We start from the raw sequence: 144179 nt of genomic DNA, 5'->3' as shown, positions 1-144179 counted from the left end.
AGCTCCCCGAACACAAGCTCGGCAGTACGGGTACTCCACAGGGTTCAGTCATATTACCGTTGCTCTTTAACCTCGTCATGATCGCGCTAGCGAGGGCAGTAGCGGGGACCGGCGTCCGGCATACTATCTACGCCGACGACATTACCCTGTGGGCGGTCGGTGGCACCGACGCCAGCATCGAGCAACAGCTGCAAGCGGCGGTTACCGCCATCGAGCAGCACCTTGATGGCACAGGCCTAATGTGCTCGCCCGCCAAATCCGAGCTGTTCGTCCTCACACCGTTTCGACCGGGACGGAAGCGCGCTCCTCTTCGGGAGTGTGATCACATCAAAATTGTGACTGCATTGGGGCAACGCATCCCCGAGGTGCCCAAGATCAGAGTACTGGGCCTGCTGCTCAACAAGAGCGGCCGCAACGACGAGACCATCAACAAGCTTACCACCAAGGCAATGGACGCCATCCGGCTCATACATCGAGTCTCTACACGACGGGCGGGCATGCGTGAAGACAGTCTCGTGCGCCTTGTCCAGTCGTTCGTGATCAGTCACATCGCCTACGTTGCGGCCTACCTTAATTGGCACGTCACTGACAGGACCAAGATCAACACGCTGATCAGACGGGCTTACAAGACGGCGCTGGGTTTAATGGAGACCACGAGTAGGCTCGGCTCTTGCAGCTCGGCGTCCATAACACCCTAAAGGAAATAGCCGAGGCGCAGCTCACCGCGCAATTCGAGCGCCTCTCTACCACCAAGAAGGGGCGCAGTTTACTGACGTCCCTGGGTTACAACCCCCAAGCTCTCAGCCGGCAACCGTGCGAGATCACAGATGAGGCGCGGGCCCACATTTACGTGGTCCCCATCCCGAAGAACATGCACCCAGAATACAACCAAAAACGGCGGCAGGCGCGGGCCAAGGCCCTCACCGAACAACACGCCCAAGACCCGCACGCCCGGTATGTGGACGCCGCGGAATACAAGCGGGAAGGCTTCGCAGCAGTGGTCATAGCGGCGGCTAAGGGCACCACGACAACGGCAGCGAGCGTGCGGTGCACGAACGCCACAGACGCTGAGGAGGTTGCCATCGCTCTGGCGATCACCGAGCCGAGTGTCGCACCGTGCTCAGCGACTCGAGGAATGCCGTGCGCAATTTTGCCAAGGGGTGAATATGCGCGCCGGCGGCCGCCATCATCGGCAAGCTCGAATTTCAAGACCGCGGCAGCACCCTCCGTATCAAGTGGTTCCCGGCGCACGCCGGCGAGTGTGCATCCTCACCGAACCACAACGAGACGGCCCATTCGGCGGCGCGAGCGCTTACCTTCCGCGCCCCCGAGAGTGACCGTTCCGTGTGGTGGTTCGAAACCAAGGACAGATTGACCAGTTATGCCGAAGTAACCAAGTGTTACCGCTTAGCCCGACGGACAATGCCGCCTCCCCACCCGGCACTCATTCGGGAGGAGGCCGTAATCCTAAGACAAATACAGACCGCGTCACTCCTCGCCCCCGCAATGCTGCACGTGCTTCACCCAGAGCTCTATCCGAGTGGGCTGTGTGGTGTTTGTGCAGCGGGTCCGGCGGACCAATGGCACATCATGTGTGACTGTGCCAGGTTCCCGACGGCAGCTACCTCCAGGACTTACCCGCCAGAACTTCAAAGTGAACTGCAGTCTACAGACAAGGACTCACAACTATGAGCCGTCCAGCAGGCCCGGGGTGCGCTCGAAAAGCACAAGCCTCGTGACCCACTAGAAACGGGCCCAACGGGGCTAGTGCAGAGTAGAGTATAACCCCGGGTCGACGCTTGGCCAGCGTCACGACTCGTTAAATCGCCGTTTGCCGGCACTTTATTAAAGTTATTCCTATCCTATCCTATCCTATATATATATATTGTGGCGAAGAAGATCGGCAGGCTGAAAAGCCCCGTTGCCGTCGCGTGGCACGTACCCAGTTCGTTCGCTGGCTGCGCCATACCTGCTGGTGCTGATTTTGTCGCTGCTGCTCTACGAGCCGATAAACCCCCTTTACAATTGGCGGAGGTGCGGACTACAACCAGAATTCTGGAGCTTCGTAATCGGACACTGCAGCCCGTCTGCATAATGCCGGAAGAATGACCACAACCACAACCCGCTGCCCCGGTGGCTACCGTGGTCTGCCCCGGCCCGTTGCGGCAACGCGACCCACCCATATTCAGTGGTACCGAAGACCATGACGTAGAAGACTGGCTCGCTGACTACAACCGGGTGAGCATCCACAACCACAGGGACGACACCAAAAAACTTAATTACGTGTCGTTTTATTTGAGCGGTGTCGCCAGCGTGTGGCACCGCAACCACGAACGTGATCTGAGGACGTGGACGGCCTTCACGACTAACGTGACGGAGGTATATGGGCGCCCAGCGGCTCGCAAGCTTCGCGCCGAGCAACGTTTGCGTGGCCGTGCGCAACAGTGCGGGGAGACACTTACCAGTTATAAAGAAGATGTTGTCGACCTCTGCAACCGCGTTGACGTCGCAATTGCTGATGCCCAGAAGATCCGCCATATCTTAAAAGGCATTGAAGACGATGCCTTCCAGATGCTGTTGGCGAAAAATCCCTCGACAGTCTCTGAACTCGTCAGTCTGTGTCAAAGTTTCGACGAACTGCGCAAACAATGCGTAGCCACCCGCCAATATACACCTCAGGCCACTTCGATGTCGAGCTTGGCTGCTGCCCCGGCTAACACTTCGCCGCTGCTACAGATCAAGGAGTTCGTCCGTGAAGAGGTGGCTCGTGAGCTTTCCTTGATTCCACTTGCACACGGCAAGCCGAGTACTCCGTTGGCACCCGCTCTCCAATCTGTCATCAAGGAGCAGGTAGCCGACCACATTTGGCCTTCTCTTCAGCAGGCTCCGACGGCCGCTCCCCTGACGTACGCCGAAGTCGCGATGAGGCCTGCGCCACAGACCTACGGCCCCCTTCGCCCACCTTTGCGCCCACCTGTATCCCCTCCAGTCCATCCACTGGTGCAATATGCACGACCTCAAGACCATTGGCGCACGGAAGACAACCGTCCGATTTGATTTTATTGTGGCCGTGCTGGACACGTGGAACGTCACTGTCGCCTGCTTACACCGAACGTCCCGAACAATGTCCGTCCATATGCGCCACGTTTTCAACAACGCCGCAACTATTCGGACGCCTTTGAATCTCCTTCTGCCGTCGACACCGCATTCTCCGCCGCTCGCCGTTCACCTTCTCCTCGCCGCCGCTCGCTTTCCCCCATGCACCGGCGGCGGAGCCCTTTGCGCAAGGAAAACTAAATATCGGAGTTCAGGAGGCGAGAAATGCGGTGCCAGCGAAACGTATAAGGCCTCACACTTGCCCGAAGAACGTTATTGAAGTCGCAATAGAAGGAACATTGACGATGGCACTTGTCGACACTGGCGCTGCACTTTCAGCGATAGATGCCCGTATTTGCCGCAAGATAGAAAAAGTGACGACGCCGCTTTCTTGACTGTCTCTTCGAACTGCCAACGCGCATTACGTCGAGCCATCCGGCGCGTGCACTGCCCGTGTCGTAATTCAGGAAGCCCTCTGTATCATAGAACTCATCGTGTTGCCGTCATGTTCACACGACCTCATATTAGGTTGGGACTTTCTATCCACACATCACGCGATCATTTACTGCGCCCGCACCGAAATCGAGCTTTTCCAGTTTTTGACCCATATTATCACGGACCATAAGGACCATTTTCACAACATCGCTGTTTCAGAAGACACATTTATACCTGCCTGGTCTTCCACTCTTGTCAGTATCTCTTGCGAATCTGTAGATGACGGCACAGTACTCTTCGCACCGTCCGAACTCTTAGTTCGCCACCGTTCACTACGACTGCCGTTCGCCGTCCTCGAGTTCAAAGCTGGCGCCTCTCTCATGTGCGTCTCAAACCCATCGGCTGAACCAATTACTTTACGCCGCCGTGAAAGCCTTGGCACGTCTCCGCCAATCTTGCGCCATTTTGATCCAAGCGCACCAAAGGAACTTCACACTGACACCAGTGGTGTCGGCCTTGGTGCCGTGCTCGCACAACGCCAGAACACTAATGCCGAATACGTAGTCGCCTATGCCAGTCGTGCCCTCACGAAACCTGAGGGAAATTACTGAGTAACAGAAAAAGAGTGCCTGGCTATCGTATGGGCTCTTCGAAAATGTCGTCCATATCTCTACGGTCGACGCTTTGACGTGGTGACCGATCATCACGCTCTTTGCTGGTTGACCAATCTAAAAGACCCGTCGGGCCGCCTCGCTCGGTGGGCCCTCCAAATTCAGGAATATGATATCCGTGTCGACTATCGCTCTGGACACAAACACGCTGACGCCGATGCCCTCTCGCGCTCCCCAGTTAATTCAGACAGCAGCACTTCTACCAACAGACATGACGTCTCACCACTTGACATCCTCGACATGGCATCGGAGCAACGAAAAGACCCATGGATCGCCATGATATTCAACTTTTTGTCAAATCCTCCGGCAACTTCGGCACCTCGAGCGTTACGCCGACAGGCGCAGCATTTCACAATCCGGGACGGACTTTTATACCTCCGCAACAACCACAATGACGGCCGCAAATGGCTCTTAGTAGTACCTCGCCACCTACGACAAGAGTTCTGCTCCGCTTTTAATTCTGACCCGCAGTGTGGTCACGGCGGAGTGTCAAAAATTACACACGGCTTTGCCTACAATATTACTGGCGAGGAATGTACACCTTCGTCCGCAAATACGTACGCTCCTGCATTGCCTGCCAGCGACGCAAATGTGTCCCGCATCTCCCCACCGCACCTCTGCAACCACTTCCCTGCTCAGCTCAGCCTTTTGGCCGTGTCGGCATTGATATATACGGGCCTCTTCCATCTACTGGCGCTGACAACCGATGGATTGATATCGCCGTAGATCATTTGACACGGTATGCTGAAACCGCCGCCTTGCCTGCCGCATCAGCAACAGACATCGCCTCGTTCATTCCAAACAACTTCGTTCTCCGCCATGGCGCACCTCGTGAACTGTTGAGCGATCGGGGCCGCGTATTCCTCTCGCATGTCCTGCAGTCACTCCTATCTGAATGCCAAATTATTGACCGCACTACCACTGCTTATCATCCACAGACCAATGGCTTAACAGCACGATTCAACAGAACTCTTGGTGACATGATATCAATGTATGTTGCATCTGACCACTCCAACTGGGACCTTGTACTTCCGTTCGTCACTTACGCATACAACACTGCCTCTCAAGCCACTACCGGATTCTCACCATTCTTACTACTTTACGGCCGCCATCCCTTCAGCACCATTGATACGGTTCTCCCGTACCGTCCGGACCCTGCGGAATGCTCACCTGTTTCTGCGGTTGCTCAGTACGCCGAGAAATGCCGACAACTGGCGCGTTCTTTCACATCTGCTCAACCGTGCCGCAAAAGAAAGCGTCATGACCCCAATCCTGCCCCTCACCCCTTCCCCGTCGGCTCACTCGTGTGGCTTTGGGTTCCGCCTGTTGCTGCTCCTGGCCTTTCGTCCAAGCTCCTCCCGAAGTACCACGGGCCCTACCGCGTGGTTGCACAAACATCACCAGTGAACTACGTGGTCAAACCCGTATGGCCATCTTTCGATCTGCGTCGTCGGGGATTAGAGACTGTGCACATTGACCGGCTGAAGCAGTATTACGATCCGTCCACCTCTTCCTAGGTCGCCAGGATGGCTACTCTTCAATTCCGGGGGTGATTGTGACGAAGAAGATTGGCAGGCTGAAAAGCGCCGTTGCCATCGCGTGGCACGTACCCAGTTCGTTCGCTGGCTGCGCCCTACTTGCTAGTGCTGAGTTTGTCGCCGCTGCTCTACGAGTATATATATATATATATATATATATATATATATATATATATATATATATATATATATATATATATATATATATATATATATATATATATAGAAGGAGCACCCATACGGAAAATGCATGCTTACTAAACTGGTGGCCTGAACCGAATGTTAGCGTGCTTGATTAGCTCAAGCAGACTAGGTGACTGTCATTTTCCCCTACAAAGGGTCTGTCAATGAATCATCATGATCATACAGCGCCTCTGAAGGCACCGATGAGGACTGCCTGTTCTTTATCTCAATATGCCCATTCCCTCTGTTTTCAAGTGTTGCGAAAGATTAGCACAGCCAAGCCGAAGGAGTAGAGGACAGATTTTGCAAAACACTGAACGTAATTTGTTTGCACTTAATTTGCCTAATTTTGGCCTCAGTTATGAAATTCGGGCTCATGATGACCACAACTGTGAAAAATATGCATAGAGCTGATAGTGGCAAGCTAACCGAACAGCACCGCTTGCAGAGCACCTGCCTCTAGGGGCGTTCGGAGGTTTAATTTCTGGCATAGAATACTTCCTTCGGTTATTACAACCACACCGCCAGAGGATGCCGTGACAACATAGTGATCTTTAGGATAAATGGCACATTGACGAACTCACTTTGTTCGTTTGCATGTGCTTGATGTGTGTTTCCTGAACGCGCAACTCCCTGGGACTAAATAGTTGTTTAACATCACCGAGATTGTGAAGAAGACCCCTGACGTTCCGTTGAGATGTTTGGGTACCCATATTGAAAAAGGGGTTTGTGGTGTGTGTTTAGGGAACAAATATTAGATTACAAAGCCATTTTTGACTCCGTAATGCGCGATTTCTCTTTATCGGAGCAGTCTAGGGACTCCCGCCGCTTCTTAGGCGCTGGATGCGCAGCTTGGCTGGAAGTTGTGTTTATGGCCTCTCCCTGGGCGCTGGGCACCCGCTCTTGCGAGCGGTGTGTTCGTCTCGAGGGCCTTTCTTCAAGAGACAATACCCAGGAGGCCACCAGCCCGCAGTTCGATGGACGCGTCTAGGGCGGTAGCTCAGCGGTTGCTACAGCTGCCAAAAGGGCGGACGTCGAGGGCTCCGGCTCACTGCGTGGGGTGGGGGACTGCCGCTGGTAACCGTTGTGGCGCGGTCGCCCCCCCCCCCCCCTCCACGCAGCCTCTCGGGAAACCAGTTGTTTGGCAGGTACGACGCCCACTTCCGTGCTTTCGTGAACGATAGGTTCTCTTTTGCCCCAATTGCCACGATTTCGTACTCTCTTCTAGGATGGGTGGGACCGCATGTACTCGGCATGATCTCCATCACCGTGTACACAGTGTAAACAGTTTTTGCAGGATTCAGCTGGATGTTCATGTGTACTGTGTTTAGCACAGGTCAGTCGGCCTCGGCACTACTATGAACTGTGGCCGAATCTTTGGCATTTGAAGCAACGGATCTTAACGTAACCAGCCTCGATGCTTTCTGGTAGCACACTGCAACCAAATGTGAAAATTAGGTGCTTAGGGTCGATTTCTGTCTGATCGCGCTTGAAAATGCTACTCCAAGCCATAGACTGACTAGAAGGGTGCAATTACGTCGTTCAAGGCCGGGCGAAATACGGAGCTGTAAGTTGGGATCCAGGGTAAGAAGGCGTGCACTTGTGAATTCGGATGAATTCCATTGAGCTAATGCTAAGTCACGCGCAAGTGCGGAAAGTTTTAACGCTGCGTCAGCTCTCGAAATAGCAATGGCAACGCAGTTGACTCCGTCATGGGAAGATCAGAATGCCAACAGCCCACTTCTTGATTCTGCGGGTCTATCGCGCACACATAATCGCGCACCTTCTTTGGGAGTTCCCTCGTTTTAACCAGCAAAGAGCAGCCCTCCCAGCCACCCTAGGCCAACGGGAGAAGCGCCCGGTAACATACAACAACATCCTTGGAAACTGGCCTACGCGAACATCAGCGCGATCCGCTATGAAGGCGCTGCTGCGTTACCTAAGAGACACGGGACTTTGTGACAAATTGTGACTGTAAACTGTATGACGTAGGACTGGACGGTGACACTGCGTAACCCTAGGAATGCCTTCGCAGACTGCGTCACAGTGCCCACAGAAACAGTTATTATGTGTACGTGTGTGTGTGTGTGGGTGGGTGGGTAGGTGTGTCGTTTTTTTCTTTGTTTTATTCTTTTTCTTGCTCTCACCTATCAGATCACTTTGCCCCTCCCCCGGTACAGGATAGCCAACCGGAGATGATCTCTTGTTAGCTGGCTGTCTTTCATTTGCCTTTCTCTCTCTCTCTCTCTCTTTCTCTCTGCCTGATCGCGCTTCATCTTGACTTGTTCAACGTTGAATAACATTTTGTTCATTCAGTTATCCCAGGAGTTCAGTCTCGGTCAGCTACATGAAATCATCACCGGAAAGAAACCGCGCATGCTGTTCGGTTGGTGTTTCAATACCTTATAGACTGGGCCAATAGATGCAGTCAGAAATTGTGAAACGGGGAAAGGCACGGTCATTAGCGTTGTCTTACCTGATTTCTCATAGTGTATTACTTGATACCAGGGAAGCTTTCAGTGTTTCGACAACAAAATTGGTGTTCGGTGCGCCCTCGTTTCTCAGGGCGGTGAGTGAATTTAGGAAAAGAACTATCCATAAGTTTTCTACAGTTTTCGACAGTAGCGCCAGTTGTCCACGTTGGAGCCCAAGATCCAATAAGAAGATCCTTGCATGGAAGGATAGCACCGAGCAATCACTGTTCAATTGCGAATGCCTCTGGAAGTTGGCTTTTCTTTCTTTATACTCAACGGACCGCATGAGTGAGCACAATGTGAAGCTGCAAAAAAGGCACATCTCATTAATGGTTTGTACATGGACATAAAGTCCTTCGAGAAAAAAGCAGCAGTTTCTTTAGAAGCAGATGGAACATCAAAAGTGAGAGCATTTTCGCAGCTGTTTAAGCATTACTGCGGAGGCTAATAGGGCATCTCCTTGATCTAATGGCGACAAGAATCCTCAGCGATCTACAAACGCGAATTTGCGAGCGATTCTCTGTTCTTGATCCCAGGAAGGACGAACTCCGAATGTTATAAATGCATTTCGCTACGTTGTGGATGCATTGCCAGGTTCCTTTGAAGAAAAAGTAATTGAACTGCATTCAAACGGCGTCTAAAAGTACAAGTACGAAAAAGAAAATCTAATGAACTTCTATAAATTTTTAGGCTCTATACAATTCCCAAACCAAAGGAATTTGCCTACGAGCACATGCCAATTTTTCATGCTACCTACCTTCGTAAGCCAACTTTTTCCAGAAGGAACAATGAAAGTAGAGATGCAGGGCTAAAGGAGAAGTCTGAGCGTGCGGACGAATTCACGTCGGCTTTTGTTTCTACCTATGTTTTCGCGGCAATTTTTCAAGATTTCACGGAAATTTTTATGCAAAACGGCTTCGTGAAGTTTCAAGGACTCTCTGGACACTTTCGTGTGCACTGTGGTTGTTTATCTCTACTTTCTACAGCGGTTTTACAATCGTTGCTCGGCCGCCGCCTCGCTAGCCTCAAAAAGGGAGCCTCTGATCCGACTTGGCGACCGCACGCTAGCGCGGTGCCCCTTCTGGCACGTTGCTCTCTCTTCCACGTCGTCGCCGCCGCTGCTTCGGCTGCAATTTTTGTGCTCAGGTATGGAATACCAAATGACCGGCGAGGACATTGCCCTGGAGGAAATCACCCCGGGTCAAGTGTGGCAGACTGCCACTACTCGCCGCGCCCTATCCAAACGTGAGAGCACCAACCCTACTCCGCCATATGGTGTGTTGAAACGCGGAGGAACTGAGACTCGCAGTCACGAAAACGTTAAAAACACCATCATCCGTACAAGCAGAATGCAGCCATTTCCAAAAGACGATATCCGCATTGATATAAGGCCTCGTAGGGGATTAACACAGCAAGGGTTAGCCCTGCGTTACTTGCCGACGCCATCACCGCCTCGGCCGGCCTCAGCCCGGCACAACAGCACTCGGACACGCTGTACCCCAACAACAAGCAGAATACCTTAGTGGCAAGCACTCCGCTCAGAGAAAATGTTAACTGCTATAAAGCAAATTTGCATCGAAGGCAATACGCATAAAATCAGCGCCCACGAAGCGGCACCGCACTCTATTTGCAAGGGTATCACCCGCAGGGTCCCCGTGCAAGACGGGCCGACGGACATCGACTTGAAAATCTTCAATGGCAGAAATCTACTGGCATTCGCCGCTTAGCGTATAGGCACCAACACCGCAGTAATCGTGGCATTCGACGGCCATCGAATGCCCAATTTCGTGCGCTACGGATTGATTCTCCTGCACTGCACGCTATACCACAGGCAGGTGGATATATTTTACGCCTGTAGTCCGCTCGGCCCCAGTCCGGACGTGCGCCCCAACCGCGGGGAAGTTATCTGCCGAAGCTGTGGTGCCACGAACCCCACTCTGGGGCACCACTGTGCACCAAAATGTAAGCTATATGCCGGCCTCCATCTGACCGCCGAGAAACCCTGCAAGGAACGCTACCACATTCCATACGTGGTGCGATAATGGCGATTGGAGAGAGCACGCTCGACAAGAAACGGTGACGAATGCACTACAGTGCCCAATTCCGCCATCGCTACCACCGACGACAACTACCCGCACCTCCCTGAAGGTGCCCGGCCCGCTCGCAACAACGGATCCGGGTCCAGATCAAGGGGCCGATCCAGGAGCCGACCCCGGGTCCGCTCTTGTGGCGCGCCGCGCGGCATGTCTCTGGATTGCTCCGGTTCTCACTCCAAGTCCAGGCCCGGGTCCCGTTCCAGTTCCCATTCAGGATCTCCCTCCCGGACCTCCTGCCAACGATCGTGAAGCTCGCCGACACCAACAACGAGCGACAAGAAGAAGCAAGGCACCCTTACCTGGACAGACGTCGTGAGGGGAAGAGGAAACGACACCACATCACAGGTAGGGTCGGGCTCACTCCCAGAACAGGATACACACACTAACACAACTGAGATAGCGTTATTCAAACGCGAAAACACCGCTATGAAATAAACAATCGTTCAACTTATAGGCGCCATTGCCGAACTACAACACGACAAGAGCGCGCGCGCCGCCATTATGCCTGCCGCCGACAACGCCGCCAAGACAGTAGCCCCGTCACCACCACCGCAACCAGTTAGCGCCGGTAGCACCGATGGTGAGAGCGGGCCCAAGAAACGCGCCGTGGCTCGTGCCCTACCAGAACTGAAGCACAAGTTAGACGAGATTAAAAGTACGCTCTCGGCAATTAAAGAGAGACGCCGCTTTCTTGGAGAGAGTATGGCCCGCACACAGTCCACCCTCACGGCCCACGGTAACCGGTTGGGGACAGTCGAACATTATCTCGAAGACGACGTAGCCCAGCCATTGCTGCTGGTAAGCCGGTCTCGCCACAACACCCCACACACACTCCACCCCCACATGAGGCCTCCTTCCTACCCTCGGGTGCCACGGCCGACCCCCATAAGCATCAGGGTGGCCAGCCAGATGAAGTGCACCTGCCGATACCCATAGGCCCGCCGACTCTAAATGCCGATTACATAGGTACCGACAACGCCCTCCTCGACGCGGATTTTTCCGTCGAAGAGGTGCGCGGGGCTCTCCACGAACACAGCTGCTGTTGCGCCCCGGGCCCCGATGGCATAACCAACAAGCTTCTGCGAAACTTAGACGACCCCTCGGTCATGTACCTCACAGACGCCATCAAGCACGTGTGGAGGCGGGGCGAGTTACCTCACACCTGGAAACTCGCCCAGACAATCCTCATTCAAAAACCGGGCAAGACGCCTGGCGTCGATAACATTCGCCCCATATGGCTCAGGTCATGCATGGGTAAGGTGGCCGAGTATGTCGTACTCAAAAGAGTCGGCTCCTATCTCGATGACCAAGGCTGTTTCACACACCGCACGATCGGTTTCCGATTCGTTCCCTTGAGGCAGGATATGATGCTTCTCCTGAAACACCAGATCACAGACGGCGGGGCCACTTGGGACACACGCACCATACTCGTCCTCGACCGGGGGAAGGCGTTCGATAACATCGAGCACTCGGCAATATTTAAGGCGATCGCGAACCTAAGGCTCGGGCACCGGTTCTACGAGTTCGTCCGGTCCTTGCTAACCCGTCGCAAGGCCGTCCTCCGTGCCGGAGACCTCACGTCGGAAGAAGTCAAGCTCGGACAGCGTGGTTCCCTGCAGGGCTTCGTCCTCTCGCCGACAATGTTCAACCTGGGGATGATCGGGCTCTCCGAACGCCTCTCGAAGATACAAGGCCTCAAGCATACGGTATACGCGGACGACATTGCTATCTAGTGCTCCGCAGGGTCGGACGGCTTTATAGAATCCACTCTGCAGAAGGCATTCGAAACCACCAAGTCCTACCTCGACCACACGGGCCTCAATTGCTCCTCCGCCAAATCGGAGCTGTTGGTGCACTGTCCAAAACGGCAAGGCAAAAGTCCCAAGGGGTGGAAACCCCCGACCAAGCGCAACATCAGCGTCCGCACCAGAGACGGTCGCCCCATCCCCACGATCGACTCAATCGGAGTACTGGGAATGGTAATCGAGGTGGGCGGATCAAACATTCAAACGGTCCACAAGCTGACGACAAAGATGGCCAACGCGATACGACTCGTACGCAAAGTGGCCAACCGTCGCCACGGCCTCAAAGAAGAGACTCTGCTACGTATCGTACACGCGTTCGTCCTATGTCCCTTTGCCTACGTTGTAGCAATGCCCAAGTGGAAATAATCGGAGCGTGACAAGCTCAACACACTCACCCGAAAGGTAGTGAAGCGGATCCTAGGGCGCCTGATCACCACGCCGACGTATCGACTCCTCGAGCTCAGGGTGCACAATACGCTCGAAGAGATCGCTGAGGCTCAGGAGAGAGCGCAGATCATACGACTGACGGCGACCAAGACGCCACATCTTGCGCGAGCTCGGCTACTTCCCACCGAACACCCAGGATCCACCGGAGCTTACGCCGGCTCCCCGCGAGCTCCGCGACCTGATCGCGATCGCACCCATTCCGCGAAACGTACATCCGGAACACAATCGGCACCCATTCGGCGAAACGTATATCCGGAACACAATCGAGGCAGGCGCCTAGCCCGGGCTACCGTATTCCTCAAACGCATTGACAAGAAAGCGGACGACGTCGCTTTCGAGGACGCCGCCGCCTACCGATGCAACCAAGCCTTCGCCGCGGTAGCGGTCTCGTCTTCGCAGTGGACCCTGAACGCCACCACGATACTCACACGTGACCCCGAGGTGGCGGAGCAAGTGACCATAGCCCTGGCAACGCTCGAAGACAAACTAGAGGTAATGTTCAGCGACTCGAGACCGGCCATCAAAGCGTTCGGGAGAGTCGTCTCCGATTAGGTGTTACGCGTCCTCCACGGCGCTGATACGAGCACCCTGAAGCACCACACCGTCATCTGATTGCACGCCCACCTGGGTCGGATCTCAGGCGCCTCACTCAACCTCAACGAGACAGCCCACGACGCTGCGCGCGCGCTTACCGACCACGCCGTGTAGGATTTCGTGTCGGGCATGAAATAGGTGCTAGCTGGCCCATGCCATCATCCAACTAACCCACGCTTGGGACGTGGTTGTAGGGAGGAACTTGGTCTCATCGAGAACTTGGAGAAGGGGATTTATTTACAATATTTACATTAAGACAGGAGACACATTACAGCAGTCTAGCATGGCTACAATATGGAGCTAAAAAGACGAAGCACGAAGCACACTGAGCAGCTGAAAAACGGCTGCTTAAGAACCCTCTGTCCTCCCTTGATCACTACGTGAGGGAAAACTGCCGTCTAATCGGAGCGTCCACAGTCGTCGGAGGCGTAGTCGACCCGCCTTTGAGGGGGTGAGTTCACACACTCCCATGCGCACTTTGGATTCACAGAACACAACGAGCGGAGAGGGTCCTCGTAGTCATGGGTTGTCAGGCTTGACCCTAGCTGGTGCCTCTTGATTCCAGAGCTGACGCCTCAGGTAGCAGCTGCGACCGTCAGTTGACTGTAACGAATTCTGGGGGCCCCGAAAACGCACCGCAAAACACCCTTTAGCAGGAGTTATCTTGCTCCAAGTAGACCGTGAAGGCGACAGCGAACCAACTAGCAATACTCGGTCTGCCAAACGTGGCTAACATTGCTGGGGTCGCCAGTTCTCCGAAGCATGCGCATTGCTGGCCTTCCAAAGTGACTCGTCGCAGCTGCCGGGAAGGGTTCGAAGGTCGCTACCCCCGCAGGTCAATCGAAACAGCTGCAGCGGGCTGGGAAAGGTTCGCAGGTCAGTACCCCTACACGCCGATCGTAACAGTCGTCACCCCCGGGCCACCGCGTCTCCACACGTTCGAGGCGAATTGACGCCCCAGTTACGTATAACGCAATCACTAAAGACTTCTACTTGGGACGACGTTCCTTTCCGCCCCCGCACCCCAAACTAAACATGCCGCACGCGCTAACGCTACGCTTCTTACAGACATATACCTATCCCGACCCCGCCACGTTACACATAATTTACCCGGACGTCTACCCCGACGATGCGTGCCCCTCGTGCGGGGACACGGCGACACTTGCGCAGATGCTCTGGGAGTGTATAAACGCTCCGCCCGACTCGATCTCGGACTAGTGTGAGAAAACCCTACGAAACCCGCTACTACAAGACCAGCAATGGGCCGTCCAGCAGGCTCGCACAGCGGCCGCGCGGTACTCCCTATCGGTCCCTGCGTGGGAGACGCCCACTGCGCGCGGACGTGCGTCCTGCAGGTCCTTTAATAAAGTTTGTCCAATCCAATACAGGGCTAACTTATCTGACTTACATTTGAGTTCTCTGCTCATCATTGGCTCATCAAGTTGGCTGCCAGGTTTAATGCGATAATAGTAAGTCTACCGCTCACGTTAGCCCCCTTCCTATTTCTTCGCAAGGGGATGTGATTCCCGTGCAGTCAAATATGGCACCACGGCCGCTTTTCCATAGAGCGGCCGTGATAGTACACTCTGCTTAGTGTCTTGTGCAGCCGTTTACTGTCGTCAAATATGCTTCCAGTATTGCACATATGTTATTATAGAGCAAACATACGAATATGATAATGTAAACATGCGAATATTTTCTTCCCTCAAAATCTTTTTGTGTTTGTGTGGGAATTCAACTTCATAATAATCTATTGGCGCGATTACCATCTTGCAGGGACTCGGATATCACCCCGATAGAGTAGCGGATGAGTTCTCTGACGTTCCTCCGTCGATTCGTGGGAACATTACGGTCGCGCCCATACCTAGGAATATGCACCCCGATCATAATCGCGGTAGAAGGAGGGCATGGGCGGTCAACCTCCTTAGGCAAATGCACAGTGATCAGCGGCAGGTCAGCTTTGTGGATGCCGCTTCCTGTAAGGGACGTCGGGTGTTCCCCATCGTAACTGTCGATGCTCTGCAAAGAATCACCAATGCTGCCTCGGTTCGGACGAGGGACTCCGAAATAGCTGAACAAATGGCATCGTGAGCCTCTCGGCCCACGAGGCGGCCGAGAGGCTCGGCCTCCCGGTTCCCGCGTGGGAGCGGCTCGCTTGGTGAAGACTCACGATCTGCAGGACTTCAGTAAAGTTTTGCCATACCATACCACACCATACCATTACCATTGATATGGTTGTTATTCAGCTGATTCTGCGGTAATATGTTGCAATTTGTATCAGTTGCGTATTATCGTTCTTAGTCGCAAATTAAAGCCTTCATAATTATGTTAAATACTTTTCTTTTTCGACCTTATGTATGATGTGCTCCCTACCTTGTTTCAGTGCAATTGCAAGCACTTGATCATTTTCGTAATGGCTACATCGATTCATCTTCTGTTCTCACGATGCGGCATTATTCGATTCGGCGAAGCACCGATCAACGAGCGCCAAAAGGGTTGTAGAAATAGGAACCGAGGAGCAACACGGGTACCGCCGGCCACTCGGGCAAGCTGCCGAAAGAAGTCAAAGGCAGGTTTAGAGATTATGTGCTTTTTGTCGTCGCTGCGACCTTGACGCCCCCACAACTTCTTGTGGAGTCTCTGTGTCGTCGGCGTGACCGTGACTCCCCCATGGTCTTTTTTAGCTACCCCTGTGTATTTTCTGCCCCGCGCGTGCATTGAGAAGCTTACTAAGAAGGCGGGGGTGCGAATACTCCGAAGTATGTGGTGTCTGTGCAATCCTGTGTCTACGGAGTGCTGACAGTGTATGTGGTGCCTCTGTGCAATCTCGTGTCTACGAATTGTTGTCAGTGTATGTGTACCGACAGCGCCGTATGGCCGGCTGCCGTCCTTTCTCCTATTTTTATGAACGGACAATGGAGGCTCGGCGTGGACTCAAAGGTGTGCGTGTGTGGTGCAATACGAGTGCGCGAACTCTATCAGTAAGGGGGAAGCACCTGTTCCCTCGCCCCTAATTAAAAGGGGCGTGGTCATGACCTTGGGAGGAGCCAGTATACAATTGGGTGAACGTGATTCGATCGTCAGCAATATCTGCCGTCCTCCAAGCCAGGGCACTAGGGAAAGGAGAAGTTATTTAAGCGCAGGTTTTAGACCGAGCTAGGCAGTCTGGAGCCTAGGCAGCTGGTTGTAGGCTGAGCCTACAATCTGCTCAGAAGCGTCAAGGAGCTAATGCCGTCCAGTATCGCCTGGGTCGCCTAGCCGTGTCTGAACTGCGAGTTACTAGTTGTTCTAAGAGACGGCAAACCAACGCCTGCAACAAAGCTCACGGTAGTTTTTCTAAAATTAGCTGAACCTTCCCGAGGGAAGACGTCAAACCTAGACTCCCGGCAAACCCAGCCCAGCAATCGCATCCACCGCAACGAGATCGGCTTGCCAGCGTTCTTTGGGAAAGCTCTGCCGTCGACTTCACGCTTTATGGACTTGCTGCAGCTGCCCGGCCATGCGTATGCCGTCATTTGTTTTCTTTTGAATTCTGCTTAGTTGACCACCGTTAAGCGTGTTTTATTTAGCGTTAATTTCTATATTTACTGTTAGCTGTTCGTTGTATTTCTTTTGTACTCATCATTGATCTAGATTAAGTGCATGTGTGTTAGTGTTCTTGCGTTTTTGTGTGTTTATTTTAATCTTTGTGTCATTGTCAGTCGATAAATATTTTTTTATCTGTCTTTCTCCCGACTCTGACTTCTTCGCTGTGTTCCCTAGAATACAGAACAACCAACTGGCTTGTATACCCCGTCGACGACTTCGCGCCGACGGCGAACGGGTGACAAGCCGTGACATCTGTAAATGTTGAAAAGTTTCTACGCACTCTAGAGGGCCCTTCCATCATGTTCGCTGTATTCTGTGTCACAGCTACAGAAGGTAGAAATACTGTAACAAGGGAGTGATTGCATAAATCACTTTGCTCAGATAAGCTGTTTTAAATACATTTTGCTTTTTGGAATTGGTGATTTTGTCCACAAACTATCGAGGAATTTATTATCGGCGCAATGGTGCACTGTAAAATAATTTACACCCTAAAAAGTGAAAAAAGCTGTACATGTGTCTATAACTAACACCCTTAGGGTGTTATATATAAAATGAACACCCTGACGGTGTGAGTTATAGACACATTTACACCCTTTTTCACTTTTTAGGGTGTAAGTTACTTTACAGTGTGGTTAATTTTTCAACCAAGTTAGTCGGTTCAACCAAGCAAGAAAACTGGCTTAGTGTGCCATCTATAAATGCTTGTGCACACTTGAACGTACATCTTGAAGTAACTCGTCTTCTTAAGGCGTACACTATCAACTACCGAAGTTATTATTGGGCATAAATACCGTACTGCAAATTATAGCAGTTACGGCTTTACAGCTGCAATCACAGAGGACCGAAATAACAAAAAATAGGCGATATTTCAAACGCGTAGTGTCGTACTACACAAAAGACTCATTTTAGAGCGCCGTTCTAAGGCGCCCGTTCCTGCGACGAGCGAACGAGCACCCCGAAAGATGGAAGAGCGAACGCGGAGCGTGAGATGAAAGGCGCGAGCCGCGTACAGCGCAGACCAATGAGAGCGGCCTTTTCAGTGGGGTGCGCGCGGGAAACTGGTGTCATGTGGACCTGCCCTACCGCTCCATGCGTACTCGTATCTGGTCGCAGCCGGACAGTTCGTTTCGTACTATCGTCTGCTCGCGTCAGCTCTCGCTCGCGCTTGTTTGGTTTGTTCTCGTTGGCGCGTGTTTTGATTTCATGGTTTACAATTGTTTTGTAATCTGCTTGTATACGCGACGAGAAATGTGTACTATTTTCTGGAAGCCACGCGACACCAGCGATTACACTGGAACCTTCGACGAGTCATGTAGGAAAGCCGACGCGCTTGAATCGCTGATCACATTTTCGATTATTGCCAACTCTGCTACATGTCTCTCTGAAATTCTTTACCTGCAGTGTGTCGCGAAATGAAAACACGCGTAGAGCTGCACTCAAATTTCGCATTCGGAAGTGTTGAAATTATTCAATGAAGCATTTTGATTTCTCGTAGAAGTAATGGACGCCTCTTGTGTAATTTAGCTCAATTGTTACTAATTGTGCTATCACCCACAGCTAAGTTTTAAAAATTTTGTGCACCTAAAGAAACGCCTGGTACTTCAAATTGTTGTATCCATGGAGAGTTGGCAGTGAAAGCGCAACTTTGATCCTAAACTAATTATTTCGCTCTTTTTCATTACGTTATGGCGGAAGGCCAACGCATGTAATAAAGAGAGAGAGAGAGAAAGAAACGTTTATTATACGAAACAGTATCCCGAGCGAGGCCCGGTATCACTCTAAGGTGGAAAGGGTCGTTAGTCCAGGAGCCCTCTGGCTTCGACTCCCCTGTTGACCCTGGCAACAAGTTGTCGTTGGTCTTCCAGGTCCCCCAGGGTTACCTTGGTATCCCACGTTTGAAATAGGTGGTTTGCTTGTAACTAAAATAATAATCATTTACAAAATTCGATCTCTAATTGTAATGCAATGTGTAGCCTACACTCAGTACCATTACTACTCGTAAGAATTTATTTTCAGCAATATCTGTTTTATTCTTTGTTTTGAGGTAACCAACACCGTCGCTGGTCGCTAATCTGGCAATATCGCCATAAATTTTGGAGACCCCTACTGTAAACGAAAAGCGTGCAATCATTACATTCCACCGGTACCGGAAAAAAAATAACTGAAACCCACTGGGGCGCCACCAGAGATCGTTGTTCGAAACGCGCATTCGGCTTGCGGTCAGTTTCGCCTCAGGCCGCACCGAGTCCTCAGCCGCGACGACTCGGCGCGGCCTAGGCCAATCGCGTGAGGCGAAACCGAGCGCCAGCTGAACTCGCGTTTCGAACGACGATCCGTACACAGAGCGCGGTTGTCTTATAAAGCACAAGGAGTGCTACACCTCCCGCGAGGCCGCTGCACTGTACTATAGGTGGCATTCAGCTGCGGTAAGTCGCACGTTGGCCAAAGTGGGCGACGTATCAACAATTGTCTGAGGTAGCATGGTTTGTCCCTGTCCAACTGCGTGTGCTCCCACTTAGCCGACGACTGGCGTACTTGTGGCTGCAAGAGTATATGGGCACTCGCGTTTTGTCGAGAGACATGCGGCAAATTAACCTAAAAATTATACTGGCGTACTATATGACAAAGATGGGAGAGGCTTGTGTCTGCCTGCCATATATTTTATTAGCAGAAATAGAATTAGCGTATCTTGAGAGCAGGTTTCGCGTGATCCACTGATAGTAAATACAACTGGGTGCTTGTCCGCAATGCTTTGATTACAGCTTGTTTGCCATGACATTAAGGGGACTCGAAAAAATATTATTTGTACTAGAGATTAGAAAGCACTGCCATTCATAGAGATTTTTTGTGTAGATTTTAAATATCTCAATAGTTTTCGTGTAGCCGTTATATATTTTAGATATGTCCTAGACAACTGCTAAATATGCTGACCTTTGGAGGCACTTTCTTCTGTATTAAATTTTCACGAGAAGCATCACGGGGTAGCTTATTTAGTTTGTTGTAAACCGCAAAGTGCCGATATCTGTCCAAACTGCATGTATATTTAGAGGAACTATGCAACAAAATATTAGTAAACTTCAACACATTTTTTTCGCAATCCCATGAAATATAACCATGTACTCCTGCAGCTACTGCCGAGAGATATTGCAATTTAAAGTAGATATCTGCATTCTAGATATCTTGAAGAGTATGTATGCCAAATTTTGTTATTATAGGGAAATTATAAGTGCACAAAGTTATTCTCATATGGTTGCGAAAAAAAAATAGTTCAAGTTTACAAATCTTTTCTTGCATAGTTCCACTAAATATGCCACGATGGTATTTGTGAAACTTTTCCGCACAAGAAAGTGCCTCCAAAGATTACTATCTTTTGCAGTAGTGTAGCACATGACTAAAACAATGTAGCGGCTACACAAAAACTAATGACATATTTGAAATCTACGTAAAAAGTCTGTGAATGGCAGTATTTTCAGATCTCTATTACAAACACAAATTTTTTATTCGTGTAGCATCTCCCTTTAACTTCACTACCAGGTGGCACTTGTTTTGTATAAGTTTTGTATAGATATAGTTCCTCGACTAAAAATACCAGTAGAGTCCTGGCGTTGGTTTCGTCTAGCCGTTTGCGTTGTCTGTGTATTTCGTATACGCAACCCAATAAAGCCAATGCCGTCGCCTTTATTACTCCTCCTGCTAACCTCTCGCGAGAAGACGGCGCTATTCTCCGAAGACTTCAAACAAACTCAATAGTGACTCCTCTTTTCCGTCACTATTTTCAAGGCCTACCTGGGCCACCGAAATGCCCGAACTGCATGGAATATCCGTCCCTAGAGCACTGTCTATGGCATTGCCCTCACACTCAACCCAAACTGCAGTCAGCCCTCTCTAACATTCCCACTAACATCAAACCACGGTCATGGACGGACTGGCTCACTCCACCACCCCATGCAACTAACATTCTCCTGCCGGTGCTTATCCGGCACGTCAGAGACGTGTTGGGTGTGGACTGGTAGCTGACCGACCAGGGTTGAGCGCCGGACGCTGGCGTAGAAATAAAAGTTTTCTCTCTCTCTCTCCTTTTGTTACGGAGGCAGAGACCTCGTCAGGCAATCATGCGTTTAGTCTCTGCCACCCGCAGGCTGATGTGATTTTCCTGCAAATAAAAACCGACCGACCGACCGACCGACCGACCGACCGACCGACCGACCGACCGACCGACCGACCGACCGACCGACTGATAAACTGAAGCTAAAGCACTGAATTTAATGTATTAAACAGATGCACGCATGATAATTCTCATATTTCGTACCTGTTGGTTCCAAATGTTCTTGCTGTTCAGTTTGGGTTACCTCAGGACATTTATTTTTGCAATAAGAAGCGGTGTATCACGTTCATGCACAAAAAGAATGCATAATTTGTAATAGCTTCATGTATTTCATCTATTTGCTTGTGAAACCACCAGTGTGATCTCTTCTAGTGTATAAACGAGAGCACATATGCTCTCATTCGTGAACTTAATAATACTTAAGCTGTTAACACACATTGCAGTTACGCAGACGTCAATTTTACGGAGAGTAACAATATTGATTTACCATGTTGCTTAAGCACCCTAGAACAAACAGTGTACATTTGCATGTGTTCTGTACTCAAACCACTACAATGTATATGTCGCACTTTTTCGCATTTTATATTGCAAAATTGTGCTTATTCAATTTCTGATGCAATCAAAATTTCTGTTCCAGACATGCAGTAATGAGGACTGTACCAGTATAAAGCAACACACTCTATGCACTAAACCGAAGCTGCTGTCTGCTACAACAAGGTCATTGTGTGGACTTTAGCTGCTACTACAATGTAAACAACACTTGGTTCAGAAATAAATATGCTTGATATATGCTGTATTGGCTTGCTAGTCTTGAGATACATGCCATTTGTTTGTAGCAGATGATATAAAAATTTGTTCATTGTTACAGTTCAGCATAATTGGTTCGAACGTAAAAGAAAACACTCCATGAGTTTGGATAATCTCTGGTGTATCTCATGTGTCACTGTTCTGCCCCAACAGAATCTGTGCTAAGTACATCTTGGTCATCACGGAAGCCCCCATCTACACCAACAGGAATGGGCTGGAGCCGGATTCGCAAGACCACGAACAAAGAAGCCATTCCAAAATTATTTGGATATCAAGTCTACGGACGACTGTTGCAAGAGTGAAAAGAGCCTCCGCCATTATTCCACCAGCACGGATATTGGCCGAGTCACACAGGTACCTCAACAACAAAAATTCTGTGTGTTCGATGTACCTCCAACCTCTGAACAAGCACAGACGACGCTGGCCGAGAGCGTTCCGTCAGCTTGCCCTTCCTTAGTGAGCTTCCTGGCCTTGCCAATTCGTGCCAAGTATAATTTTGTTTTCATGAATGCAAGCTTCTTCATTCCACATTTTTGTTAGAGATCATTCCTATCCCTCATCCAAACATTAAAGGTCAGCCAATTATTTGCTCATACTTAATACCAAGCACTGTCTAGAAGCATAACATATCTGTAGCAGTATTTTCTAGTGTATGTTGCCATGTGCAATTCCTCTCCTGAAATAGCTGATGCAAAGTTGGCGTGTGTCTTGCATTAACCTTTACACTGTGTGCTATGTAGCATTTAATTTTTGTTAATGTTTTTCGCTTTCAGTGCTTGCAAGGTAGGCTTCTTTCTTGAATGCAAGCTTTCTCATTCCCATATTGAATTCCTAGTTTCATTCAGGATTCCTATTCTTGCTCGACAGCCCGTGTTTTGTGCAAGCTACATTGAAGTGATTGATTGCAGAATCTGGTTTCGCTGCTGTCCGACTTGGTACTTGTCACCGTGTTAGGCTTCTCATATGTGGGAGCCGGGTCAGTTGCATAGGGAGACAGTTTCTCGAGGCAGTCACCTGCTTCTACAATATGCACAGTGACATAGACTGCGAATTTACATGCACCGTGGTTGGTGCTCCCCGTGCCGTCCTTTCCTGCTGCTGCCGTGTGCAAATTTTGCTTGTGGCCTTCCTCGGCCAGGTTTTGGCGTCAACGGAGACTCATACATGATTACATGGGTCTAAGTGTATGAAGTTGATATTCACGTGTGGAAAGGCCTGCAAAAGTGGCTGCAAAATGGTGATGTCCACAAAACCGGCCATGCCCATATTTATAGCATGTAGGACACCAAGTGTGAGTTACACATTAGAGGCATACGAAAGAATAAAAAGAAACATGCAAGTTGGAAAGGCGGTAACGCTAAAATGCCAGGCACTCCATGTCATTGTGTTGGCTGCGGCAGCAAATGCTTGCGTCACCCGATTGCTTCGCAATGCAAGTTGCTCATCTTCAACGGCAACTGTCGGTGCAAATACGTGGGACACACTGTCCAATCTGCTTGCGCTGCTGGTCGTTGTTTGTTACCAGACAACTATGTGCGACGAAGGCAAGCCCTATACTTAAAGTCGGACGGTTCAATGTGCCCCAAGCAACCCGTGTGCGTGTATGCTCACTGTTGTCATGTGGATCGTAGCCAATGTATAGTGCCAATGTGAAGATTGAGTGTTATGCTAGAGTTTGCTGAAGTGATTTGATTGGAGAGTCTTGTTTCAATGTTGTCCCACTTAGTCATGGTTGCTGTGTTACATTTCTCGGATGTGGCGGCCTGGTCAGTTGGATTGGCCAACGGCCTCTCGAGGTAAACGCCTTCTTACGTTTCGCCTACGACGCGCGGTATAGCCGGCGCGGATGCAGCGGACGCGGGGGCTTCGTTCAAAGCGGCGGACATTTTGGCCCGTTCGGCGCCACCGCTACGCCTCCCCGCCAAGCGCGTCCAGGCATGTTCCAATGCCACGTGTCTTCGAGTGCGCGTGTGTGTGTGTGCGCATGTTGGTGCACACGCTTGTGAAAGCGCGGCAGCCGGGGAGAGGAGCTCCCCCAACTGTGAAGCGAGGAGGTCTGACCGGCGCCGGCCCGGCGGATGCGTCACCTACTCGTCTCAACGTGCCCGAGCGGCGCCGTCACGTGCGCCTCTATCGAGGCGTTCCTTCTTGCCCTCAACTCCGAGAGTATAAAAGCAGCTGCCCCAGGACGCCAAGGGAGGCTCCGATTTCTTCCGTTGAGTAGCGTGGTCTCCCGTCTCTCCACTTCGGTCGACCTGACCGGCCGCTCTTTTGCGATGCTAGAATAAAGTTGTTCTGTTAGCAGTCGACTCATGCTTTGCCAGGACCTTCGGATGCTTCCAGTTGTGCCCCAGGTCGCCAGGCCAACGCTACCCTTGGGGCTTGCGACCCAGTTGCAACAACTCGTGCCAGCGGTCCGATTGCAACAACGGGCGTCAGCGCTGAGATTCCAACAACTGTCTGCCAGCGGTGACATCGCGACAACGGAGGCCAGCAGCGAAGATATGCGGTTCACTGTATGCTGAGCAGCACAACGACCATCCGGGAGCAGTGCAACGAGCCCTGTGTGATGACTGGTTGCCTGCAGCGGAACGACTGCGCTGAATTCTTGGCTGCGAGGTTTGGTGAGTGCGGGACTTTCTTCTTCTGAGTTTTGCCAGGCTTTTGTTAGTGTCAGAAACAGAGCTGGTAATTGTGGTTGTCGTTGCTGCCGGGTTAGTTTGCGGCAAGACAATAGTAGGCAGTAGAGAAAGCAGCATTCAGAGCAGCCATGGATTAGAAGTCGTTGCGCAAACCGAAATTGCTGGAGCTTGCAAGAGAGTTGGGTCTGGATGTCTCAGACAAACTCAGCAAACCAGAACTGCTAAGGGCTATTCTTGAGTTCACGAGCTGTCGGAATGCCTTGAGACCATTGAGGAGAGGGAGACGGCAAAAAGGCAGGAGCGCGAACGTAAAGAACAGAAAGAGAAAGATGAGCGCGAACGAGAAGAACAGAAAGAGAAAGAAAGAGAAGAGCGCGACCGTCAACACGCTTTGGAAATGAAGCGTCTCGAGGTAGAGATGGAACGCGCTCGTAATGGAAGTGAGGCACACGGTGCAGGAGAACGAGTATCGTTCAAAATGACTGACCTGATGCGGCCGTTTAAGCTTGGAGAGGACATTGGTTTGTTCCTGGTTAACTTTGAGCGAACGTGCGAGAAGCAGGGGTTCTCTCGGGAAACGTGGCCACAGCGCTTGCTCACTTTGTTACCCGGCGAGGCGGCCGACGTAGTCGCTCGCTTGAAGAGAGAGGAGGCAGAGGATTTCGACAAAGTGAAATCGAGTCTGCTAAAAAAGTACAGGCTGTCAGCGGAGGCGTTCCGTCGGAAGTTTCGGGAAAATGAGAAAGGCAGAAGTGAGTCATATACAGAGTTTGCCTACAGGCTAATGTCAAACATGCAGGAGTGGCTCAAAGAAGAGAAAGCGTTTGGTGACCACGAGAAAGTTCTGCAGTGTTTCGGGCTGGAACAGTTTTATAGTCGGTTACCTGAGAACGTGCGGTACTGGGTCTTGGATAGGCCAGATGTTAGTACGGTGGCTAAAGCCGCTGAGCTAGCCGAGGAGTTTGTGACGCGTCGGGCTCGCGGAGCTAAGGACGGTCAAAAGGGTGAATATGGCTCCAAGTTTGAGAGGCCGAAGTTCACAGCCATGAGAGCAAGGGGCGACACACGTAGTGCGGATGTGAGTGAAAGCAGTCCGACCGAACGTAAGGAGACGGCGGCAGCCGAAGCCGAACGCAGAAAGCGGCTCGAGACGAGGCAAGCGCGCGTGTGTTATACGTGCCAGAAGCCGGGTCACTCTTCGGCGCATTGTCCGGAAACAAAAACAAAAGTCGTGTTTTTGTCGTTATGCAGTACTGACGAGAACATGAAGCTTCTCGAGCCTTACATGCAAGACCTCCTCGTGAACGGGAAAGAGTGCCGAGTGCTTCGTGATTCCGCAGCTACAATGGATGTAGTTCACCCCTCCTACGTAGAACCCGATATGTTCACGGGCGAGTGCGCATGGATCAAGCAAGCCGTGGAAGCTCATAGCGTGTGTCTGCCCGTAGCAAAAGTGCTTATTGAAGGACCTTTCGGAGCACTTGAGACGGAGGCCGCAGTGTCATCTATGCTGCCCCCACAGTACCCGTACCTATTTTCGAACAGGTCCGATCATCTCCTGCGCGAAAAGGGGCTTTTGTTTGGTGAGGCTAGCGTTCAGGCCTTAACCAGATCGAAGGTTCGGGAGCTCGCTGCAAAGGAGGTAGTTGCGGGGCCGACGTTGTCGAACAATGAGAAAGGGTCAGAGGCGCAGCAAGCTGATATTCAGAGCACGCCCGAACTGAATAAAATTGAGCCTGTAGCGTTGAAGGCACCAGATACTGGAGAGGAAATGCCCGACACGAAAAGTTAGAAGAGCTATCTGCAGATTTGCTCATCGCGCCTACGTCAGACGGACTTAATAGGTTGCTAAAAGGCAGCCGGTCGGCTTTGATAGCCGAGCAAAAAAAGGATGGCAGCCTAGAAAACATACGCTGCATTGTCAAGGAAGGTATCGCCAAGAAAAATGCTCGCTTTGTGGAAAGAGGTGGAGTCCTGTACCGGAAGTATCTAGACCGCAGGGGAGTGGAGTTCGATCAGCTGATCGTGCCTCAGTGCTACCGTCAGGATCTGTTGCGCTTGTCGCACGGGGGTTCGTGGTCCGGACACCTAGGAGTTAAGAAAACTAAGGACCGTCTCTTGCAAGAGTACTATTGGCCAGGGTATTTTCGGGACGCAGACCACTTTGTGAGGACATGTGACACCTGTCAGCGGGTGGGCAAACCAGTGGACAAATCGAGGGCGCCGTTGAAATTGGTACCTATCATTACGGAGCCTTTTAGACGGCTCGTTATTGAAACAGTGGGACCTCTGCCGGTAACAGCCACGGGGTACAGACACATTTTGACTGTGATCTGCCCAGCGACAAAGTTCCCTGAAGCAGTGCCGCTTAAAGAACTCAGCTCAGTTGAGATAGTCAACGCACTACTGTCCATATTTGCGCGAGTTGGTTTTCCTGCGGAAATCCAATCAGATGAGAGCACAGTGTTTACTAGCGCTTTGACAACTTTTCTCGAAAGGTGCGGGGTAAAGCTGTTGCACAGCTCAGTGTACCACCCACAGTCGAATCCCGTTGAGAAGCTCCACTCCGTCATGAAGCGTGTGTTGAGAGCATTGTGTTTTGATCAACAAACGACTAGGAGCTGTGTCTGCCTGGGGTGATGTTTGCATTAAGGTCCGCGCCGCATGCGGCTACGGGGTTTTCGCCAGCTGAGCTGGTGTACGGTCGCTCGCTGCGGTCTCCGCTTCGCATGCTTCGAGAATCGTGGGAAGGCAGGGGCGTCGACCCAGTCGTGGTGGAGTACGTGCTTAGGCTCCTCGAACGCTTAAGAAGGGCACAGGAGTTGTCAGGTGAAGCAATGGCAAAGGCCCAGCAGAGGGCCAAGGTTTATTACGATCGGACAGCCAGGGCCCGTCGTTTCGAGGTGGGCGATGAGGTCATGATATTGCGCACATTGCTAAAAAACAAACTCGACGTGCTGTGGGAGGGCCCAGCACGGATTGTTCAAAAACTGTCGGACGTTAACTACGTGGTGAGTCTGCCAGGAAAGCGGAAAGCACAGCAAGTTTACCACTGTAATCTGCTCAAACCCTATAGACAAAGGGAAGCAGTGGTGTGCATGATGGTAAACGTTCCTGAAGAGCTTCCGGTCGAGCTTCCGGGACTAGGCTCAGTGACGAACAGGGAAGACACCGATCAAGTCATTAGTGACTTAATCAGTAAAGCACCGCTGTCGCCTAAGCAGAAAACCGAACTACACCAGCTCTTACAAGAGTTTCAAGGTCAGTTCTCTGAGAGGCCTGATAGGACTTCTGTCCTTACTCATGATATAGAACTTACCTCCCCAGAGCCAGTACGATCCAAGGCGTATCGGGTGTCACCCCGCCAGCACGATATTATGGAGGCTGAGGTAAAGAAAATGCTACAGCTCGGTGTTATTGAGGCGGGTGAGAGTGATTATACCTCCCCTTTGATTTTAGTTGAGGTACCGGGCAAGGAACCTCGTCCTTGCGTCGACTACCACAGGCTTAATTCCATTACTAAGGATCAAATTTATCCGATCCCTAACATCGAGGAGCGCCTTGAGAAAGTGAGTAGCGCTCAGTTTATTTCCACCCTAGATCTTGTCAGGGATTATTGGCAGGTTCCACTTACAGAAGAGGCTAGTAGGTATGCGGCGTTCATTTCACCAATGGGGACATTCCGTCCTAAAGTTTTGAGTTTTGGTTTGAAGAACGCGCCATACCGCTTTTCAAGCCTCATGGATAAAGTGTTGCGGGGACAGCAAGAATTCGCTATACCGTATCTAGACGACGTAGCGATATTCTCCGCATCCTGGTCTGAGCATATGGCACACTTGCGGGCAGTACTAACCCGCCTGCGCGAAGCGGGCTTGACAGTCAAGGCTCCCAAGTGCCAGTTAGCACAGGCCGAGGTTGTCAACCTCGGTCACGTGATTGGACGGGGTCGTCGCCGCCCCTCTGAAATAAAGGTGGCCGCTGTGCGAGACTTCCCTCAACCGCGCACGAAGACCAATATTCGGTCGTTCTTAGGTGTCGCCGGCTACTATCAGCGGTACATCCCCCGGTACTCTGATATCGCGGCTCCCCTGACTGATGCTCTAAGAAAAACAGAGCCCCAAACACTCGTCTGGGACGAGACAAAGGAAAGAGCTTTTAGCGCCCTAAAGAGCGCCCTAACAAGCCGGCCTGTGCTACGATCGCCAGACTACACAAAAGGGTTCGTAGTTCAGTGCGATGCTAGTGAGCGAGGCATGGGCGTTGTACTGTGCCAACGGGAAAATGGAGAAGTGGAACACCCCGTCCTGTATCCTAGTCGTAAGCTGACCAGTCGTGAGCAGGCGTACAGCGCCACCGAGAAAGGGTGTGCGCGTCTCGTATGGGCCGTTCAGAAATTGTTATGCTACCTAGCCGGCTCGAGGTTTATCATTGAGACGGATCACTGCCCTCTCCAATGGCTGCAGACCATCTCTCCCAAAAATGGCCGCCTCCTGCGCTGGAGCCTCGCTTTGCAACAATATTCCTTTGAGGTGCGTTACAAAAAGGGGAGTCTCAACGGTAACGCCGATGGCTTAAGTCGAAGCCCCTAACGTAGGAATCAGCCTCAGAGTTGTTTGTTACTGATGTTTTCCTTCCTGAGGCAGGATATTTAACATATTGCTAAGTGATGACGTGCTTTCTAGTGCAATTTTCCAATTTGTGGACGCGTTCTGAGTGCTGCTAGACTACTGAAAGGAACTAGGCAGTAGTATAAAAGGGGAAAGAGCCTGGCAGGACTTGGTGAGGGTTGTTTCGTGCTTGCTGACTGAGCGGTTGAGTTTCGGCGTAGTTCTAACGCTTGCCGGGAACGAGAACAAAAATGTCAACTCTCCCGAAGTCACTTTGCAGTGTCCTGTGTGAACCTGAACGAGAGAACGAGGCCTTCTCGGTGCGCTGCGCTCAAGAAACGCCGAGGGACGACCGACTTCGGTTGTGAGCATCATCGAGCGACATCCCTCCGGACAGCGGATACAGTCCCCTGACCATCGGGATCTCCTTCCCCCGGCGGGGCGGTCTGTTACGTTTCGCCTACGACGCGCGGTATAGCCGGCGCGGATGCAGCGGACGCCGGGGCTTCGTTCAAAGCGGCGGACATTTTGGCCCGTTCGGCGCCGCCGCTACGCCTCCCCGCCAAGCGCGTCCAGGCATGTTCCAATGCCACGTGTCTTCGTGTGCGCGTGTGTGTGTGTGTGCATGTTGGTGCCCACGCTTGTCAAAGCGCGGCAGCCGGGGAGAGGAGCTCCCCCAACTGTGAAGCGAGGAGGTCTGAGCGGCGCCGGCCCGGCGGATGCGTCACCTACTCGTCTCAACGTGCCCGAGTGGCGCCGTCACGTGCGCCTCTATCGAGGCGTTCCTTCTTGCCCTCAACTCCGAGAGTATAAAAGCAGCTGCCCCCGGACGCCAAGGGAGGCTCCGATTTCTTCCGTTGAGTAGCGTGGTCTCCCGTCTCTCCACTTCGGTCGACTTGACCGGCCGCTCTTTTGCGATGCTAGAATAAACAAGTTGTTCTGTTAGCAGTCCACTCATGCTTTGCCAGGACCTTCGGATGCTTCCAGTTGTGCCCCAGGCCGCCAGGCCAACGCTACCCTTGGGGCTTGCGACCCAGTTGCAACAACTCGTGCCAGCGGTCCGATTGCAACAACGGGCGTCAGCGCTGAGATTGCAACAGCCTGCTCCTGCAATCCGCTCAGCGACACAAACTCCCTGTTTACATGTGCTGCGATTGGTGCTCTCTGTTTGTCCTTTCCTGCTGCAGCCGTGGGTAAAGTGTGCTTGTGGCCTTCTTTGGCTGTGATTTGGCGTGAACGGAGACTATCATACATGATTGCATGGTTTGAACTGTATGATATCCACATGGGTGGAAAGGCCTGCAACATGGTGATTCCCACAAAACAGACCATGTCCATACTGAGAGCAGATGGGGCACCAAGTGTGAGCAACACATTAGCGGCCACTGAAAGAACAAAAAGAAACATGCAGGTAAGAAAGGAGGTAACGCTAGAATGCTGGGTAGTTCATGCCGCTGTGTTGGCTATGGCAGCAGATGCCTGCGTCACCCGATTGATTCGCAGTACAAGTTATGGCGACTGTCAACGCAAACAGGTGGGGCACTGTCCACTCTGCTTGCGCTGCTGGTTGTCACTCGTTCACTAGACCGCCATGTGCGACGTAGGCAAGCACTGTGCCTGAAGTCGGATAGCTGAATGTGCTGTATGCAACTTGATTCATTTTGCAAAATAGAAGTGAGGCGTGCAGACAGGACACAAGAGTAGAGAAGTGGACAACACGAACGCCGGAATGGTAACACGTGGTGTTACCATTCCTGAGCATGCGCAGATGAGTTTTGTGCCTTCTTTCTTTTTTTGCCTCAGTGCCCTCTTCAGTTGATAGTCGGCGTTCGTGTTGTCCACTTCTCTACTCTTGTGTCCTGTCTGCACGCCTCACTTCTATTTTGCACAATGAATCATTACCAACTAGCTCAGCTTTCTGTCGTTCTATGCAACTTGAAGTGCGTGAATGCCCACTGTTGTCATGCGGATCTTAGCCAATGTACAGTGTATTGTCTGAACCTTATGCGGTGACTGAATGCAGAGTCTAATTTGATAATGGTCGCCGTGTTATGTTTCTTTGATGTGGCGACCTGGTCAGCTGCATGGGCAACAGTCTCCCGAGGTAACCATCTGCTCCTGCAGTCCACACAGCGAAAATTACTCCCAATTCAAATGCACCGTAATTTCTCTCCCTATTCGACCGTTTCTGCTGCAGCCGCGGGCAAATTATGCTTGTGGGACTTCATCGGGCGTGATGTGGCGTGAACGGAGACCAGCACACGTGATTACATGGTCCGAAGTGTACGAAGTTGATAGCCACATGGGAGGGAAGGCCTGCAAAAGTGGCTGCAAAATGCTGACGCCCATATTGAGAACGTGGGGCACCAAGTATGCGTTACACATTAGCGGCCCCCGAAAGAACAAAAAGAAAGGTGCAGGTTAGAAAGGAGGTAACGCGAAAATTCCGACTAGTCCATGTCGCTGTGTTGGTTGCGGCAGCAGATGCCTTGCGTCACCCGATTGCTTCGCAATGCAAGTTACGGCGACTGTCGATGCAAACAGGTGGTGCACTGCCCAATTTGCTTGCGCTACTGATTGTCGCTCGTTACCAGATCGCCATGTGCGACGACGAAAGTGAGCAGTTTACGAGCTCGCGTTAATGGTTTCAGCGCATCTCAACAAGCAAATTTTATTTCTGCTCTTGTACGAGAAGGTGCACTGCTTTTCTTCTGCCAATAAAGTCGCACGTCTTGTTCACTCACTTGCGGCTTGTTTGTATGGGCGTCAGTAGAGGCTGTTTAGTCTCCTGGCGACTAGAATGCGGCACCTGAGGCATGCCGCAAAGCCAGCGAGGCGAGCACGGCGCGGATCCAGCGTACGCAACCGGTATAAAGCGGCCATATTGGTTATTACACTAAAAAAAAAGGCAGTTCCGCTTCCTGTTTTAGTAGCGCTATCTGTCGGGTCCCCTGCTAAGTTCTACACGCTGCCGCTTCTCATTTTCGAACCACTGTGGAAGGTACAGTTTCCCATCTCTTTCTTTATTCTTCTTCTTTCTTCTTTTTCTTCTTTCTTCTTTATTCTATGGGGGAGATGAGAGGGCGACAGTTCGGCGAGGCTCAAATAAATCGCGTCGAGATTCGGGAGGCGAGAGGCGAGAGTCGGGAGCAGCCACAGATACAGCGATTAGCTGTGATACTGTTGCGGCTGTTGCTGAATCCGAAGCTCCTTGAAGTCGATGGTTATAGAGGCTGCGCGCTGCGATCTCAAAGCGCGTTCATTCTTTGATCTTTAGTACCACGGATATTGGATAAAAATACTATATTTGCTTTACGGACAAAGGGTACGTCGCAGGAAATTCGAAGACCTCACACGTGTATGTTTGTAGCGTGTGCGGGCTTGCATCCTACGGTTCCCACAGCGCGTCCGATGCTCGGAGGTAGCAGCGTCGCGTGTCGGCGCTTGTCTTTTATTGCCGGCCGCGCGGCCACCGTGTCTACTTTTGAGGAACTCCACATGCGCGTAGTCACCATGTTTGCAAGTGAATTTCGCATTCTTCTGCTCCCCGAAACGTGCTCATTTCGGATCGTACCAATGGCTGTGTCATCTAGTTTATGTTAAAACGACGATGGCATTTGTACACCGGCGAAGAAATAAATTGTTATGAACTTGGGCAGTCATGAATCTAGTCTAACGTCTCAGTTTTTACGTAGCGAAAACGGCTACGAAAGTGGGGCGGTCCCGAAGATAGGCGCTTTCAAGCGCCAGCTGTAGCGACAGCACGAGGAAGTGGCACGCGGCGCACGCGCCAAGCATTTCAGAGCTTACTGGCTTTCGAATGAGAAGAGTATGCGCTCGCTCGTGGCCTATTGGTTAGAGTACCGGGCTCGACGGCCGGCGTTCGATTCCACCCCATCGATCACACATTATTTTCTTTTAATCAAAGCGAGGCGAAAGAAGAACCTACCTGCCACAAAGTGACAGGAATGAGGTTGGGACGCTTCGCAATAAATTTTTGGAATGTCTTCATATGCGAGTCCTAATTATTCTATACTAGACTCAACTGCTACACAACAAAAAAAAACAACTAGAAAAATCAACACAAATTACCCAATAAATGGTTTATTGAGAACGTTCAACGCTAATATTGTTGTGCAAGGGTTGAGTGAACTCAATCGCTCTTGAAAATTTGTTGAAGTCCGTTGTTTCAACAATTGCCCAACAATATATCAATGGTTAATCCAGAGTCATTTTTGTACGGGTTTGAAACCATGCTCCCTTCTGTGCCACGTGTTGCAACTGAGTAGGCTCGTTAAGTCATCGATGACGCTCACATGGCACGTCAAGTCGCCCGATCTCGTTTATTAGCCTCGCAGCATATACAAAAAGACCGTTATGGCCGGTGCCATCGCGATCTTAAGTTCGTGCCAGGTGCTTGGGCGCTCTTTTCGTCACTATGTTTTCGGGTTGGCCTCTCCCTGAAGCTTCTCTCTCGCTACACAGGGCCTTATTAAGTCCTACGTGATGTTAACGATGTAAATTACGAGATTGCGCCACTACAGTTTGATGCATCCTCAAGTCCGACGTCTGTTGACCTTGTCCACGTTTCGCAGCTGAAGCCATGCGTCGCTCGCAGTTCTTCGCCTACCATGCGCCGAGACGGCGCTTCACCACCCGGGAGTCCTGTTACGGAAGGAGGAAGGAAGAGAGGAAAAATAGGATCGCGGGACGTTGGCTGCTGCATGTTGTTGGCGGTCAGCCATCTTCACTTCTCTGACTCTTCTTTTATATATATATTGTACATACAATCTTCTATACTCCCAACATCGCCGTAACAATATGATTTACTTTTATCATGTGGCCGACGATATATAGGACAAACAGGGAGGTGTTTGAACGACAGGACAAGAGAACATGCTGCATCCTTGGAAGGGATCTCCGCTGGGCATCTCGCTTTTCATCACCTGCCTTGACATTGCAGTGCATAATTTCACGACATCAAAGTTTTAGGGAAAAAAAGTAAAGACAAGCTGACGCGCAAAATTTTAGAAGTCATGGCCATTGACAGAAGCAGGCAATGATGCACCACTATCATGCAACGATACTACTATCAGAAAAATAACGCTACTTGCGCAAAAAAAGGAATAATAATCTTTCACCCTAAGAGACGGATAATCGGCATGGAAAAAAACAAGCATTGGCTGTTTCGTCATACAAAAAAATGTGTGAGGAGTGTTAGGAACTAATAACAAACATGCAAGTGGTAGTTCAGCGTGTGTCGTTGCCCCTTTTTGTCCGTGTCAGTACGTTCTGCTATCCGCCGTGGTTGCTTAGAGGCTATGGTGTTGGGCTGCTGAGCACGAGGTCGCGGGATCCAATCCCGGCCACGGCGGCGGCATTTAGATAGGGGCCAATTGTGAAAACATCGTGTACTTAGATTTAGGTGCAGGTTAAAGAACCCTAGTTGGTTCAAATTTCCGGGGTCCCCCATCTACGGCATGCCTCATCATGAGATCGTGGTTTTGGCACGTAAAACCCCATAATTTAAAACAAAAAGCACGTTCTGCTGCAAACCATTTGTGCTATGTGCAAACAACGAGCACTCGCAAACATTATTCTGAATTTAACCAGTGAGCCTGCTGAGCTAAAACGCACAGCGGTCGCAATGTATATTTTGATTTGTTCACGTTATGCTAAGTGTTCTCAGTGCCTACGAAAGATCGACATCTTCCGTAAGCAGAAATAGGGTGTCGCTGTACGACCGTGAATACCACGGGTGCCCTGGCGTTGTAAAGCAGTTATCTTGTTTTCCTTTCTTGAGGAAGGATGTGTCAACCTTATGGATGCACTGCGCTTTGGATTGTCGGGAAACTAAATATTTCTTTTAAAATGAATTGGCTTAACGAACACGTTGATCGCGTTCTGATGCATATGCGCTCGACCGCGAATGTCCACCTACTTTTCGGATAGTATTCGACCGCAGCAAGTAAAACCGTACAAAACAGCACAGGCTTGAGATCTCCATGCCCGGCAGCGTTCATAGGCTGCGGATATATTTTCGTATTCTCTATTCTGGCGGTGCAGAATCTCTTGAGATCGAATATGCATTTTCGCAATACCTCTGAACGAACACGGCAACCTCTTTCACCGCCGTGCCACAAGCCTGTTGATTCGAATAAGGAGACGTGCTGACGATGGCTAGGTTACAGACGTCAGACAACACCAGCCAAGTTTGTGAGGTGTACTTGCTCATATTAGAAAAATGAAGAAAGGAAAACAAGACCCTCGACGATCAGTAGCATTATTGCTACATTATCTAAACAAAACAAATAAATTGCAAGCCGGGCAGATTACTGCAGGTTGTTTTGTTTTTTTTTTCCTTAGCGACGAAGGCCACCAAACGGATTCGTACGCAAATAGATAGTTCCGAATCGTGCGTAAGGAATAAGTCAATAATGCCGTGGCGACTAAGGAAAATCAATGAAGGAACCAAAAGATATTTAGCGAACGTGCAGCCCTGCCAATGCTTGTGCCAACAATTATACTACCATGCGCCTCGATGGCCGAAGTCATGGATCAAAAGGAAGCCGTTGTTGGACAGGCTTTTTAATCCACAATATTTGTTTTTAAACATGCCGACAAATGTTATTAAATCTAATGGTTTTCGAAGTGTCGCATCAGAATATTCTTTTCCATTGTGGATTTGTCCTTTAATTTATGTTTCCCAGATTTCACTCATTTTGGAGCACAGCGCCCCTTCCTGCGGCGGGCCGCGGCGTCCCTCGTGGCCGAGCAAACGAGCACAGTGAAGGATGAAAGGGGGAAGGCGGAACACAGCGGGGGATGAAAGACGGCGATAGCAAGGAGAGCGCGAGGAGGAAAGCTGGGGAGCAGGGTATGGCGAGAGAGGGAGAAGAAAAAAATGGCTGTGGCTTAGCTAAGGTTAAGCCCAGGATGCGAAGCATACTAGCCTTTATTTTAGTTGTTGGACCACTGTTTAGTCTGGTGAACTGCTGTTGCTTGGCTATATTTGCTTCGGCTAGACGAAGAAACAACTCACGCGTTACTCTGCTTCGCCTTCAAGAGTGGAACGTGACAGCGTTCCCGTCGACCCGCCAAGGGGTGTAAGACAATGGGCTACGCCGCAGCGACTACGCGCCCCGCATTGGTCGCGGTGAGCGTCGAGCAGCGCAGCGTTCGGCGCGGCAAAGAAATGTGCGCCTGAGCAAGCGACCCACGCCTGAGCCTTAGAAACAGCTCGTTTCTAAGGCAACACCGCATTCACTAGATTCGCTTTTGTACCGCTTTGAAGCATCGTACTGTTGACTCAGTGGTAGCGTCTCCGTCTCACACTCCGGAGACCCTGGTTCGATTCCCACCCAGCCCATGTTGCAAGAGTTGAGCCAAAGCCACACAGAAACAAACGCAGTTATATACCGCCGCGACGCCGCGAGCGACGGCGCGAGTTGGAGCCCCGTTTCTCCTTTGTCGTGACGTCACGGTGTCACGTGGTATTGAAGGCGACACCGCCGCGCCTGAGGAGCTGGGTTGAGCTGTAGTAATATGCTTCGCATAAAACGCAGTGCCGCGCAAGGAGGGCTCTGCGGAGACGATGGCAGCCATGTGGCGCCAGACCTCCGCTCATGCAGCGACAGAAACAAATCGCTGCATGAGCGGAGGTCTGTCTGCCGCGGCTGCTGTAAATCGTGTCCACACGTCCCCCACGCGCTGTTTCTCGGGATCTCCCGATAAGCGAGGCAGTCGCGCTACACTTTGCTTCGTTTGCAACGTGCCACACGAGACAGATTGTCCGTGCCAGCCAATATATCGCGAAATGAAAGCCCGCATTGAGATTCTCTCAAGTTTCGCATTAGGGGGAGTACTGTAATCGTCAGTGAATTTTTTGTAGCGTGATTTTCGGTAGCCTTCCATAAATTCAACCCATCAGTAGACGCGGCAGTGTTTGGACGTCACTGATTCTCCGCGTTTCTGCCGCACTGCTTCTGGTTACTTGCCGATTTTGCAAACTCCCAGATGATTGGTCACTTACAACTTAACTCATATTCGTTTCGTTATTTAACAAAACCACAGATTGATTGGTGAAGGCGTCGCTACCTTGATTCGGCTAATCAAGTTTTCCCCTCCAGCTTTCATCTTAGCGCCGAGATTTCCGAGACTAATGATGAAGCGCGATTTATATAAGCCATCTGTATCCAATTCTCCAGATTTCAAACAACTATTCCGTCCCTAAGAAAGCAAATTATGCCATACACGAAGCCCTCCTCAAGACTGTACTGTAGCACACCATCTCTGACGTGTCACTTAGTAGGGATGGTGTGATGCCGTGCCGTTTCGTTCTTTTTTGCCTGGGCAAGTGACACCACAGACGATTTTTTACATGCTCGTCCACGATTTTCAAGCGTACACGAAATTATCTCGAAATAGCACCTTCGTCCTCTCTGCAGACCCGCATTAACCACTTAACCATTCCTGTTTCGCCAACCTTTCGTACCTCTAATGATGAGCGCAGGGGCGGGAACGCTTCCTGCACAGTTTGGGAATTTCATTAACATTCCACGAAGTTTTGTTGCTGAACTTCTTGATTTTCTTTCTTTATTCATTTCTTTTATTTTCTGTTCACACCTAATACTTGAATTTTGTTAATCTACACACTACATTTTGCCGCTTTTCTTACTAACGTAATTTCGTTTTTGTTGTTTTGGTTCGTCTCCAAACGATGGCTCCGCCCACTGCGGGGAAACGGCGTAGAACCTGGTGGCGGTACAAGTGTGTTTAGGTGTTGTCCTCTTGTAATCATTACTAGCACCACCAAATCAAAACTGAGCATATTAGAGAACAACAGAGAACTTTTGTTGCATTTATTTTTCCCGCAAATCAATTCTAAAATTACTACACATACTTGAGCTATCTGATTCCTCGTCAATCTCCCAGGGTGGGCATTTGTCACTTCGACAACAGACATTACAACCGTTACTATTCAGAATCGTAACCGAATGCCCCGCCACACTAGCAGCGGCGGCCTGCAGCAGCGTTAGCTCGCCTTGTCGCCGCGATGCCCCACGTGTACACTAGGTTTTGTGCCACAGCTGCCGTTGCAGAGCCGTGCACAGAACCGCCTCCCGGCTTTCGGCGGCAGCGGGGACCCGCGGAGACCCACGACGCCAACACCACCGCAGTACAACAGGTACGTCGCCGTCGGGCTTCGCCGCTGGGCTTTCGCGGCGAATCGCGCGTCGGTCGCTCGAGCGTCGCGATTCGCGCGGCGACGGGCAACCGGAGATCGCTGTCGTCGCCAATTCCAGGACGCACGGCGAAGCTCGCTGTACGGGCAGTCGGGTATCGAGAGGACACAGGGCTGTTTGTTGCGCGCGTTCTTTGGGCTCTTGAATTGCCATTTGTGAAACAGTCGGCGAAGACCGTACAGTGACAACAGCGGTGACTGTGGTATTTATAAATCGTAACGACAGTGTGCCTCGAGATCTTCCTGACGGACCTGGATATAATTCTAAAGTAAGTGCCACAACAACTTTCGTTTTACTAATTGGTAGGTGTCCGGGTCTTTCACGTGAGACGCTGTTGACACCGACAAGCCGCTGTAAATATCTGCAAATATCCAATAAGTAATTATTTTCGTTCATTTCTTCTCTAAAATTTCTGGCAATGATAGCTATCTTCAGCCATCATTTTAGGTACTTGTGGTGTGGGATATGCTACGACGCTTTAAGTTTCTTTCAACTTCGTCGCGAGGTGATTTCGACCTCGGTTTTGGTAGATAGACAACCGGAGAAATGCGAAAACACCTGTGTACTTAGATTTAGGTGCACGTTAACGAATCCCAGATGGACCAAATTTCCTAAGTCCCCCACTACGGCGCGCCTCATAATCGTATCGTGGTTTTCGCACGTAAAAGCCCATAATTATTTTTTTTTATTTAGACAGACAACCACCGAGGTGTGCCTGGAATCACATGAGCAATGCATAATTACAAATTCCTAATGTATGTGTGCAAATCTCCAGCATTCTCCTTAATATGATGTTCGAGAGCACGTTACAGTACGCGAATTTCTGCCGTCTCTACTCTCAGCACGTACTGTGCGAACCACAGCATCAAATATTTCATCCTTCCTGGCACTGGTTACATTTCGAGACATGATCTGACCGATTTAAATGCTGCCAAACAAACTACTCTGGCCATACTGGCCCGATGTTATTTCTCACATAATTCGCATAACATCTCGGTAGTGGGCAATGAATGAAGGAAAGAAGTGCAACACTTTACCAAATTCTTTCGCTTTTATCTTTACTGCGTGCGTCAACAAAATGTATGTGGCAAAACGGCAGAGTGAGAATATACTTGCACAGTCGAGCTTAAATTGTGAAAGGGCTTGGCGAAGCGGGTGAGCGTAGCACGGCATTGCCTCGACTGTAACAATTAGACCTTGAGAGCGAAATAAACCTATAAGCTTAGAAGAATCGGCTATGCAACAAGGGTGCAAAAATAATGGCCTATACTGTTAACTACAGAAATACATACATACATACATACATACATACATACATACGTACATACATACATACATACATACATACATACATACATACATACATACATACATACATACATACATACATATCCATTAAACACTACATATCATCATCATCATCATACATACATACCACGAGCCGCCTATGCATGTATTGGACTCTCCTCTCGGTGACATGGGGTACGTGGTGTTAATTAGAGCATCTCGCGAGCATGCATCACTTCAGAAAGCAAATAGAGTAGGCTTTGGAGTACTTTGGAAAAAGGACACAGCGCTAAATAAAGGCAAGTACACGAGAGAGTGACACGCACACAGCGCACAGCTTTGGAGTGCCATACAGTCAAAGAAAAAACAAGTGCCGTAGGCACTCAGCAGATATCAGATATAAAGCATTATTTATCTATGCAGTTTAGTGGCACGACGGCCAGGTCTGCGTAAAAAGTGTTTTGTTTTTGTAAACCATACGTGTCTAACATTACAAACAGAACAAGTTAAGATGGCGGGACGTCGAGTACAAACATTGCGTGATCGAAATTTATTGAAAGGCTTTATATAAAATTAGGTACGACTTTAAGATCTTCATCGTGTTGGCGCAAATAATTATTCGTAAGGACGTTAGTGACCTAGCTGCGACGAACACAGCAATATGCTGGAAATCTAGATTACAACAAGATACATTCATGCTTTAAGGAATTAGGAGTAAATTCGCACGCGACAATTAAGTTGGCAAGTGCACATATACGCCCGAAGGAGCGCTTGCCATGCAGCATATGGTGCCGGTACAGGGAGATCTGGAAATCCAGCAAATGGCGTGCCGGTGTGGGGCTCGATCCAGCAGCCGGCACTGTGAGGGGAATACCGATTGGGTTGGTGCAAAACGGGCCAGATGGCAACCCTACATCTGCCCCAAGACGTAGGTACACGTAGACATTGTAATCGCGTTCAACAGGAGACCATTACTACGACAAATTGAGGAAAGGGAGCGTTGCTGTGCTTCTCCACGGTCTCAGTGCAAATGGCCGAGCATAACACATGACTTGGTGCGTTAGTAAAGAAGGCTACCGTATCGTATCAGATATATTGACAGCGCAGCCTACCAAGTATGGGTATGCGGACTGTCGTTTAAACTTTTAGCGACGGCGCTTTGGCTACCTGAGGGGCGTAGTTGCGTAAGCGGGGCGTATATTTAGCGACTGGTTCCTGGAAGTCCTGCGTGGTGACGACATATGCAGTGGGGCCAACTCTTTCGATGCTCTCTTTATTTTATTTTGTTTGCTTGTTTGTTTTATTGTCATCGACTCCATTCGTTCTCGGCTATTTTTGCTTGCCAGTATCTGTATTTATGCGTGCTGGCCTGTCTCCACTTGATAGTAACACTCGTGTCAAGCATACCTCTCTAGGCACGTTGTGTCGTTTCACTCTAAAAGGATGTTCATCGATAGCCGCTTTCACTCCATGCTCATTTTCGACAATATAAGGTATGAGCCATTCTTGCACCAAATATATCTCGTTTGCCGAAAATATAGGTTTTAGCACGTTTCTTGCAGCTTCATATCGCGACACACGCACCAATCGGAGCAGCATATATCACAGAAAAAAAAAGCGAACTCGCTACATTAACGGCTTACCTGTATCCTACCAAGCACATACACATCTACTCTTCTGGTAATTTTTCTTAAAAAGACATTGCAGATATAAACACCCTTTCAACACACACACACACACACACACAGTAAGTAGAGTTCAACCGTGTGTACGGCTTGTTTAAGCATCCTGATTAACTTGTGAAGAAGAAGATCTGTGAATACAAGATCGTTGCATGACCATGCACAACATACAGGGTGATAATTTTTAGGTGTCAATAAATTTTTAAAAATCACCTGTGGCAGATAGCGCAATTCTTGTCCTTGAGTTGGATTATTCACAGAGGCGATTATTATTAGCATGTGAACTCGAAACACATATTCAACTATTTAATTAAGATGAACTGATTAACTAATTTGAACTTCGTAATTATTTACATTACGTCACATATTGCAATTTACGAGTTGCAGCCGGTGAGTGTGAGAGACTTATCCACTTGAAATGAATTCACAGGATGAGATAAATTTCGAGATATTATTTCCCAAAGTGTGGGATCAATTGCACGTGCGTTCCAATTACTTTAGGGCTTGATTGCGTGAAAGAGCGTTTTGTTAAAAAATAAGTTAGTAAAAACAGTGCATTTTTACGAGCAATTCTATGAGGAACATATTTGAACAGGTGTGATTCTGCAAATTCATTCGAAATGAGTTCGCCTTTCAAGCTACGAAGGGAGGCCGCCGCCACCATGCACAGTGTGAGCACCGCGGCGTCGAAGCACAAACGCTCAGGGCGCGGACGCGGCGATTCTCTTCTCCTCCTCCGGCGCTCGCTTCCCTCGCGGCGACACGCATAATCTCGTCGACTTCCCAGGCGGCCATCTACGCTAATGCGTAAAAACTATCACCTATCGCTGGACGCTGGGCGCTTCGTAACTTTCGCTGCGTGAGTCGGCGAAAGATACCAACTTACATTGCGAATAAAAGTGAACACGTAGTGAATGATGGCGACAAGCAGGGCTGCCGTGTATCCTGCGGTTCACAACACGGCTCATAGATTCTTCCTATCAAGGAATTCGCATCAGCGCTATAGAGTATTCTGGAAAGGAAAGCAAAGCGGATCCCTGCTTAAGCGCAAGACTTCGCGGTGTATCACCCGCCGTGGTTGTTCAGTGGCTGTGGTGTTGGGCTGCTGAGCACGAGGTCGCGGGATGGAAACCCGACCACGGCGGCCGCATTTCGATGGGGGCGAAATGCGAAAACACCCGTGGTACTTAAATTTTGGTGCAGATTAAAGAACCCGAGGTGGTCAAAATTTCCGGAGTCCTCCACTACGGCGTGCCTCATAATCAGAAGGTGATTTTGGCACGTAAAACGCCATATCTTCACAGGTTATGCATGGCTGGCGTCACTGTCTCGTTTCAGTGGGTTCGAGTATCATGGGATAACACTGCGCAGCTCTGCTTCGCTGCGTCGCATATCTTTAGTGCCTGGAACGTGCCCGTTGTCTGAGTCAGTTATATTTTGTAACGTTGCATAAAGCGAGAGTTGCGGCGAGCAATATGCGTTACTATCAATGTTTACCATTTTGAACTGTAGCAAAAAGAAAGACCAGATTACAAAGGAAGACGAAGCACACACACAACCTCCTTTTCTCTTGTGCGGCGTTGTTTTTGTGGCTTTCTTTCTTTGTTTCACGCTTTTTTTTTCCTTTTGTCCTCTTTTATTTTGCACTTTTCGAAATGATCACGCTATATCACGTGACCAAATTTTCTATTTTGCTCAAGTACAATCAATGTTGCAGTGACCTTTCAAAATATGAGCCACTGACGCCTCCCTTCTTTCGCTTTCCCATATGGTTGTGTTAAAAAAAAAAAGGCGATCGACAAGTAAAGCTGACTTTATTTAAATACGCTTACATGCAGTGAATGAAATACAAACGTGAAGAGGAGAAAAAAGCATGACGTTACCGATAGTCGGCGACCGCATATATCGGTACATGCGTAGCGGGGGCCGGTGGTAAGGGGGGGGGGGAGGGAGTCTATGGACTTTTTTTGCGTTGTTTCGCTGTTTGCGTCGCGTACCGTGTCAAGTGTTCACGCAATACGAGCGATTAGCCAATTTATCGGTTACGCTAGGCATGGCACAGTGCATGTAGTCTGCTTCTTTTTTCTATTCTTTTTTTGTAGTCGCGGTTGAGCTTTATTGATTTTCAATGTCGAGCGCATTTCAGATTTCACCCAGATTTAGCCGACGGCGGAAGTTGCGCAGTTGCTCAATGGCGTCTGGACTGCTGGCTTTCATGACGTGGCGACTACTGCGCATCCCCCGTGAAAGCAATCGATTAGGCGGGATCCTTGCGCTGCCCTTCGTGAGGTGCGGCTCAGAGAAAGGGGGGTGCGCGAAATGGCGTCTGGAGCAGAGAAACTTGGCGGCCAAGGTCGCAGGCGACAGGTAATGCGGAAGAAAATGCAGAGGAAAGGGCTCGGCGGCGAAAGGACGCGCTTTTCCTGGAAATATGTGATTGCTTACATATATTGCGAATGTACACATATTGTGTAACGGCGCTGATTGATTGAATGATTGATTGTCTAATTAATTAAGTAAGTAAATAATTGTAACGAATCGAAACGATGCAGCGGCCTTCGCAGAAGTCGAAGCACAGCGTTCCAGCGTTCCGGAGTTATACGGGCAACCTGGGATGGTCGAGCATGCGCACAAAGCTCCGCGGACGAGCGTTCTTGCATGAACCGCGCAGTCGAAATCACATGTAGCCACGGTGGCGGCAGAGCGAACCCGAGACCTCGTGTCTAGTTCGCAGAACGCCATGTGGACTCTGCGATCGCCACAGTGGGTGGTCGGTGTTCTCCGGCCGCGTCAGCGCGCGCTTTAAACACAGTCCCACGGCATCGTGTTCGTTTCATCCCTTCTATTCACCGTCTTCTCACGTATCACGCAGCTAAAGAAAACACAACATTCCATTGCGGGAGTTCTTTTTTCTTTTCTTTCTCTTTTTTTTCCACGCAGCTTTGTATTGTAAATGGCGCAAATGTGTCTGAAAGAAAACGAATTAAAAAAGAAACGAACCAGGAATAAAACAGTGGGCTGCAGTCTGAGAGCAATGTTTCCCGCCAGTTTACTGCAAACATTTGCAAAGTAGTATTTTAGCTTAGAAGCCGGCTTCCTGATTGCATAAATAACACATCTCTTTGTACTAGTTCAACGCTGCGCGGCAACGTGTGGGTTGTAGCAGGCCATAAATTACCCCTCTCTAATACCGAAAAAATGCAATGTTACAGCAAGAAGCGACTTCGAAAGTGAGAAAAATCGCAATAAAGAAAGACGGGGGCCGACGCCGCCTTGAGCTTCCCCCAACAGCTGTTCATGGCGTCATGAATTATGACAGCGTATCCTCGTTCCTAGTTAATTTCTTATTAGCAAACTGGACCACATTTTATTCCGAAGTTACCAAACACTGAATATAGCAAGTTTCAAGAATTTCTACGGCGCGTCAACGGCGCAAATTTGTAACAAAAAAAAAATGTTGATATCCGTTACGTCACACTGACGCGCCGGCACTGTAGCTTCGGCGCCAGATTGAAACGTTGAAACTTTGACCTTTGGACGGACGGAAAAAACTTTAATGGAAAAAGGACCTGCGAGGTTGCTAGCCCGGGCTCAGGCCACCCGGGCATTGTGTGCGGTGAGGCATAGCCTTTCCACCGCTGCCCGGGCCCGCTGGATAGCCTATAATTGGTCGTGTAGTTCTGAGCTAGTCAGAGCGCTTAGCCATCGCTCCTCGAGAAGGTCCGGTTCTATCTTGTCCTCTACGTATACTGAACTGATCTGTGTGCACTTCCACAAGATGTGTGCCATGTCTGCGTGTTCATGTTTGCAGAGCTTGCAGCTTGCGTCTGGATATTGTGTTGAATTTATTCTGTTTAAGTGTACTGGGTTTTGGAACGTTCTGGTTTGCAATCTTCTCCAATCTGTTTCTTGAGACCTGTCGAGTTGTTTGTGGGGTTGTGGGTATGCTTCTCTTTGTTTCGTGTAGTGTGTCAGTATGTCGTGGTACGTGACCAGTCTGTCCCTGTCGTCTTTTATCGCTTCTTCGTCGTCGTCGCCTCCTCCGTCTTCTCCATCGCCTCCGCCGCAATCCTTCTCCCTTCCCCGGGGGTTGCGGGGTGTTGGGCCGTCACTGTCCGTGCCGCGGTGGGTTAGTTTTCGCGCGACTCGGTGGGCCTTCTCGTTGAGGTTGGGAGGGGCATTCATGGTAACTTCTCCCATATGTGCCGGCATCCATTTGAGGTATTTGGGTGTAATTGTGCCGTTCTTAAAGTCTTCTGCTCTGTGGTTCAGGATTTTGGCCGCCTCGGTGGAGACCCAGCCCTTTGTGAAATTCCTAATAGCCGTCTTGGAGTCGCTGATTATTGTTCTGTATTGTTGCCGACCGCTGATTATAGCCAAAGCGATTGCCGTTTCTTCCGCTGCCTCCGACGATCTAGTCCTTACGGAGCCCGCAGTCACGGTTTTTCCTTTCGTGCATACGACCGCCATGGCGAAGAGGGAGTTACCTCTGTCAGCGCCGACACCACCATTGTCGTCCCTGTGTCGGGGGTACCGCGCGGCGTCTACGAAGAGCACCCCCTCCCGCGCGCCGTGGTTTTTGAGAATCGTTTTCATGCGGCATTTTCTTCTCTCGACATTGTGCACGGGGTGCATGTTCTTCGGGATATTTTCCGTGTTGATTGCGGCTCGGACGTCTGGGTGAATCTGCATCTTGGGGCCGTTCATTCCGTGGTAGTTTATGCCGATCTTTTCCATGATTTCTCTGCCCGCCTTGGTTCCGGAGAGTCTTTCGAGTTGCGCTATTCTCTGTGCTTCTGCGATCTCCTCCAGCGTGTTATGCACTCCGAGTTGTAGTAACCTTTCGTTTCTTGTGTATCGGGGGAGACCCAGTGCTGTTCTGTGCGCTTTTCTAATGAGCGCGTCGATCCTGTCTTTCTCGGCCTTGTTCCAGTGGACGAATGCCGCCACGTACGCGACGTGGCTGATCGCGAAGGCCTGAACGAGCCGCACAACGTTTCTTTCTTTAATGCCCCTCCTGTTGTTGGAGACTCTCTGTATTAGCCGAATGGCCGCCGTGACTTTCTTTTCCAGGCGTGTTATAATGTCCGTGTTTGTTCCCCTGGCTTCGATCCAGAGACCCAGAACTCTAATCTTTTGGACCATGGGTATCTCCGTGCCTTTCCTCGTGGTTAATCTGATTCCCCTTTTGTGTAGTTCCGCTACGTCCCTGGACGGTTTGCCGAACCTCCTGGGGCGGTAGAGCAGCAGTTCCGATTTTTCCGGCGAGCATTCAAGTCCGGTGCCCTCTAGGTGATTTTCGATTGCCTCCACCGCCCCTTGAAGTCTGTTCTCCATATCGCCCTCGCTTGCGTCTTTCGTGGTCCAAATCGTAATGTCGTCTGCATAAACGGCGTGATTAATGCCTTCTATTCGGTCCAGTTTTTCCAATAGTCCAATCATGACGAGGTTGAAGAGCATCGGTGACACGACGGACCCTTGCGGCGTGCCAGCGCTGCCCATGTCCACCTGGATACTCTCCTCCTCGTCCAGTCTGATTCTGGCTGTTCTTCCCGTAAGGGAATTTCGGATAAAATTATACGTTCGTTCGCCCAGGCCGAGTTGCACGATTCTGTCGAGTATGGCCGTGTGCTTGACCCTGTCGAAGGCCTTCTTTAGATCAAGTCCAAGTATTGCCCTCAAGCCCCGCCCCGTGGTATCTATGACTTGCTCCTTTAGTTGTATCATGGCGTCTTGTGTAGAGAGCCCTCTTCTGAAGCCAATCGTGTTGCTGTGGTACAGGTCGTTTGACTCCAGGTAGCCGTTAACTCTACTCAGGCAAGCGTGCTCCATCACTTTACCAACGCAGGAAGTGAGAGAGATCGGCCGCATGTTCTGTATTTCTAAGGGTTTACCTGGCTTCGGTATGAGGATCACGTCGGACCTCTTCCATTCGTCGGGTATCTCGCCATTCCGCCAGCACTCGTTGATGTAGTCTGTCAAGCGGCTCGTTGCCTGGTCGTCCAGGTTCCGGAGCATCTTGTTGGTCACTTTGTCGGGGCCCGGAGCCGACTTGGTCTTGATGGTCTGCAGGACGGCCTTGATTTCTTGCTGGGAGAAATCTCTGTCGAGGTCTTCGTTGGCAGAGCCCGAGTAGTTCCGGTGTTCAACGGCTGGAGGTCTCTCAAGGTAGAGCTTGACGATTTCATCACCCATTTCACGGATGTTTCCTTTGTACTTGTGTCTGAGCTTGGTCATTTCCGCTTTCGCCGCTGTCTTCGTTCCCGACGGGTCGAGCAGGTGCTTGAGGATCTTCCACGTCTTGCCCGTGTTGATGTTGCCGTCCATGGCGTCGCATACCTCGCCCCAATCCTGATTGCATAACTGGGCGCAGTGTGCTTCGATGGTCTTGTTTAGTTCCGCGATTTTGCGCCTGAGATTTCTATTGTGTTTTTGCCCTTGCAGCCGTTTCTGGATGGATTTTTTGGCTTGTACGAGGTGCGCGAGCCTGCTGTCCATCCGCGGAGAGTGACCACCACCATTGTCGTCGTCTTCATGTTCGCGTCGAGCCTCCCAGTCGTCCCACTCCATCTCGGTCGTGGCCTTTTCTACGTCTCGTAGCAGCTCTCCGTTCCATTCCTCTATGTTTCTTATGGGTCCCTGTTCTTTTTCGTCTCTGATTTTGCGGAATTTGTCCCAGTCTACTAGCCGGAACTTATGTTTTATTCCCTTCGTGACGCGGGCCTCTCCTAGGGCTATGCTGAGTATCCTGTGATCGCTCCCCAGGTCCTCGAAGGTGTTCTCCCAGGTGATTCTCCCGGCTCTCCTGCATAGCGTTAGGTCTGGTGTGGTGTCCCTATGGGGGCCCGCACCCACTCTGGTGTGTGAGGCCGGCTCGTTGAGAAGGGTTAGGCCGGCCTTATCTATGAGGTCGGCCAGATTTTTTCCCTTCTTGGACGAGTGTCCATATCCCCACTGCGTGTGTGGAGCGTTGAAGTCCCCGCCGATGACGAGGCTGTTGTCGCCGGCGATGGTCAACGTTTCGTTTATTAAATCTTCGAAATTGTGTGTTAGGCCCTTTTTGGACGGGCTGCTGTAGACGTTCAGGACGAAAGTGCTGCTCTCCTTCTTGCTGCGTGGCACAACTTCTATGAGGATGTGGCTAATGTCCGTAATTTTTCTCATAATTCTCGGGATCGCGACCAGTCCTTTTTTGACTAATGTCGTCACGACTATGTCCCTCCCCGTCCCTTTTGTACGTTGTTTGTGGGTGGCGTACCCGGCAATTTTGGCGTGGTCGAATGTTTCCTGGAGAATGATTACGTCGGGCTTTTGTCTTTTTGCGGTCAATTTAATGTGTTGTGTCATTGTTGCTTTTTTGTTAGAGAAGCTGCGGCAGTTCCACTGCCAGATGACGAGTCTTCCCTTTTTGGTGCCCGCCATCTTTACGAGAGCTTCTTCTCCAGCTCTGCGAGCCGCCTGTCGTACTTTAGGGCCTGCGCCTTCCTCTCTGCCTCGCTGTCACTAATGCGCGCCGCCAACATCTCGAACATTTTCTCCATTTTGTCAGAGAGTTTGTTGAGCATGTCCTCAAGGACGTCAGTTTTTTTGTGCTAGGTCGGGGTCTCTTGACCTCCTGTACCGAAGCGACCTGTTCGTTGGTCTTGGTCTCCGGGATTTTACGCTTGGCGCCCAGTGGGTGTGCTACATCTGCTACCATATCCACTTCCTCCTCCATTGCTTCGGTGGATGGGGTGGAGACGGAAGCGAAGGCGGCTGACGGGGGTGACGATTGTGTCTGCATTTTGGTAAGTATTTCATTAAGTGTTTTCTGTAGTTCGTCAATTTTTTTGGCTGATTCGCTGTTTTGTTTTTTTTTTTTGCCTTTTCTAGCTCCTGTTTGAGTAGATGGTTTTCCATTCGATATTCCTTCACGCGTTCCTCTATGTGATCGTACCTGCCCCTATCGTTACTGGTATTGCCGGACCTTCCCGATTCGCGATTGGCCACTACGTCTGACCAGCTCACCTTTGCTGGTGTCGTCTGTTCTTGCTTCTTCCCGTTCGTTTCGGGCTTCGTCCCCCTCGAGGTGGATATGTATCCACTCCCGGTCCTGTCCCTGTTCCTGGACCTGGACCTCGAGGTCGGTCGTCCCCGCGCTCCCGGCCTTGATCTGGATCTGGATCTGTCCCTGGACCTCGAGATCGGTCGTCCCCGCGCTTCCGGCCTGGACATGGATCTGGACCTGGAGCTGGACTTGGATCTGGGCGCGGGAGATGGTTGTGTGTGGTTGCTGTCCCCGCCGTCAGGTTCTTGTGAGCCGGCTATTCGCAAGAGTTCTTCCTCGTTTCTTCTCGCTGTCCATCTTCTTAGTTTTACCATGTACGGTGTCTTGTATTTAGCCCTGCAAGTCCGGTCCGCCGTGGGGTGAGCTTCTCCGCAGAGCTTGCATTTAGGTGTGCATTCGTGGTCTTTGGCCGGGTTTTTGCTACCGCACGCTGGGCACAGCTTGTTGTCCGGTCTGGGGCATACATCGGGTCTGTGCCCGAGCCTGCCGCACTCTTTGCAAAAGTCTATTTGTTTCCGATAGAGGGATACTCTCATCATGATGCTGTTGAAGTGCGCCCACGCGGGGACCCTGTTGCCCTCGTACAGTAGTATCACGGTGGTCGTGCTGCCCAGTCTCTTGGCGTACGCCAGGGAAGGGTTCCTCACGTTCACCAGTGCGTGCACGAGCTGGTCTTGTGTGTAATTGAGGGGAACGTTGCGGATTATCCCCTTGGCCATCTCTTCTGGTGCCGAGACGTACGCGTTGGTCGTGTGTTTCCTCCCGTTGATTGTTATTTCCTTGATTTTGGCGACTTTAGTCGCCGTCGTCTCGTCAGGTGTGCTTACCACCAAGATGTTTTGCGTGTGGTTGGGACAGATCGTGATGATTTCGTCGCTGCTCACTCCTGCTTCATTGCGTATCGCCTCGTCTAGGCTGGCGCTGCACGTGTTTCTGATGTTCAGCCCGTCTCTCGGTCTTACGATTATCTTGATGTCGTCTCTAGGTAGCCTGGGCATCTTGCTTGCTCGTAGAATCTTGTTCACTATGCTCTTCCCGCCTTTGCGCGTCGGGCTTCTCCAGCGGGTGCCTCGCTTGTCTGCCTCTTGGGTAGCGTTCGCGCGGCCCTTTCTTTTGTGCGTAACTTCGATCCATCCATCCGCGTCGCCGTCCTCGGCGCGGCTCGCGGGATCATCTCTGTCTTCTCTCGACTTGGTATTCAGGGTTACCCCACTTCTGCCTCATCTACCTCCATTTCGGAAGTGCTTCCGAACCTCTGGCTTACACTGCGACACCGTTTTCCGCCCTACCGGGGGCCGGTAGGCTTCCGATATAGGCCTAGTCGGCGTTAAGCTTAGCTGGGCTTCTCACTTCGAAAAATCTTCGAAAATGGTCGCTCACCCCGGGTCTCGGTGTCCCTGGGTTCGGGTCGATTTGCTCTATCCGATGGTGGTCGGTTTTCAGGTATTCGACTCGATAATTCAGCGGAAAACATTCATTAAGGCAGAGCCGTCGCGAAGTGCGTCCGCTGCGCTAGCACTTCTTCTTCTTCGGCCTTTGACCTTTGTTTTCTGTTGTAGTAATAAGCGTACATCAAGGTGACATTTACGAAACTCGTGTTTCAGAGTAATGATTTACAACTGTAAATTAATTTAGTGTTTGTATTTGGTGTTCCGTTCAGGGCCTTGCCCTCGATGACGATTCTGCGGAAGAGGGCCGCAAATCGGCTCGTCCGAGGCGGCTACAATAATATTGTGTAACTTTGGTGCAGCTTTATTGTGCAACTGCTGCGCTATTTAGATCACGTGCCGTCATTCGACCATAGGCGTATACGACGCCTATCTTTATTTTTTCGTCGCTGCGATAGAGGAGAGCACCGACGCCTACGGCGCGAAGGTCGAATTCCCTTTTTTATGGAATTTCTCCCCGCGTGACTCCTTATCGTTGTCGTAAAGATGCAAACGACCTCCGCCGCGGAGCGCAGCGCCGGGTTGTTGTTGCAGTTCCGTGTGCGCGCTGCAACTTTCGCGGACAAGAGTGGTCTTTAGTAGGACGTTGTGGCGGGCTAGTTGGTTCATAGCTTTAGGCGCTTCTTATAAATGCGCTAAAAAAAGAGGACACAATAATGAAGCACACAGCACACCACGAGCGCAGAGCGCCCGTGGTGTGATGTGTGTTCCTTTCTTGTGTCCTCGTTTTTTCGCGCAGTTATAAGAAGCGTCTAAAGAGTGGTCTGACGTGCTATTTGCTATAGCTCCACTGCTCTGATTGCAACAGCGTAAGAGCCTTCGAAAGCGGCCGACAAAGAAGTGACACGCCACTGACGCGGACACATCGTGAAGTGTATACTTTATTGTCAAAGGTGATGAGGAAGACGCCAACTACTGTTGACAAAAAAAAATAAGAACGATACCAGGCGTAACGTGCCATATCTTTATTTGTTTAAATAGGCGTCCTCCTTTCATGACAACGATTATACTCTGCTAAATCCGTTTTCGTCAAACTCTTGTCCGCGTACAGTTTATTGGTTCACATTGCGATGATGTCAGTTCGTGTTGTTGTTGTTGTTGTTGTTGTTGTTGTCTTCTGGTCATGCCTCCGCCATTACCAAGCGCACACGTCGTGAGGAAGTCGCGGTGCCGCTGCTCTCCTTGTGGCCGTGAGGCGGATGGGGTGCTCCGTTTACTTTGCCTTGTCGTTGCGCGTCAAGGTTATCGCGAAGTATAATTTTTCAGGACTTACGTCACGCATGATCGGTGAACTTGTAGCAGCGACGCGGGTTCGGTTCAAAGCGAAAATTGCCTTGTGCGGCGGTGTCACTACGCGCATCAACTCCCATTTTCTGCGGAAGCCGCAGATAATGTGAGCCTGCTGCCAGCTGTCACACGTGTTCGCATTAGGAATAATTTTGTCGTGTCAACCGCTTCCAAAGTACAGTGCCAGAACAAAGGACACAATCCAGAAGTCTTCTTATTCTTCATGAATTATTACTGAAATATCCAAAAATTTAAATACGAATCGAGTAGTCCTTGCTATTCCATTAATGTTCGATTTGATAATGCACTTTCGAAAATTGTTCTTTAGTGAAATTCGATCGTGCGCTGTAAGCGGTAATAAACATTTGTTCCAGTGAACAGGGAGAAGGACCGATTCAATTAGACCCTGTTCGCAATGACACTAATGCAGAAGAACCGCGATTGCTCTGCAGACACGCCCGTTCCAGATCAAGTGAATGGACGATATCACCTCTGCACAGCAGTTTCCATATGCCGAATAAGCATGCCCGGCCTTGGGCAGCTTGTATCGGCGAGCCCCTTGTAGGGTTTCAGGCGAAGGAATTATCATTTGGCCAATTTAACCATCTTTGGATCCATCCTTTAAAATGACGTGCGCTGCGGTAATATTACACTTAGCTTCTTAAACATGGCTCCGTTACATACATCGAGTGATGCGCTGCTCCTTCGATATATTATTATCAGTGTCTGCTGCATCACACACGCCTATGAGCAAAGAACAGATTTTTCTTTGAAAGCTTCTCAACTTTCCTAAAATCCAATCTGTCAATCAATCGGTCACCCTTTAATTCCTTTAACAATATGCGAGGACAGAGCTGGCCACAAAAACAAGCTGTTATAAGCAGCTCGTGTTGACTGCACAAGCGGGCACAAGATTTATGAAACGTGTTTGGTGCAAAAGAAGGAAGTCGAACTATGGACATGAGATTCTCTAAATACTCACTACTACCAGACAACTAACACAATCGTTCGCTCTTGCACCGTTCGCAATTTTGATCGTTACAAAAAAAAAAAGAAATTCACACCAGTTAGTCTTCATGTTAAAAATCAGGCATGACTGCATTGGCATATGCCAAGTATCACAAAGGAGCCCTTTTCTTTGCCCGACGGGCTTCATACACCCTGTATGATATATATATATATATATATATATGTATCCCTCCTTGCCTCGGGTGCACGGGAACCTAGCTGCCGCTACTTCCCGCCCCCCTCCCTCTCCGTCTTACGTCTCCCTCCTCCTGTGTTTTTTTTTCTGTTTCCTTCCGTTTTCTTTCTTTTTCCTCTTTTTTTCCCTCACTGACCTCCTTGCTCTACATACATGTGACTCCGCCTTCCTCTTGCCCTGCATAGCTGCCAAAGGCCGCTGTAAATCTGCCAAGGCGCTGAAAATCAATCACTGTCACAACTGTTCCTCTCGGTTTGATGTATGCAAGAACGACCGGGCACCCAGTCTGGTGTCTTCACTACCAGGGCCGAACTGCCATTTTTTTGTAAACCCTGATGAAGATCGGTCCACCGATCGAAACTGTCGAAATTAAATACTTGTTCTGTTTACCTTGTAGCACCACTCAAGTTCTTTACGTTTGAAAGGTAGCCTGAAGAATCCCTCTTTGCCTACTATATATATATATATATATATATATATTTGTTTAAAAATTGGTAATATCCCACGTTCAGTTCGATAGTGAAACGTCGCGTTTATCTAATATTCGTGTTCGTGTTCAATTGGAAAATTTTGCTATTCTTACAGCCCTAATAATCATAGATCCGCGCTTATCCCCAGTGACAGGTCTCACGAATCTTCTAATACAGCAGCCTAACGAAACTTACCGACGTGCCACCTTGGCGCAAGGAGAAATTAACAATGCTTTGCTAAGCTTGCCTTGTCACTGAGCACATTGTCGACTGGGTCGTATGAAAGCTCATGAAATAATGTGTTTTGGGTGCCTAGCTGCAATCATATGAAGTGTTTGATACTGCCTGGTTGTTGCCGGCTGCTTTCTGGAATGTGGAGCTTTGTGCACATCAGAGCTGTGATTGTGTCGGAGGTTCAGTAAAAACAAAGCGCGATGCATAAACCTCCCAGAACTTAAATGACGCTCCCTATAGACGTAATCAAGGGTGGGCAAACAAGGGGCACCTCAACGTAGAGTCATCGTTTCGACGATACTTGCCGGGACCACAAGATTTCTATTTGAGCCTGACGAAGAGAAATTGCACTGACCAAATTCCCCAGTTCATTTGTATGCGGGAAAATGATACCTGCAGTGGTTATGGCCAAGCCAAGTACGAGGTGAAATCAGAAAGCCTTTGACACAATTTTTTGTTAACCAATATAAGGTACATACAGGTAATTACAAATATAGCGTACTAACCCACCTACCTTACACTATTTTCCACATAGTCGCCACACCGGTTCATGCATTTGTCCCATCGCAGCAGTAAATTTGAGATGCCCCTGTAGTCAGTCAGCGACGCACGCGGCCTCCCCGAACGCTCATTGTCCTGCAAGCCCTCGCGGCCTTTTGCGAACTCACAACACCACCGCCTCACACTTCTCAAAGCGAGACACCCCATACGTAGGCGGCATTTCTCTGTGAATTTCGATGGGCGTTCTGCTTGTTTGCCATAGAAAACGAACTACATTTCAATGCTCGTAAACCATAGATGTGTGAAGCACAACCTCCATCTTCAAGAGTGACAGCAGCGCCGAGCCGCGGAGCTACTGGCAGATCAGTCCGGACCGGTCCGAGGCAAGTCTACCGCTGGGAATGGATCTGTCGACTTCGCATTTACAGCCGTAAATTGGCTGAAAAAAGTAAACGCGAAGACTTTCAGATTCGCCCTCGTAGTATACCAGAAGGAAGAGACGTTTTCAACTGAACATCCGCAATCAAAAAATAACGTTTTTTTTTTGGTTGGTATTGTGAATGGGAGCCTGGCCGGGCGTTTGGAATAACTTTACATCGGAATGGTTCTAAATTTTAATGATTCGGTTAAATATGATGGTGCATCACATTAACTACTGCTTACTGATAGTAGTTGTTCAGCCCTATGTGCTAGCATAGTGACTTGGCAAGCTATAAACGCCTTTTCCTCCTTGGGCCGGCAAATGTAATGTCATAGGTTGACAGGGAAGTTTCATGAAAAGAGCAGTAGGAAACCTGAAAAGTTCAAAGAAATTAAATATGGCAACGCAGTAGACGCCCTTCTTGTTCACCCACTGTAGATCACCTCAACTATCCATCTTCCTGTGAACTCTTCTTTCATTGCCATGAAAGATAAGAAAACGTTAGGAAAAACAATTGATTGATGGTACTCCTTTTCATGGGATAAATGCAGAAATACATTTCAAGTAATACAATTCGTGAATCTTGATTATGGATCAATGAGTCTGCCGAAACTCTTGGGACCATGGCTAACAGCTACTCTTCGAAAGCATGGCCTTTTTTATAGCTTTAAATATTGTCCATAATTATTAGGATAAATAGTATATGTAGATTTTTTACGCAGAAAAATATATAATGCATTCATTGTGTGTAGTCCTGTAACAGTAATCAATGTCGAGTTTCCCCTTTTGTGTTACTTTGTTCATCTGCAGTGTGTCAAAGTGTTTGCGACATGTTAAACTGAATTTGTCTGTGGCGACACTTCTTGCCTTAATGGTAATTGGTTAATTTGTTAATGATAATTTGTAAAGTTTCTCGTAGCGTTTACTCTCTATTGTTTGAATCTCTATAGTCATCTACGCGTATACCGCTTTGCCTTCTTATTAACTTTCCTTTTGTACATGTAAAACCTGTACGGTAAATTTAAGGAAGTATTTGTCGAGCCTATTTATTTTCTTATATTTCGTTCTCTTTGTTCTTGCATACTTTTGGACAAGTTTTAACAAGTAGTACATATATATTTATATCCAACATTCGAGATTCCGTCTGTGGTCATCCGCGCATATATTGTCTATAGACACGAAAACGACGCAAACGGTGAGCTATTTCTTTAACTCCTTGGCGTCATACTGCCGCTCCCGGGCCGTGGTTTGGGCGCGAAGGCCAACACCATAAATTGTGAGCGTAATTTTTACAAGTAGAACCAATTTTATTTTCTTCGCCAAAGGAACGGAACAAGATTCTTGAAAGAATACTTCCCCAATCTCACCTGATAAAAGTGGCTCTGCGGTGCCCCCCTCTCCTTAAAATTTATTTCAAAGCACCGTTGAGCTCACTGGCATGCACAACCTCTTACGCTCTCGCAAGCCCTGCGGCGGATTTTATTTTGTGGTTCGAAACTGTTTGATTTCACGCTGCACGTCGACCTTTCGCTAACGAAGCAGGACAGGTCCGTTGTGTGCATTGCGCGGTGCCGGCTATCTGGGCCGTCGGAGAGAGCTGCATAAGCGCATCCACGGTCCTGCAGGCGCAGTGCATATGTTTGAACAGCGGCAGCTGCTGTCGCCATCGCATAGCATTTGACTTGTTTTAAACAAAGCACCCACGCTGTTTCCTGTAGTGAGTAGTAGTTGCACTGCAAGCTTTCTGCAGCCATCCCCTTATTAGCCTAGGGACCGTCCTTCTTAGTGATAATGATACGTAGAAAATAAAAGCTATTCATTGTTTAAATAATGTTCGCTATTCACATACGACAAAGCCACTGTGCGAAGAAAACAATATAATCAACATGAAAGGTGTTCACACATAATATTTTGTATATGGAAAAGCCATAAAATTCTTAGGGAATATATCCGGCCTTCTAGAACGGCCGAGCGCACTTGTAACTCCAGGATCGAAAAAGAGTGGATGAGAAAGCACCATCGAACAAATTACTTCACACAAGCCCTGAGTAACAACGGCGCTGAGTAGTTAAACCACATGGAAAAATGCGCGAATAAGGATACAGTAATATCACACGCTCGCAACGGGTGACGTTTCCTTGTGTGAAAAGTTTTACTTACCTGTTTCGCACTGATAATTTTTTGTATACTTCTGAAGTTGTAATTGCATGTAGATACAAACCTGAATAAGTCGTCTATGAGCACCTTTCTTTTTTTATATTGTTAAGCTTTATTTTGTACGCGTATGCGATTTCTTCCAACGAGGTGCCTGCGTCATTGCGCACGTGACTAATGTTGAAGCCAAGCCGTGATTTATTAAGTCGGTAGCTTTCATGTCATCTCGATGTGGTAAAGGTAAGTATAGGCTAGGCGAACACGCGTTCCCAGGTGCTATAGGGTGTGCTGTATAGGGCTGTCATCGAAGTTGTCGGATGCGCAGCTGTGTTGGTCAAATCACCTGAGGATTACTACACGCTGTCATAGCTTCTCTTACATCTTATAAACGTGCCGGTGTTTGTGTATCTTGGATGAAGCTGGATTTAGAGACTGTCCATGTAGTAGGGTCGACATCATGGTTAACAAACCATAGCTTGGCAACTTCCGATAGGTAAAAAATTGCCTTGCTCATCTTGGTATTGTCATTCCGTTTATTATGAACACTCACTCGCTCGTAGGAAGAGACACAGTCTTCCACGTCTTTGTCATCTGTGCCGGTGAAGCTGCAGGGATCTCGTTGACGCAAGGCTCCTGCAGATACCAGGGTGGATGAGGCAGTCGGAGGAGCGGCACTTGCGTCGTCGTTCATGACGGGGGCAGCGGGCGACTTCGGGGTTCCAGAATGAACGAGGCCCCGCACATGCACCACTTGAGATGAGATTTATTGCAACGGGACGCGAGTGAACGGATAGCAGTCGGAGATGCTCAGCCAAGTACAGCAACGACGAGCTCATGCTCCTTAGGCACCGGCCATTCTCCTTCGCTGCGCTTGCAGTGGGGCCAATTACGCAAAGCCTTCGCGCAAGTTCCCGTGTATGAATGTGCACGTAGCATGTAGAGGTATGTAGGTATACTTATGCGCACGGGAGCACATATATGCCAGGAATATCTGACATGCTTATTGCACTAAAGGAAGCTGGCACTTCAGTAGAGTTATTAAAGACAATGTCTTACCTGGCACGTTGCGGACACATTTTTGTATCGATTATGTTGTTTCTGACGTCTATTTCTAGCATCTTTCTTGTGCCGATCCCGGAAACAGTGCTGTCTCAATATAAGTGCCACTACAGTCATTGGGTACGTGCAACTGGGACCACTGGGTATGGAATGCCTGTGATGGCGATCATAATTATAATGCATATGGCAGTCATTACAATGAATATGATGATGATAACTGATGGCAAAAATTTGGAAGGCGATTCAACATGGTCGGTACAAGAAATAGACCAGCAACGGCGGCACTAAACATGAATAGTGCATAGTGTGTAGGAATATAATTGGCCGATAAATTTAATGACACTTTTTCAAGGCGGGCGCCGCATTTACACCGAGCATACCTAACTCGAACCCGGTAACATATCTAAGAACCTGCGATTCTGCTTTTCTATCGCCTTGTGGTGAGAGTGAAGTAATCAACTTGATTTCTTCCCTTGGTAATGACAGTGCCCCGGTGCTAACGATATTTAAGTTAAGCTCATTAAGGAAGCTGCTTACAGCATCACTAACCCCATCACTCATAGATGCTACGATATGCTTAGCACTGGACCTGGTTACACGACTGTAGCATGCGTTTGTGCCAGATTTAGTTGGAGGGGGGGCAGCTATTATTAACATGAACGACTGTGCGCCTATGTCAGTTCTTTCTGTATTTGCGGAAATTTCGGGAACGATCATTACCTACCGCCTAATCAGATTGCTCAACAATCACAATATGCCCTCAGACAACCAATTTTGATTTCAGAGAAACCAAAATACTGAGTTTGGACTGCTGCAAGTACAGGAAAATCTTTTAGATCATATAGAGAAAAAGATGTTATTTATTTTCAGGTTCACGCAAAGCTTCCAATTTTTTCAATCATACCATTCTTTTACGAAAGATGCAATATTGTGCAATCACAGGGATAGCGCAAGATTGAATTAGCAGTCGCCAGAACAAAATGTGTGAAAACACTGTTTTCAGTGTTGTTTTTCTGTGATTGCAAACGCGTCCATGTCCCCCAGGGAGCCATCTTGGGTCCACTCCTACATTTACAATAATGATATAGCTAATATGCCGCACACAAGCGACATTATCATTCACGCGGACGGTACTGAAGTTCTTGTCACAGGATCCAGCTTGTCCTCAATACAAGATACAGCTAATGATGGCGCAAATGAGCTTGCGCTTGAATAAAATCGAGTAGGCTTCAGCTGAATGTTGTCGAGACAAAATATAGGATATTCCGTGCCAAGCACAGCATTATCCGACAAGGCCCAAATCTTGCATGTCCAGAATAGGGAATAATATTTTAAGTATGGTATGTGACAAATATCTAGTGTGGTCAGGGCATATTCGATGCATGCGAAAAAAAGATTGCACGCTCTGGTGGTGTAATAAACCGGTTCGGAACTTCAATGTCATTCACAGGTAAAATTCTGCTCTATTATTTCATATTTTACTCTCACATACATTGCTGGCTCTTACTATGGGGGCCACATTTTCTGCTAACCTTACTATCATTATCAACCGACAGAAATGCACTGTCCGGCCAATAGAAAACTTGGCTATCAGTAAGCGTTTCAGCTTGGGAATCGTAAATTATCGGTGTTCGATGTGTACCAGGCATACAAAATGGAGACAGCTTTTCATATATCATCTCTTTTTAACAAAGACAAAATCTAATTAGAGCGTAAATATTTATTTACACACACCGCTTACTTTAGATACGCCTACTATGTACCTGGCAGACCCAGGACAAATTGTGGCATCACACAGCGTGCATTTGAAATACCTCACGTAATAAATCTCTACCCAGATATTGTCGAACTCGCAATGGAAAACACCCTCCCCTAAATATTAAAAATGTATACCGGACATTTTACTTGAAGGTATTGCTTTTTACATTGTTGGTTTCCGATTTCATTTCCGTGTTACCGGAAATCATAGCGGGTTCCTCGGCAGCGTTCCCTTTAGTTTCTATAGCAGTCGGGCAAGGTAGCATGAACTTATGGATCGAACTGCACCGGCCCTGTGCTATCTAGGAGGTGTTGGCCAAGTGACTCAATGCGCCCGCTTGCCGGCGACGAGTCCATAATTCGAAGGACCGCTCAGCGGCGTTCGATTGGGCATTAAGGCTTTCGCATTCACAAGTTATAAGTGCTTAGGCCTCCTCGCATCTTCTTTTTTTTTTTCTGCCCCCTGCAGCTGCTTTGCATCTCCCACAACTAGCATCGTTTTTTGGCAGAATGCCATTTTTAGGAAAGGTTTCTGGTAACCTCACCATAAATTTTGTCTCATCTTTTCAATGTTTGTAAACTGTCGTCAATGCAGGCCAACATCGTCGCGTTTTCCTTATCCAGGCAGACCTCGCCGACTGACCTTTCATTGCCCGCGCTTGACGTGGCAGGAAAGGGTTGCGAAGTCGGTGAAGGTTACCGTCGGTGAACTTGCAGAGCAACTGGTTTCGGAGATGCTATGTGGAGCGCGCGGGAAAGTGGCCAAGCAGCCGGCCGGCGGCAAGGCACGCTTTCGTCACGGGACAGGTGTCTTACCGCCTAGTTTCACAGCATCAAACTCCCCGCCAGATTCCGCGATAAATCGGGCAATGCGAGCGGCACGCATATCCAACCGTCTTTGTTTGAGTAATTGCATGCACTAACCGGAAAGCTGGATCCGCTCATCGCGCTGTTCCAAACATTGTAGCTGGTCTTGATATGTCTTCACGGATGCGCATTCCTTCGTGCCATTTTTTTTTAATTATGCTTCTGACCTTTCATTAAAAGCTGTAACATAAGAAGTGCACATTTGGAGCGAACCTTTAAGGCAGGTTCCGCAACGACATTGTGCGGTGGCGGTGAAGGAAGTGTCCTCTGGTGTGCTCGGTATGGACTGTCAGTCAAAGAACATCCAGAAAGGCCTGTGTCTGAGCCCCGATTGATCTTCGAAACGAAAATATAAACAGATATCAAATAATGTTACTGTGCGTATTTCCTCACTCCAATAGGCAACAACTTTCGGCGGTCTATCCTAGGCCGCAATCTGCAACCTTTGTCTCGCACATCGTGTTTCACTAGCTCCACACTCGAGGTCAGCTAGGAGAGGCACAAATCGACAAACGTTTTGGAGGGATTGAGTCTGCAACTTTTTACCAAGGTTAATTTTAGCTTTGGGGGGAAGGGGGTTCGTGCGTTCTATTTCTTGTCTGTCTGTCACCTTATGGAACAATGCAAGTTTCTCTACAAAGGTCTGATACAATGAAGCATATAAATATGTCTCGGGTAGAGCGAAAGAATTCCACAGGATATAGTAGAACCGTGTCCAAAGTAATGGGTAGATTTTCGTAAGTGGCAAAACAGACCGCTACGATTTCCGATGGGTGAGAGCACTCACTTTTAGAGCTTTGCTATCTTAAGTCTATGAGTTGCTCAAGTGTGCATATATATATATATATATATATAGTAAGTCTGTGCGTGTGTGCGCGAGCGTGTGTGTGTTTCAGTGGTTCCACATGTTAACACAGAGTACGGAAGCCCTCCAGGAGGCAAACGACACTATACACGCTTTTCCTGTGCTGCTGTGGGCGCTATGTTTGATCGCGTGATGACGCGTCCATTGCTTCTCGGACAAGCAGGCCTCCGCTTCCCCTGTTTACAGAGGCAGCGCACGACGTTGGTGCGGCGCCGCAAGTCCCTACTTCCGCATTGGTCACCAGGGATGATTGCGTGAACGGAACGAAACATTAGCCGAAGCGTAGGCGTATATACCGGGGGGAGGGGGGGCGGCAAGGGGGACAGTTGCCCCACCCCCCACTCTGAGGACCTGAGGACTGGGGGGCAAAGGAGCTCACTTCAACCCCCCCCCCCGCCCCTTTCTTTAGAAACCCGGGAATATATGCGCCTAGAGACCCAACCAACATCACTCGGGTCTGCAGAAAACGGCTTGAAGAAATGATAATGAGGGTCTGGCCTCTCCACCAGCTCCACGTGTACTCTCGGCCACATAGGTTCTTCAGCGCACTCATCACTGGTGTTTATATAGCGCACAGAGTCTGCCCGGTAACAGTTCGTAAATTTCCCTACTATTGCAAGTCTGCAGTACTCTTTCAAGTCTTGATCTATACATTGATTCGGGCTACTTGTTCTGTCAATAGTGCAATCCAACCTCAATAGTGCAATTGGGCTTCCCAGAACTTTCAAGGATGCTTCCACTTATTTGGTCGTGAAAGGTGTTCTCGCGGTGAAACTTAGCAGCACGAAGCCTTCGCGTCTCGCTGCCGGCGGTCTTCATCACGTCAGCGTTGTCACAGTGAGTGTCCGTGGTCATCGATTGAGATGTACTTACATTTGCCTGTACGTGCGTGACACCATAGTTGTCATATGTGTATCTACAGGTGTGTGGGGAGGGGCACCCCTCCCCCAACAGTCAAAATTGAAAAGCAAAAGTAGGCCGTTTATTCGCCCCCCCCCTCCCCCGCTACGCACACACACTTGTGAAAGTGGGCACTGTCGGCTGCACAGTGCACAAATACAACAAAACAACAGCTCAGGCCAAGTTTTCTCTCATAAGTGGGCTCACATAGGTATGATTTATTTATTGCGTATCCCCTGCTTCCCGGCTTCGCTTCCACGTGCTTTAGCAGATGACGGGTTACTCCGTACTTTGCGGTGCGAGACACCTGCGGGACGTACCTTGCACGCCTGCCTTGCAGAGAAAGCTATCACTAGGCTGTCCAAAAAAAGTTTAATCTACCATCACTTGCATCGTCCTGTGTTTGTTTGGGCCGTCTAGCCTAACCGTCTGTGAAAACACAAGATCAAATGTGCATTTATGATGTACCGGTACTTTATCAGTATTGCCATCTGAGCAATTTCGACGCTGGATTTTGTGACTTGTGTCTGTTTGCGGCAAAGTTTGCTATTTAGCAATCAGTGACTTTTTTAGTAACTTGAATGAACAGTTGACGATATTTTAATGACTCAGAAAGACTGCTTGGAAAGTGGCCTTCAAGAACGCACCCTTGATATTCAAAAGCGACATGCAAGCGGCCGAAACTCGCTGTACGACTCATAGGCTCTGTGACCATGATGAACCAACGGTTGCCTTCATTTCAATTTTGATAGTGCTAGACAGTACAGTGCATTATAATTGACAATTACGAAACCTATGTGCACCTGCACCGTTCAAACGTTGCGGCTTCAGTGGTGTCAGTAAATCCATTTGATAGACGCTTGCAAGCGTGTCAGAGAACTAATTTACCAAAACCAAGGGGAATAAATTTCCCGTTCAGATCTGTACAACTGATGAGTAAGACATATCGACTGCGTAAAAGCGTAAATATCGGAACGGCTTAGCTCGTTCACGTGCGACTGAACAAATCGCTTCCGTTTCTCATGCCTTCCGGATCAATCAGCACTTCATGAAGGCTGTCAGCTTGATCAAGGGCGAAAATACGGTATTTAACATTTACAAAGCTCGGGTAATTGTCATTGCCATGTTAACAACATGCGGCCAAGCGCGTTCCGCAGAATCTAGTTCAGCTACCACGAATGTCGACAAGCACAAGAAATTTATGGATAATATGTATACAAAATGCATTTTTACGCTAGGAAAGCTACGCTGCTTGAGTTCTTTCGAAACATGCTGTGTTCGTAAGCTTCCAATCTGAAGATAATGAACATTTTCAGCTGTCGTAATCCGGTATCTAAATATCAGAGGTAGACGATGAAATATTACGTATTTTAAATACGAATCGAATACGAACAGTAAGTATGGAATACCGGATAGACATACGCAGACGCACATATCTACAGCAGAAATATTTGTTTCGGTATATTTAGGAACACGCTTGCACTGAATAGAAAGTCAACTATCATGCACAATTAGGATCATTTTAAACGCATGATCACAACAGTCGTGAAAAGAACTACACGAATAGCCCCTTGACACCTTTAAGCCTAGTGGCAAACAAGCTTTCCAAGAATGACAGGCATTTGAAACCAACTTTTCAAAAACGCATAATGAATATTTGTTGAAAAAATATCAGAAGTTATGCAAAAGGGAAATAAAACCCTAAGGAGGTATTTGTGTGCCCTAGAAAGCATGCAGAGCCTTTTACAAAAAAAAAAGACGTCACTGGTTATAACGTAAGAGATAAAACTCCTACTTGACTATGCTACAAGAAAAACTAATTGGTAGGCTATAAGCACAATATAGCCGATTGTCAAGCATTGGACGAAAAGAAGGGGAACCGAAAGGCCCGTTATGTAAGAACGCTCGCGCGTACTTGTTTGTCAGAACCATATGAAAACAACAAATTATGAAGAAACGGAAAGCATAAGATAAATTATTTGTATTCTGTAATTGAAGTGCAAAAATGAGAAGCTGAGAGAAAATGAAGGAAAAGTCAACTTGGAGGGCTGACGGTGAGAGCCGCATCCACAAACTCCTCTGCATTACGCGCGCGTTCAACTACGAATTGTGCTACCCACGTCCATGTAGTCTTGGGTATTTGTGTATGTATACAAGATCTAACCCCCGGAGTGTTAACTAGTGCAGAACTTCTACCGCAAAAGAATTTCAATTGTGGGGTTTTACGTGCCAAAACCATGATCTGATCATGAGGCACGCCGTAGCGTCCGGGGACTCCGGAAATTTGTACCACCTGGGGTTCATTAACGTGCACCTAACTAACTACACGTGTGTTTTCGCATTTCGTCTGTATCGAAATGCGGCCGCCGTGGCCCGGGACTCAATCCCGCGACCTCGTGCTTAGCAGCCCAACGCTACAGCCACTGAGCAGCAACGGCGGGTCCTGCAAAACCGAAAACAAAGCTTGTATTACCGATTTGCTTTAGGCATTGCATCAAAAACGTTTTCTCTTGTATAATTACGATAATTATAAGTTGCGATACTTTGTTCAGCAGGTGGAGAACAGCAAAGCTATTTGAACAGTCGGTTGTTGCGAAATATTTGGTTTTGATATTAGAACATACATAATAGTTAATTTTCGAATTCGAATAAAATATTACACAGCAACTATTCATATTCGAAAATTCAATATTTGTCTATATTACAGTAAATTCGTAACTAAAGCTATAGCCCTCTATACTCTCTTGGTAAATTCACTGTTTCCCTCCAGCTGCACGAATATTACACCAACGTGACAGGTCTAGGAAAATTAATCACTTCACCATAGCTTATATTAGAGCGTTTCAAGATACCTACATTCTTAATATCCACTTCACAGTTATAGCGGCAGTTTTAGTTACTTTTCTTGTTTCACTTCAGCGACACGCTTCCTAACATATTGGCAACACTATACTGTAAATATTCACAATGTACGATCGAAAACTAAATCTGTCGATGACAAAGATAAATTTCGCTGAGGCATTTTTCAGCCTTTTCTATTGCAAAGGCAATCGAGCAATCCGCAAGGGAGGCAAACTTTACAGTACTCGTGCCACCTGGGCCCGCTCTGAGTATGCGTTTTCCACCCAGCCGGGAACGTGAACTTCCGTGTAACCTCCAATGAATATTTTCCAACAAATCAACCTGTCATTAACACATTAGATCATCGTCATCGTTTATTGGTGTGGGGTCGCTAAAGAGGCATCTACTTAACCTGCCTCCCACCCGGATGGAGCCTGGTGGGAGGGAGGTTAGGTAGATGCCGCTAACTTAGCCTCCGCTTCTTTTGGATGGAGCCCTCCGTGTCGGGCTTTGTGATAAAGCATGCGAAAACGAGCATGTACTGCAGAGAAGTCAAAGGGGAAATTATGTGCAGGGTGGTGCAGCTGCCGTTGTTGGCGTGGGTCTCAATGCGGACAGCGTAGCGGCGCCAGAGCGATCCCAGGTGGCACGTACTGCGAAGATAATTTCCAATATATATATATATATATATATATATATATATATATATATAATATTGAGAGAGAGAGAGAGAGAGGTTACTTGCCGCCCCCGCCCCCACTCGTAAAATAGTTGGTACGCCGAAGCTTTATAACACTTGTAAACGTCGCATATTCATCCTTCCGAGCTCATCACTTATTGTCCAAATAGTCGGAGCACCGCCATACGGTGCCTGCGGTGAGGCTCGAGGTTTGTTTTCCAAGAGACAGTGGTACGTAAATGGAGCCGCTCTGTTAAATCTGGATTAATGCTATTCGCACGACGTTTTTTTTTTTTTTAATTAGTGCCACCGGCTTGGATTTAAGCAACAATTTCCCATGCTTTTAGTCCATGTTTCACTAAATACGGTGTGTCACTACGTTGATTAACTGTTCAACACATAAAAGCCGACAGTCATCGTGAGATGGGATCTACCGGAACGCTTTGGCGCGATGTCATTGCATTATTCATCTTCTACGCAATCACTCCTGAATTTGTCAATTGCGCTATATTTGTTTATGCCGATCCCTAGCTTAAAACATCCATGTTGTGAAATTTCGTAGTAGCTTTCCGAAGAGAGGTAATATCGTTCGCCACTAGTTTACTGCTCATAATAAAACGCTCAGCTTCGGCCACTTTTACGTAACATATGCAAGCCACTCATTGGTCGCCATACTCGCTAACGAGTGACCTCACACCTTATAGTTCACTGTGAGCCTCATTGACTTTCAGTGAATGGGGCTGGACGTTATAGCGCAGAGAAGAAAAATATTTAAGAGCGCGAGCGGGTGTGCTAAATTTATCTGGCTATCCTGTTTTTTGATAACTTGCATTTGATAAAAATAATAAAAGTTTTATTTCCGCTACATTAATACCCTGGCTTGAGTTAGTTGGTGGTTCGGCAATTCTGGAGTTTCGTCGTAAAGAAACGACAAAGGAAATCTGGAAGTACAGTGTATACAGTAAAGGACAGTTCGCAGCGCGCCATTACCGAGTGATACATCTGTCTTTTTTTTTTCAAGAGTTCTTACAGTGAACTCAAAACACTGCGACCTTATGAGCTTTTAGCATATATACTTATGTGAGAACGCCACAGTTCGCAATCCGCCAACTAGGGAGCAGCCTTACTTAGGTAGTGTACGTGTACCACATTCAGCAGACTTTAAAAATGCAGGACTTGTCTTGAAACTGCACAGTAGATTATCAGGGACGTGGTAGTGCTTGGGCGTCGTATTCATTACGAATGTCCGGTGCACGTTAACGTTCAACTGTATATACAGTTGTGTCTATGTATATATAGTTGTGTTTGTTGCATTTCACTCCTACCGGGACACGCCCCCCGTGACCCGGAATCGCACCGCCGCGGATGCGACGCGGCGGGACTTGAGGCAGCAAATGGCTAGACGCACCACCAGCGCCATCTGTCTGTTATGAGCGAACGACCGAGTGAAAAGAACCAGTATTGCGGAGCGAAGATTGAGCTGGGCTAACTCATCACGCACGTACATGAAACATATTAAGAATGAGATCAAGGAAACTAGGTAATCATGATACAGACCTCTGCATCTTCATTAACACGTGGAATTGTATAGCTGTTTCGCTTTTCCTGTTCCTGACTTTCAGCGCGACGTGCGTTGGGTTTTTATTCCCATTCGCACACGTATATTAGGAGCTCTGGGGTTGAATGTGTAAGGGAACTCATGGTATCGGCCACTAAATGTGAAGGTACAAAGAGGCTCCGAGCTCTCAGTCAATTCTGTCACGTGCTCATTATTCGGTTCCCGCTTTAACGCTGTTTACGTTGTTGAACCGAGATAAACCAGAGTGCAGGTTCCTGCCCTCACCCATGCGAGCATTGGTGCTGTTCGCTTTTAACACACTTTATGGTTTACTTTGGCGAATTAACGTAGACCCTTCGAAGTAAACTCCTTTCTTTTAAGCTGAATGACCCATTTAGAAAGAGAATTTTGCCTCTGATACATGGTGCGACGCGGTCCCTTCAGTGACGAACGCTTAGGGCAAATGGCTTAGGTTCTCTAAACTGAAAATGGGAGCCGGTAAGGAGAGTGGCTAAACTGACGTCACTGCTAGTTATAACTTTCTTTCCGCACATTAGAATTATTTATAAGCCATCATTGTGTTTTGTCAAGTTCTGTGTTACTAAAAAGCTGCACTCTAGGTTACCCCTTTAGACCCATAAATTAACCCGGATATATCCCCTTCCGCAAGGGATCTTCACCGAAAATGCGACACGACTTCTTTGTGTGCCATCCCGCGCAAACATGATTTCTGTGGATGTCCCCTAGTCCAAAGGCCGTTCGAGTGCCTGGGTGTCGAGGATAATGTAGCTTTTTGGCGACTGGCTTTCATTGCTCATTCCGCATGCCTATGTGCCGTTCCGTCGCGTAAAAATAGTGGCATGGCAGCGTATAGCTACCTCCTCTCGAACCACTCGACTCTGATGCCACTTATCGACTCCATAAGGCTCAAGACGCTCAACCGGTGCGAACATAAAGATTTTTTCGGCAGGCGCCGACGGTCTGCTTGATGGTGGTTGAGCCGCCGAAATATAGCTCGTCTCGTTTTTCTTTGACGCACTTTGTCTTATATTTCACTCGTCAATGGTAGCAGCAATGCGTATCCTCTAGAAGCTTCAGCACTTTCCCTGTCTACAAATGTCTCATGACATGTACACGGGACAGAATTCCTGACTGTATTATCAGAAGCCCATATGCGCCTGTGTGCTCGTCTTCTTTCTTTTACTTTCTCTACTGTCTTTTCTTTTTTGTTAGGCAAGTGCCTAATGAAAGTCAGTGGGAGGACGCGAGACGGCACATCTGCTGAAACGTGCCGAAGCTTTTTCGAATTCTGCATGAACAAAACATCGTCGTGCCAGCAGGGCTTGATTGCATGGTCGCCTGTATATAGGTTTAGGCACGAGCGGGACTCTCTCGACAGGGTTCAGCAACACGCTCTTGATTCTGCTACAGCCGCATACTGACGTCGGAAGCAGAGAGAAGTGAGCATGTCGGGATTTTTTTGGTCTTAGGACAAAAATTTTACTGGGCCGACGTATAGTGGCACGAGCTTTACGTATATAAGCAAATATCGCTTTATTATGTTTGTTGCGATCGATTCCCAAAGCGCAATCATGGTATTTGAGACTGCAGATAATCTTTGGATCTCGTGTTCATTGTAACCTTCTCTTTGTAGCTTCGCAGGGGAGATACATTTGTTGCTTTACAGGCAGCTTGTGAATGTCTTTTGAATGATTACGCGACGTGTAATTACTGGAGTAACTTAACGAATTTTGTTCATTTTCTTTTTAGTCACCTAATTCGGTCTCAATCACCGAAACAAATAATTTCTGATAATAGGAGGCTTTCTCCGTTCGCTGTTCCCTGTCCTTTTTAGAAGATTGTTTCAGTGGGTTTTCACAGTTCAGTTTGTGCTTAAGATACACGCCAGACTTAGTCACTTACGAGGATTCTCAGTACGCTAAATCACTTCTAGACGCCTAGTGTGCATCTTTTTATTCTAGCTGGTATTCTCCGTTCCGCTCATTGAAATCTAATATGTAACGGACCAGCTACGATAGTTCAGTCCCTACGACGTTGTGCTGCAGAGCACTAGGTCATGGGTTCGGTTGCCGGCCGCGATGGTGTTAGCGTATATATATATATATATATATATATATATACATAGCGTTTATCACAAGGCCTCAATCTACCTTTCAGACGTTGAACGCCATGAACCCGTCAATCAACTAACACGTACCGTACTTTGTCTGCCAGGACAGAACATGTACCTAAAGCACGGGTTGCAGATAGCGAAGCCTCGAACTATTATTAGCCTGGCGGCGCGCGCAAGTGGAACGTCGTTTGCTCGCGCCATGATAACCGCGATGTTCATCGTATGTTTTCCTTCCCTGCGCCGAAAGGCAAGGCCTGAAGGAATCTCTGTGTTTCTGCACCTCTTTCCATTTTTCCTGTTGCGCTGCAGCATGTATTTCTCCATATTCCAACTAGCCCATCTCTCTGCCTCAAGTGAGGAATCACTTGCAAAGCATGAAAAACAAAAGTATGAGACAAAATTGAGCGCACCCTGTCTTCCGCATTCTTTCGACACGCGGGAAAGAAAGCCACTTTGGTAAAAGCTTTTGATCCGCAAAGGCTAAGTTACGGGAACAAAATAACAAGATAAACATCGTGGCGTCTGATGGCTTCCTTCCCCTTCACTGTCACTGATGTGGCTGTCAACCAAAATTAATGAAACAGTAATCCAGTTTATAATATTTTGTGAAATAATTAGTATGCCAAGCATACCTAGACGCATGGCTACTTTTGGCGGCACCATATATATGCTAGGTAGGTAGATGTCGTTGCCAAATAAAGGGCTGGGATATCTAAGCACCCTTCAAATCAGAAAAAAAGGGAAAAAACGCAAGCAATCACTTGTGGTCTCGAAGTAGGTGCTTGTTAATTTTGTGTCGTGCTTACCACACATTGTGCACGTATCCTTAGACATCTTTAGGTGCTAGTTGGGACACCAGTACAGATTTGAGAATAAATTGATTGTTGGTGCTAACGCTGGCCTGTTATTCCATATGTACGTTGTGTCCGTGTCCTTATGCTTGCGCTACAACGAATTAAAGACGCGTAACGAAGGTTGGCTTTAAGTCAGTTGTTCGCTGCAGAGTTCTGAACCACTTCAACCACAGTTTTATTCTAAAGAAGGTGTCAACCTTTGACTGTAATGAACAAGCCAAACTAAATATAAATAATGGAGGAACACGGCGTCGTGATCTCGAACTGTAATTAACGCAGCAGCGTTAGCCTTACACAAAGGCGCAGTTACATTTTCTTTCTTCGCGCAAAAAAGACTGCAGCGTTCTTTTCTGCTAAATGCAGACTTGGTGTTTGTGAACTATTTCACGTGCATTGTTTTCCGTGAGCAGTTTCTTATTCAAACAAATTGTTTTTTCATTAAACCGGGTGAACTGCGTTCGGCCGGTGTAACTTTTCGTGGTGTCAGGTTGTCGACGTTCTGATTGTTGTCACTTAAGATGTCCTTCCTGATTCATTACTTATTAGCATTAATTACGATTTTTTGTTCGCGCATTGTTAGATGGAACTACCTAATTGTCGCTGTGGCATAGGAAGCGTCCAATACATGGCAGGCATGGCAACAGCAACCGCGCTGTCTTATCATATCAGCTCAGCGTGTTATCTCGTGCCGCAAAACGCAAATAAGCACGCGCCAGGGTGAAAACCTCTGCACATTGCGCTTCCGTCCGATTAGCAAACTGTCAAGCACTTTCGCGCAAATTCTGCGCTCTTGGCACTCTTTCACGTTTTCCCAGTTGCCGCGACATCACCTGCACCGAGTGTGCCAATCGTGTCAGTGCCTTAAAGGGTTACGGACCCGATATTTCCGAGTCTTCTTATTTTGACTTAATTAAATGTCCGCTACCTATGAGCCCCGAAAGAATTACTGTCAAGCCTGACAGAACCCTGAATATTTTAATATAACAGCTTTTATGCAGTCAGCTTGCGTTTCGGTTCTATTTGGTTGTGAGGTCATGAGGCAGTATGTGGCCTCCTGGGGGCAGGAGGTTGCGACATTGTGACACCCGCACCAGCTTGCTCGGTCGTCCGAGCGTACGAGGCGACCGAGCGAGCTGTTTTACATGCACGTGTGCGATGTCGTCCACCGCTGTGCAGGGGGCGCGAGCGGCCTGCTTTTCTCTGAAGGGCGACACCTGAATAGGGCTGTGCGAATATCCGAAACCACCGAATAGCGAATCGAATAGTCACTATTCGTAAATGCAAATGTTGGTCAATCATGTTTCGAATATTTCAAAAAGTCAACTGCGCCCAAGCGAATATATAATATAATTCAATATAATACAATATAAAAAGTTACATAACAATATATATGTTATATAACAACATAACAATATGACAGTATGATTCAAGCATAAGTACGGCAACCTTTCACTCCCGCGTGACTATTATAGGCATAAAACGTGAGACCATGCGTAGTGGAGTATAGGCTGTCGCTGAGGTAGGCATACTTTACAGGCTGCACAGTGATAATTTCCGCTCTCTGAAAAGCCCTGTGCATGGAAAAAAAAATTCGCAGGCTCTTAATGCGACATTTATGCTTTCCATAAACAATCCCACTGAACGTACTGTGGAATGAAAGAAACTTGCTATCGTTAAGAATACTGGGATGTGAGTATCGTTTTATATGAATAGTATTCGATTCGACTCGCTTCTGGCACTATTCGATTCGCATTCGATTCGGTCTCAAAAGTCACTATTCACGCAACCCTACACCTGATGGAAGTTGGTACGTCCAAGATAGTGTGCTCAGGTGCGTGCGCGTCCTAATAGACACGCAGAACTGCTTTTCGCGAGTGGCGACGTTGAAAAACGTCTTTGTTTATCCGAATCTGCACTTGACCTGGGGCCGCTTGCGGCACCGCAAATGCCATGGCATGAAGCCTATTGGCTGATAACGCGCCGGTCCTTTTGCAATAAAAGATGCGCGCTCACTGACTGTTCGAGATAACACAGGCACTTACGAACATCAGCTCTGTTTAAAAGCGACGCGTCCAGTTCTGCATGTTTATTACGTGACGCATGCTCCTGGGCACACTACATCGGGACCAGCAACCGCCGCTAGGTGTCGCTCCGCAGAGCCAGGGTTGTTTGCGGTTGCAGAGCCAGTTTTTTGCGGTTGTTTGCTTTAAATCAGGGATAAAATCAGGACTCTAGGGGAACCAAAGGTCAGTGGGTCGCCTCGCATTGGGCGTGCACGGGAAGACTACAAATAAAGCTGTGCAGGGCGATATGGGCTGGACTAGTTTTCAAGGGAGGGAAGCTCGCAGTAAAACTGAGTGTGAAGAACGGCTGAGGAATATGGAAGAAAGTTAATGGGCTAGGAGAGTGTTCAGGTATCTACACAGGAAAAACATTGATTCATAGTGGAGGAAGGCAACTAGGAAGCTTACCATCAAGTATGCGGCCTGTAGAGTGGGCAACACAGCAACAAAGAGCGTCAAGCGGAAAGTCAGGGAGGCTGAAATAATCTCATGGGTGGCGGCAAGGGAAAAGAAACGTGCCATGAGTAACTACTGAGGGGAAAAAACGAAATCAGGAAAGAAACAATTTATGATAACTCAAAGGGAACCTCATTACTTTTCGAAGCGACATCAGGATGCTATAGAACCGCACTTATAAGGCGATATATAAAAAGGAAGAAGATTCATCTTAAAACTTTTTTGTGTTTGCTGCGGTAAAACTAGGGAAACTTTGGAGCATGTTTCATTAGAATGTGAAGACGTCTGCCCAGCGGTCAACTTAGGCGCCACTGGCATCCTTGAATCACTTGGGTTCAGCGAGAGCAGTGGAAAGGCAAACATGTGCGCAATAGAGATTAGCAAGAGGCGATAGGAAGATTGGCGGAAGAAAAGTAGGGAAAGACAAAAAAACGGAGGCGTACAAAAGCATAGTTCGCAATAGGGGATCAGAAAATTTGGTTCTGGGAATTCATAGTGTTTTTTTTTTCTTTTTGAACCTAGATAGGACATTAGGTAGTATAATAGCAAGAGCTTGGTGGCGCAATCCACCGCCCCGTTCCAAAGGGGACGCTCATAACATCCATCCATCCGTTGGAAGCTGGAAGATATCTTCGCACGGGAGTCAGCAGGTATACTTAAGAGTGGGGTTTCACACAAAAGTTGCGTCTGCTTCAAATGTCTCAATATGTGCAATATACAGAATATTGATATAGTTGTGGATTGTCGAGTTAGAGAGATTTCAACTCTACTTTGCAGATTTTTGGAAATCCTACAATCTTGAAATTCCTTTTTTTATTTTGAGAATGGATGGCCTAAATTTAAAGAAGTTATGAAGTTACAAAGCACGGCCTCTATGTGACGCGGAGCTTTCGTGAAGCGGTTAATGCGGAGAGCTATGAGAACAAGCTCATGTTTCGAATGAAGGTGGTTATTCTCGACGGCGATTGAAGATGCTCTGCTTTCGTAGTTACGATAGCGCAAATTTCGATTCATGCGTCCGGACATTGAATGTATATTGCCATCGCACCACATGCGTTCTGAGACACAAGACAACTGGTGCCTTCAAGTGATTGTAACAGTGCGATGGTCCGGCGTTCTGTGTATGCCAGGCGACGCAAACTACTCTGTTCGAAAACTGACAGTGGATTCGCAGTTCTAAAAGCTGCAGCACTGTGTGGTTGCAAAAGTGTCCTTTATCGCTTACCCACACACAGCTATTCATGCACATTCAAAGCGTCGAAATTTTCCTTAGGCGATTTAATTGCTTGTAGCGCATCATATTTATACGGTTACGATGGAAAACCAGTGAATAGGGGCGTATGCCAGAAGCTACGCGTTGCATGGATTATTCAACGCCACACGCGACAAGCAGTGTTCACTAAAACTCGTTCATCTGGTCCGACGAGAAGCTCCTCAAATCACGACGCTCAAGGGGGGGAGTGGCCGTTCTCTTTAGCGAACGGGTTAAGGCTGCCGCGTCCTTCCGTCTCCTGAGCATGCAGCTTCAGGCGGGAACGCGGTGCCGCTTTCGATGTGGGATGCTGACGCTCGCGTGATCACGCCTGACGCCGCGAGAGCGTGACGCGAACACTCTTTGCTGATTCTGTACGTCGATTGCGAAGCCGGCAGACACCGCGCGGTTCGTGCCTGCAGAGAAGGTGACGTCACTATAGAGCTGGAACATATCCAAACATTCTCTCGCCTGAGAGAAAAAAAGAAAAAAAAAGACGTCCTGTCGGCTTTGCTCACGGCACCTGTCTGTCGGATAGGCATCGCTGACTCTGTGCAAGGGAATACCCCCGACGAACGGCCGCCTTTTGTTTCGTCTTGCGTTGTCATTTGCGTCAGGGGAAGCGACATAACGGTAAGCTTCGCCTTGACGGGCACTTTGATCTCTTATGAGAAAGGAAAGGTAGCATTACGGACGCGGAAAGGGATTTTGGCATATATCGGCTTCCTCGGATGGCGATATATGCCTATATTCTATTTGATATTGGGTTGTTTTCAACTTCTTGTTTAGTTGTTTTTTCTGTTACTGTAGTCGATCCGCGCGTGGTGGGAGTTAATTGTAGCGAAGCTCTCCTCTTGTGTGTCCTAGCTGGTAATACTGGTTTCAGTTCATTCTTTTGTAAGTTTCTTGCTTTTCTATTTTGATGAAGTATTTTTACTACTACCGTACGTGTTTTAATCCCATACTGTAAAGCGAGGCATCTGACCGTAAAATTTCACGTTTTTAGTACAAACATTTCTGTGAAGCCAACTAATTTTTTACTGCTTGTATCACGTGTTTTTAACAAAAGCAGTTGTCGGCAGAAAGCCACTATAACATCACTCACATTGTTCTTTGATGCCTTGCTCACTAACTGCTCCCTTAATGTTTGAATCACGGTTTTGTAGTCTGTTTCCGCGACTTGAAGCTTTAGACCACAGCTGCCACCTGGGTGACATAGCAGACGCCCGCGAACAATTACCCATTCTTGTCACCGACGGTATGATAATATGCGCGGGACTTGCGCTATCACACGTCACCCGGCAAGGTAACCCGAGATGCCACTCGTTTCAGAGGCATTATCATGCGGCGGTCGTCTATCGCTGTGCAGATAAATTGGTCTCCTTTCCGGAAAGCGTCCTCACGTCAAGTTTCCAACTGGCTCGTTGCCTCCTTTATCTAGTTTCTAACATACAGCTCAGCCAACGAGCAGTGGCGTGAATCTATTGCGATCTACGTTATTGCAACAGGGATGTAAGTGACGATGAGTTCCCGTCTCAGCCCAGGACAGCCTTGGAGATTATGTGCATACGAGCTGGCCTCCCCCAACCCTGGTTGCGTTCGAGGCGTATTCGCGTTGGCGCCGCGCAAAAGAGTCTTCCTCTCAATGTGGGCATTCCTTGCGGAGATTGCGCCAATGAAGCGCGGCGGCCACATTAGGGCAAGAACGTTCTGAAATTTCTGAATGCGTCAAACCACTGCTCGTTTTAGAATCATGGGTGTCCCATTGCAACTTGTTTGCTCTCTCCCTTTGTCTCTGGAGAAATAAGGAAAAATAGTTAGACTTATTTATGTACTGCAACCATACACGGAATGCAGTGACACACTGGAAATCCGTTTCGGTAGTACAACGCTTACCACCACTTGTTTTACCACACACAATATTACCTCTTCGTCTTCTGCAAATATGGAGCCCTCGAAGTAAAGGAGGGTGGTTAAACTGAAATTATTTTGACACTCACTAATTTTATTTTCTTGTGAAAAGCGTTTCTGCCTATTTCGGTGGGTGCTTGTATTTGCGAGAGCCTTATTTTGTTATCACAGCGTTTCCATGTGTGCATTATGCTCTCCTCGTAGCATCGTAGTGAGAAGGACAAGCGCTGACTTTACATTCTATATATAATGTATTTACGGATGGGCGCAGATGTTATTCGAGAATGAGTTCGCAAACAAGCTAAATCTCCAAGTGACTTCACCACAGAGCAGAAAACTGGAACAGTGCAGGAACTTGCACGAAGAAGTACACATTGCACTTGTTGATACTGTTGTAATCGCACCGCTGGTACGAGTTGTTGGGAACTCGGCGCTGACGCCCGTTGTTGCACCTGGGTCGCAAGCCCCAAGGGTAGCGTTGGCCTGGCGGCCTGGGGTACAACTGGAAGCATCCGAAGGTCCCGGCAAAGCATGAGTCGACTGGTAACAACAAAACAACTTGTTTATTCTAACATCGCAAAGAGTTGGCGGTCACGTTGACCGAAGTAGAGAGACGGGAGTGCACGTTACTCAACAGAAGAAATCGGAGCCTTCTTTTGGCGTCCGGGGGCAGCTGCTTTTATACTCTCGCAGTTGAGGGCAAGAAGGAACCCCTCTATAGACGAGCACGTGACTGTGCCGCTCGGGCACAATGGGATAAGGTGGCTCATACGTCGTGTCGGCGCCGCTGGGGCACAATGGGAAGAGAAGGTGGACGCATCCGTCGTGTCGGCGCCTGTCAGACCCCCTCGCTTCACAGTTGTTGGGAGCTCCTCTCCCCGGCTGCCGCGCTTCGACAAGCGTGGGCACCAACATGCACATACACACACACACGCACATGAAGACACGTGGCATTGGAACATGCCTGGACGCGCTTGGCGGGGAGGCGTAGCGGCGGCGCCGAACAGGCCAAAATGTCTGCCGCTTTGTTGCAGCCGCGCCGGCTAAACCGCGCGTCGTAGGCGAAACGTAACAATACGTAGGTGGATACAAACCCACCGCGGTAGGGAAGTGGCTATGGCTTTGCGCCGTTCATCTCGATTTGCAGCCTGTTTCCCTGCCTCCTCATACGAGTTGAAGATAAACTTCAGAGGTCAGTCATCGGTTCGATCCTGGCCGCAGCGATTGCAATTAGAAGGAAGGGTAAAGCAAAAATCTTCGCTTACTTAGATTTAGGTGCGCCTTCCAACAACCCCCATGCCAGCGGTCGAAACTATTCCCGAGCCCCCTCACTGTTGCGTACATGCCTTGTAATGAGATTGTCGTTTTGGCAAGGAAAACCCCAGTATGTAATTTTTAAAGTTGGGCGCACGCGCTGCGAAGATATCGTTTTCTCTTGCATAGCGTGCTCCGAAAATATTTGGTGTTGTGGGGAGTTTCCCTGTACGCGCGCTTGCATTTGTCAAGACATTTGCCTTTGTTCCCGCAGCTCGTCGTAGCTGGCGCTATATGGCGCCTTAAATTGTTATCACGTCTAAACCCAGACGTAGAAAAATAACGTGAGGTGGAGCGGTTCGCGACGTTGTTACTAGCCTCGTTTAACCAACGACTGCATTGAACTATACCAGACGTGGCAGGCAGTTTGATGCACAACTCCCGGCGCACACTGGGGGAACTGAGTTCACTTTCTCCTATCACGTGAAAGTGATTGCCTAGCGCAGACAGACGATTGCTAGGATAAAAGGGGCACGGACATGGAAGAAAATGCTACTTGCCCATTGCTGCCTTACCACTGACAACGACACGGGCGGTCGAAAGGTTCCGTTCTCTCTGCGCCGCTCAGCCTTTCACGTTTCGGTAGTTTCGTTTCGCACAGTTCTGCGCTGGCTTTGTTGGCTCGCGAAATTCGCGCAAACTGCAAGTAGCAGAGAATGTCACATCCGTGTGAAGTCGCGCTATTCGGGAATGGTCAACGCCACTTGATCAAGAGCAGCTGCGGCTCGGCACCCAACACTCTGTCTTGGCTAGGTTTCTCCATAGCCGCGCATTTTCGTTTTCCACAAGAAAGAAAACCGTAACGCCGTCTCTCGGACGCCGTTTTACTCACCGACGGCCGTAAAGGGCGGCTATTCTGTATGCAACATCACCACTCCCCGCTCTGGGGTGGACAATTTGAATTTCGCTAAAGGTATGGGAACCCTTCTGATGCATCTTTTTCGTAAACTAAGACGTTTCTTGGCACGAAACAAGCGCTCTGAGGTTTCTAGAATGGTATATTAACAGTCCACGTCGGCTTAGTATTTGCCTTTAGTGCCCCTTTTACTCAACACGAAAGAAAGCACGTTATCAACTTCTAAAGAACAAACTGTATAAACAAGAAGTTCTACAACATGTCTCGACTGCATGATATTGCAGTCCACAATGCCCTTGGCCCCCGACTGACGGTATTGCTCCGAGTTGGAGCGCAAGACACACTATGCTAGAGTCTGTGAGCAAAACGAGAACAACGTGAAAGCAGGAGCCAACATTTCGACAAGTGGACTTGACTTCTTCAAGGCGACATATCCTAGAATCTGTGTTTTCCAGAAACTTGTGCCCTCGTCTCTCGTGGCTTCTGTGTATCCAGGGGGCGAAAAACGCCTTTTTTTGCCGCCCCCCCCCTTCTCGCATCCAAATTATGAGCTGTGGTTGTCAGCCAGCTGTCACCTTTTCGTCTTTGTCCCTTCCTTTAGGCGGGTGGAATTTACTAGCCTTGGTTATTTTGCTACACCCTTCTTCTGCCAACTCCTCTGGCGGTGTTCTACTTTGCGTTCTATGCCCTCTAGTGTCCTCTTCGCCAGCTGTAAATGTCCAGCGAGACTCGCCATGTGGTGAGACCGTAGTGCAAGACGCGCGCGGCGCACAACTTGTAAGCCACAGTGTCACCCGTCACGCAGCCGCCATGCTGGTGTCGCGGGTGCCGTGGGGCTCGTTGTGCCGGGGTGTGCTGCAGCGTGCTGCCGCCGCTGCAGCTGCGAGCGGCCCGGCAGAGACTGGCCGGCGGTGGCTCTCTCAGGACGTGGTCAAGGAGCTCGAAACGATCTTCGGCCCAAAGAACGTGACCACCACCGAGGCCGCCCGGGAGCAGCACAGCCGCGACGAAGGGCCGCACGTGCCCGCCGCACCAGACGTTGTCGTCTTCGCCCAGGACAGCAGCCAGGTAGGCTACAGCCGGCCACGATAGAGCGGCATAGGGAAATGCGCGATGAAATTCTGCATGACAATGGGGATACAACTCGAGCAGGTGCTTAATCTGGCACGATAAAGTACTTGCGATCTGATATGGTACAAATGTTTGATATAATACTTGGCCTATTGGCGCTTTGTTGGTCTCTTCTTGACATAGTTAACTAAGTACTCATGGAAGTTCACAGGTTTAATTCTTCTTGTATCTTTTATAATTTGGCGAGTACTTTCAGGTATATCTTTTGGAAGTTGTCAGTCCATGCAGGAAGCTCTTTTGCCTGCAATTAACATGGTAGAAGGAAATGCACGTTCACGGTGGCTTGTATGGATGCCTAAAGAGGTTCTTCGCAAAATCGACTAGTCAACCCAAAAAGTTCTGTTCGTGGCTGTTCCTCAAATATCACTATTACGTCTTACGCATTGTGCCGTTAGGCAAAAAGTGCAGCACATTTAGTTGAACGCGAAGTCGTTTGATGGTGCCTGGGGCCAGCAAATGCACAATGCTTTCATACACTCTACTGTCAGCAGGACATGCTTCGAATTGTGTTTGAGGAGGTCGCAGAAGATTACAAGCACTTTTTCTGAAGTCAGCCTTCAGAGATAACGCTGATTGTTCACGTTATTTGGCCTCTGACGCCTTTGCATCATAATAGCTAATCAGTTATCAACTGTCGTCTCATCCGAGCACCCGCAGACGCACCTCTTGAGCTTCGATTACCTGAAGAATGTACGGTAGCGCGGTGCTATGGCGTGAAATTTGTGTCGTCAAAATTTTATTTCAGAATCACCAGCTGCCTAATAGAGTAGCCATGGTCCTTGCTGCTTTTCAAGCTTTCACAACTGATTTTTTTGTAAAAGTCAAAGCGGAGATCTTGAGCGAAGCACCTGTGTTCGAAAAAATACTGATCGACATTTGGATGTTTGAAATGAACCATGCATCTTCCTGTTACAGCCACATATGAAAGCTAAAAAGCTAACAAATTCTGTTACTATTTACTGATTGTGATTTTTTTTATTCTGTTAGCTACCGTGTAAAGTGCTAATGGAGGTTTTTTATAGTATGTAAGAAGAGGATGAATCAAGCAGTATTATTGTTTTCAACGTAACTGTTGTTGAACACTGTCATCTTCGCTGCCTCAATGTACACTGCTATTTAGACTTTATCACTCCTTCTTTGAAAAATACGGCTATTGGAGAGTCGCCCTATGTGTACATCATCGGTATTGACCATCGTGGCACCATTTGTTAAAAAATCCGTGATATCGGTGGTGCCAGTGCGGGCTGGCAGACAGTAGCGGTCACTACTAGTGTACATCAGTCATGCGCTTCGATGAACCTATTCTTCGACTGTGTGCCAAGAGCGTCAACAAAAGCTGTCCACGAGAGAGCTTGATAACATGTCAGCAAGGAAACCTGCAAAATGCGTTTTTGAGAATCGCGCGAATACAGGGAAAATGGTACGCGACAATCTTTTTGCAACGATAACAGGGGCGTTCAGGTTCACCGCATGGTTTTCGCCTTGCGCCGATAAGCACGAGCTCGCGGGATTAAATACCGGCCGCGGCGGCCGAATTTCCTGATGGAGATATGCAAAAACGCCTTTGCACCGTGTAGTGGGTGCATGTTTACGAACCCCAGTTGGCCAAAATTAATACTGATTCCCCCAATACTGCGTGCCTCATAATCAGGTGTTGGCATCCAAAACCCCAGAATTTAGTTTTAACTTTAACCACGTCCCCGTTTTCTACTTTGCACAAACGATGACAGCAAGAGCTTAGTTCTCCTACTAGGGTTTCTCTCTCCCCTCTCCTTCTATCTTGCAGAGTATTGTGTAGACGAATACTTCTACGCCGGCAAACCTCCCCGCTTTTAGGTAATCTTCTCTAGGTTTTCGAGAAATGCTAAGCTGGCCTTCGCATTTACATTTTTACATTTGCCAAATTTATTCGTGTCCAGACATTTATTAAAATTTTAAATAATCGTGTTTTGAATGGCCTTACAGGGTGGACCACGGTTGTTACAGCGAGCAAGAAATGTCGCCGGATGTGAACTGTATACTAGCGCGGCAATGCTCACAGCAGCGAGGAATCCTTTTCGTTTCTGAGCCTTGTGCGAACCAGCCAGGTCTGCTTCGCACGGTTATCGCTTGCCTCTTGTTCGTATTCTGCAATTTCACTGCTCAAGTGCATCAATTTTCCGCACATGTTTGTCCGGACCTCCGGAATCAAGAATGAGCTGGCTTCTCCGGCACTTTTGTGCTGGGGATTTTCTTAGCACGGTTGCGATACGGAAATGCCCCGCACTTCACCACTGTCTCACGCCACAGAACTCCGGATAGCACGTAGCAGGATAAGACACGTTAACACCTGCGTGACCGTGAGCTTGGTAAGGAAGTCTGCAGCGATGCTAGCACCACCTGGAAGCCTTTCCGCGGAGCAAAACATTCCACCAAAAAGAAGCTGCAACTGATGCGGTCTTGTAAGAAGCGTCCAAGTGACACGTGTACTTATCTTTATCGGGCGACCACGTTTCGCCGCTTAACAAATGTAATCGCACAGCGAGGGACGCGCCTGCATGTATCCGACGTTTCTGGAAAGTTATCGATGCTTCTACCCGGCTGTCTGTTGTCGCCGAACCTTGTGTTATCTGATTCCATCGCGTAACGCGAATGGTGTAGAACATTGTGGAAGGCACGCGTGTCCGAACGATTAGTCTGGAACATTCGACGACTGCTCTATAAAAGCCGACGCGCTTGACCCGCTGATCAGATTTACGACGATCGCCGACTGTGTTCGCCGCTCTCGTTGTGCTTTAAGTGTAGCCTGTTTTGTGGGCACAGGTTCGCCCAATAAAAGCTAGTTTTTGCCTTTCACAGTATTGCTACTGTGTTCTTTGACGTCACGACCACGTGACACAAGTGTGCTCTTTGCTTCGTGTTCGTGCCTCACCGCACCTCCAATATCGCCTTCCCGTGCAGGTCAGCCGGGTGGCCAAGCTGTGCTACCAGAAGGGCATTCCCATGATGCCGTTCGGCAGCGGCTCCGGACTCGAGGGCGGCGTGCAGGCGATCAACGGCGGCGTCTGCATCGACCTCTCGCAGATGGATAAGATGGTCGAGCTGAACGCCAGCGACTTCGACGTGGTCGTCGAGCCCGGCCTCACGTGGCGCAACCTGAACCAGCAGATCCGCGACACGGGCCTCTGGTTCCCCATCGACCCGGGCGCCGACGCCTCGCTCGGCGGCATGTGCTCCACCAGCGCTTCCGGCACGAATGCCGTGCGATACGGAACTATGCGCGAGAACGTGCTCAACTTGGAGGTGCGCGGAAGCTTTGGGATGGCTTCGTTGCATAGGCTGAGAATTTGTGTGATGCGGTGCAGTGGCGCCACTCATTTCAGAGGAAATGTTTTTGTCTGAGCAACCTCTAACCCTCTTGTCCCCAGGCCGCGTCAATATCTATATCGCGCATTCGCATTCCCTGTTTCGTATTTTTACTGGCCAGTTGAATACCGTTGCAAGTGGGCACGCTCACTTTCTTGGGCCTTTTCGTGGCACAATTAACTCTGTTAGTTCTCGCATCCGGCGAAGGCAAACCACCAAGTGTTACGCAGCTTTGCTTCAACACGTTCTCAACATTGGATTCAGACGTGCCAGGGCTGAACTCCTTGTAAGACATGAGTAAAGCACGCGGTTTGCAGACTACATCTTGAAAATGGACTTTCGTAAAGTGGTGGACACTGTTTCAATACGAAATGCGGACCGCTTCCGTCGCAGCCAGCTTAGCGGCGAGTGTACTGCGGCCACTAATCGAGCCTTGTTTTCTCCACCGTAAGCGTCTGCACAATGGGGCAGCAGAATGGTCCGTTGAAGCGAATCGGATGTGGACTCAGAGTTAGCAATATCTAGTGCCACAATTTATAGAACGCTTAGAAAACATGACATATCAAACTGCCACCATGTTTTGTTTTTGTTATATCTAGGGCAATAAATTCCGAATGATAGGGAGAAATAGTGTTGTCCTCTTAAATTATTTCGCATTCACTATAAAAATATGCGTTAGGAAATCTGAGGGTGTGGCAAGAGAAAGGGAAAAAAAAGGGGGGGGGGCTAGACGCGCGAGAAAGGCGCAACGTGTGCCGGGAATCTGTATGACACCACATGGTACGAGCAGTAGCGAAATGGAACCTTCTTTACACAACAGGATTGCTGACCTCGATATTTTCAGTAACATTTCCATTACGAATTCCTGCTACTATGAACTGCTGTACGTTTGACAGCAGGTTACCAACCTTACTCAACGGATTCGCGGTTCTCTTCTGAAGAGTGTATAGCGTAGGTGGTATATTCAATTATTACGTAAGCTCAGTCCTCGGCCAACGCCAACGATGAAAGGCCTACGTGAAGTGATCAATTATGGCAACTTTCTCGCTGCCATCTAGCCGGCCTCGTCACCCGCTTTAACGCAACGGACTTCTGTGATCAAGTAATCCTATGCTTTGTCTCGCGTTCGCTCTTCTTCTCGGTTTAGCTGCGTGCTTTTGCTCCTCCTGCAGGTTGTGCTCCCCGACGGCACAATCATCAACACAGCGGGCAAGGGGCGGCGCACGCGCAAGACGTCTGCGGGCTACAACATGACCAACCTGTTCGTCGGCTCCGAAGGCACGCTGGGCATCATCACGCAGGCCACCCTTCGGCTACACTCGGCGCCCCAGGTGAGCAGTAATCACTGCAGGTAGCGCGGACGTCACGTGACCAGTGCGCTCATCAGGCATTAGAACGACAGAAAACTGGGCAACTTCCTAGACACGCATCAACTGACAGGCCGCATAGTGGAGCAAAAGAAGGTCATAAATTCTACCTGCGTATTCCTGACAGAGGCGGTTGAGGTGTGGCGTATATAGTAGCGGTAGCATGTGCGTAAATCAGCATTTGACTATGCTGAGCATTGAAGGGTTGTGCCTGTACCGTTATTGCTCGCGAGTGCCCACGAGTGTGCAGGATTGATGGGTTGTGTTACGTTTCGCCTACGACGCGCGGTAAAGCCGGCGAGGATGCAACAGACGCCAGGGCTTCGTTCAAAGCGGCAGACATTTTGGCCCGTTCGGCGCCGCCGCTACGCCTCCCTGCCAAGCGCGTCCAGGCATGTTCCAATGCCACGTGTCTTCATGTGCGTGTGTGAGTGTATGTGCATGTTGGTGCCCACGCTTGTCGAAGCGCGGCAGCCGGGGAGAGGAGCTCCCAACAACTGTGAAGCGAGGGGGTTCGAGCGGCGCCGACACGACGGCTGCTCCACCTTCTCTTCCCATTGTGCCCGAGTGGCGCCGACACGACGCTGCGCCACCTTATCCCATTGTGCCCGAGCGGCACAGTCACGTGCTCGTCTATAGAGGGGTTCCTTCTTGCCCTCAACTGCGAGAGTATAAAAGCAGCTGCCCCCGGACGCCAAAAAGGGGCTCCGATTTCTTCTGTTGAGTAAAGTGCACTCCCGTCTCTCTACTTCGGTCAACCTGACCGCCAACTCTTTGCGATGTTAGAATAAACAAGTTGTTTTGTTGTTACCAGTCGACTCATGCTTTGCCGGGACCTTCGGATGCTTCCAGTTGTACCCCAGGCCGCCAGGCCAACGCTACCCTTGGGGCTTGCGACCCAGGTGCAACAACGGGCGTCAGCGCCGAGTTCCCAACAACTCGTGCCAGCGGCGCGATTAAAACAACTGTCTGCCAGCGGTGAGATCGCGACAACGGAGGCCAGCAGCGAAGAGATGCAGTTGACTGTATGCTGAGCAGCTCAACGACCATCCGGGAGCAGTGCAACGAGCCCTGTGTGATGACTGGTTGCCTGCAGCGGAACGACTGCGCGGAATTCTTGGCTGCGAGGTTTGGTGAGTGCGGGACTTTCTTCTTCTGAGCTTTGCCAGGCTTTTGTTAGTGTCAGAAACAGAGCTGGTAATTGTGGTTGTCGTTGCTGCCGGGTTAGTTTGCGGCAAGACAATAGTAAGCAGTAGAGAAAGCAGCATTCAGAGCAGCCATGGACTTGAAGTCGTTGCGCAAACCGAAATTGCTGGAGCTTGCAAGAGAGTTGGGTCTGGATGTCTCAGACAAACTCAGAAAACCAGAACTGCTGAGGGCTATTCTTGAGTTAGAAGCTGAGGATGACGAGCTGTCGGAATGCCTTGAGACCATTGAGGAGAGGTCAAAAAGACAGGAGCGCGAAATTAAAGAACAGAAAGAAAAAGAAGAGCGTGAACGTAAAGGACAGAAAGAGCGAGAGCAACAAGAGCGCGACCGTCAACACGCTTTGGAAATGAAGCGTCTTGAGGTAGAGATGGAACGCGCTCGTAATGGAAGTCAGGCACACGGTGCAGGAGAACGCGTATTGTTCAAAATGACTGACCTGATGCGGCCGTTTAAGCTTGGAGAGGACATTGGTTTGTTCCTGGTTAACTTTGAGCGAACGTGCGAGAAGCAGGGGTTCTCTCGGGAAACGTGGCCACAGCGCTTGCTCACTTTGTTACCCGGCGAGGCAGCCGACGTAGTCGCTCGCTTGGATAGAGAGGAGGCAGAGGATTTCGACAAAGTGAAATCGAGTCTGCTAAAAAAGTACAGGCTGTCAGCGGAGGCGTTTCGTCGGAAGTTTCGGGAAAGTGAGAAAGGCAACAATGAGTCATATACAGAGTTTGCCTACAAGCTTATGTCAAACATGCAAGAGTGGCTCAAAGAAGAGAAAGCGTTTGGTGACCACGATAAAGTTCTGCAGTGCTTCGGGCTGGAACAGTTTTCTAGTCGGTTACCTGAGAACGTGCGGTACTGGGTCTTGGATAGGCCAGACGTTTGTACGGTGGCTAAAGCCGCTGAGCTAGCCGAGGAGTTTGTGACGCGTCGGGCTCGCGGAGCTAAGGACGGTCAAAAGGGTGAATTTGGCTCGAAGTTTGAGAGGCCGAAGTTCACACCCATGAGAGCAAAGGGGAACACACGTAGTGCGGATGCGAGTGAAAGCAGTGCGACCGAACCTAAGGAGACGGCGGCAGCCGAAGCCGAACGCAGAAAGCGGTTCGAGACGAGGCAAGCGCGCGTTTGTTATACGTGCCAGAAGCCGGGTCACTTTTCGGCGCAGTGTCCGGAAACAAAACCAAAAGTTGTGTTTTTGTCAATATGCAGCACTGACGAGAACATGAAGCTTCTCGAGCCTTACATGCGAGACCTCCTCGTGAACGGGAAAGAGTGCCGAGTGCTTCGCGATTCCGCAGCTACGATGCATGTAGTTCACCCCTCCTACGTAGAACCCGATATGTTCACGGGCGAGTGCGCATGGATCAAGCAAGCCGTGGAAGCTCATAGCGTGTCTGCCCGTAGCAAAAGTGCTTATTGAAGGACCTTTCGGAGCGCTTGAGACGGAGGCGGCAGTGTCATCTATGCTGCCCCCCCCCCCCCAGTACCCGTACCTATTTTCAAACAGGTCCGATCACCTCCTGCGCGAGAAGGGGCTTTTGTTTGGTGAGGCTAGCCTTCAGGCCTTAACCAGATCGAAGGTTCGGGAGCTCGCTGCAAAGGCGGCAGTTGCGGGGCCGACGTTATCAAACAATGAAAAAGGGTCAGAGGCGCAGCAAGCCGATATTCAGAGCACACCCGAACTGAATAAAATTGAGTCTGTAACGTTAAAGGCACCAGATACTGGAGAGGAAATTCCCGATGCGGGAAAGTTAGAAGAGCTATCTGCAGATTTGCTCATCGCGCCTACGTCAGACGGACTTGATAGGTTGCTAAAAGTCAGCCGGTCGGCTTTGATAGCCGAACAAAAAAAGGATGGCAGCCTAGAAAACATACGCTGTATTGTCAAGGAAGGTATCGCCAGGAAAAATGCGCGTTTTGTGGAAAGAGGTGGAGTCCTGTACCGGAAGTATCTAGACCGCAGAGGAGTGGAGTTCGATCAGCTGATCGTGCCTCAATGCTATCGTCAGGATCTGTTGCGCTTGTCGCACGGGGGTTCGTGGTCCGGACACCTAGGAGTTAAGAAAACTAAGGACCGTCTCTTGCAAGAGTACTATTGGCCAGGGTGTTTTCAGGACGCAGACCATTTCGTGAGGACATGTGACACCTGTCAGCGGGTGGGCAAACCAGGGGACAAATCGAGGGCGCCGTTGAGATTGGTACCTATCATTACGGAACCTTTTAGACGGCTCGTTATTGATACAGTGGGACCTCTGCCGGTAACAGCCACGGGGTACAGACACATTTTGACTGTGATCTGCCCAGCGACAAAGTTCCCTGAAGCAGTGCCGCTTAAAGAACTCAGCTCAGTTGAGATAGTCAATGCACTACTGTCCATATTTGCGCGAGTTAGTTTTCCTGCGGAAATCCAATCAGATCAGGGCACAGTGTTTACTAGCGCTTTGACGACAACTTTTCTCGAAAGGTGTGGGGTAAAGCTGTTACACAGCTCAGTGTACCACCCACAGTCGAATTCCGTTGAGAAGCTCCACTCCGTCATGAAGCGCGTGTTGAGAGCATTGTGTTTTGAACATCAAACTGACTGGGAGCTGTGTCTGCCTGGGGTGATGTTTGCATTACGTACCGCGCCGCATGCGGCTACGGGGTTTTCGCCAGCTGAACTGGTGTACGGTTGCTCGCTGCGATCTCCGCTTCGCATGCTTCGAGAATCGTGGGAAGGCAGGGGCGACGACCCAGTCGTGGTGGAGTACGTGCTTAAGCTCCTCGAACGCTTAAGAAGGGCACAGGAGTTGTCAGGTGAAGCAATGGCAAAGGCCCAGCAGAGGGCCAAGGTTTATTATGATCGGACCGCCAGGGCCCGTCGTTTTGAGGTGGGCGATGAGGTCATGATATTGCGCACATCGCTAAACAACAAACTAGACGTGCAGTGGGAGGGCCCAGCACGGATTGTTCAAAAACTGTCAGACGTCAACTACGTGGTGAGTCTGCCAGGAAAGCGGAAAGCACAGCAAGTTTACCACTGTAATCTGCTCAAACCTTATAGACAAAGGGAAGCAGTAGTGTGCATGATGGTAAACGTTCCCGAAGAGCTTCCGGTCGAGCTTCCGGGACTAGGCTCAGTGACAAACAGGAAAGACACCGATCAGGTCATTAGTGACCTTATCAGTAAAGCACCGCTGTCGCCTGAGCAGAAAACCGAACTACACCAGCTCTTACAAGAGTTTCAAGGTCTGTTCTCTGAGAGGCCTGGTAGGACTTCTGTCCTTACTCGTGACATAGAACTTACCTCCCCAGAGCCAGTACGATCCAAGGCGTATCGGGTGTCACCCCGCCAGAGCGATATTATGGAGGCTGAGGTAAAGAAAATGCTACAGCTCGGTGTTATTGAGGCAGGTGAGAGTGATTATACCTCCCCTTTGATTTTAGTGGAGGTACCGGGCAAGGAACCTCGTCCTTGCGTCGACTACCGCAGGCTTAATTGCATCACTAAGGATAAAATTTATCCGATCCCTAACATCGAGGAGCGCCTTGAGAAAGTTAGTAGCGCTCAGTTTATTTCCACCCTAGATCTTGTCAGGGGTTATTGGCAGGTTCCACTTACAGAAGAGGCTAGTAGGTATGCGGCGTTCATTTCACCAATGGGAACATTCCGTCCTAAAGTGTTGAGTTTTGGTTTGAAGAACGCGCCATACTGCTTTTCGAGCCTCATGGATAAAGTGTTGCGGGGACAGCAAGAATTCGCTTTACCGTATCTAGACGACGTAGCGTTATTCTCCGCATCCTGGTCTGAGCATATGGCACACTTGCGGGCAGTGCTAACCCGCCTGCGCGAAGCGGGCTTGACAGTCAAGGCTCCTAAGTGCCAGTTAGCACAGGCCGAGGTTGTCTACCTCGGTCACGTGATTGGTCAGGGTCGTCGCCGCCCCTCTGAAATAAAGGTGGCCGCTGTGCGAGACTTCCCGCAACCGCGCACGAAGACCGATATTCGGTCGTTCTTAGGTGTCGCCGGCTACTATCAGAGGTACATCCCCAGGTACTCTGATATCGCGGCTCCCCTGACGGATGCTCTAAGAAAAACAGAGCCCCAAACAGTCGTATGGGACGAGACAAAGGAAAGAGCTTTTAGCGCCCTAAAGAGCGCCCTAACAAGCCAGCCTGTGCTACGATCGCCAGACTATACAAAAGGGTTCGTTGTTCAGTGCGATGCTAGTGAGCGAGGCATGGGCGTTGTACTGTGCCAACGGGAAAATGGAGAAGTAGAACACCCCGTCCTGTATGCTAGTCGTAAGCTGACCAGTCGTGAGCAGCCGTATAGCGCCACCGAGAAAGAGTGTGCGTGTCTCGTGTGGGCCGTTCAGAAATTGTCATGCTATCTAGCCGGCTCGAGGTTTATCATTGAGACGGATCACTGCCCTCTCCAATGGCTGCAGACCATCTCTCCCAAAAATGGCCACCTCCTGCGCTGGAGCCTCGCTTTGCAACAATATTCCTTTGAGGTGCGTTACAAAAAGGGGAGTCTCAACGATAACGCCGATGGCTTAAGTCGAAGCCCCTAATGTAGGAATCAGCCTCAAAATTGTTTGTTACTGATGTTTTTCTTCCTGAGGCAGGATTTTTAACATATTGCTTTTGTTTAGTGTTTCAAAGTGATAACATGCTTTCTAGTGCAATTTTCCAATTTGTGGACGCGTTCTGAGTGCTGCTAGACTACTGTAAGGAACTAGGCAGTGGTATAAAAGGGGAAAGAGCCTGGCAGGGCTTAGTGAGGGTTGTGCCGTGCTTGCTGACTGAGCGGTTGAGTTTCAGCGTAGTTCTAACGCTTGCCGGGAACGAGAACAAAAGTGTGAACCCTCCCGAAGTCACTTTGCAGTGTCCCGTGCGAACCTGAACGAGAGAACGAGGCCTTCTCTGTGCGCTGCGCTCAAGAAACGTCGAGGGACGCCCGACTTCGGTTATGAGCATCATCGAGCGACATCCCTCCGGACAGCGGATGCAGTCCCCTGACCATCGGGATCTCCTTCCCCCGGCGGGGCGGTCTGTTACGTTTCGCCTACGACGCGCGGTAAAGCCGGCGAGGATGCAACAGACGCCAGGGCTTCGTTCAAAGCGGCAGACATTTTGGCCCGTTCGGCGCCGCCGCTACGCCTCCCTGCCAAGCGCGTCCAGGCATGTTCCAATGCCACGTGTCTTCATGTGCGTGTGTGAGTGTATGTGCATGTTGGTGCCCACGCTTGTCGAAGCGCGGCAGCCGGGTAGAGGAGCTCCCAACAACTGTGAAGCGAGGGGGTCCGAGCGGCGCCGACACGACGGCTGCTCCACCTTCTCTTCCCATTGTGCCCGAGTGGCGCCGACACGACGCTGCGCCACCTTATCCCATTGTACCCGAGCGGCAGTCACGTGCTCGTCTATAGAGGGGTTCCTTCTTGCCCTCAACTGCGAGAGTATAAAAGCAGCTGCCCCCGGACGCCAAAAAGGGGCTCCGATTTCTTCTGTTGAGTAAAGTGCACTCCCGTCTCTCTACTTCGGTCAACCTGACCGCCAACTCTTTGCGATGTTAGAATAAACAAGTTGTTTTGTTGTTACCAGTCGACTCATGCTTTGCCGGGACCTTCGGATGCTTCCAGTTGTACCCCAGGCCGCCAGGCCAACGCTACCCTTGGGGCTTGCGACCCAGGTGCAACAACGGGCGTCAGCGCCGAGTTCCCAACAACTCGTGCCAGCGGCGCGATTACAACAGTTGGCGCTGCCGTACCCTTGAGCATGCACGTACACGTTTTGTGTTCACAAGGGTGATGGCTTGGGAAAGTTGGTGTTCCATAACGTATCCTTGAGATCAGGGCCAGTTAGAACGAGTAAAGAAAAAACTCTTTCTGTGTTGCGCTGATGTCAAGGATAAGATTTGTATCTTCCTTTATTCCACCTCCATGGGATGTTTCAATTGATAGTTGGCGCTTTCATTCTTCACGTTTGTCTAGTCTGTCTTGTACGCTGTATTTCGAAACCTAATCGAACACTTTGAAAGACATGAGTATGCTCTCTCGAGCTCATAGAACGATTCGTTCTTGTACATGTAAGGCACGTGCATGAGGCTGTATACAACAGATGTGGTGGTCCTTATGACTACCTGGCCATTTTCCCGAGAATATGAAACTTCGCTAATGATATCAGACTACGCACATGGTAAGCTGCAGCGAATATGATTAGGCGTTAGACCCTAAAAAACCTCGAAACATAAATTTTCGTGTTTGATTCGCCCTTGTGCTCTAGCAGTTTAGACGGATGTTCTTTGTTACGGAGTTGAAAACAGCAGCATCATATGTAAAGTTTGAAGTCTGTAGGAATTAAAACGTGTGTTTTTCCTTCACCCCACATAATTAAGGAATCTTGCTTAATTTACAATGAATTTCACTCAAGAAGGTGTTCTGTGTGCTTAATTATACCATTTGTGGGCATATCTAGCGCACATAAGCGATGAAATATGTTGAGCAATCCGTAACATGCGACCCAGATTACAGCTGCATCCGATCCTACAGACTCCAGCAATGTTGCCGACATCGTAAATTCTTGCCAGGTGCTACTCTTCTCGATATTTCGCCAAAGAATTACAAGCAGAGCGAAGAAAATTCCGCGCCGATTGTGAAATAGAGAATCGTGTCCAGAGACACCCCCCTTCCCTAACGATCAGCTCCTGTTTACCGACTGAACTCTACGCACTTACTGGCTCTGGCATCAGTTTTTATGGGGGCACATTTTTTTCTAAACCCTAGAGCGTATGTAAAAGTTGGAGGATAAAGCTGATCCCAAAGGCAAGTAGGATATTGTTCGAAGCGAGCTACTCGGAAATGAAGTCCATGTTACCAGAGTCTTTCAATGCTTTTCTCGTAGTAGCGAGGAAGCCGACGTCAGTTATCACCCAAAAAGAAGGGCACCCCCACAGGCTACCAGATAAGAATTAAACCAGAGAAATTCAGTAGCCTCTTAGCGAAACGATAGTATCAGATGAAAGCACTCAGCCTTGCACTCGCCCGTCGCTCTGACTCAAATGGCTATAATGTTCTGCCGCTGAGCACAAAACTTACCAGCTGGATCGGAGCGACCGCAGATGCCACATTTCTATGAAAGTACCTAATAAATAAATAAATAAATAAATAAATAAATAAATAAATAAATAAATACACTCGCGCAGCGAATATTCAGTGCACGTTCCAGAAGCTCAGGTGCAGCGTAACAAACGCTCTAGCACGGGAGTTACCAAATGTAATGTAAAAAAATGCTGTAGACGTCGAACAGTCTGCTTTCCTTGTGTATTGGGTCTTTCGAAATTTCGCTTAGAAATCTTTATTAAGCCATAATACGCCATAAAAAGTGCTCATGGCATATATTGTGCCCTTGGAATGACCGTATATTTTCTTTTGTGGCAATGTAGGCCTTTCTTGACTTTTTGAAGACTACAGGTCTGCAGTTCAAGCCAGGCAGACATTCCCGGTACTTATTTTGCATATTCCTTCTGCAGCTGTCTTCGTCAACCATCATCTCTCCTCTCTCTTTTTCTCTTGCCTTTCCCTCCAGGCAGAGTAACTGGCTATACAAAAATCTGCCTCAGGCCGACCTCTCTCCCTTTGTTATCATCAACCTCTTCTATCTCGTTCTTAGGCCGCACGGGTGTCGTTCTGCGTTGTTAAAGGCGTCCCTCTTGTATAGCAGCTGACACATTAGCTGCCTCTACAAATTTTGCTTACTCCATATCTCACTTATGGTTTTAAATTTGCTCCAACATTCTTTATTCCTTTAATCAGTGACTCGGCCAAGCCAATCTTCAATACACTTTCAGCAGAATCTTTGTTGCAAAAGAAAACACTTTCTCCCGAAATTGAAGCTTCGATTGGAATAGCAAGTTATTCGACAGCATTAGGAAGTAAGGTTAGTATCTTTATTGGCCATATAAGCTGCCGTAAAGATTCGTTTGCTTGCTGAATTAACGTGCACCGTGTCACGCGCGCACAGGCAAACACGAATACACGTCACTGGATGACCGCGGAAGCCCAGTGGACCGTATGGCTTGAAGTACTGACCGTAGCCGTCTGAGATGTTCATCAAATGTGGCAGAATAAACAATGACATCACCTAGATAGACTAAATAAGTATTCCACTTAATGTCTGAGAGAACAGTATCCATTAGCCTTTGGAGCGTTGCTGGGGCGGAGCACAAACCAAAATGGAGAACTTTGAATTTATAGAGCTCATCAGGCGTCACAAAAGCAGTCTTTTCGCGATCCCGCTCATCGACCACTATTTACCAGTACCCACTTTTTAAGTCCATTGCTGAGAAGTAACGTGCATGTCGTAGCCTGTCGAGGGAATCATCGATGTGTGGTGTTACGTTTCGCCTACAACGCGCGGTATAGCCGGCGCGGATGCAACGGACGCCGGGTCTTCATTCAAAGCGGCGGACATTTCGGCCCGTTCAGCGCTGCCGTAACGCTTCCTGCCAAGCGCGTCCAGGCATGTTTCAATGCCACGTGTCTTCGTGTGTGTGTGTGAGTGTGTGTGCATGTTGGTTCCCACGCTTGTCAAAGCGCGGCAGCCGGGGAGACGAGCTCCCCAACTGTGAAGCGAGGTGGTCTGATCGGCGCCGGCCCGGCGGATGCGTCACTTCTTGTCTCAACGTGTCTCTCAGCGTTTCCGTGCCCCGCCGTCACGTGCGCCCCATCCAGAGCCGTTCCTTCTTGCCCTCATCTCCGAGAGTATAAAAGCAGCTGCCCCGGACGCAGAGAGAGGCTCCGATTTCTTCCGTCGAGTAACGTGCTCTCCCGCCTCTCCACTTCGGTCGACCTGACCAGCCGCTCTTTTGCGATGCTAGAATAAAGTTGTTCTGTTAGCAGTCGACTCATGCTTTGCCAGGACCTTCGGATGCTTCCAGTTGTGCCCCAGGCTGCGAGGCCAACGCTACCCTTGGGGCTTGCGACTCTGATGCAACAACTGGTGCCAGCGGTGAGATTGTAACAACTCGTGCCAGCGGTGAGATTGCAACAACTGTTTGCCAGCGTTGAGATCGCGACAACGGAAGCCAGCAGCGAAGATATGCGGTCGACTGTATGCTGAGCAGCACAACGACCATACGGGAGCTGTGCAGCGAGCCTTGTGTGATGACTGGTTGCCTGCAGCGGAACGACTGCGCTGAATTCTTGGCTGCGAGGTTTGGTGAGTGCGGTACTTTCTTCTTCTGAGTTTTGCCAGGCTTTTGTTAGTGCCAGAAACAGAGCTGGTAATTGTGGTTGTCGTTGCTGCGGGGTTAGTTTGCGGCAAGACAATAGTAGGCAGTAGAGAAAGCAGCATTCAGAGCAGCCATCGATTGGAAGTCGTTGCGCAAACCGAAATTGCTGGAGCTTGCAAGAGAGTTGGGTCTGGATGTCTCAGACAAACTCAGAAAACAAGAACTGCTAAGGGCTATTCTTGAGTTCAAAACTGAGGGTGACGAGCTGTCGGAATGCCTTGAGACCATTGAGGAGAGGGCAAAAAGACAGGAGCGCGAACTTAAAGAGCAAAAAGAGAAACAGGAGCGCGAACTTAAAGAGCAAAAAGAGAAAGATGAGCGTGAACGTAAAGAACAGAAAGAGCGAGAGCAACAAGAAAAAGAGCGCGACCGTCAACACGCTCGAGGTAGAGATGGAACGCAATCGTAATGGAAGTCAGGCACACGGTGCAGGAGAACGAGTATTGTTCAAAATGCCTGACCTGATGCGGCCGTTTAAGCTTGGAGAGGGCATTGGTTTGTTCCTGGTTAACATTGAGCGAACGTGCGAGAAGCAGAGGTTCTCTCGGGAAACGTGGCCACAGCGCTTGCTCACTTTGTTACCCGGCGAGGCGGCCGACGTAGTCACTCGCTTGAAGAGAGAGGAGGCAGAGGATTTCGACAAAGTGAAATCGAGTCTGCTAAAAAAGTACAGGCTGTCAGCGGAGGCGTTCCGTCGGAAGTTTCGGGAAAATGAGAAAGGCAGAAGTAAGTCATATACAGAGTTTGCCTACAGACTTTTGTCAAACATGCAGGAGTGGCTCAAAGAAGAGAAAGCGTTTGGTGACCACGAGAAAGTTCTGCAGTGTTTCGGGCTGGAACAGTTTTATAGTCGGTTACCTGAGAACGTGCGGTACTGGGTCTTGGATAGGCCAGACATTAGTGCGGTGGCTAAAGCCGCCGAGCTAGCCGAGGAGTTTGTGACGCGTCGGGCTCGCGGAGCTAAAGACGGTCAAAAGGGTGAATTTGGCTCCAAGTTTGAGAGGCCGAAATTCACACCCCTGAGAGCAAGGGGGGACACACGTAGTGTGGATGCGAGTGAAAGCAGTCCGACCAAACGTAAGGAGACGGCGGCAGCCGAAGCTGAACGCAGAAAGCGGTTCGAGACGAGGCAAGCGCGCGTTTGTTATACGTGCCAGAAGCCGGGTCACTTTTCGGCGCAGTGTCCAGAAACAAAAACAAAAGTCGTGTTTTTGTCATTATGCAGCACTGACGAGAACATGAAGCTTCTCGAGCCTTACATGCGAGACCTCTTCGTGAACGGGAAAGAGTGCCGAGTGCTTCGCGATTCCGCAGCTACAATGGTTGTAGTTCACCCCTCTTACATAGAACCCAATATGTTCACGGGCGAGTGCGCATGGATCAAGCAAGCCGTGGAAGCTCATAGCGTGTGTCTGCCCGTAGCAAAAGTGCTTAATGAAGGACCTTTCGGAGCACTTGAGACGGAGGCCGCAGTGTCATCTATGCTGCCCCCCCAGCACCCGTACCTATTTTCGAACAGGTCCGATCACCTCCTGCGCGAGAAGGGGCTTTTGTTTGGTGAGGCTAGCGTTCAGGCCTTAACCAGATCGAGAGTTCGGGAGCTCGCTGCAAAGGCGGTAGTTGCGGGGCCGACGTTGTCGAACAATGAGAAAGGGTTGGAGGCGCAGCAAGCTGATATTCAGAGTGCTCCGAATAAAATTGAGCCTGTAGCGTTGAAGGCACCAGATACTGGAGAGGAAATGCCCGACACGGGAAAGTTATAAGAGCTATCTGCAGATTTGCTCATCGAGCCTACGTCAGAAGGACTGAATAGGTTGCTTAAAAGTCAGCCGGTCAGCTTTGATAGCCGAGCAGAAAAAGGATGGCAGCCTAGAAAACATGCGCTGCAATGTCAAGGAAGGTATCGCCAAGAAAAATGCTCGTGTTCTGGAAAGAGGTGGGGTCCTGTACCGGAAGTACCAAGACCGCAGGGGAGTGGAGTTCGATCAGCTGATTGTGCCTCAGTGCTACCGTCAGGGTCTGTTGCGCTTGTCGCATGGGGGTTCGTGGTCCGGACACCTAGGAGTTAAGAAAACTAAGGACCGTCTCTTGCAAGAGTACTATTGGCCAGGGTGTTTTCGGGACGCAGACCAGTTTGTGAGGACATGTGACACCTGTCAGCGGGTGGGCAAACCAGGGGACAAATCGAGGGCGCCGTTGAAGTTGGTACCTATCATTACGGAGCCTTTTAGACGGCTCGTTAATGATACAGTGGGACCTCCGCCGGAAACAACTACGGGGTACAGACACATTTTGACTGTGATCTGCCCAGCGACAAAGCTCCCTGAAGCAGTGCCGCTTAAAGAACTCAGCTCAGTTGAGATAGTCAATTGACTACTGTCCATATTTGCGCGAGTGGGTTTTCCTGCGGAAATCCAGTCAGATCAGGGCACAGTGTTTACTAGCGCTTTGACGACAGCCTTTCTCGAAAGGTGTGGGGTAAAGCTGTTACACAGCTCAGTGTACCACCAACAGTCGAATTCCGTTGAGAAGCTCCACTCCGTCATGAAGCTCGTGTTGAGAGCATTGTGGTTTGAACAACAAACTGACTGGGAGCTGTGTCTGCCTGGGGTGAGGTTTACATTAAGGACCGCGCCGCATGTGGCTACGGGGTTTTCGCCAGCTGAGCTGGTGTACGGTCGCTCGCTGTGCTCTCCGCTTCGCATGCTTCGAGACGGATCATTGCCCTCTCCAATGGCTGCAGACCATCTCTTCCATAAATGGCCGCCTCCTGCGCTGGAGCCTCGCTTTGCAACAATATTCCTTTGAGGTGTGTTACAAAAAGGGGAGTCTCAACGGTAACGCCGACGGCTTAAGTCGAGGCCCCTAACGTAGGAATCAGCCTCAAAGTTGTTTGTTACTGATGTTTTCTTCCTGAGGCAGGATTTTTAACATATTGCTTTTGTTTAGTGTTTCAAAGTCATGACGTGCTTTCTAGCGCAATTTTCCAATTTGTGGACGCGTTCTGAGTGCTGCTAGACTACTGTATGGAACTAGGCAGTAGTATAAAAGGGGAAAGAGCCTGGCAGGGCTTAGTGAGGGTTGTGTCGTGCTTGCTGACTGAGCGGTTGAGTTTCGGCGTAGTTCTAATGCTTGCTGCGAACGAGAACAAAAATGGCAACTCTCCCGAAGTCACTTTGCAGTGTCCTGTGTGAACCTGAACGTGAGAACGAGGCCTTCTCTGTGCGCTGCGCTCAAGAAACGCCGAAGGACGACCGACTTCGGTTTTGAGCATCATCGAGCGACATTCCTCCGGACAGTGGATGCAGTCCCCTGACCATCGGGATCTCCTTCTCCCGGCGGGGCGGTCTGTTACGTTTCGCCTACGACGCGCGCTATAGCCGGCGCGGATGCAATGGACGCCGGGGCTTCATTCAAAGCGGCGGACATTTTGGCCCGTTCAGCGCTGCCGTAACGCTTCCTGCCAAGCGCGTCCAGGCATGTTTCAATGCCACGTGTCTTCGTGTGTGTGTGTGAGTGTGTGTGCATGTTGGTGCCCACGCTTGTAAAAGCGCGGCAGCCGGGGAGACGAGCTCCCCAAGTGTGAAACGAGGATGTCTGACCAGCGCCGGCCCGGCGGATGCGTCACATCTTGTCTCAACGTGTCTCTCAGCGTGTCCGTGCCCCGCCGTCACGTGCGCCCCATCCGGAGCCGTTCCTTCTTGCCCTCATCTCCGAGAGTATAAAAGCAGCTGCCCCGGACGCCGACAGAGGCTCCGATTTCTTCCGTCGAGTAACGTGCTCTCCCGTCTCTCCACTTCGGTCGACCTGACCGGCCGCTCTTTTGCGATGCTAGAATAAACAAGTTGTTCTGTTAGCAGTCGACTCATGCTTTGCCAGGACCTTCGGATGCTTCCAGTTGTGCCCCAGGCCGCGAGGCCAACGCTACCCTTGGGGCTTTCGACCCAGACGCAGCAGTGGTAAGGGATACGCATATGTTTTCCTAACCCGATTGAGCTTGCGATAATCGACACAGAACCGCATGCAGACTACGATCCTTCTTAACGAGTACCACGGGCGATGCCCAAGGGCTTTTTGACGGCTGGATGACATCATACTCTAGCATTTTCTTGACTTGCTGCTATATTGCTTGACGCTCTTTCACAGCTACGGGATACGGATGCTGTCGGATGGGTATTGCTGTTTCCTCCGTAGTAATGCGATGTTTCGTCAGTGGTGTTTGACGCACTGGGGACATTGTAGAAGAGCAGTCTTTAAAATCGCCAAGCAGTTCCCTGAGGCTTTGTTTCTGTTGCGGCGCTAAACCGGGGTCAACGTCGACGACGGGTGCACGTGGCATCGTATCGGTAGTTGATTCCTCTTTTACAGCAAAGCAGTGTTGAACGCGGTCAATTTCGTCAAACTATGCCACATCGGTGCTTTTACTGATGTGCCGGCGTTCATTGGTGAAATTTGTCAGTAGTACCTCTGTGCGACCACCGATTAGGCTTGCGATACCCCGAGCGATGGCAACACCCTGATGGAACAGAAGTGCAGTTAATTGTTCGGCTACAGCATCCTTGTTCAACTGTGCTCCGCAACTGACGGAGACAAGGCTGCATGATAGTAGTGTTCTGCAGACGTCGTCGTCGGCGACACGCAACGATGTACGTTGGCGCTCTTTGTCGTGGCTCGTGTCTGTACTAGTTCACAAAGTTATCTCACCGGCCCGTATTTTAACCACGGCGCCGTACTCCTGGAAGAAGTCCATTCCAAGGATGAGTGATCTGCAGCACTCTTTTAAAATGATAAAAGTGGCGATAAAAGCTGTATATCCTATCTCGAGTCATACAGTACATTTTCCGGTATTTATCATTATCTGGCCCCTGGCCTTTCGAATATAAGGTCCTGTCCATTGCATTTTGACTTTCCTAAGCCGGTCTGCCAACTGCTGACTCATTATGGAAAAGTCTGCGCCATTATCAACTAAAGCTGTCACGTCGTGCCCATCAATCGTTAAGAGTAGGTCGGCACTCACAAATTCGTCGGTGTTCCGTTTGTTCGGGTTGCCCTGCTCGTTTATCTGTAATGATGGGGGATTTTAGGCGGTTCCACGACTTGCAACCTTCCCCCCGGAGGTAGCCGATTTCAGTTTTCCCGCCGTGGGCATGAAGAGCGACTTCTTACCACGTCGGCGATACTGCGACGGTTCGGCGAAGAATAACGTAACGGAAACGGCGAGCGCGACCGGAGATTAGCTGAGCTGCCTTGTTGCCGAGTGGCACTGTCGTCGAAGTGTGGATGTCTCTCTATAAACTATCGCGGAGTGGCAGGTGAGATTTCCTCAATGTCACCCTGGCGATGAGGGCAAAAACGATAAATATGCCCTGGTTCGCCACAGTGAAAACACAGTGGTCGGCGATCAGCAGTGCGCCATTCGTCGGTCCTGTGAAGCTGGGGTCGCCTGAAATGCTCCCTCGGTATCCAGGCAGCAATAGCTGGTCGCTGGTGGCCAGCTATTGCTGTGTGTATTACAGGTGGCTGTAATGGCATGGTAGAAAGCGGGCGATGAACAGCGTCTGCGTAGCTATAGGCGCGTGGCTCAAAGTGTGGCTCTGGAAACGGCTCGTGGAGTGGCTCAGCAGATGAAAATACTTGCCGAATTTCCTGGCGAAAACTTCAGCGACCGAAGGCACCGTAAACTCCTTCGGTGTCGCAGTTTACTTCGCAAGCTTTCGCACGATGTCTCTTATCAGTTGACGCAGCGAGGTCTCCTCTGTCACTTTGAGTACTGCGGCTCCTGCAGGCACGTAGTTAGTCAGGCGTTCGTATTGCCGGCAACGCTGCGGGAGCGCCCGCGCGATTGATATGGCTTCCTTAATGAATTCCTCCGCTGCTGTTGGCGGGTTACGCACGAGACCAGCGAATGGCCATTCTTTGACGCCGCGCATGAGATGGCTCAGCTTCTTCGAATCAGGCATGTTCGGATCCGCGCGGCGAAACAAGCGATACATCTCCTCGGCACAGATAGAAACACTTTCTTCGGGCTTCTGAATGCGCAACTCGAGAAGGCGCTGTGCATTATCTCGGTGATTAGTGTTTCCGAAGGTATCAAGTAGCCGACGGCAAAATTCGTCCCACGTTGTCCAATGCGCCTCGTAACTTTGGAACCACGACCTTACGCTACCTTCAAGAGCGAAGTACACATTGGAAAGCTTCTGGTCCGGACGCCACTGATTGACCTTAGCTACGCGTTCGTACTGGTTCAGCCAGTCTTCGGCGTCTTCATACGTGTCATCGTGAAAGTTTGTGGGGACTAGATAGTTTTAACAGTCGATGAACTTGCAAGCCCTATTTCCCGAGTCGGTGAGGTCGTTGACAACGTTCCTTGCAAGAGGCCGAATTCCGGGCACAGACCTTGCAGGCGGCGGCTTGCGCGGTGGACAGGTATCTCGACGCGTTGATGATTTCTTGAAGGTCTGGATGCAGGACTACTCGCAGGAGCCGTCCCTATCATTAGGCAATGATCCGATACCCAGCACCTCCACCAGTGTCACGGCGCACTTGAGACAAGAGCGGAGAGCGGTATTTATTCGATACAATTAGGACAAGCGTTCAGTTCAGGCTTCTTCTTCTTTAGCACCTCGCTTGCACGCACGAGGTCGTCTTCTTCGTCGTCAGCGTGGTTGGGCGCAGATGGCATCGCGCCAATATTCAAGCAAACAAAACCATTCCTACCCGGCATGGTTTTTTACTGGCTATGGCGTTGGGCTGCTGAGCACGAGGTCGCGGGATCGAATCCCGGCCACGGCGGCCGCATGTAGATTGGGACGAAGCGCGAAAACACCCGTGTACTTAGTTTTAGGTCCCCGCTAATGAATACGAGGTGGTGCAAATTTCCGGATTCCCTTACTACGGCGTGCCCCATAATCACATTGTTGTCTTGACACGTAAAACCCCATAATTCAGGTCTGAAAGCGTCCCTGCAAATTATTCGACATACTTATCGTACGCCGTAAGCGCCTAAGGTTGCTGACCAACCGCCAGATTTCGTCATTGCGAGTGTGGCATTTCATGAACGGATATCGCTTCACATAGAACGTCCCCCGCAGGGGCGTCCGCGTCAGCAAGCGTTTGGTGTGTTGCGACACCACTAACCAAGCACACGAGTATTGGAACCTCCCGCGTGTAGCCGTGCGCTGCTTAGCCGTGTATGTGGAAATGGGGATCCTGGGCGTTGAGGCGATGCTGGGTGTTTGGACCTTTAAGGCCCCTGGCGGAGGCAACACACTTCTTTGGCCTCTGCTTCACATAGACGGCGCCTCCAGACTGACCCACCTGGAGAAAATCGACAAGCGCCTTTTCCTTTCTCTCTACCCTCATCTTCGACTTTCTTTTCCACTTTTAATCTTTCCTGTCTTCTCATATTTTTCATTCACATCGACATTTCCTGGCGGCAAGGGTTAACCTGGTGTGGCTGTTCTAACTTCGGTATGCCATATCGGCTTATAGTAACGGCATACTGCCGGCGTTGTGCAGACTTGTTTACATGTTTTGCCACGTCCCCTTGTTGAGGTCCGTGGGGGGTGGCAGACGCCGTTGCCGAAGAAATCACTTTTTTATGGGATCCTCGAAACCGTTTTCGCCCGATCGTGCCTCAAAAAGGGTACACACCGACGCAACCTCGCTATTCTTATACAACAGCAAAAAACTTTCCCGAAATTCCACGTCCTTCACTGTGAACAGCTATCTACAAAAGCTAGAGCAATTTTACCATTACTTGTGGCCTAGTGCCTAAAAGAGATCGTTGCAGCTGGTTATAAGGTAACAAAGATCGCAAGTGAAGATTTACTCCGCGAACTATAAGACAAGGAACAGTACAACAGACTCGCAAACCTCATAGCCTTTGGTAACATCCCTGTTTCTGTGAGCGCACATAGGACCATCAACACAGTCAAAGGCGTGGTATCAGATGAAGACTTAATGACATTGAATGAAGAACTAACATTTCATGAGATCGTCTCCCACTATAAAGAGGAACGCAGGCGCTTCCCGCCTCCACACCCAAATCTATGCAGATCTCAATCGATCACGCTTAGGATGCTTCACACGAGGTCATATCCCTCGCGAGGTTCGTTAAGCAGGATTTATCCAGAAATTGACCCACTGTGCCCGGATTGTGGGGAGGTTAGCACTCTACCTCATATGCTCTGGCAGTGTCCTGCGTTACGGGATACGTCCCTCACCAGCGAACTGGACTGGGACGAGGCCATATCTAGTACGCAACTAAAGCTCCAGTCCATGGCCGTCCAGAGGGCCCGTGAAAGAGCGGAGAAGCTTGGCCTCCCGATTCCGACATGGGAGCAGCCAGCGGCGAGCCGGGGGCCCCAACGGGTCTCCGCCGGCTAGTCCCTCAGGACCTGAATAAAAGTTCATTGTCTGTCTGTCTGTATGGATGGAAGGACCAAGGCGTAATCCATGTGCTGCGCATCAAAATCAGACGGGATGACAATGAAATCCCAACGAAGCATCTTATACTCACTTTGTGTTCAACTACTTTACCCGAGACTCTTGCAACCAGAGATTCATGCCAGCGAAATGTGAGAGATTTGGTCACGCATCCCAGAGCTGTCGAGGGCAGCTTATGTGCGCAAAGTGCGTTACAACCGGTCACTCTGCTCAAGACTGCAATAACGATGAGGTACATTGTGCGAACTGCGACGGCAGTCACCCTGCATTCTCCAAAGCTTGTCCAGTCTGGAAGAAATAAAAGGAAATAACTGTAAAAATTAAGGAGAATATAACATTCAGTGAAGCACGACAGCGGGTCTCCTCGCTATTCACAATGTGAACATCTTTCGCTTAGGTGGTATAATGGGGGGCGGCACCACAACGGCCTCTGGCGGCAGCCCGGACCACGCCTAGGATGCCGAGGCTAACGCCACCCGCCTCTACGATGGGAGCAGCCAACGCTGCCCGGCCATCTCTCAAAGTGTTCACACAAGTCGCCTGTTCAAGCTCTGGCAGCAGACAGGGCACCGAAGAGGCCACAGGGGTCCTGTCGACCTCCGGCCAGGTGGGGGCGAAGACTTCGTCGCTTGAGATGAAGGATACGCGACGCACACATCGCTCTCTGGAGCGGGTGTCCAGTGCCTCGCAAGCGGCTATGGACGCCAGTCCAAGCCATGCGGCGCAGGCAGCATCTAAGGAGCGGTGAGGTTCTCTTAACCGCTCCAGAAAAGACAAAACACCAATTGCAGGGCCTAACAAAAGTTCTGTAAAGTAATTCACTCTCTCGCTTTTGACACACAGCACAATTTGTCTTTTCTTTTCAACATGGACGACATCATACAGTGGAATGTTAGAGGACTATTAAGAAACCGAGATGACGGCCAAGAAATTATCTAAGTTTAAACCTAAAGTGCTGTGTGTGCAAGAAACCCGTCTACCTTCCGAGCACACCGACTTCCTCCGACAATACATGACTTTCCGGAAAGACCGCGAGGACGCTGTCGCATCATCTGGCGCTGTAGCCATCATTGCTGATAGAAGTGTAGCGTGTCAGCACTTGAAGCTCCACATGGCCCTTGAAGCAGTGGTCATTCGAGCCGTACTTTTAAATAAAGTCTTTACCATCTGCTGCTAGTACATACAATCACATTATCAGCTTCACAGACGCGATTTAGAATGATTAATAGATGAGCTCCCAGAGCCGTATCTGATTCTCGGTGATTTTAATGCACACAGTAGTTTGTGCAGCGATTCACGCTGTGATGCGCGAGGTCGCGTTATTGAACAGCTGCTTTTTTTTCATCTGGAGCATGTCTCTTGAATACGAAGGAGCCCACATATTTTACCCTGGCTAACAAGTCATATTCTGCCATAGATCTTAGCATTTTATCGCCGACGCTTTTTACCCTATTGTACATGGAGTGTACTTAATAACCCGTATGGGAGTGACCGATTCCCAATGATGCGAAGTACGCCGAAACAAGATCAACTTCCCCCGCAGGTCCATCGCTGGAAGGTTGACTCAGCCGATTGGGAAGGGTACCGAACTCTAACTCACATGATGTCGACTGAGGTGTCTGTTATAACCATAGATGATGCCGTGACATATATTACAACTTTTATACTTGATGCCGCCTGTAAATGTATTGCTCAGGCGAGCGGCATGGGTTCCAAGCGGCGTGTTCCCTGGTAGAACGATGCATGTAGGCAAGCACGGAGGAACCAGAACAAAGCGTGGGCGCTGCTTCGCGATTCGCCAACATCAGAAAACCTGGAAAACTTTAAGCATGTCAAATCCCAGGCAAGGAGAACGCGCCGACAAGCAAGACGAGAGAATTGGGCAATGTTTATATCAAGCATTAACTCGTACACAGATGAGAGTAAAGTCTGGAATAGAGTGAAGCAAGTTAATGTGCAACAAACGTATTCCCTGCCTTTAGTAAATAGCCACGGAGAAAGCCTGGAAGCTCAATCCAACTTTCTTGGAGCACATCTTGAACATATATCGAGCTCCTCATACTACTCCGAAACCTTCCTAAAGTACGAAACGCGAATTCAACACCAAAAGTTATAAAGAAAATGTGCAAAAAGTGTGGCGTACAATGAACCATTCTGCATAGCAGAATTGCAGGCAGCACTGAGCTGTTGTAATACATCCGCCCCAGGTTCAGACCGCGTAATATATGAGATGTTGAAACAACTACCCTCCGAAACACAAGAACCTTCCTTTCCCTTTATAACGTTATATGGTTTTCTGGCGAGATCCCCTCTGTTCGGAAGGAGGCTATTATAATTCCAATTCTGAAGCACGGAAAGGATCCTTCCTCTGTATCAAGTTACAGACCTATAGCATTAACAAGTTGCTTCTGCAAAGTATTCGAAAAAATTAACTGTCGCCTACTCAACTTCCTCGAATCAAATTGCTCGAGCCACACCAGTGCGGGTTTTGGCAGGGTCGATCCACCAGTGACCATGTCATGTGTATCGAGGCACGTATCCGTGAAGCTTTTGTTCATAAGCAGTTTTGCTTATGCCTAAATTTTTAGGCATAATTTTGGACGCGAAATTAACCTTTCTAAAACATTCTAAACCTTTCTAAGCATTAACATTAACCTTTCTAAGACATTCTAAAAGCAAGGCACTCCTTGCAGATATTATCTGCCTCGTGATTTAGACCGGAAACGGATGGCTCCGCGCAGCAACCGCTGCCCTCCGGCAGCAAAATCACTCGGAACAGTAATCACTTGCATTGGCTTCCTCCCTCGTGATTTCCAAGTGTTGTTCAGTGTGTTGAATATTCGAACAAAAACGAATATTCGACAATTTCGAATAGCGAATTCTTGAATGGAATATGAATCGAATAGCAAGGACTATTCGATCTATATTCAAAATTTTGAATATTCAAATATTCACCCCTAATATTCTGTGAGCTTTATATCCCATTCAGGGCAACGATGTGGCAACGGTGCCCCCACATTCACACTCTGCTGTCTGTGTGTTCATTTGGTAACGTTGCACCATATCTAGCGGTAATGGGCTTCTCTTTTTCCTAAATGCAAATTTCAGAAAGCATGACAGCAAATGTTCAAATCCCGAATGTTTTCGCAGCGATAAGGTGACTATATGTTCCAAGAGACTTGTTTCCTGCTTCAAACTAGGATCGTTACTCAGAAAACAATATCTAGCGTTACAAATGCCGCCCCAAAAGGTGACATGCCACTTTTACCCACTGCATAAGCTACTGCCGCGATGTTCCTGCGAATGCTTTTTTCTTTCTTTTGTGGAGATCGAGGTGCCTTCCCGCGCCTCGTTCCCCGGCTCGCACGTGGTGCTTAGCTCAAACTCCGGCAACCGCCACCATATCGGCAACATGGCGGACATGGCCAGCGCACCGTTGCTAATTTCCCGCGCAAACCGTGCTTCTCCCTTCCGGGGTCGAATCTGCGCCGGAGCAAGCGTCACCGCGACGCGCTCTGATTGGCCTCCTGAGTGGCCGCCCCCGGGCGCGCTCTCTACCCGAGCTCTCTTCCGCTGCGTCTTCATCGCCGTGGTAGAGTTGCCAGGTCTGGCGATTTCTTGCCAAATTGGCTACATTTAGAGGCTCCTGGCGACCCAAAATCGTACTTGGCGACTTCGCTACTTTCTGGCTACCTTTGGCAGTAGTAAATGGCATAGGTACTGTCAAAATCACACACCCCAAGACGGCCCCCTCGAAGCCACAGCCCCAAACATCAGATCTTGTAAGCCATGCTTTTGTGTCTTGCGAGCTCCGGGAGAATTCATTAGCTGAGAATATATCATAGCCGCCACATGGTCAGCGAGCCTATTCGACTTTACCTGGGATGTCCAGGGCTGCCCGAGATGCTTCATATTCAATGCTCGTTGGCTGAAAAAAAACAACGTTTCGGGCAGTCAAGTACTGTCATGATCAGAAGATAATTTAATAGAACCAAGGAGCTCCCTCTGAGTAACAGGAATTAACCAATCCTAAAATTAATGCTCTTGCGTCCTTCATACGACGGAAGGAATATCTGGTACCCCTATACACCCCCAGCGACGGTTCTCATAGTGAACTTCAAAAACTATGGTTCTTAGCGCCAGAAACGACTGCAACAACCGAACACGCGCCATGGCAGCCATGATATTACCGGTGTTACTGTCTATCTGACTAGGCGACTGCCTACGAGGGAGAGTAGTGTGTGACCTCGTACTGCTTGCCCTGGAACGTTTGAAGTTGTCGTGGTGCAAGAACGGCTTGCAGCCAGTTTATTGTACCAAAGTTGGCGTCACCGCTTCAGCTATAAGGAAGCACGAATGTGGGCGGCGAAGGTTATCAGGGAACGTCGGCTGGTAATTGTGGTAAATTATCACAGAATAATATGTGATAACATTTGTTTGGTTCTGTTAATTTTGTTTACCATCATGAAGCAGGAAACTACAGTGCTTTCTCGCTTTTTTCTTCGTTATTTTCGCGTCAAAAATTGAAGATTGTTGGTTTGTCGCACCGTGGCTACTTTGTTAGCTACCAATTACATATTTTGCCGCAGCTCGCGACCTTTCTGGCTACTTTTTCTCTCGAAAACCTGGCAACCCTGGCCAGCAGATTCTCGCAGGCCCGGAAAGAAGTGGTTTTATGGGACCATTGCTGCCACGACTTCTCGTTCTCGCGCTTGGTGAACCACCTCCCGGTTAGCCCTAGCGCAGCGGGCGCGCGTACTCGATCGCTCTTGCGGTGAGCCTTTGCCCATAAGCGCAGTGAAACAAACCCACGTTTGTTTGGCGATCTGACTATGGAGCCTTCTCTGCGCCGTGTCGGAGAGTCTACGAACCCGGCCGTAGCGCCTTTGTGCGTTGCGGAGGGGAGGAGCGTCGTGCCCTTTCCTGACCGTCGCTCGTAGGGTGAGCCTTCTGCAAACCCATCTCCGCACTTCCTTTGTGCGTTGTGGATGTTTTAACTTCTTACTTCAGCTCGCCATTCTTCATTTACTGGTTAGAGGATAAATAAGTAAATAAATAAATAAATAAATGTGTTTTCGCAATTAGAATATTTTAATCATATTGTAGGCAAGTAAGGAAACAGGCCTGCCAGTAGAAAAATTGTATGTCTATAAATATTACGCCAGGCTTCGCGCTAACGGCTTCGATATACGAAATGTATACTGCTGCAGGCGTCGGCATTACTGTGTTGCCCATACAGAGACGTATTGCGCTGCGTCGCTATGCCCAATAAATATTGCGAAGGACTCTTCATAAAGTGAAAGCTGTGTATATGCAGTCTCAAAGCGTAGGAGGCAGTTTCATAGAGGTTACAATTCGTCTCGTCCTCAGACATTGGTTGGGCTTCCCGCAAGTGAGAGCCGCTGAATGCATTTTTTATATATTTTATATTGGCACACGTACTGTTTGTAACGGCAGCGTCGAAACGTTCTGTCAGCGTAAGATAGACTGCACAATTTATCTGCCTTTAAGCTTGTTTTAAAGATTGCCCGTTGTGGTAGCTTAGTGGCCACGGCGTTGCGCTGCTGAGTTCGAGGTCACTGGTTCGATCCCCAGCATGGCGGCCGCATTTCGATTTGGGCGAAAATTCCCCCGTACTTGATTTGTGTGCACGTTAAAGAACCCCAGGTGACCAAAATTTATACTGAGTTCCCCGCCCCCTACGTCGTAATCGTATAGTTCTTTTTGCACGCAAGACCCCAGAACTTTTTTTATTAATTACTCTATACCGTTTCTTGTCCTTTCGCTCAAGAATCAACAGAAGAACGAGATAGCGAAGTGAAACGCTCGGTGCCTCCACACATGCGGGGTTAGGAACAGCTGTGGGACCACGCCAGGTGCCACTTCAAGAGTGTCGCGCTGTTCGACCGCAGGTGACCGTGGCGGCCACGTGTCCCTTCCCGACCGCGACTGCGGCCGTCGAGGCCGTGGTGCAGACCCTGCAGTGCAACGTGCCCGTGGCGCGCATCGAGTTCCTCGACGAGGCGACCATCAAGGCTTGCAACAAGTACAGCAAGACCGAGTACAAGGAGGCCCCCACCCTCTTCCTCGAGTTTCACGGCTCCTCTGACCAGGCCGTTCGCGAACAGGTTGGTGCACGGCCCGTTCGAGCCACTTTGCATGGTCCAGGAAACGTGGAAATATTGTGCCCTTCTCCACCCTCACATAACGTATTTGTGTGCCGTACTAAAAATTTACGCGTCAGCCTGCGAGAAGATGGCAATTCCAGTGCGGAAAGTTAGCACTTAGACATCAGTTTATTGTTCTCATAAACAATCAACCATAAAAAAGCCAGCCAATGAACAGACAAAGAAATCCAATATGCATTCAACGAAATCCGACGTTGTCTGTGGCCGGCTGACATTCATCCAAGTAAACTAGGGTTATCATATAACTGACAGTTAAACGTCCAATATGAATATAAAAAAGACTGGGCCCTCGGCGCGCGCTTTAACCCAGAACTTGCATTGGAGTTCATGATAAGGTTTGTAACAGCGTTCACAAGACAAGGACAACAGAAGGAATAAAACGACGACAAGGCGCTTCGACGACACGTCGTTTTAGTCCTTCTGTTGTCCTTGTCTTGGGTGCGCTGTTACAAACCTTACCACGAAGGCCAACCAGCTGGCCCAACTTGCCATTCTGATGCTTGCATTGGAGATCGCTGCATCTAAGCGTCACCTACGGAAGGTGCTTACCATTTTGTCTTGCGTGGCGTCAAACAGTGCATGGCCATGGCTGAGCCAGTGCTCCAGTCGAAACCAGACTCGGCGAGAAGGCGTGGGCTGGGCGTGTGTAGCTTTGGTGGCGTTAGGTGCTCGCAGCAGAACGCTGAAGAGTCCGAAGCCTGCTGGTCCTTTTATCCCACGTTCTACTCCGTACGTTTCGTGAGGTCTCTCGGAGGAATAATATCGAACTCTCCTCACTGTACAGTACCTGGCTCTGAAGGGCACGGCAAGGGCGTCACACTGTGCCCGCATTTATTTCGCTCGCGCGATGAAAAACATAAGCCATAAGAAGTCCTACAGAAACTCTCGGGCTGACGGCCGACATGCACATGCGAAAACAAGAGCCACGCGTACACCACGCACTCTGAGAACGCAGAATCCACTTCGTTTCTTCACCCGTCAGCATTGCTAGTTTATAGTATGGTTCAACTGCGATATACACAAAGTTATAGTCAAATGTTCGACGACACGGCCACCGCTGTTACAACGTTATAAACAAAGTCATAAACCGATTTTCTACCAGGCCGAAAACGCTAAGATTTTGCCCGCTTACAGTGGGACGCGCGCGGTTTACTGTGAAACATGTAATTCGAGCTTGACGCTTTGGCGTCGTGGACGCGTTGACTAATGATCTACGGTGATCGCGTGTGCATTTCTGAATCAGTTTAGCTGCGCAGGAAGCGCGACTTTGGTTCTGGTCTCGCTGGTAGTCTAATTGTAATCCAATCATGCGAAATGACACAATAAAGCAACGCTGACTGGCTTCATAGCCAGTCATTTCGTGTCATCGTGACTAACTAATAGCTGACCCCCCACCCCGTTCCCTCCATTCTTCTCGCTCATTGCATAGCGAAGGCCTTGAATTTGACAGTATCGATGCCGTGAGAGAGTATACGATGGTTAATTAGCCATCTGATCTGCTCCAGTGCTCACACGACACCTGCGGTTAAAAGGGCACTCTGTGTCCGCAGCATTCGCCATGAGCGGCACGGGCTAACCCTTTCGGGCCTAATATTGTACCCAAAGAGACACAAAAAAAAAAGACCGGAGGGATGGCGTCGCAGAAGCTGACCAGGCAGAGCACCGCACGCGTGATGCGAAGATGTCAACTCGATCGCTACCTGCAGCAAGTTATCTCTTCGTCCACTTCCAATTTCCCTTATCTAATTATTTATGCATTTCCCCAATAAATATAGCACTTCCCCGATGCCTTCTCTGGCTTCGTTGTCTGTCATTTCGTATGATTTTGACCAACAAAAGTCGAGCCCCTTCGTTCCGCCTATCCTTCTGGGTAATCATCATTCTCGTTAAAGTGCGCATCCACTCCGGCCGTGGCTGCCCATGGCGCGGCTGAACACAGCCGTGCGCGACCCCCATGCGCGCCCTACGGTAAGTGCAAAGGCTAGGCGACTTCGTGCCGATGGCATCGTATGCGCTGTGTTCTCGTGCACCACGTTCGCGCTGAAGCGAGGGGCAACACTGAGGCGAATTCGCTCCCCGCTGCTGCCGCTCGTCATGACGCCCGCGTTGCGAGAGCGAGTGCCCGCGGTCGTGGAGTGACAACTGTTCATGTTTGCCGGTACGTGTCAGACATCGTGCTTGTTTATTTAATTAGTTATTTAATAGTTCATTAACTAAACAAATTATTTACCTTGATTAGTTCATCTTTAAGTGCGATTAGCATTCTTCGAAAATTTCATCTTCTCTCTCTCTCTATCTGACTGTCTGTCTGTCCGCACCTAACTTCTTAAATGGCACCCTTCGTTACTGGGCAGACCGTGGTCTAATGAGAGAGCATTGCGCTGTTGTGCTGAAAGAACCGACTTCAAAACGAGCCGTCCAAGTAACATGGGTCACTGGTTCCCACTTTTCAATGCAAAGAAATCCTTTAGAATATCTCCGATGCTCGGCGGAATTGGATGCACGTCATACATATATGGGAAATCTTGTCTAAGTATTCATTCGCACCTGCGCCACCGGCGGGCTTCGCGGCGGGGCTTCTAGAGGGGGCAGCATGTCCAGAGGGGAGCGCGAAATAGGCTGCAGTGCACGCCTCGCACATGACGCGTTTCGGCGGTGGCAGTGCAAAGCGCTGCTTGAGCGCTAGTGCAGTTAACGTCCGCTGTCGTGGTGGGATGGTTTTTACGGCAATTTTTCCTTGTCTGTTTCGGTAGAACACAACTGGTTTTATTGCCATAGCAATTGTATAGATACTCCAAGCGAATGTCTGCTGTCGGCATCGCCGTTAGCTTCCGTGTATGTGTAGGTGTGTGTACATTATATGGTATGCCGTATGTGCGGCTTACTAGGTCGCATCGTTCTATCATTAATGTTACTTATAATTCGTCTTACATTCTTGACGAAATTATTCCTAGAAATTAAGAAAACATCAGCTCAGAAACAAATGTCGTGAAATAAGACACCGACAGCGCATGCTTTTATCTTAAATCTTCTCACACCTAAATATTTAAACTGCGGAACAGTAGCAGAGCCCAAACCTGAAAATATCTTAATTTTATTGGCGCGGCTGCTTACTACCTCCCCGATCGGTCCAAGGAAGTGGTTTGAAACATACCCGATACAGAAAATTGGTAGTAAAATCGCTAAGAAAGACGTTGGCAATAATTATAAGCGTAAATGAAATGGTACCAAGGCAGGATTCAAACACAGGACTCCTAGCACAACAGCTCGTTTTTATTTAGCGGGCTTACGTTTGCTTCAATTCATACTACCAGTACAGCCACGAGTCATACACTTCGTGTTTTATTCTAACATGCTGCTATCGCATTCATTCCTTCAACCTTACAGCGAAACTGTGATATATAGTAGATTTAGGAAGTGCCTGGGTGGAGTGTATCCTTATTAGCTAAGTGCTGGGGCTGCCCTGCCTTGGACAGGTGGACACGGTGACCGAGATTGCACAGGGTAACGGCGGTTCGGAGTTCCAGTTTGCGCGTGAGCCCGAGGAGCGCAGCAAGCTGTGGAAGGCTCGGCACGCCATCTTCTACGCCACATGCGCACTGCGCCCAAACACGCGCTGCTACGTCACCGACGTGTGCGTGCCCATTTCACGGCTGCCGGCGCTGGTGGCGGCCGCCATGGAGGACATCCAGCAGCACGGCATCTTGGCCACCGTGGTGGGTCACGTAGGCGACGGCAACTTCCACACCATGATGCTGTTCGATCCTAAAGACCCCAAGGAGACGGCCACCATCTTCGAGGTGGCCCACAAGCTGGCTAGCAGGTGCGTCTCGTATCCGGGCGACGGCTGCACTGTCTTTCTCAATCAGTTCTTTCGATTCTTTCGTTACCGTTGCCCGCGCTCTAGGGGAGACATTGCATGTCAATGTGTTTAGATTCTTTGGAGCGCGCTCCTCTGCACTACGTGAAGTCGCGCTGGGCTGGCTCTTTGACATCCTTGTGTCCTTACAGCTGCCTTCTTGCGTTATATAAAGCAGGTGCCTGAAAAATATCGTGTGCAAAAGTCAACACGAGGACATGGTATAAAGCAACATCAAGAAAGTCAAGGTCATGGCATTAAAGAAAGTCTTAGCTCTTAGTCTTCCTAATGAAATGCATGCGAAACATCTAAATGACTGCAACAGTCAACTGCTAAACTAAATTCAGTATTTAGATTTAAACAAAAAAGAAATAACCGACCATTCATCCTCGTTCGGCACGATGTTAAAGTATTCCTGCTAATAAATAGAATATTGGTCATTGGTCAGAGGCCATAGGTCTGTCATTATTCTGGTGCGTGGCAAACACCACTTGTGACGCATCCTAAGCACGTGCCCAGTGTACCCCCCGCACCATCTCTGGTTGAGCCACTGCTCAGGCTATAATTTGAGGATCATGTCTGCAAACATCATGCTCAGTAGAAATGAAAATATGGTCCCCCAGTTCAGTGGATATGGCTGGATGTGCCTGAGTGGCGTAGCCAGAAATTTCGTTCGGGGGGGAAGGGGGGGGGGGCTCACATTGGAACTTGGCCTCCTCACATAATTTGTCCAGGGATCACATACAAGAATAATAACTGCATTGCGATTGCCAAAGACGCTGCAGGCAAATTCTTGAACGCTACGCACTGTCAAGACAAGTAAAATAAGTTTTTCTCATAGAAGAACATGTTCTTATGTCCTAAAAATTGTGCCAAAAATAACTGATATCAATGCTTCCATGTTCTTTGTCTATTTATTAAGAAAGAGAATATCACGCGAACTTTAGAACTATATCAGTGCTAAACCAGCAAAACAGTACATGCCTTCATATGATAAATGTAAACGCCGTGAAGTGAACAAGTAAATATGTTAATGATACTTTGTCATTCGAAAACCTTGTTTGCATTTTTGTACATATGCGACGGCCAGAGAAGAATCTCAGTGACGCTGTCCTTGATTTCAATGTACTGCGCAGGAGCGGCTGTCACTGGTTGCGTATTGTAATTCCACCGAAATTGTAGTCGCAATGGAGATCGCATATAAAAAGCAGCAGTTCTGCAAAATATACAATAAAAATTCGAAGTGCAATGGAATACACAAATGCCAAGATAAGAATTTATAAAAACTAAAAAAAGTGTCTCTGGAAACGAAGTTTACTGCATGTATCCACAAAACCTCGCAACAAGATATTTAAATATACGTACAAGTACCCAATAAATCTACCTATCTAAGCAAAAGTCACTTTATACAGGGTGTTTCAGCTAATTTTAGCCAGAGTTTAAAAATATGCCGATGCACTCTAAGACGACTGGACCAAGTGGATGTTGCTCACTTTGGTACGTAGAGTGTCACGCTATATTTTGTATTTTGATTGATTTGATTATTAGTCAGGATTAATAAACCAACTTCTGAAGTAATGAAGTTAGGAAAAAAATTCAATTTAGAAAATTGCAGAGCGGTTAGCAAAGCGTCCGAATAAACAGTTTCTGTCTTTCTATATATATTGTCACGTGGTGGTGACGTTGAAGAACACAGTAGTAAATACTGTGAAAGACATAACTAACTTTTATTGGGCGAACCTGTGCCCACAAGAACAGACTACACTTATAGCACAACGATAGCGGCGAACACGGTCGGCGATCGTCGAAAATCTGATCAGCGGGTCAAGTGCGTCGGCTTTTATAGATCGGTCGTCGAATGTTCCAGATTAACCGCTGGGACTCGCGTGTCTTCTACAAAGTTCTACACTATTCGCATCACGCATAGATGCAATCAGATTACACAAGTTGCGGTGAAAGACAGTGGACGGAACCATCGATAACATTCCAGAAACTTCTTTTACATGCAGGCGCGTCTTGCGCTGTGCGATAACATTTGTTAGGCGGCGAAACGTGGTCGCCCGATAAAGTTAAGTACATGTGTGAATATATTAGGTATTAGTGTATTTCAGCTTACTGATGATGCCCGCGAACTACAAAACTAGTGACATGCCCGCTTGCGCGTCGTGATTGCACTGCTCCCCAACGTTCTGCGCACAAACAGCCATACGCGCGCGACCAATTAAAAGGTGACAGGGCAACCACGTAGACATCGGCTGTGCCGTCTACACCATCGCTGGCGTAGACGGCACAGCCCTCGCGAAAGTTCTTTGCGAAAGTTCGTTATAGCGATAAGCAGACGCAGCGGTTATCGCTTGTGCTGCCGGAATCAACAGGTTGTTCATTTCGCGTTAGCTGTAAGCAAATTGAACATCCCGAAATAAAAGAAAGCTCAGTTTTCAGAAGGCTGAAAATGGTGGCATAAGAGTATCATTAATGAGCAGACGCAGTCTTTCACTGAATCTACGTTTATTTATCATGCGCTTTCACAGCAAGCGCTCGAAGAGGTCACCTTCTGCAGCGATACAACACTGGGACCTTCTGATAACGCTTGCTGTTGCTGCCTTGAGCACCGTCGGTGAAATGTTGTGGCAGACTTCAATTATCTTCTCCTGTAAGGCTTCTGGAGTCGCCGTTTCCGTCATATATACGTGATCCTTAATATAGCCCCAGCATAAAAAGTCAAGAGAGCTGTGCGGATGACATTGCCGGCCACAGCACAGCCCCGTTTCTGCCTATCCATTGCCCTGGGAAAGTAACATCAAGGCTTGCTCGTGCTTGACTGGCTTCGTCGTGCTGACACCACATTGCGTCAAGCTGGGCTAGTGGCATGTTGCAACGGAAGACTTCAACCTGCCCTTTGAGGAACTGACATACCTCTTGCCGGTCAGAGAGTTGTTAAAAACATTGGGCCAATGACTGTGCTGTCATATATTCCGCACCAAACGTTAAAAGACCACTGATATTGGTGGCGGGATGTTCCTAGCTGGGGATATTGCTCACTTCTATAGTGGGCGTTGTGGATATTTACTTGGCAATTTCAGGAAAAATTCATCTCGTCAGTCCGGATACCTTGGTGAGAAAGTCAGACTCCTGCTCCTCCTGAATCAAAATCCAATTTGCAAAGTTGAGTCTCTTTTGGAGATCCCTTGACTCCAGGCATTGATGCAACTGCAGGTGATAAGGGTGCCGTCCAGCTGTTTTCATAATCATCCAGGCAGTTGAGTTGGACACACCGAGCTGTGCGCGTGCTAGCGTGTGGATTAGCTGACATGAAAAACAAAACGTTGGAGCGAACCTCATTATTTATGACTAAAGCTCTCTGCCACTTTCTTGTGAAGCTGCCGGTTTGCTTCAGCGACTCGTAGGTGTTGAGTATATTCATAGGGTTCAGTCGCGTACCCGCGTGCCAGCTTCGAAATATTCTTGCAGCCTGCCGTCTCTGTCTGCTTGCAGCTACTAAGGCAAGGATCATCTTTGTTTTTTCCTCGTTGGAAAAAGGCATCACGAAATTGCTCGCGCTTTAACAGCCGATGCACGATGGTCTGTTTATCGCTGTCTGAAATTACCACCTACCACTACAACCACGTCCATCAGTCGCTTTACACAGCACAGGAGATAACGGTTGCTAGCTTAAATCGAACAGCCAACGCTTTCGTCGCTGCTCTATCGCTTTTTAAGTGGCAGCTAGCGCACCTATGGCTGTTCGTGCGCGGAAAGCTTGGGAGCAGTGCAATCGCGACACGCAAGCGGGCATGTCACGTTGTGTTTTTTGTATTTCGCGGGAATCCGCAGTGAAGCTGAAAAACACTAATACTTAGAAAGACAAACTATTTATTCAAAAGCTATGCAAAGCACTCTGAAACTTTCTAATTGGAACTTTTTTCCTAGCTTCGTTGCTTCAGAAGTTAGTTAATTAATCTTGACCAATTCTCTAATTAAATAAAATAAAAAATAGCTACACAATGCATACAAAAGTGAGCAACATGCATTTGGTCGCGTCGTCTTAGAGTGCACCGGCATATTTTTAAACTCTGGCTAAAGTTAGCTCAAACACCCTGTATAATGCGTCAAACAAGGCAAATAAACATGTTGCGCAATCACAGATTCACAGATCACAGAATCCTAAGGCCCGCACCCCCCTCCCTCCACTCCCCCGATGCATCGCGCGCGACGGAAGGTGGCGCGCTTCCTTCCCGCTTTTCTCCGTTGCGCACACAAAACTGACCGACCATCGTCGGCTCCCCCCTCCACCCCCCCTCTCCCGCTACGCTTTCACTCGCACATACAGCGTGCGGCGCGCGCTGGCGATGTTATCGCCCTTGGACTTCATACGGAACATGGCGGCGACGACAGGAATGCGGCTTGAGTGTCCACCTAATTGCTATCGCAATAATATAGGAAGAGTATCCGGCAAGTGAAAAGTCCCATGGCCCCATTACTTTTCGCAAAAGTAGTAACAAACTCGAACTTTCAGCATGCGACAATTCGCTGCGCGGCAACAATGTCTTTTTGTGTGGGGGGGGGGGGGGAAGAGGCAACGGAATGAGGAAACGCAAAGGAAAGCATCTTGGCCACAATCGAATGCCTACTTGGGGCACCTAATGTAGCTACGTAAGGAATATCCAAGAAAACGAGACGCTTCGTCGACAGAGAACCATATGCATGCTGCTCGTTATCCTACACTGGGGAGGTAAGACTTTCCGTAGACGTTGCGATAACATCGAAACGATGGTGATGCCCTCAAGCGAACGCGTTGAAATCTGTCGAGTCCCCACAATGGTGACGGCGAGCGACCATTGCTTCTTTTTCTCGTCTGCTAGCCAGAAAGCGTCCAAAACTCTCCGATGCCAAAATCCGCTCGGCCAGAAAAAAAACGAACGCGCACCGCAGTGCGCCGCGCGGTTGTCAGGGCAACACATGAAAAACGCATGACCTCTGGCTGGCTCTGGTAGCTCGCGGGTAGCGAAATCAAAAAATTGGAGAGGCTCAATGTGTTCTCGAGAATAAAAATTCACAGTAGAAAAAATGAATAAGAACGCAGTTACCTTTGCTGGCTGTAGTGTCTTGACATGGGTGCTTTGGCACAGGTGAAAAAGATGTTCATGTTGTTTTCTGTTACATCATGGCAAATATGAACTATCACAACGCTTTGGCTCATCGGGTCTCACTGCGTGCTTTGCCAACTTTTCTGATAGTGTATTGATTGGCTTGTTTCATTGTATGGTCCGATGTACGACTTTAGAAAAGTAAAAGCAGCTTTGATATCAAATGTTACTAAGAACATTAAACCGAAAAAGATCCGGAATTCCAAATGTAAAGCACGACCTTGGAAATGTCAATGCACCTTTCGTATCAAAGCATTATGTGAGCTTTATATCTATAAAGTTTCTTAATTGAAAACCATGCGCTCCGTAGTTTCTGCGGCCTCTGCGAGATGCCGCGGCAGTCCCACTCGCCATCAAAGCGCCCTTGAAACTTTGTGCTCGGATGGGGATCTTTGCGTTACGTGACTACAGGTGCATGGGCGTCGCCACGAAATCCAGCCCGAGTTCACAATCTTCGCGCCGAAATGTTTTTGCGGGTGCGACAAATAGATCCTAGAGAAAATACAGAATGATTTCCGGCGCCGTGTGTTGTTTTGGTTGGCGGTACATCACAGCCCGAAAAAATTTCGGGGGGTGGGGGGGGCTGAAGCCCCATAAGCCCCCTCCCCCCCTGGCTACGCCCCTGATGTGCCTATATGAAAGGGCAACAAGGCTTGTTATGGTAAGCTTACCCACATTTCAATAATAACAAGAAAGTCCACTCTGGCCTGCATCTAAGCTTTGTTTGAATCCCACCGATGGCAACGGTTGTTGGGGTCGCACCGCTGGTGCGATCGGTTGGGAACTCGGCGCTGACGCCCGTGGTTGCACCTGGGTCGCAAGCCCCAAGGGTAGCGTTGGCCTGGCGGCCTGGGGTACAACTGGAAGCATCCGAAGGTCCCGGCAAAGCATGAGTCGACTGGTAACAACAAAACAACTTGTTTATTTTAACATCGCAAAGAGTTGGTGGTCAGGTTGACCGAAGTAGAGAGACGGGAGAGCACTTTACTCAACAGAAGAAATCGGAGCCCCCCCTTTTGGCGTCCGGGGGCAGCTGTTTTTATACTCTCGCAGTTGAGGGCAAGAAGGAACCCCTCAATAGACGAGCACGTGATTGTACAATGGGATAAGGTGACGCATACTGTCGTAGCGCCGCTGGTCGGGCACAAAGACTGGGAGGAGAAGGTAACTTCTACTCTCGTAGCGCCTCTGGTCGGGCACAATGGCTGGAAGGAGAAGGTGACTTCTGCTCTCGTAGCGCCTCTGGTCGGGCACAATGACACATACACTCACACACGCACATGAAGACACGTGGCATCGGAACACGCCTGGACGCGCTTGGCGGGGAGCGTAGCGGCGACGCCGAACGGGCCAAAATGTCTGCCGCTTTGTTGCAGTCGCGCCGGCTAAACCGCGCGTCGTAGGCGAAACGTAACAGACCGCCCCGCCGGGGGAAGGAGATCCCGATGGACAGGGGACTGCATCCGCTGTCCGGAGGGATGTCGCTCGAGGATGCTCATAACCGAAGTCGGGCGTCCCTCGACGTTTCTTGAGCGCAGCGCACAGAGAAGGCCTCGTTCTCTCGTTCAGGTTCGCACGGGACACTGCAAAGTGACTTCGGGAGAGTTCACATTCTTGTTCTCGTTCCCGGCAAGCGTTAGAATTACGCTGAAACTCAAGCGCTCAGTCAGCAAGCACGGCACAACCCTCACTAAGCCCTGCCAGGCTCTTTCCCCTTGTTATACCACTGCCTAGTTCCTTACAGTAGTCTAGCATCACTCAGAACGCGTCCACAAATTGGAAAATTGCACTAGAAAGCATATCATCACTTTGAAACACTAAACGAAAGCAATATGTTAAAAAAAATCCTGCCTCAGGAAGAAAAACATCAGTAACAAACAATTTTTGAGGCTGATTCCTACGTTAGGGGCTTCGACTTAAGCCATCGGCGTTACTGTTGAGACTCCCCTTTTTGTAACGCACCTCAAAGGAATATTGTTGCAAAGCGAGGCTCCAGCGCAGGAGGCGGCCATTTTTGGGAGAGATGGTCTGCAGCCATTGGAGGGGGCAGTGATCCGTCTCAATGATAAACCTCGAGCCGGCTAGATAGCATGACAATTTCTGAACGGCCCACACGAGACATGCACACTCTTTCTCGGTGGCGCTATACGCCTGCTCACGACTGGTCAGCTTACGACTAGCATACAGGACGGGGTGTTCTACTTCTCCCTTTTCCCGTTGGCACAGTACAACGCCCATGCCTCGCTCACTAGCATCGCACTGAACAACGAACCCTTTTGTATAGTCTGGCGCTCGTAGCACAGGCTGGCTTGTTAGGGCACTCTTTAGGGCGCTAAAAGCTCTTTCCTTTGTCTCGTCCCAGACGACTGTTTGAGGCTCTGTTTTTCTTAGAGCATCCGTCAGGGGAGCCGCGATATCAGAGTACCTGGGGATGTACCTCTGATAGTAGCCGGCGACACCTAAGAACGACCGAATATCGGTCTTCGTGCGCGGTTGCGGGAAGTCTCGCACAGCGGCCAACTTTATTTCAGAGGGGCGGCGACGACCCTGACCAATCACGTGACCGAGGTAGACAACCTCGGCCTGTGCTAACTGGCACTTAGGAGCCTTGACTGTCAAGCCCGCTTCGCGCAGGCGGGTTAGCACTGCCCGCAAGTGTGCCATATGCTCAGACCAGGATGCGGAGAATATCGCTACGTCGTCTAGATACGGTAAAGCGAATTCTTGCTGTCCCCGCAACACTTTATCCATGAGGCTTGAAAAACAGTATGGCGCGTTCTTCAAACCAAAACTCAACACTTTAGGACGGAATGTTCCCATTGGGGAAATGAACGCCGCATGCCTACTAGCCTCTTCTGTAAGTGGAACCTGCCAATAACCCCTGACAAGATCTAGGGTGGAAATAAACTGAGCGCTACTAACTTTCTCAAGGCGCTCCTCGATGTTAGGGATCGGATAAATTTGATCCTTAGTGATGGAATTAAGCCTGCGGTAGTCGACGCAAGGACGAGGTTCCTTGCCCGGTACCTCAACTAAAATCAAAGGGGAGGTATAATCACTCTCACCTGCCTCAATAACACCGAGCTGTAGCATTTTCTTTACCTCAGCCTCCATAATATCGTTCTGGCGGGGTGACACCCGATACGCCTTGGATCGTACTGGCTCTGGGGAGGTAAGTTCTATATCATGAGTAAGTACAGAAGTCCTACCAGGCCTCTCAGAGAACAGACTTTGAAACTCTTGTAATAGCTGGTGTAGTTCGGTTTTCTGTTCCGGCGACAGCGATGCTCCACTGACTAAGTCACTAATGACTTGACCGGTGTCTTCCCTGTTCGTCACTGAGCCTAGTCCCGGAAGCTCGACCGGAAGCTCTTCAGGAACGTTTACCATCATGCACACCACTGCTTCCCTTTGTCTATAAGGTTTGAGCAGATTACAGTGGTAAACTTGCTGTGCTTTCCGCTTTCCTGGCAGACTTACCACGTAGTTAACGTCCGACAGTTTCTGAACAATTCGTGCTGGGCCCTCCCACTGCACGTCTAGTTTGTTGTTTAGCGATGTGCGCAATATCATGACCTCATCGCCCACCTCAAAACGACGGGCCCTGGCTGTCCGATCATAATAAACCTTGGCCCTCTGCTGGGCCTTTGCCATTGCTTCACCTGACAACTCCTGTGCCCTTCTTAAGCGTTCGAGGAGCTTAAGCACGTACTCCACCACGACTGGGTCGTCGCCCCTGCTTTCCCATGACTCTCGAAGCATGCGAAGCGGAGATCGCAGCGAGCGACCGTACACCAGTTCAGCTGGCGAAAACCCCGTAGCCGCATGCGGCGCGGTCCGTAATGCAAACATCACCCCAGGCAGACACAGCTCCCAGTCAGTTCGATGTTCAAAACACAATGCTCTCAACACGCGCTTCATGACGGAGTGGAGCTTCTCAACGGAATTCGACTGTGGGTGGTACACTGAGCTTTGTAGCAGCTTTACCCCACACCTTTCGAGAAAAGTTGTCGTCAAAGCGCTAGTAAACACTGTGCCCTGATCTGATTGGATTTCTGCAGGAAAACCAACTCGCGCAAATATGGACAGTAGTGCATTGACTATCTCAACTGAGCTGAGTTCTTTAAGCGGCACTGCTTCAGGGAACTTTGTCGCTGGGCCGATCACAGTCAAAATGTGTCTGTACCCCGTGGCTGTTACCGGCAGAGGTCCCACTGTATCAATAACGAGCCGTCTAAAAGGCTCCGTAATGATAGGTACCAATTTCAACGGCGCCCTCGATTTGTCCCCTGGTTTGCCCACCCGCTGACAAGTGTCACATGTCTTCACGAAATGGTCTGCGTCCCGAAAACACCCTGGTCAATAGTACTCTTGCAAGAGACGGTCCTTAGTTTTCTTAACTCCTAGATGTCCGGACCACGAACCCCCGTGTGACAAGCGCAACAGATCCTGACGATAGCATTGAGGAACGATCAGCTGATCGAACTCCACTCCTCTGCGGTCTAGATACTTCCGGTACAGGACTGCACCTCGTTCCACAAAACGCGCATTTTTCCTGGCGATACCTTCCTTGACATTGCAGCGTATGTTTTCTAGGCTACCATCCTTCTTTTGCTCGGCTATCAAAGCCGACCGGCTGACTTTTAGCAACCTATCAAGTCCGTCTGACGTTGGCGCGATGAGCAAATCAGTAGATAGCTGTTCTAACTTTCCCGTGTCGGGCGTTTCCTCTCCAGTATCTGGCGCCTTCAACGCTACAGGCTCAATTTTATTCAGTTCGTCAGCTTGCTGCACCTCTGACCCTTTTTCATTGTTCGATAACGTCGGCCCCGCAACTACCGCCTTTGCAGCGAGCTCCCGAACCTTCGATCTGGTTAAGGCCTGAACACTAGCTTCACCAAACAAAAGCCCCTTCTCGCGCAGGAGGTGATCGGACCTGTTCGAAAATAGGTACGGGTACTGGGGGGGCAGCATAGATGACACTGCCGCCTCCGTCTCAAGCGTTCCGAAAGGTCCTTCAATAAGCACCTTTGCTACTGGCAGACACACGCTATGAGCTTCCACGGCTTGCTTGATCCATGCGCACTCGCCCGTGAACATATGGGGTTCTACGTAAGAGGGGTGAACTACATCCATCGTAGCTGCGGAATCGCGAAGCACCCGGCACTCTTTCCCGTTCACGAGGAGGTCTCGCATGTAAGGCTCGAGAAGCGTCATGTTCTCGTCAGTGCTGCCTATTGAAAAAAACACAACTTTTGGTGTTGTTTCCGGACACTGCGCCGAAAAGTGACCCGGCTTCTGGCACGTATAACAAACGCGCGCTTGCCTCATCTCGAACCGCTTTCTGCGTTCGGGTTCGGCTGCCGCCGTCTCCTTAGGTTCGGTCGCACTGCTTCCACTCGCATCCGCACTACGCGTGTTCCCCTTTGCTCTCATGGGTGTGAACTTCGGCCTCTCAAACTTCGAGCCAAATTCACCCTTTTGACCGTCCTTAGCTCCGCGAGCCCGACGCGTCACAAACTCCTCGGCTAGCTCAGCGGCTTTAGCCACCGTACAAACGTCTGGCCTATCCAAGACCCAGTACCGCACGTTCTCCGGTAACCGACTATAAGACTGTTCTAGACCGAAGCACTGCAGAACTTTATCGTGGTCACCAAACGCTTTCTCTTCTTTGAGCCACTCCTGCATGTTTGACATAAGCCTATACGCAAACTCTGTATATGACTCACTTTTGCCTTTCTCATTTTCCCGAAACTTCCGACGGAACGCCTCCGCAGACAGCCGGTACTTTTTTAGAAGACTCGATTTCACTGTGTCGAAATCCTCTGCCTCCTCTCTATCCAAGCGAGCGACTACGTCGGCCGCCTCGCCGGGTAACAAAGTGAGCAAGCGCTGTGGCCACGTTTCCCGAGAGAACCCCTGCTTCTCGCACGTTCGCTCAAAGTTAACCAGGAACAAACCAATGTCCTCTCCAAGCTTAAACGGCCGCATCAGGTCAGTCATTTTGAACAATACTCGTTCTCCTGCACCGTGTGCCTGACTTCCATTACGAGCGCGTTCCATCTCAATCTCGAGACGCTTCATTTCCAACGCGTGTTGACGGTCGCGCTCTTCTTTTTTCTCTTGTTGCTCTCGCTCTTTTTGTTCTTTACGTTCACGCTCTTCTTTTTCTTTCTGTTCTTTAAGTTCGCGCTCCTGTCTTTTTGCAGTCTCCCTCTCTTCAATGGTCTCAAGGCATTCCGACAGCTCGTCATCCTCAGCCTCTAACTCAAGAATAGCCTTTAGCAGTTCTGGTTTTCTGAGTTTGTCCGAGACATCCAGACCCAACTCTCTTGCAAGCTCCAACAATTTCGGTTTGCGCAACGACTTCAAATCCATGGCTGCTCTGAATGCTGCTTTCTCTACTGCTTACTATTGTCTTGCCGCAAACTAACCCGGCAGCAACGACAACCACAATTACCAGCTCTGTTTCTGACACTAACAAAAGCCTGGCAAAGCTCAGAAGAAGAAAGTCCCGCACTCACCAAACCTCGCAGCCAAGAGTCCAGCGCAGTCGTTCCGCTGCAGGCAACCAGTCATCACACAGGGCTCGTTGCACTGCTCCCGGATCGTTGTTGAGCTGCTCAGCATACAGTCAACTGCATCTCTTCGCTACTGGCCTCCGTTGTCGCGATCTCACCGCTGGCAGACAGTTGTTTGAATCCCACCGATGGCAACGGTTGTTGGGGTCGCACCGCTGGTGCGATCGGTTGGGAACTCGGCGCTGACGCCCGTGGTTGCACCTGGGTCGCAAGCCCCAAGGGTAGCGTTGGCCTGGCGGCCTGGGGTACAACTGGAAGCATCCGAAGGTCCCGGCAAAGCATGAGTCGACTGGTAACAACAAAACAACTTGTTTATTTTAACATCGCAAAGAGTTGGTGGTCAGGTTGACCGAAGTAGAGAGACGGGAGAGCACTTTACTCAACAGAAGAAATCGGAGCCCCCCCTTTTGGCGTCCGGGGGCAGCTGTTTTTATACTCTCGCAGTTGAGGGCAAGAAGGAACCCCTCAATAGACGAGCACGTGATTGTACAATGGGATAAGGTGACGCATACTGTCGTAGCGCCGCTGGTCGGGCACAAAGACTGGGAGGAGAAGGTAACTTCTACTCTCGTAGCGCCTCTGGTCGGGCACAATGGCTGGAAGGAGAAGGTGACTTCTGCTCTCGTAGCGCCTCTGGTCGGGCACAATGACACATACACTCACACACGCACAGAAAGACACGTGGCATCGGAACATGCCTGGACGCGCTTGGCGGGGAGCGTAGCGGCGACGCCGAACGGGCCAAAATGTCTGCCGCTTTGTTGCAGTCGCGCCGGCTAAACCGCGCGTCGTAGGCGAAACGTAACAGCTTGTAAAAGGCTTGAACTTATTTTCATTTATGAGGTGCGCAGTGGAGTTCATTTTTTGATAGACTCGGCTACTGCTGCAGTTTGAAATCTAGCATTTTACATTCTTGAAGGCATGTAAAAGTTGCAGTTAGATCGCAGTTATTAGTTGATTAGACCAACTCTCTGTTATGTGTACGACAGACGACTGGTAACAAGGAATTAAACCAACATTTTATTCTGATACTTTATTTCTCTATTAAAATATTAAAGCGATAAACACAGTTTGATCTGCTATGCAGTAACAAGATGCACACATTACCAGTGGCGTAGCTAGGTCGTCTGGCACCCGGGGCCCTTAGCGCTTCTGTCACCCCCCCCCCCGAGTGTAGTCGAGGAAGGCGAGGATATCGACAATTTTCGGGTGTCTTGCGACGTATATGACACCCCCCTCCCCCCTACTGGCCCCGTGCACCCGGGGCCCACGGCCCCCCGGCCCCCCCTGTTGCTACGCCACTGCACATTACGCTTGTAACCCCCCCAGAGGAAGGGTGCTTTAGCTGTTCATATGACATAACTCTGAAAAGCCAACTCATATTAGCAAATGCACAGTCATGTCCAAAACAATAAGCGTATGCAAAGCGCCCCCTGCAATTTTAATTACACGCAACGGCTGTTATATTCGATGCCGATGCATAACTCGCTGCTTGACAATTCACCGAGCTGGTAGACATATAAGCACCCTTTCATATTCGCGCCAGGCTCTAAAACCGCAGCAGGAGACATAAAATTAGACATATAATCACACCATTTCAATACATGAGCAAAAACAGTTCTGTCTTAAGGCTAAACACAATCAGAGCGACTTAGTGTGCGACGGCGACGAGCGATGGCTTCGAGCGACAAAGCGGGCCGTCGCTTGAACAGATCGCTCGGTTCTGGAAATCTAGAAGTCATCGCTCGTGTTCCGAAAGTGCTTTGAGCGACTAGCCAATAGCGCGAAGCCGGAACTGGATGTATGTACATCGCTCAAATACTACCGATTGTCGCGCGGAACGAGCAAACGATTGAATTTTTATACGTGCATAGATAAAAACCTACTGCAAGGCCCTCGGAAATATTTTTTGCTACTTTTTTACAGTAAAAATACATCAACTTAATTTACTAAAGCACGCGTAACTCTAGTTTCGACGCGTATTTGCAGCCCTCATGCCGGCAACACCGGGGAGGCGTCGCTCAAAATCGTCGCACGCGTGGAGTATGACTTGTAGGCGACGAGCGAACGACGAGCGAAGCATCGGTCATAGCGGAGCAATCCAGGCAGCCACAGGGTCGACCGACAATTGACGGCTTGCTTGTTCTACGCAGTTGAAATCGCCAGACAGTCCCGGGATCATCACTCGCCACCACGTCGCTGTGAAGCTTGCTAGCAGCGCAGCACCAGGTCGAGTGCAAGTCATCTTACGGCGGCCAGGCTGCAAACTGCGTCTGCGCTCCAACCAGCGTTGACGTCACTTTGCGGCTACATAAACGCTGCCCTGGCGGAAGAAGGCGTCATAGCGGGGCTATCCAGGCAGCCACAGGGTCGATCGACAAGTAACCGCTTGCTTGTTCTACGCAGTTGAAATCGCCAGACAGCCCCGGGATCATCACTTGTCACCACGTCACTGTGAAGCTTGCTAGCAGCGCAGCACCAGGTCGAGTGCAAGTCATCTTACAGCGGCCAGGCTGCAAACTGCGTCTGCGCTCCAACCAGCGTTGACGTCACTCTGCGGCTACATAAACGCTGCCCCGGCGGAAGAAGGCGTCATAGCGGAGCAGCCACAGGGTCGATCGACAAGTGACCGCTTGCTTGTTCTACACATGTATGTCAGTAACTACATACTTCGTAATAGATACAACACTTAGGCTTCTGGATTGCTCCTTCTATTGCCAATGGAATGTCTGATAAGCTACCTTCGACTGTGAAGGAAGTAGCTAAGGCGTTTGCAGATTTATCAGATCGGCTCGATAAGCAGCACACCGAAATAAAAGAAGTCATAGAAACGGAGATCAATTACGTGAGGAAGGACATGGAGTTCATTAATGAAAAATTTGAAACGTTCAAGACAGAAATCGTAGAAATAAGGAAGGAACTTGTTGAAGTCAAAGCCAGGAATAAGGAAATTACGAATGAGAAGTCCCGCCTTTCAAAAGACTTGAAAGAAATTCAGAAATATCTGGTCGACCTGCAGTAGCACAGTCGCAAAAACAATTTGGAGGTGAAAGGCATTCCTGTGGCTCCACATGAAAACCTTGCCGCAACCATAAAAAGCTATTGCTGTCTGTGTCGAATCTGAAATCCAGGATTCGGACATAGAGGTAATTCATCGGGTTCCCACAAGAGAAAAGGCGAAACAAAATGTCGTAGTTCGGTTTGTGCCCCGTTAGGTCAGGGACAGAGTCCTTGAAGCGGCAAAAAAACACAGAATAAACACGTCTCTTCTTGGCTTTAAGGATATTTCTCCAATTTTTATTAATGAACACTTGTGTCCAGCGAACAAGGTATTGTTGGGCATAGCGCTGAGTGCAAAGAGGGAACATAACTGGAAATTCAGTTGCGTGTCTGATGGGAAAATCCTCATGCACAAAACAGAAAATTCGCGTGTACTGCATGTGACATGCGCAGAGGACCTTGCTCATTTGCAGTAAGCGTAAAAAAAAAACGGAAAAATGAAGACTTTAGCAGATATTGAAGAAACATGGAAAGGACATGATTTCTTGTCCTTAGTCCACTGCAACATCCGTATTATTAACAGAAACCAAGATTTATTTTAACCTACATATCGCAACACTCGTTTTCTTACGACATCATCGCGATAACAGAAACATGGCTAAGCAGGGATGAAAAAATAAAAATACCTGGATACACGATGCTATCACAACCTAGAGAAAGTACAGCACGTGGCGGTGGCGTTGCACTTTTTATAAGCCACAGGCTCGGGTTTCAATGCCTAGTTAACAGTTCGTACAGCAACCAAAGTGCCGAAACCCTTTCTGTGAAACTTGAATGTGGTGTTGTTATAGGCGTAGTTTACCGTCCTCCTAGCTGATGTATTATTAATTTCATCTCTGTGATGGAAACTGTTATTGACCCTCTAATACATGTCCGCAATCCAATTATTATTTGTGGTGACATGAACATCGACTTGTCTAGAGATGACTGCTATGAGTACATATTTTTTCTACAGTCCTTTAATCTTAAAAATGTGATTTCATCCCCCACTCGTGTTTGCAACATGTCTTCAACTCTCATCGATCATATTTTGTGCAATATTGATATCGATGTACGGGCAGGTGTTTATGACACCACAATTGCTGATCATTGTCCAACATTTTTGTTTCTGCCTCGGTATCGTTTGCATTCTTTTCGCCAAACGCACCACAAATATTCGACAAGGCTTAACTATCCACGTGCACGCAGCATCTTACTCACTACAGATTTTGATAACCTCTACAATGACAACGTTCACATGGAATGTCAAAACGTTATTGACTGCATTACAAATGCGATAGAAGAATCGCGGTACGCTTCACGACACAGCTATGATTACGCCATATGTCCGTGGATGAATGAGTCCATACTTGCTCTACTGAAAAGGAAAGACTGCTATTATAATAAGTTAAAACATAACAAAACTAACAATTACTACAAAAGCCAGTTTAAATTTTTTCGAAACAAATCAGTTATGCTAATTCGCAAATCAAAGAAGGTCTACGATACGAACTTGATTAAACGACTAAATGGCAATGGAAGGCAAATATGAAAAATAGTAAGAGATGTAGTAGAATTACAGGATGAACAGTATGTTACTCCCGAAAATCCGTCCCCTCACATTGCTAATGACTTCAATGATTATTTCTCAAAAATTGGTGGCAATATATCTAAGCAGTCCGTATTTTGAATTCCCACAACTAGGATCCAGAGAAGCGTCGACAGTGATTTTTCGTTTCGTGAAATAACTCTTCAGGAAATAAAAAATTACCGACGATTACGTTACTTCCTAATGCGAAATTTGAGCGCAGCAAATAAGCTGTTTCACCTTTTCGATAGATTGAGGCAAAGAAATCGAGCAACACATGTATGCGCTATCACAGAATTTTTTTTTATATTTCCCGTACTCCTGGATCATCTCGACGGCGGCGACGGTAAGCTTCTGCTTCGGCGGCACGCACCTCTGGATTCTGACGGCGACGGCGCTGGGCCTCTGCTCTGGCAGCTCGTTTAGCAGCAGCAGCAGCAGCAGACGGAGGACTTCCATCGGTCGTCTCGCTCATGGCTCAGAAAGAACTGGCAGATAATTTCGCAGTGGCGAACGGCAGCGGCAATTTCGGCTCGGGCGGTGCACATATACAGATCCGCCGCCACCGATCTGGCTCTCTGATTGCCACCGCACAGGGCGAACGGCAGCGGCAATTTCGGCTTGGGCGGTGCACATATACAGATCCGCCGCCACCGATCTGGCTGTCTGTTTGCCACCGCACAGGGGTTGCATTGGAGGAGGAGCGAAGAAAGGAATTAAGTTCGAGCCGGCGCTTTGACAACCGGAGACTCGCAGGAAGAGGGGGGAGGGGGGCGTCGTGTACACCCAGCGGCAAACGATGGGGGCAGAAGCGCGCGCAGCAAGCGGACAACACGATAAAGGGAGGAGGGAAGAGATAGCAGCGACTGACTGATGCCGCTGACGCCGATAGTGAGTCAACCCCAGCTGCGGAGTTTGTTTCAGGGACAACGCCGCCGATGCCGACACAAACAATATGATACCCTCGCTTCCGCAGCGCTAAGAACCAGGTCTAGCCGTGGGAAGGTGGTCACGTATTCGTCGACGTGCCGGGGCCTACGTGAAATAACCGGCGCGTCGGCAACTGAAGAGCACCCTATCCGCCACACAAGAACAGGGGGGGGGGGACCCTTTCCTCCTCTTTCTGCATGGCGGCGACGGTGTTCTATGCAGTCACGTTATCTTGACTCTCTAGCGGCGTCAGCGGCATCCAGCGGTATCAGTCGGTCGCTGCTAGCGCTGGGGGGATGAAAGGGGGGCGGAGCTGGTTACGAGGCCGACGACAACGCCGACGACGACGCGAAACCCAGGAACGGACGCCAAAGAGCTGCGCTCTAAAAGTATCGTAGGCAAATTGTCGGTTAATAAGGCAACCGGACTTGACGGCATTCAAATTAAGATCTTGAAAAACACTATTGATGTCTCATGCGTGCCCCTTTGTCACGTGTTTAACCATGTGATAAGTAGAAATGTTTACCCAAATATCCTAAAAGTGTCAATGGTTATCCCTGTATACAATACTGGTGATACGAACCATCCGAGCAGTTATAGACCTATTTGAATTCTTATTGTAGTTAACACACCATTCGAAAAGCTCATTTCGCTGCAGTTAAATGCATTTCTTGTAAGCAATAACGTTATCTGCCCGCAGCAGCATGGCTTAGTTGCAGGTAGATCAACCGCAGTCTCAACACTTTCGCAATCGCTGAACTCTGCTCTTAACAAGAATAACATTGCTGTGTCAATCTTTCTTGATATAAGAAAGGCGTTCGATACGATCTGTCACTCCATACTGTTAGTAAAACTGGAATCTTATGGTATCGTTGGAAACGCGCTTCAATTCATCAACAGCTACTTTAAGGCACGAAGGCAACAAGTGGTAATTAACAAACATCATTCTTCTTTCACAGATATCGTATGCAGCGTACCGCAAGGCTTGGTTTTAGGCCCTATTCTGTTTTCATTACATATAAATGATTTATCGGGCGCCTTAACCTGTCAAAAGTTTTGATGTACGCTGACGATACCACCTTAGTTTACTCAGGGGACTCCCTTTCGTCATTACAAGACACTATATCTGGTGAACTGCTAGAAGTAGCTAAATGGCTTTCAGAAAATAGACTAGCCCTAAATACTGATAAAGCTAAGTATATCATATTTCACTCTAACAGGAAAATACTAGACTACAGTGAGTTCACTTGACTCTAGCGAACCGAACTCTGGATTGTGTTGATTCATTTAAATATTTTGGTGTTACTTTAGACAGTCACTTGCACTGGACAGAACAAATTAGCGTTGTCTGTAAAAAACTCGCTTTCAGCTGTTACACACTGGCCCATGCCCGGCAATATTTTCCTCGTGCTTTGCTTCGTTGCATATACTTTTCTTTTTTTCATACCCACATGAGCTATGGTTGTGAAATATGGGGCCTAACATATAAAACTTACATAACACCTATAGTGCAGTTGCAAAAACGCGCCCTAAGAATAATAACATTTTCCTTTGTTCACCACCCAAGTAGCGTTCTGTTTACTGACCTTCGTATTCTTTCTTCCCCAGCGTTAAGAAATTATAAGATCACTTGTTTAGTTCACAAAATACTGAACACCAACTTTCCCTTACCCAACACCATATTTAACTTCCCACGTGCAAACACCAGGCAAGCAACTAACTTTAACCCAAATCTTCCTTATTGCAGCAATGTATACGGTGAACGACTAATAGAGTTCTTTGGCGCTGTAACTTGGAACACTGTGTCTGTGGAAGTAAAAGTAACCAGAAATTTTTATCTTGTATGTAAACGCTTCCTCTTGACCAGCTAAACGTAATAGCTCTTAAAAAAAAGTACTTGTTCATGTAAAAAATGTTCTTACTCATTCAGCAGATATGTATTTGGTTGACCTGCATATGCACTTTTGTGTATTGGACCAGCTACTAGCCACATAGGCTATTGGTCCAACTATTTTTGTACACATTACTTGTTTAAGTACAGGTTACTTTTTGATTGATTCATTCATTTATTTATTGATTGATTGCTAGTAGCTGTCGCGCGCAGGATCGCTTATATGGGGTTTTTACTTCATTCAGCATAAAACATGGCTTCCTCATGCGTTTTGAATGAGTTCAAGATAACGCGTCCAATTGATCTCTTGCAGCATGCAGCTGAATACCTGCGGCAAAGTTTATAACTAGCACTGGTGCTTCACGTAACTTCACTAGTCGCAAATTACCGATGGGCGAGACACCGTCAATTGTAACGAAAGCGTGCCGCCAGCAAAATCACACCTTCTGTTATGCGACTCATTATTTCAACAGCGTTCCGTACGCAGTAGACTGCCAAACTGAATGAAATCAAACGCACGCTAAGCACGCTCTGCATAGGCTCGGAATCATGGGCTGGTGAACAAACCATTTGAAGCCTCCTCTGGCCTCACGTCTTATTGAACATACCGTGGTTCTGGCAGCATTTGCGGCGGTTTTCAAAGCTCTTACGGGTAGCGGCAAGTGATAAAATCACATGCAGTTATCGCGATGACTGGCTTTTTCGATTGACATCGAGATACACAGCGCGCTTGCCTAGTCCGTTGTCAATCGCGTCGGCTAAGCGCTGCGACGACTTCCTGGCGATAGCATGTCATATACGCAGAATGTGCACCTAAGTTAGAATTCACTTACCGTGGAGGATTTGTTGTTACATGCAACCGATGGCGAACGGCTGTGGTGTTTTCGCGGCGACGCGAGATGCCTGACACACGATCTCCCTTGGATGGCCTTCGTTGCAGCTCACTGGACAGATCACCTTTCTCCGGCGCTCTGCTGTTCCGCGATGTTGAGCGCGCGCGCGGTGGAGCAACTCCTAATGAAAAAGTAGAGCGCGCGCTACGCGTTCATTTGAACTTTGGCTGCCTGTGCTCTTAGTATCAAAACGGTGTGATCTTTGCTCAGCGTGTGCGAGCGTTACATCGCCATGTTCGGGGCCAGCCTCCTACAGTTGAAGCATAAGATTACGTTACGTTTTGTTCTCTATTGCCGCAAAAATATAACGGGCATTCTACTCTCTCTCTCTCTGAAGGACAGAGTGAAAAGCACATTTCATCCTTGGTGACGGAGTGAACAATGCATTTCACTCCATTCGACATTTTGCAAGTGTAAAACAAGGCTTTCAAAAGTAAATCGGCCGCTTCGCTTCTGCGATTTTTTTTCTGCGAGTTTTTAGAGTGTATTTAACCGTTTTATAGGGCCAATTGCGAAGATCGTGCAGCCTAAAAAATGGGGCCAGATACCGAAGGTAGTTCGGTCAAATGGTTGGCTTAACGGTGCTCATGGCGCTCCTCAGCGAGATAAGCGAAACTTAATTATTTTTTTCACTTTCATCGTTAAACAGTGCTACTCCCATACTTGGATAGTCATAGTTGATGACTTCTGTCCGCAGTTTTATACTTTAGAGCTTAGCTTGCTATCACACAGTAATCGTCATCCCAATAATCGGCGCTTATCTTGTGTGCATTTCTTTAACAATCTGCGCTCGCTTCTTTCCGGTGAGACCTATAAATGTACGACGTTCGTGTCTTGAAAGTAGCATCAAGGATGCTGCTTTCAAGAAAGGGAAAGAGCGCAATATTTATGACGAATATTGATTCGGGCCCAGATAAGCACCAAATTGTGCAAATTTTTCTCGATGTGCAATGTCGCACAATCAAACGCACGGTAACATGTGCATTCCAACGAGTACTGAAAGAGAGAGACATAACATTCAGTAGTTCCAAGGAAACTAAGGCCCCAGTCCGAGGCTGCTAGCACAGCGCATTCTTGGCTTGCCAAGCAAGAAGAGGCCACTAATTTTTTTCCAAGTTTCATGGCTGGGCGGGCCACTCTTCCAAGCTGCCGGGCCGCTGGTTTCGTGGTAGTTTAAAAAGTATTGTTTTTCTGAAGGTGGGGGGGGACTTGGACGAAGCGTTCGCTCGAGGTGTGTTTATTTTGTTAGTAGGACTCGCAGTCTTTACAAGTGGGAAAGCCTGGGTCCCTGCTAATGCAATGCCTGTAACGTGGTGCGAGTAATGTGTGTGTTCGTGCTTTTGGTATGAAAGAGGTGTCCTCTATGGAATGCGTATAGGATGTTGCGTTATTGCGGTTCTGCGAGATTTAAAAAAAATGTAGCCTTTCGTTTAACTGCAACTTCTACACTTTTCTGTGATTGTAAGTGTTTACAGCAGATCAAACGGTAGGAAGTCTGGAATTCGCTGCCCGGGTGAGCTCGTGTGCTCTCAAGTTTCCGCGCAATACTTGAGGGTCTCGACTCATTGTATGTGTATGTACATGCAGAAAGGGGGTGAGCTTTCATGCACATTAAAGTTATGTGTGTATTTGTAAAGGCAGGTCAACAATTTGAGTGGGTCTGCACTTGCCTTGGCTCTCTGTTCGCATTGTGATCGTGTCAGATGTATGCGTAATTTCCGATATAGGAAGCATTAGCAGAAGGCGCAGCATTGCGCAACTTGTGCATATGCTGTTCAGAGGATGTTTCGCCTCAGGAGCTCCTATCTAAATACATAGAAACTAAGAAATCCTTTCATTCGCCATCCACCGTGCAGAATTTGATGCGGTCTTGAAAGAATTTGAAAGTTTCCAACTACTGCATGTTGGAAGTATCTTTTTTATTTTGATAGGCAATTGTTACTACATAAATTCTTCGAAATGGGAAAATTTCTAACTCTTTAGATATAATAATAATCCTTTATTTCATTCATGAAGTGAGGGAGCGCGACAAAAAAAGCTGACAAGGCAGCTTGACTAATTCCCAGCTCCCCGGAGTACAGAATACAAGACACAGAACAATTTTGGCATGGCAACATAAAAACCACAAGCAGATAGTAATAGTAATGAAGCTATAACTTGTCCACAACAGTCAGAACAAGTAACTCTAGAAATAAGAAGTTCTTTAACTGCGTGATAGACCAATGTTAAAGGAAACATTACAAACATAAAGAAAGTGCATGTAAAAAGCGCTACATAATGAAGGAAAAGATGAAAAAAATGGTATACATTTGTGTAGTATGAACCAGCACATTGGTATTTTGCAGTGAGTGTAGCGCACATGCGCAGAAATGAAGAACCTTACGAAATTCTGTCATGAGGAAGGAATTTTGCCACAGAAAAACAATTTCAGTTTGTGGTTCGATGCTGTTTCGGGAGTCAATCCGATGTTATGGCAGAAACTTAACAAATGCGGTAGCGTTCTGTTTACCATTTGTTGTCCGTATCCGGTTCTGCGCATTTTAATTAGCCATGGCTGTGTGCTTCGGACTCTCATAAAGTGTGGTCCTTTTAGAAAGCGATGCCAACCGTAGCAGGGAATAGCGGTTATATTATACTCCAAGCTTATAACGTGCCCCCAAGGAATGCGGATATAGCTGGTCTATTTTCATTACAAAGTACTTCAAGAACAGAGGGTAGGAAGGGTGACTCATGGGGACGTTAATAATATTTCTTTACATTTATTTCTGCAATATCATAGTTCTTTGCAAATTAACTTGTGTCGTGTTCCCCCAAATTAATTGGCAATATTTCATATGTGAGTAGAATAGTGCATTGTATAATAGAAGCTTAATCTTTGGCGGTAGAATATACCTGTTGGCGTACGTCAGTCCGACGATGTCAGACAGTTTTGACACAACGTGACCGATATGAATGTCTCAGGTCATATTTTCACTGAAATAGCTTCCAACTATTTTAAGTACACTTACCATTTTTATATTGGAGTTGTGCAGCTTAATATCTCAGGTAATGTTAGTCTTGTTGTTTTTCGCACGGTATATGACAGCCCTCGCTTTACTAACGTTTATGTTCAATTTGTTAAGTTGCGCCAATGTATCTAAAACATTAAATTATGGGGTTTTACGTGCCAAAACCACTTCCTCATTATGAGGCACGCCGTAGTGGAGGACTCCGGGAATTTCGACTACCTGGGGTTCTTTAACGTGCACCTAAATCTAAGCACACGGGTGTTTTCGCATTTCGCCCCCATCGAAATGCGGCCGCTGTGGCCGGGATTCGATCTCGCGACCTCGTGCTCAGCAGCCCAACACCATAGCCACTGAGCAACCACGGCGGGTGCCCATGTGTCTAATTCCACAAGCGTGCTCAACGTTCGCTCTCAGAATCAGCTCATTCGCACTTCCTGCAGAGAATAACAGTGCCACATCATCAGCGTAAATGACAAATTTCACCATCGGATCGACGTTAACAATGTGATTCAAATATAGGTTAAACAGAAATGGGCCCAGAATACTCCCTTGAGGTAGGCCGGCAGAAATTGGTAATATATTAGAAGAGCAGGCATTTAAATGCACGTACTGCTTGTGGTCACTAAGGTAGGACGTCACAAGCGATAGAACCGTTCCGCGGAATCCGTGCATTTTCAGTTTTTTTAGCAGGATGGAGTGATTTAAATAATCGAAAGCTTTTGTAAAATCCACGTATATTCCAAGGGCTACTTCTTTATTTTCGAGCGATTGCAGGATAAATTCTTTTCGTTCTAGCAGCTCTATTGCTGTTGATCGATATTTGGGGAAGCCATACTGCGCGCCGGGAATGATATTGCAAAATTCTCTAAAATTTATTATTCTAGTACGAACCATTTCTTTAAATCCTTTTCAGAGAACAGGTGGTATTGACACTGGTCTAAAATTTGTAAAATCATTCATACTTCCTTTTTTTATGCAATACACTCACTATGGCGAGTTGCATTTGTCCTGGGAATGTTCCTTGAGATAAACAAAGGTTATATATATGAGCTAAGCACTCTTGCATGTCTCCTATCACAAACTTCACTGAATTTATTACAATGACGTCTGCGTGAAGAAATTTGCTATTATTCATCCCCATGAATACCGACATGACCTTTGATTATGATATTGGCGTTAAGAACATTGACTTCTCGTTTCTTATATGAAGAGTATTAGAATCAACGTAATTGCTAGTTATCTCTGTAAAGTAGCTCTGGAACGCGTTAGCTAAATCAGTGCCTGTGAGTTCCTTATTTTCAGTCTGAATTTTTGTTTCTGGGCTTGGGCCTATCGATCTGTTTAGAAGTCCGTTTAGTTTCCTCCATAATTCATCAGACATATTCAACGAGCAGAAAAACTGGTTACAGAAATACTGATCACGTGCACTGCGTGTTTCCGCCGTTAGTTTATTTCTAAACACATTGAAAGCTTTAAGCATATCAGGGTCTCGAGTTTTTTCAAACTTCTTATGTAGCCGATCATTTTGATAAATTGTCTTCAGCAATTCAGGTGGGATCCATGGCTTCCTAATGTTCCTTCGTTCCTGTGAATGTTTATAAGGCAAGCACTCGTTGCATATGCATAAAAAAAGCCGTTAAAAACAAAGCATAAGCCGTTTCGGCACTTGTTTCTTTAAGAACATCGCTCCAGTCATGATTACGAACTTTCCCTTTCAAATTGTTCAGGTTTTAGTCGACATATCTTGAAATAACTTTGCTATCTTTTCTGTATTAGGAAATTTACTTTTCGGAATGCACATGAAAACGCCGCGGTGGTCACAGATATCAGTATATATTAAGCCTGCTTTCAGCATAGCCATGTGCATATTGGTTATAAGTAGATAAAGTAGTGATTTAGTCTGCAATGTAACATGTGTAGGATCGCATAACATATTTAAGAGGGCGAATGAGATCAATAGATTTTCTGATTGTTCTTTGTGGGGTTATCTGCAAGGAGATTAATATCAATATAACCACCTAAAATGACATATTTGTTTTCACTTATGAAGGACAAGATCAAGAAAAGCGAAGACGGATCTCAAATTTCCGTTTGGGTGGAGGGGGGGGGCGATGTATGACTTCCACAACCTTGTTTTCGATAACAAGGACAAGATTTCGTAATCAGGGTTAATGACAGAAAATTCAGGTAACACATCGCAATGAAAGTGCTTTTCTACGATCAATAGTACGCCACCACCGCGACTATTCGTGCGATTTAAAACAAATCTGTCATACAAAGGAAGCTTGAGTACGGTACTATGTTCACCATAGCAGCTTTCAGTCAACATTACCACATGAAAAGCAAAACCCAGTTGCGTAAAAAGCAACTCGAGATCGGCTGTCTTAGATACCACAGACCTAGCATTTAAATGAAACACACCGAAAGATTACTATGTCTGGGATCCAGAAAAATCGAAAAAAGCATGCGGCATTACACAACAAGAAGCATTTACCGCCATGCGCAACAAAGAAAGTGCACTTTGCGTTGCAACTTTTGAAAAACTGACAAACAAGGAAGGAAACTATACTATATTATTCAAATCTGCTGTGCAAGCAATGTGAACTGCGTTTTTCCGTCTCGCTGTCTCACAAAAATTCTCCCAATTTTTGTGTCACACATACTTAAAGTTGTTGTTCTTCGCCCAGTTCTTTGCGTCTTTAAGCTACTCCTTCTTCCTCTTTGTCAAATTATCCAGCACAAAACAGTTTGTTTTCAGTTGATTCAGTTCTCCCTTGCTCAAGAACAGATATTTCTGGCAATGTCTTGCGAACCGGAAAATCTCTGGGACACCATGTTTAGGCGCTGGCAGCCGATGCACAGCGGTCACATCGTTCATAGTTAGCTAGAGAAGGTTAACTCTGCTCGTAACTGCATTAAGTTTCGATAGCAGGTCCTCATCCTTACTTTCCGGAATGCCATCGAATCCAAGATTTAATTTCCTGCTTTTCCACTCCAGGTCATTGATATTCTCCTTTATCTGCTCAGAGTCAAGTGAACGTTCCGTAATCTCTACGACGTCCACTCGTTTCCTTAGCTCGGCTATGTCCTTATCTTGGCGGGTAATGTGCTGAAGAATTGTGTCGCACTGATCAGACATTGTCTACGCCTACTGTTCAATCTCCAACGTGCTTTGTAATGTCATCAGCTGTGCTAGCTTGTCATTTATTCTCAATATCAAGCTGGCATAATCAGTGTCGCGTTACGTGTTCCACCTGCCACTCTGGCGGCTCTTTGTGCTTGCGGTCCGACATGTTGGAAAGCGCCACGCTTTACGCCATATTTCGCCTTTTGACCTGAACATCGATTCTGCAACTCCCGAACACTTTCCGAAGTGATATACGCATGTACCACCCACACACGCAAAATCCTCCTCATCTGGACAATCCTTATTGCAGGCCGGACACACTTCTGGAGCCATGATTGCGTAAGGCTGGACAGAAGTCCACACCAGCGTTTTTTAGGAACTCACAACGAGAAGGAAAAGGAAACAGAGAAAGTTATGAAGTTTCCAAAACCGTAACTTAGCAAGAAAAAAGACGATACTAAAGCTCTGCCAGAAAAACGTATTTAGACACATAAGTCGCATAAAATTCATGAATTACACACCGCTGCGAAATATGTCACCGATTTGTGAGTATCTTGCAAAACAACCGTAATCACTGTAACAATCCCACATAAACTGTAAGCTCGTATGTCACGTTTGCCTCCTTTCGATGCTCAAACGATCTCTGTTTTTCGCACAGAGTTACAGATCTGTAAAAATGGCGCATTCATTTTTGTGAATTCGCTGAGTTTTTGTAAAAAGTGTGAAGCAACAACTCATACCGCTGCTGTAGTTCTTAAATTTGCCTTTCTCTGTCAAATACAACCAACATCAGTCAACTCAGTTCACTAGTTGTCTTACTGCAGCATTTCTATGTTTTACATGCTTTTGAATGGAGAAATAGGAGTTCGCCCGGCGCTAGAGCTTTCTCACAATAACTGAATGGAGTTGTGGGCTAGTTATCTTGAGGCGACAAAAATAATTTTTCCTTGAAATTGCAATGCATCGATCTGTTGTCAGTTTGTCGTAGCCGCATTCACAGGTTTGCTCTAGCTGATGCGCACAATGAAGAAGCGGTTGCTAGGGCGCTGTCACGCAAAGCTATTCCAACCTTTTTCTATTCCATATCCTTCGATCTCCACGATTGGTGAAAAATGTTAGGGTCCATGCCTACTTCGCCTGTATTACAAGTGACGTCAAAAAACCGCGGAAACTCACCACGTCGACGTGACCTGTATACGCAATACAAGTCCATTGATGGGCCAAGCAAAACTGAACTTTTTTGGGGGGCGGGAATAGCCGGTGAGTGCCCCGTTCCCAAAGGAATCGAAGATGGGTGTCGACGACTGATCGCTTCGGCGTTTTCTACTAGGTGCTGCCTGCGAGACGTGATTTCCTTGCTTGTAATACAAGTTTTTCATGGCAGTATAACGTTTTCGAGCCCTTTCGGCACGTAGACGACATCGCTTTGCCAAATATTCTGAACGGGGCATCCGTTTTGGCGGCGTTTGTAACTCACCTCTGCACGCCGCCACGATCGTCGATGAGCTGCTGCAAGCTAAGCGAGGGGAAGCAGAGCAATCGGAGACCCTTTCCTCATCCGATTATCTACTTCACTTTGTTGACTCGGGCAACGCCGCCTCTTCTGCACATTCCTCGCCTCAGGTCAGCCAATTAAATTATAAAGGCCTGTAGAGGCAAGCGGTCCTATTTGCTTGAAAAGCAAGCAAAAGTAGCGTTCTATAAATGGGAAGAGCTTTTTAGTGGGCTGTTCAAAGAATGCTTCTGGTCACCGGGCGTTGCTTTCATCTGCCGTTACATAAAATTGACGTCAGGATATTGTAGTAAAGTTACAATGAAATAAAATTAATTTAGAGTGCCCACAGTAGCAATACAGTTCCTGTTTCTTTGACTTCATCGTGAATGCTTGCTGGAGGAGTGTCACTTTCAGTTATCATGGAACATAGCAACAAAACAAATACCTAAGCTTCCGCTAGCGAATGTTTTGTTCAGCAGATTTGTTATCTGAGTCGTTACGAGGTGGGTTTGAACTTGTTTCAAGTCAATTGTTACGCTGACGGCTATACCCGCGTAGAACGTCGCGTAGCTTGACTATGCGGAGTACTTTCAATACGTGTGTCCCTATATCTCACTTATAATTCATCGAACCAGGCAGACGTGTGGAACGCGCACTTTTACAAAAAAAGTTTATCGGATATGCCAGCGGTACATATTTGCAAATATTAGCCAGAACGTCGCAAGCAACTTCGATTTTTAAATTTGACCAGCCAATACATGATGTGACCTTATTATAGAACGTAGAATTAGTCGCGCCGAAGGTTACTGAATGTGCGACACTCGCTAGAGAGCTATATTAAATATTTACTTTTAACATTTTTAATACATCTGCAGTTGCATGAGGTCGCGGGATCGAATCCCGGCCATGATGGCCGCATTTCGATGGGGGAGAAATGTGAAAACACCCATGTACTTAGATTTAGGTGCACGTCAAATATCACTTGGTGGTCGAAATTTTCGTAGTCCTCCACTACGGCGTGCATCATAATCAGAAAGTGCTTTTGGCACGTAAAATCCCATAATTTATATTTGAATTTAACATCTGCAGTTGCTGAACTGTAGCCAGGCACTGCTCAGGCCTTGGACACATTGCAAGAATCTCCTAATATTTGGAGAGAATAGTGTTAGCGTCCCACGTATTCGTTTCCAAGAACGCCACTTTCGCAGAAAAAGAAAAGAAAAGATAGAACAGTGGAACAATGGAATATGGAACTCATCTGTATTTTGTGTTAGTTTCAGTACGAATGTCTCAAAAGTAATGTTACGCGATTCCCATCAAGCTGAAGTATGTCGAGCAGACTCAGGTTCAATGGCTCAGCTGCAGAAAATGTACTAAAGCAGTTAAAATGGTGAGTAACAAACTAGATAAAATCCTATTTGTGCGTCAATCTTTGTCGAACTTATGGATGTCCAACACCACTTGTCATGCGTTAACAAAAAACTTGTCGTCCACTGGCCTAGAAAGCGCTTAATCTTTCCCTGAACGAACAACACTCAGGCCCGGACACGTACCCCTGTCTATATTCCTGCTAAATGCCTGTTTATTTGCGTCTTAAAGTGTGTCGTTTGCTCTTGTCCGATACTTATGCTTTGAGATTTTCTCTACCTGTGTAGGGCTCTGGACCTGAATGGCACGTCGACAGGTGAACACGGTATCGGGATCGGTAAACGCAGCCTGCTGGTCCGGGAGCTCGGCGAGAACGGCATCCAGCTGATGCACACTTTGAAGAAGGCCATTGACCCTAAGGGCATCATGAACCCTGGGAAGCTGTTTCTTTAGCCATGTGTTCGCGGGCCTCTTCGTGTTTTTCGTTTCGATCTAATGTTCGTTGGTGCCGATAAGCGCTTGGAGCATCGGCATTCATTGCTCCTGACAACGGTGATCTGTAAACTGGACGATCTGCGTGGCTGACTCTACAGCGTGTTATCTGGGACAGTCCAGCCAAATCAACAGGTGTATCTGGCCGAAAAATTCTTGTTGCTATGGTGATCTGTGCGCACGCAGCTCGTGTTTTCAGAATTTCTGGAAAAGTATCACGACAGAAACCTTGCATTAAATTTTATTTATATCGTACCTGTCTTACGCCAGCGCTCCTTTGTTCAGCGTTCTAACGGTGGTAGTGGCACTCCGTGCCATGTAGAAGCAAGAAAACTTCTTCATTACCCCTGTTGATCTGTTAACGAGAAGTGCTCTACCACCTCTTAGACAGCTGTCATTTCCAACTGTATATTATTAATGAACACGTTGCTGCCACAGCTATGTGGTTAGAGTTTCATATTAAAATATTATTGCGTCAGGATTTCTCAGAAATGTGTACCTGGATGCGTGCCGCGTTTATGGAGACTTGATGAATTCGGCATACACTCTAAGATGAAAGTGATAAACACGGTAGCTTAGATTTTTATTATCGAAACGTTTTATCGCTCCGAGCTTTATCTAGGCATCTGAACATTGGTGTACAATGTGTACAGAATGTATAGAGTTAAACTAGGGACAGTGAAAATAAACATTTTTGCGCAGTTTCTTGAAGTTCACTATTTGTTTATGAAACAGCAATCGTTGGTGCTCCTTGAGTATCTTTATTTCCCTGGCGCTGGTCGTTGGCCAGTCAAAATTTCTTAGCGTCCTGTACCATGACTGCGCGTAACTTGCTCACTGCAACACATGACATATAAGGTGAGGTGTGGGCAGTAGTCAGTCTCTTTAAGGCAGGGGTAGTGAAAGTATTTGTGGATATCCTATGGATGTTCTCTGCCACTTCGCTGTCATAAACGCAGCAATGAACGCTACAACAGCCTTAGCAGCGGCGTCCCAGATGTGTATCGATAAGCATGAAGTTGAACTTATCCATCGCAATACGAAACTATGCAATTCATTCTTCTACGTCATTTGCACACATCAGAAGAAGAAACGAGGCAGACGACTTCATTCTACACTGATCAGAAGGCGTCAATGTATTCTCTTCCAAAATGTCAGTCAAAATTAGAAAGTAGAAATATAAATATCGGGAGATTGCCTATGTGCATTAGTCAAGGTGTTGGCAATACCTTCTGTGTTGGAAGGTAATACCAGAATGCCTTTTATATATGACATACTCTTCCAACGTATCAGCTAGAGCGCACAACCGGTACATGACACTAGCTGCTTTATCTCATAGTTGTCACACGCAAGCACTGCATTCGTTCTTCAAA

At 48.6% G+C, this 144179-nt stretch overlaps 1 protein-coding gene across 4 annotated transcripts; it reads left to right on the top strand.

Annotated features, from left to right (window-relative positions):
* The first annotated feature begins 38168 nt into the window (after positions 1-38168).
* On the top strand, positions 38169-143061 carry LOC142580046 (putative D-lactate dehydrogenase, mitochondrial). 4 transcript variants are annotated; one of them, XM_075690795.1, is made up of 7 exons: positions 38169-38275; positions 79241-79503; positions 82507-82848; positions 84084-84242; positions 109113-109328; positions 112865-113211; positions 142602-143061. In XM_075690795.1, exons 2-7 carry the CDS (start codon positions 79246-79248, stop codon positions 142765-142767), a joined length of 1488 nt encoding a protein of 495 aa, XP_075546910.1. In that variant the 5' UTR covers positions 38169-38275; positions 79241-79245; the 3' UTR covers positions 142768-143061. The 4 variants fall into 4 exon arrangements, with proteins under 4 accessions (XP_075546910.1, XP_075546911.1, XP_075546912.1 ...); XM_075690796.1 differs by lacking the exon at positions 38169-38275 and adding an exon at positions 38347-38601; XM_075690794.1 differs by lacking the exon at positions 38169-38275 and adding an exon at positions 74867-74987.
* Positions 143062-144179: the final 1118 nt, after the last annotated feature.

The sequence above is a fragment of the Dermacentor variabilis genome, chromosome 4 (assembly GCF_050947875.1).
Source record: "Dermacentor variabilis isolate Ectoservices chromosome 4, ASM5094787v1, whole genome shotgun sequence".
Taxonomy (NCBI): Eukaryota; Metazoa; Arthropoda; class Arachnida; order Ixodida; family Ixodidae; genus Dermacentor; species Dermacentor variabilis.
This window is presented reverse-complemented; position numbering and strand designations above follow the sequence as displayed.

What these genes read in the sequence shown, in the direction of transcription:
- LOC142580046 (XM_075690795.1), top strand. Translation starts at nt 79,246, where the DNA reads ATGCTGGTGTCGCGGGTGCCGTGGGGCTCGTTGTGCCGGGGTGTGCTG. An exon ending in TCGCCCAGGACAGCAGCCAG is followed by an intron (nt 79,504 to 82,506) that starts GTAGGCTACAGC and finishes CTTCCCGTGCAG; the next exon opens with GTCAGCCGGGTGGCCAAGCT. An exon ending in GCCCACAAGCTGGCTAGCAG is followed by an intron (nt 113,212 to 142,601) that starts GTGCGTCTCGTA and finishes CTACCTGTGTAG; the next exon opens with GGCTCTGGACCTGAATGGCA.